Genomic DNA, 144,179 nt, shown 5'->3' with positions numbered 1-144,179 from the left:
AGAGACTTGAATTTGTTGTAATCAGCTACCTGTTCTCTTGCACTCACCTCAGTACCATGGGTTTAGGTCTGTCATTGCCAATGTCTGATCTCTTTTTCAGTCTGACAATGATCTTGTTCCTGGATTCTGGAGAGAGTGAAAATGCATGTGGAGCCCGATGACTAATGACGCAACACAGGGGGTAAACTCTGCTATCCAGGAGGAAAGCCCTAGAGGAGCCCTGAGGGTAGGGAGGATGGTTGTGCACTGGGGAGGTCAAGAGAGTCTCCACGCAGGAGGATGGAAAAGCCAGCCTGAGAACTGGCAATGACAAAGGGCCAATGAAGATGAGGAAACAGGGACCTGAACTGTCAGCCTCACAGAGGATGCCAACCAAGGACAACTGGATGATTGTGAAAAATGAAATAACGGTGTGAGTAATAGCTAACATTGAGCATTGCTTTGAGCCAAAAATTGTGCTAAGTGCTTAACAACATATTAACTTCCATTAACGTATACTCTAAGTATATGTAGGTATACATATGTATGTATACCATTTTCCAGAAGGAGTCATGTCACAGAGGGGTGAGCTAATATGCCTACGATCACTCAGTGCGTAAATGGCAGCACCAGCCTATGAGGATATGGACCGGGACCCACTCTGGCAGACAAAAGAGTACATGTATTGTCCTGAAAGAGGGCAGCCTCTGAAGCCAGTTGTGTTACAGGGTATAAAACTAGAAAATTCAAGTCCTCTGAGATTATACTGGGAAGATGGGCAGACCAGGACGAGTTGCTTCCAGAAAATAAGGATAAAAGAATGGATGAAAGGGTTGAATGATTACTGAGTGTCCATCTGACATCTAGCCCCATGTTCCTTCTGCTAAATTCTGACACAGAGACAGAATCACTTACTAGAAACCCCTTCCTTCCCACTTTGGAGGAATTACTCAATTGTATGCCCATTTGTCTAGAGAGAGAACGTAAAACAAAGAAAGTAGTGCGCCGCTGAGAAGCCACCCAGAGGCGCTATCCTGTCACCTTGCCCAGCAGAGCCAGCACTGCCTCAAATGAAAAGTTGTAAGGATCGGGCTAATTTTCCCTCGAATCCCTTTGGCTGGTCATAGCTCTGCTCTGCAGCGCAAGGTCCTGCTCTTCTTCAAAACTAAACTCATGAATGGAGCCAGACAGAAGAACCTATGTGGATAACATCTTCCTTTGCATGAGATTCATCTTCAAAAAATTGTAAAGCTTGTGGAATGGTGGCATGGAGTTTGGGGCTGGTAAAGCCTGAGCACAGATCGGTAGTGGATCCTGCGATGTGCCAGCCCACATCCTCCTTCACAGCTGAAGAACCAAATACCCCCACCGCTGGGAGTGTTGTTGGCACACAGCCCCTGGTGTCAACCCTCTCAGGGAATATCCTGGGTGAAGAGAGCTTCTTCACATCAGCGACACATATCCAGAGACTGATGTGTGCTTCCAAGGCCCTTCCCCACCAAGGGGCAAATCTGAAAGATCATCCTTTCTCCAGAGCTTCCCGGAGATCAACTGAGATCTCGACGGAGACTGTTTCCCAGCTCAACTTGTCCCTCTGAGTCATCCTCTGCCTTCCCCACTATGGTGTTGGTTCCAGAGCACTCTTAATGAATATCCTACATGTTAGTCTCCATTTCAGATACAGCTTCCTGGGGAATCCCACTTGTGACAGGATCTGATCAGATCATCTTTCGAGAAGGGGCACTCTAGTTGACCCTCCACCCATCCACACCCACTAAAAAGTAGTGCATTTCTTTGTTTAAAGTTTATTTTTATTTTATTTATTTTGAGGGGAGAGGCCAGAGAGAGAGGGAGAGAGACAGAATCCCAAGCAGACTCTGTACTGTCAGTGCAGAACGCAATGCAGGGCTCGATCTCACAAACTGTGAGATCATGACCTGAGCCAGAATCAAGAGTTGTACACTTAACTGACTGAGCCACCCAGGCGCCCAAAAAGTAGTCCATTTCTAAAGCATGTTTCGGAAGGAATATTTGAGGGCTGGGGAGAAACCTTATTAGCTTACCTCATTAGAACTACGTCTTGCTTTGCTTTTCCCCACATATCTCTTGTTCTCACACCGTTTCATTCAATTGCACTGTGAGTTGCTTAAGGGTAGGGCCCTCTCTCATACATCTTGTACCAGCAGTGCCTAGCAGAGATCGTAAATGCTCAATACGAGACTTAATACCTGTCTTCTCCTCTCACTGCCATGAATCCCAGATGCATTCATGTCTTATTCCTGCCATTTCTAACAATCTCTTATAAATGACAAGCTAAGGTAGTTTGGAGAGAATCATATGTTAATCATTTGTGTAAGCCTTTAATCGCTAGACCCAGACTTTCTTGACCACTGGCTTAGAAATCTTGGGAGAGCGATTAGGTGTAGCGCTGACTGGTGGCCCTAAACAGATATGCCATCATTAAAATCCCCAGAATCTGTGAATGTTGCCTTATTTGGAAAAAAGATGTCTGCAGATGGAATAAAGGTAAGTATCTTGAGATGAGACCATCCTGGATTACCAGGGTGAGCCCTAAATCCAATGACAAGTGTCCTCATAAGAGACAGAAGAGAAGGAGGCCATGTGATGGGCAGGGATGGAGGGGGAGGCAGAGACTGGAGTGATTCAGCTGTAAGCCAAGGAGTGCCTGGAGCCATAAGAAGCTGGAAAATGCAAGAAATGCGATCTCGGAGCCTTTCAAGGAGCTCCTGCCCTTGATTTCAGATGTCTGGCCTCCAGAGCGAGGAGAGAATACATTTCTGTTGCTATAAGCCACGAGGTTTGTGGTAATTTGTTACAGCGGCTCTAGGAAACTAATACATTAGGTCTGGAAAATTCCACATGGTGTTAGGACTTGGATTCCTACGCCAGCAACTCCCAGACACCACTCTGTTGTCTCCCCCTTTGCAGATGACCTCAGCCTGTGTTCGTAGGGCATTGAGAACGCTCAGTAAATCTTCAGTGGTGGTTCCAGTGCCTGGGGCACAGCATGGGCCAAGGCAGGGCCTGAAGACAGGCCAGGGCACTTAGACACTCCAGAAGAGGGAAGGACAGGCTCACTCAGGTGGCTTTCATAACATGGAATAAAGATTTCTTTGAATTAATAGTCCAATTGCTCAAAAACAAACAAACAAACAAACAAAAAAAAAAACACCTCAAGAGAAGGCAGTACTATTAAATGGTGGATCATAAACCTTGTTGGAATCGAAAGGAAAACTAAGAAACACCACAAAGGAGCAAAGGGGTAAAAAGAAGAGAGGCGAACCAGGTAACTATAGAGAACAAAGTGAGGGTTGCGGGAGGGGTGGTGGGGGAGGGGGTGGGGCTACATGGTTGATGGGGATGAAGGACCGCACTTGTTGGGAGGAGCACCTCGTGATGTATGGAAGTGTTGAATCACTGTATCGTACACCTGAAACTAATATTACGCGGCATGTTACCTAACTGGAATTTAAATAAGCACTTAAAAAAAAAAAGGAATAGAAAGGAATTTTTAGCAGTCACAGACCGATCTTGATTGTAGAGGAGAAAAGTGAGGCGGCAGCGTGTTGGTGGCCGATGACCAGGCATCCAGTGGGAAGAGCCTGACGCAGGGCTCAGGAGCGCAAATTCTCACCCGGCGTTCTTCTTGACCTCCCTCTACTAATGCAGATGCTTGGAACAGCTCTCTTTTGGGTCGCCTTCGCAGTTCTAAATTACCAGAGAGGATTGCATATCCATGAATTTCAAACGAGCTATGTAAAAGTAAAGTGCTCATCTTCATTTTTGAAACTGGCTGGGCTTTGGACAGATATCTAGAATTCCAGACCAGGTTGCATCCCGGCGACGTCCGGCTGGATGGAAAGAGAAGCAAACGGACAAAAGGGAAGGGCTTCGGAGCGGACCTCCCAGCTGCCCGGGGAAAACGGCTTTGAGGCAGTCAGCCCCAGCTAGGAAGAGCCGTGGTGAGGCAGCGTGTCTACACCCTACACATACATATTCAGGCGCTTTGTCAAAAGAGCCCAGTGCTGGAGCATTTCAATTAACAAAGTGGGATGGTTTACCTGATAAAATGCTCCCTGTGTGAGTGTAATTACATATTTATACCCCACAGAGATTTTTTTAATTTCTGTTTGGTTTGTTTCCCTTGAAAGTGTTTGTCACTGGAAGTGTTCTTGATGTGCCGTGCTAAAGCAGTGTTGGCCAACTGTGTGGCTGGTTTTCATTTTAGATTCATTACAGTTTGAAGATGATGCCTTCCCCCTGTCAACACACAATATTGATACTTGCACAAGAAGACAATGCATCAAGGGACAGGAAAAGCATTAAAGGGATGCTGTCAAGTACCTGTCTTCGGGCTCTCCCCTAGTACTTTTCTCTTTTTAACCCACCCAAGGCTGCTAATTGAATCTAAACGGCTGAAAACATGTTTTCTTCCTTTGCAAGTTTGTGCGTTTCTGTAGTCTGTTCGTAAAGCTTTTCCTTCACCCGCCCCCCCACCCTCCCCATCAATATAGCAAATAAAGCTGAAAGAATGGAGCTCCTTTCCGGGGTTCTCCACCCCCCGCCTTTCCTGAGGAATACACAGACACACAGATATAGATTGCTGATTAACTGGGGTTGCTTTCATTCCATCACGAAGCAGCAGAGTCCCTGCTGTGTCCCCGGTGCCACTGACAGGCTTCGGGTGTACAGCGATAAGTCTTAGTCCCTGATCTCATGCCAGCAGAGAAGCCAGGTGTGGAGAGGAGCAATTACAGCCTCGTATAGCAAGTGCCGTAACCAAGGTATGCACGCAGCACAGGGGCGGCACCGGGGACACGGAAATTAATTCTGCCCAAGGCAGGCTTCCTGGAGGAGGAGGTGGCTCCTAAAGAGATCCCCCCACAGCCATGAGAGCTTACCAGTTGTTCAGACCCGTGACAAAGCCCTGAATAAGACCAACATGGTCCCTGAACACATTCTTCTGGGAGGGAGCAGACATTGAGGAGGAGAACAAACAAAGAAGATAATTGCAGATGGTGATGTGTGCTGGGAAGGGAGTAATGTGGAAGCTCCTTTATACGGGCTGGTAAGGGAAGGCCACTTCGAGGTAACATTTGAGTTAAGACCTACAGGAGGAGGCGTGGCAATGAGCTATTCACAAGCGAAGCTAAGGGAAGGGTAAGTGTCAGGCCCAGGAAAGGATGGGAGCAGGCAAGTAGCATAAAGGAGGCAGGTCTTGCCGAGGTGGACAAGGGGAGCACTTAGCTGGAGCCAGGTCCCAGAGGGCCATCAAGGCCATGGTAGATGGTAGTATCTTATTTCTTGAAACAGAAATCAAAACCAGAATGAGAAATCACATCACACCCATTAGAATGGCTGTCACCAAAAAGACAATGGATAACGAGTGTTGGTGAGGATGTGGAGAAAAGGGAACCCTTGTGCACTGTTGTTGGGAATATAAACTGATGCAGCCACTGTGGAAAACAGTGCGGAGGTTTCCCAAAAATTTAAAAATAGAACTACCTTATGATCCAGCAATCCCACTTCTGGGTATACATCCAAAGAAAATGAAAACAGGATCTCAAAGAGATACCTGCACTCCATGTTCACTGCAGCATTATTGACAATAGCCAAGATATGGAAACGACTTTAATGTCCATCAACAAATGAACAGAAGTTTTATATATATATATATATATATACACACACAGCTATGAGAAAGAAGGACTTTCTGTTATTTGCAACAACATGGATGGAACCCCAGAACATTATGCCAAATGAAATCAGTCAGACAGAAAAGACAAATACTGTATGATCTCATGTACATGTGGAATCTAAAAAAGATAAACCCATAAAAACAGAGTACAGAGCTAGTTACCAGGGGGCCAGGGAGTAGGAGAAATGGGGAGATGTTGGTCAAAAAGTAAAAACTTCCAGTCATAAAATGAATAAGTTCCGGAAATCTAATGTACAGCATAGTGATTAGAATTAATAATACTGTATTAGATACTTGAAACTTGCTAACAAGATAGATCTTAAATGTTCTTACCACTGGGGCACCTGGGTGGCTCAGTCAGTTAAGCGGCTGACTTCGGCTCAGGTCATGATCTCACGGTCCGTGAGTTCGAGCCCCGTGTCGGGCTCTGTGCTGACAGCTCAGAGCCTGGAGCCTGTTTCAGATTCTGTGTCTCCCTCTCTCTGACCCTCCCCTGTTCATGCTCTGTCTCTCCCTGTCTCAAAAATAAATAAAACGTTAAAAAAAATGTTCTTACCACTAAATAGAAATGGTAATTATGTCACGTGATAGAAATATTAGTTGACACTATAGTGTAAACATTTTGCACGCCATAATGTATCAAATCCATATGCTGTGCACTTTAGACTTGTACAATGTTATATGCCAGTTATATGTCAATAAAGCTGGAAAATTTTTTTTAATGTTTATTTATTTTGAGAGAGAGATAGAGCATGAGCAGGGGAGGGGCAGAGAGTCAGGGAGAGAGAGAATCCCAAGCAGGTTCCATGCTTAGCATGGAGCCTGATGCAGGGTTCAATTTCACGACCCTGAGATCGCTACCTGAGCCGATATCGAGAGTCAGATGCTTAACTGACTGAGCCACCCAGGCATTCCAAAACTGGGAAATTTTTTAAATTAAAAAGATTTTATTCCCAGAAAAATAAAAACTCATCGACGAATTTTAAGCCGAAGAATGACATGATTTAGGTTGTTAAAAGATTAGTTTGGCTGCTGTACAGACAATGGGTGAGGGAGCACTAGTTGGAACCATAACAAAATCGAGAAGGTAATTTGGATAATTCACTGGTTAATGTCTATCTTCTGTAATAGATTGTAAGCTACGTGAGGGCAAGAGCAATGTAACAACATAAATTGCAATGAACTGCCAGACACATGGTAGCAACTCAAGGACTAATGAATGAATGCATGCCTGAATGAATGAATGGCATTCTGAGCCCAAACCAGCCTACGCAAAGGCAAGGGAACTTATTGACTTTACAGCTTGTCACAGACCAGAATTCCTTCCATTCTGAGAGCTGGAATTTGTGCAATGAATCCATCCAGTGGCACTCCCATACAAGCCCACAAGGAATCAAACCTGCCCTGTGCCTCCCTCATGCAGCTCAGCCCATTCACTCACATTCACCGGCACACTCCTGGGAGGAGGCCGCATGCAAGAAAGAAGCAATCAATCTGTTAAGTTGTGCTGGCCCAGGACAGACAGTACATAGAGCCACTGAAAGCCCAGCACTAGATGCAGTGTGGATCACTTGAGTCAAAGACACATGCTACCCGTAGCTTTGCTGGTAGTTACTACAGAATTAATGTTGCTAGTAGACTCCTTTCTTCCACATGGTGAGACTTGCTGGGCAGCAGGAAAGAACAAGACCAACCAACCAACAAACAGAAGAAATGCACAAGTCAAGAGAGAGAGACACAACAAGGCCTCATCATTGAGGTCCTGGATCCAGCAATGCCTGCCTTCCAGGCGACATGAAGCACATTTGCATTTTTGTCTAATCTAATTGAAGTTGGAATTTTTATTGCAACAAGCTGCTCTCCCTGGCTTCGTCCGATTCTCCTGCTCTGGGAATCTAGAACAGAAGCCATCTGCCGGTAGGCAGAGAGCATCAGTGGGAAACTTGGAAGTCAGGTGGTCAATTCTAGCTGACAGTCAGGGAGACACAATCCACACAAAATTATGTCAGTTCAGTTTTTGTATTAGGCCTCTGAATTCCTGATATTCTATATTCACAGGATAGCCTCTTTTTGTCTTATTTTATTTTATTTTATTTTATTTTATTTCATTTTTTATGTACACATATCCTTTAATATATTTCTGTCACTAGTCACGTTTCATTTGGACTTGCTAATTTTTTAAATTTAAATTCAAGTTAGTTAACATACAGTGTAGTCTTGGTTTCTGGAGTAGGACCCAGTGATTGATCTTTTACATGTGACACCCAGTGCTTACCCCCAAAAGTGCCCTCCTTAATGCCCATCACCCATTTAGCCCACCCTCCTATCCAGCCCCCATCCAGCAAACCACTGTTTGTTCTCTGTATTTAAGAGTCTCTTATGGTTTGTCTCTTTCTCTGTTTTTACCTTATTTTCCTTTCCCTTCCCCTATATTCACCTGCTGAGTTTCTCAAATTCCACATATGAGTGAAATCATGTATCTTTCTCTCACTGATTTATTTCACTTAGCATAATACATTCTAGTTCTATCCACGTTGTTGCAAATGGCAAGATTTCATTTTTTTTTATCGCCAAGAAGTATTCCATCGTGTGTGTGTGTGTGTGTGTGTGTGTATGTGTGTGTGTATACACCACACCTTCTTTATCCATTCATCAGATGATGGACATTTGGGCTCTTTCCATACTTTGGCTATTGTCGATAGTGCTGCTATAAACATTGGGGTGCATGTGCCCCTTCCAATCAGCACACCTGTCTCTACTGGATAAATACCTAGTAGTGCAATTGCTGGGTCGTAGGGTAGTTCTATTTTTAATTTTTAAAGGAACCTCCATACTGTTTTCCAGAGAGGCTTCACCAGTTCGCATTCCCATCAACAGTGCAAAAGTGTTCCCCTTTCTCTGCATCCCCACCGATTACCTATTGTTGCCTGGGTTGTTCATTTTAGCCATTCTGACAGGTGTGAGGTGGTATCTCATTTTGGTTTTTTAATTTGTATTTCCCCGATGATGAGTGATGTTGAGCATCTTTTCATGTGTCTATTAGCCATCTGGATGTCTTCTTTGGAAAAGTGTCTAATCATGGCTTCTGCCCATTTCTTCGCTGAACTATTTGTTTTTTGGGTGTTGAGTTTGGTAAGTTCTTTATGAATTTTGGATACGAACCCTTTACACAGGATAGCCTCTTTTATCATGCCTAGGAGAGCAACGTACAACAATGGGTCCAAGAGAAGCCCTTTGCTGGCTACTTTGAATATTTGGGCTCTGAGTCACTGCTTAGGGTGTCACCATTAAGTGCAAGAGTATCGACTGTTTTGGAACAAATGCACCAGTTCATGGTAGAGGCCCGCTCTCTGGGAGCCACTGTATTGAGATTCTGCCACTGACTCTCATCTAGATCGTGAACAAATTATTCCCCTCTGCTGTGTGCCCCTTCCTCCCATCATTTTCCTAAATTGCTTTTTTTAAACTTTTAATTTCCCTTCAAATACAGTGAACATGCCATTTGATGTTCCCACAAGCTCACACTGGATACTATGGAGATGAACTGAAGATTTTATCACTATTCATCGTTCACGGACACAAAAATAATCAGCAAAATAAAAGCATGCCAAAGAGTAGAGAACTCTGAGTTGGTGGTATATTGTGAACCAGACAAGGGACTCCTCTTAATCAGATCGTTAGAGAATGGCCCCGAGATTTAGTTTGAATTTAGATGCTGAGAACTCCTATAGCGTAAGGCACACTCATATATGAAGGACATTGAAACACAATCTGATACTTTTCCATTGGTATGCAGGCTGTGATGTCATTTTAAATAGTGTGTGAAGTTCAAATGCTTGAGATGTTTGCTGTATAAATCAATAATAATAATAATAATAATTGCATATTTATCCACGAGGCTACCTGGAATATAGTCATGTTATTTCACTCAGCATTCAGGGAAATGCAGGGTTTTCATTTTCTTGCTCTTTTTGGAAGGAAGCATACTGCTGAGACTATTAAAGAAAATGCAAATCTCCTGGCTGTTTGGGAAGGCTCCAAAAGAGTGAAAGTGAGCAGTTGTTACCAGCGGTGTTTGGATGAAAATGTAAAATCTTTGTCTTTAAAAATGTTTGTTTAACTGAGGAGAGTTTACACAGCTTGTAGAGAATTATAGTGGAAGAAATTACATTTTGCTTCTATTTTTCATCATCCACTTTCTCCACCTGCCAATTGTCCCCATTTTAGTCTGTTGGGGCATTAGTGATGCTTAAAATGATCAAAGAAATGATCAGAGAGAAATGACACACACACACACACACACACACACACACACACTTCTTATTAAGATGGGAAAGAATAAATTTAGCTCAAAATCAGAAATTTGCATCCTTCCTGGTCCACACACATTCAGAATAATTTCTTCTAAAGTAAATATGTCAATCAGATTTATATTCTGCTTTCTCTCTGCCCATGGCTAATGAACTTGGCAGAGAATATTTAGATAGTTCCTAAAACCACTGACCCTTAGCAAGCACAGAACGCTAAGGGACCCTATAAATGGTCAGTAAATATTTGTTGACTAAATTTTAAAAAGTGAATGCTTACGGGGCACCTGGGTGGTTCAGTCAGTTGAGCCTCAGGACTTCAGCTCAGGTCATGATCTTACACTTTGTGAGTTCAAGCCCCACATCGGGCTTGCTACTGTCAGTGCAGAGCCTGCTTTGGATCTTCTGTCCCTGCCCATCTCTGTCCCTTCCCCACTTGAGCTCTCTCTCTCTCAAAAATAAATAGTTTTTAGAAAGTGAGTGCTTACCTAAATTAGTGATTAATAATCAATTAATGGATCATGAATTTAAGTTCTTTTTGGAAAAAAAAAAAACTCTACTTGAAGCAGAGGTAAGGTAACGAATGTCTAGTTTCCTTTGTAACATTTTCCCATCTCTCCCCAGACTCTTCCCTTACTTTCAACCAACCCTAGACATGGACACCACAAGTAGATGCCAATTAATAATGGGTAAGCCAGAATGTACCAGAATAGTCACTTTGTTCTGAGTTCCTAGGGTCTAATCATAATATTCTCATTAACACTCTCTTCTGTCATATTAATATAGAAACTATAAATACCAGAAAAGCATATCTACTTATTGTACTGAGATGATAATGTGGCCAAAAGGAAAGATACAAAAATACCGCATCAGTCTGTCAAATTATGGCTTATAAGGCCTCTGTTGGTTCCTAAACCAGATCATGGGATTCATGTGGTGAAGCTTTTTTAAAAAGCTCATGATTCTCAGGCCCACCCTAAAAAAAAAAAAAAATCTAACTGAGTATGAATGACACCTGGGGATCTAATTTTTTTTTAACTTCCTTTCTTGCTATCAGCTACCTCTGGGATCTATTTCTCCACATTGCAACAGTGCAGTCCTTAAGAAGCATCCAAACACGTGTAACAGTTAGATGGAAACATGAATATAGGGGATACGAGTGTATTATAAGAATATATTTGGCTTCCTGTGAAGCAGATGCTTAGCTGACTGAGATACCAATGATGAGATTCTAGATTTCATTCACTTCATGTTGATGGCTCTGTGATGGCCTGGGAAACAACTGACTTGTTTTGAAATAAGCACCTTTCTACTCTATCAAGGTCAAACCTTTTACTTGATGTACTTAACTAACCATGTAAAATATTACATCAGCAAGCCTACGAGGCACTTAGAGATATATTCACATTTGCATAATGTCCTCTGTAAGTTAGTCTTTGGTCCTTAAGGGTGTTTAGAATAACTGCATGCAAGAATATACTTAATCCAATCTCATTTTAGCTTTTGCTCTTTTAAGATTTCAAAATTAATAAATCCTCCTGATACTCCAAATTACCATGAGCTTTTATAAGCATAACTTTGTAACTTTAACCCATTTATGAACATACCCCACAGGCAAATGTACTAATGAATAAGAAATAACATTAGAAGTTTAAAAGATGGTCTCTTTATGAAGTAATGTAAGAAAATCCTGTTAGCTGGATCAAGTACAAAAGTGCGATTTCTTAAAAAATAGAAAATCCGTCACAAAATTACATGTAATTACAATAACCAAAGGATAGAAAGTAAGAATAGTTGAAGTACCATGCATTATTTAACTTAGTACATGTTATCGCTTGCTTGCATATGGATGAAAGCAGGAAGAAAGGAACTGACAAACTGTTTGCCTGTGGCTACAGAAATTGTGGTATTCGTGTCTGACTTCCTGGTATGTGAATTCTTGACCAAAGCTATCAACACACCTGACAGCCATTACCTGCCCACCCCCTCTCTGCTTTCACACCCTTCTCACCGCCTACTTCGTTGTAAGGTCACACTACCGCGTAAAGGCCGTGCTGGCTGTCTCCTTCAAAGCCAAAAGAAATGGGAAAATCAACTTGATCAACAAAGTAGACGTCTACATTGGCAGGGCAACCAAATTATAAGCCATAGATGGTCATTACCGGCACGCTTACCAGGGAACTTTTACTTTCAAATCATTTGGTAGTGATTTTATTCACTCCAAAAATACCGTGACTATCGTATTGCAAAAAAGCCTATTACATATATCTCTAGTTTACTGATTAGGACACCGGGGCACTGAGGGGATAAGTTACTTCCCAGTGTCACACAGCCAGTCCCTGCCCGAACAGAAAACAGAATTTAGATTTGCTGAGGTTCTAATTTTTGATGGTTTACTGAAATGATATCCAAAAAGGGGATGAAATGTCACCAGAAAGAATTTGAAAGGAAGATTGTGAAGAGCAAGAAATGATATTATTAGATAAGCTGAATACAGATCGAGAATCCAGCCTATGGACCGTCAGAGTCTTGTGACAGAAGAGAATATCCAGAATATTCGATGAGGTTGAGATCACCAGGAGCAGTCCAGCACCAGGAAAGGAGGAGCAGTCGCGATCCGGTGAATGTTTCCAGGTTGGAAAAGTGGAGGCTGACTTCTGCAGGCCGTTCCTGGAAAGACACTCTCTTATGTTGCTGACAACCTTCCTGGGAAGCACTTCGGCAGTGCAAAGTTTATATCCTTTATGTTTAAGTAAAACTGAAATGTGGGCCAAAATGTATGTTCAAAAGCCGGCCATAGACTTGTTCATATAGTGAAAAATTAGGAGTAACCGTAACCTACAACTGGAAAACAGTAAATTTACATAAGTAATGATGGTAATTTCATGGCACAAAGCATTTAATGTCATGGGCAAGTGCTTTCTCTATAATATTGAGTGAAAAAAATAAAGTAAATCAATAAAGTGATCTCCAATGAACTATATTAAAATATTAATAGTGATTTTATCTCTGAATGGGCTAAGATGGGGTTAAGTTTCTTGCCATTTTGATATTTTCCAAATTCTCTATAATTTGGAAACACAATGAACTTTAAAAAATTGCCACGCTGGGTTCTTTTACTCTGTTGATGGAAAGATGGATTAGCATGATTTGGAGGGCAGGCGTATATGTAGAGATGTTCACTGTAGCGTTATTTATAAAAGTAAAAATTAAAAAAAAAACCATGAATGTCTATCAGCAGGAATTGGGCATATTTAAATTAATAATAATAATTATTATTAATTCTGTTTTTATTAGTAGGTAAAATTTATTGGTTCTTACCATGTGCTAGATGCAGTTCTAAGCACTTCAGTTGTCTTAACCTTTTTAATCCCCACCATAACTCTCTGAAATACACACTATTATGCTACCTATTTACAGTTGGGATATCACATTCGTGTAATATTCGTCACATACAGCTTCTAAATAATAACGCAGTCTGACGTGTGGACATGGAAAGATGTCCATGATTATTGTTATGCGAGCAAAGAAAATCATACAAGACAATGTTTAGGATGGTTACCTTCTTTACTTTTTAAACACGTGTACACAAAAATGTTCGCAAGCATTTGCACGTGGAAGAAGGTCTGAAACTGCGAACCAAGTTATTGGTAGGACTTTCTCCTGGGGAAAGAGTCTAAGTGATGAAGAGAGATAGTTTCACATTGTACTTCATATACTTTTAAACTTCTATTTAAAAAATAAATATTTACTCTTGTACTTAAAGTATGATTATAGTTCTAAAAGACCAAAGAAGAATAAAATTACCCTATTTTTACTAATATTTAGGAAGACATAATACAACCCAGCTGGAAAACATTCCCCAAACCACCCAACAGAGGGTGACAAGGATAGGCCAAAAGATGCTTGGAGTTGTCTTAGCCAAGATGACATGGATAAAGAGAGGGCAAAGTTACTCAGAGAAGAATCATAAGTTTGGGAGGTACAAAGAGAACAAAAGGGCATTTATTAGTAACCAAAATTAATTCCAGGTACGTCCGGGTGGCTCAGTCGGTTAAGCATCCAACTCTTGATTTCGGCTCAGGTCATGATCTCACAGTTTATGAGATTGAGCCCCATGTAGCGCTCTGCATTGACAGTGTGGACCATGGTTGGGATTTTTTCTCTCCCTCTCTTTCTGCTCCTCCCCCACCCATTCTCTCTCTCTCTTTCTCTCCCTCTCTCTCAAAATAAATAAATAAATAAACATTAAAAAAAAGAAAATTAATCTGATGATGTGAGATAGTCTATTAACATTTGGAACTTGATCTAGTAAGCAACAGGTTAACTACTATAAGTTCTAAGGCAAAGAAATGACTTGATAGGTCCCAGAATATTATGGAAATTCACCTTGATGATTCAGACGCCTTGGAAGGAGAAGAGCCCATAAGTGGTTGGAACTTTTCAAATACCAAGGCATTAGATAATTAGAACCAGGACTAAAAAATGGAGAGGAAGAGATATATCAGAAGAGTCCCACCTTCAGACCCAGGCAAGAAGGCTGGGATCCCAAGCTTTAGAGGGCCCCACATATCACAAAATTAAAAAAAGATTTTTGGTAAAGAGCACATGGACATATCTTTCTGGGTTCAATGCTCTGTGCTGGGACAGCACAACCCATAACCCTAAATGTCTACTCTACTAACACCTCTTAGGTCCCAGGGAAATGCTTTCCCACCTCTCTTGCTCTTAAAGCTCTTAAAGCAAAATGCAGTGCTGTTCAGGCACCTGTGTCCAAACCACGAAGGCTGTCAGTTGAGATCCTGCCTACATTGGAGGCAAACAATGGAGTACAAGAGGGCTTGAGCAGCAGGAGTACATAGGTTCGAGAAAAGACAATAACTTACAAAAAGCCTTCTTCTCAGCATGAATGCAATAAATTCCTGCTTAAAACAAATCTTTTCCTGCTAGCGTTAAGCATCCATTTTCTTGCTTCTCTTTGTGCTCCAGTTTGTGGTTTAATGTATATTAAAAGCAATTGCACCTGGGAGCTGAAGAACATTTTGCAGTATTAAACAACTATCACCCTTCAGTTTGAGGATCTAACTATAACAGGTATGTAATAACGATTTTTCACTATGGCTAATTATTTCATTTTGACAAGAGCAGTTAATAAAATTAAATTCTTTTTAAAAATTAAATATGGGGGCGCCTGAGTGACTCAGTCGGTCAAGCGTCCAACTCTTGGGTTGGCTCAGGTCATGATCTCATGTTCTGTGGGTTTGAGCCCTGCACTGAGCTCTGTGCTGACAATGCAGAGCCTGCTTGGGATTCTCTCTCTGCCCCTCCCCTACTTGCGCTGTCTCTGTCTCTCTCAAAATAAATAAATAAGCTTTATTTTAAAAAATTAAGAGGCACCTGGGTAGTTCAGTCAGTTAAGCATCTGACTTTGGCTCAGGTCATGATCTCATGGTTCATGAGTTCAAGCCCCATGTCAGGCTCTGACAGCATACCTGACAGTTCAGAGTCTGGAGCCTACTTCGGATTCTGTGTCTTCTCTCTCTGCCCCTCCCCTGCTCACACTCTGTCTCTCTCTCTCAAAAATAAATAAAAATGTTAAAAGTAAATTAAATTAAATATGAAGATGAGCTTTATCTGAAAAATTTTACTTTAAAGCATAGAAGTTCAGGGGTGCCTGGGTGGCTCAGTCAGTTGAGCGTCTGACTTCGGCTCAGGTCATAAGCTCATGGTTCATGAGTTCGAGCCTCACATTGGGCTCTGTGCTGACAGCTTGGAGACTGGAGCCTGCTTCAGGTTCTGTGTCTCCTTCTCTCTTTGCCTGTCCCCTGCTCACACTGTGTCTCTCAAAAATAAATAAATATTTAAAAAATTGTTTAAAAAAATAAAGCATAGAAGTTCACCCTTTGTATTTTGTCTGTTCAACTTTAATAGATAAATTTGAACATTTTAGAAGAGTATAACTCTCTTTTGAAAACACATTGAGCAGTATTTTTAATTTTAATTTTGAAATTAATTTTCATTTTTTCAATGTTTATTTTATTTTGTTTATTTTTTAAAATTTACATCCAAATTAGTTAACATATAGTACAACAATGATTTCAGGAGTAGATTCCTTAGTGTCCCTTACCCATTTAGCCCATTTCCCCTCCCACAACCCCTCCAATAACCCCCAGTTTGTTCTCCATATTTATGAGTCTCCTCTGTTTTGTCCCCCTCCCTGTTTTTATATTATTTTTGTTTCCCTTCCCTTATGTTCATCTGTTTTGTCTCTTAAAGTCCTCATAGGAGTGAAGTCATATGATTTTTGTCTTTCTCTGACTAATTTCACTTAGCATAATACCCTCCAGTTCTATCCATGTAGTTGCAAGTGGCAAGATTTCATTCTTTTTGATTGCCGAGTAATACTCCATTGTGTGTGTGTGTGTGTGTGTGTGTGTGTGTGTGTGTGTGTATATATATATATATATATACCACATCTTCTTTATCCATTCACCCATCGATGGACATACGGACATTTGGGTTCTTTCCATACTTTGGCTATTGTTGATAGTGCTGCTATAAACATTAGGGTGCATGTGCCCCTTTGAAACAGCATACCTGTATCCCTTGGATAAATACCTGGTAGTGCAATTGTTGGGTTGTAGGGTAGTTCTATTTTTAGTTTTTTGAGGAACCTCCATACTGTTTTCCAGAGTGGCTGCACCAGCTTGCATTCCCATTTAATGTTTACTTGTACTTTAATTTATATTTTTGCTAAAAATATAACAGGTCACTCCTGTTAATGGAATACAAATTGAGTGAAAATCTTCATTATAGCAACGTATTTGGTGATTTTGCTAAAATGAAGGGAAGAAAATAAATTTTATGAAATATGTACATTACCTTTGAAATATGTATATCTTTACTTTGTCGCTCACCTAAACACTACCAACCTACCAACAAGACGCCCAGCCACATGCAATTATAATTCATTTCAGTTGTCTTTGACATTCTGCCAACTTTCAGTCTCATATATGCCAAGCTGTACTCATATTATTGTGTCATTATGAAGGTATTCTTTGTCCAGGCAAAAGGGATCAGATCTTATTCAATAGTTTGTGAGCTCAATGTTTCATAACTGCTAGGTGTTTTAGACACTAGGTATGTGGACCGCTATTCTTTTACTCTTGTCCTGGGTCTCTCAAGTGATAGGGCAGTCCTGGATTCCAGAAACATTGAAAAGGAAGATCTAAAATAGGATATGGGGGGCAAAGGAAATGGAGACATTAAGGATAAAAAAAAAAGATTATGAATCTGGTGGTCTCGCCAACAAAAAGAGGGAAGTTGGAGGGGGCAACTTGAATCCACCCGTCCTGTCATGAAGCCCAGTGAGCATGAATAGTTGCAACCAGTCATAAATCTGAAGTCATAAACTAAGGAACTACAAATTCAAAATCAGTACTATCAGTCAGGAACAATGGGAGGATGACTGTGGTATCATCCCTGGGAGGACACCACTTGAACAGCAGTCCCCGATGGGCCACGGCTGGAGTGAACAGCCATGATCACTCTGTTGGGTGGAATCAGATTTAGGCATTTCTATTACGGACAATTCCCGAGTGGTTCTATAAGAAAGATTTCAGAAACACTAGCATTACTTCAGAATTCCTGAGTCACACCATGGGGTTGCTTAGAAACAAGTTTTATTAAATGAAATCTCTAGATCTTTTCTGTTCCTGTTCTCTGAAAATCATTTCCTTTTCTCTTAGGCAGGCTGTACATCTGGGCATTGTCTCGCATGATGTGGACTCAGTTGACCTCATCTTCACGCTCCCTCCATTTTGTATGAAGACTACGAATTTTTTCTCTGAGGTTGCCTGACACTTTAGAAAAAAGAAGCACCCACTGTCTGCCTGACCTCTCAGGTCTATGACTCAATAGGTCAGTTTTTCTTTCTCACCACATTTACTACACAGGTGGTCACAGCCGATGGCTGTGGTGGCTGCACACTGACTATTTTCGTGGCCTCAGTCCTGCTGGTCCGATTGATCTCAGTCACCTCTGGCTTTCTCCTACATGAGGCAGGTTTTGACCATATCCAGGCGGTCCCTGCAGATTTGAGTGGAGAAAGAAGAAGATCTCAGCAAAAAACAGGAGGAAGACAACCATCACCCAAAGAGATGACTTAGTTTTTTTTCCTTCCTTTCAGACCCTTCTCTCCCTATCCTACCCTCAGCCACCACCACACAAATCTTCAGGAATCTCCCAGGGCCAAAGTAACACTTTCTGCAACCCTGACCCACAGAGGGCACTCTTTCAATACTTTTAAACCTTTTAACAGACTGTCCTGTTTATTATATGAGGTTAAGATGTAATATCCTGAAACTTTACTCACATTCAATTTATGTTGTTTTTTAAAATTCAGTTCAAGTCAATGAATCATTTCTGGAATAAGGCTTTTTTTTTTTTTTTTTTTTTTAGGGTGGAAGAGGGGTAGAAAGAGAGAGGGAGAGAGAGAATCTTAACCAGCCTCCACACCCAGCTTGAGCCGGACATGGGGCTCAATCTCACCACTGTGAGATCATGACCTGAGCCAAAATCAAGAGTCAAACACTTAACCTACTGAGCCACTCAGTAGCCAAGCCAGTTTGGGCTCTTTGCCATATTTTTTTTTTTTAATTTATTTTTTTATTTTTTATTTTTTATTTTTTAATATATGAAATTTACTATCAAATTGGTTTCCATACAACACCCAGTGCTCATCCCAAAAGGTGCCCTCCTCAATACCCATCACCCACCCTGCCCTCCCTCCCACCCTGCCCTCCCTCCCACCCCCCATCAACCCTCAGTTTGTTCTCAGTTTTTAACAGTCTCTTATGCTTTGGCTCTCTCCCACTCTAACCTCTTTTTTCTTTTTTTTTTTTCCCTCCCCTATGGGTTTCTGTTATGTTTCTCAGGATCCACATAAGAGTGAAACCATATGGTATCTGTCTTTCTCTGTATGGCTTATTTCACTTAGCATCACACTCTCCAGTTCCATCCATGTTGCTACAAAAGGCCATATTTCATTTTTTCTCATTGCCACGTAGTATTCCATTGTGTATATAAACCACAATTTCTTTATCCATTCATCAGTTGATGGACATTTAGGCTCTTTCCATAATTTGGCTATTGTTGAGAGTGCCGCTATAAACATTGGGGTACAGGTGCCCCTATGCATCAGTACTCCTGTATCCCTTGGATAAATTCCTAGCAGTGCTATTGCTGGGTCATAGGGTAGGTCTATTTTTAATTTTCTGAGGAACCTCCACACTGCTTTCCAGAGTGGCTGCACCAATTTGCATTCCCACCAACAGTGGCTCTTTGCCATATTGAATTTGAGGAAGGAATAGACAGAAAGGGGATCCAAAAGAAAGAAGAGAGTGGGAAAAAATCTTGCTAGCCGTGCTGTTTCCATTGCTTGCCCTTGTTGAAAAAAAAGAAATCTAGGAGATGGGAAAAGCTGAAAGAAAAACTTTTTTTTAAAAAAGAAGCATGAATGGTTTAATTGGTCCACACTATAAAGAACAGAAAATACCCCAGTATGAGGTGTCTGGAAATTATTTCTGAGATCGAGGTGATAACTGAGAGTCTAGAACTGCTGCAGGGTGTGGAAGGAGTGAGAAAGGGAGAGGGGATTTTTTTTTATCAGTGTGGGATACGAACTATACCTCCTAAAATGTTCTTTAAATAATTCAAGTAAGAATTAGAATTCCTTTAAATGTCTGTGGTTGCTGGACTTCTCAAGAATATAACTCCACACGGAGTCTGGGCTACTTTGGCTTTAGTTAATATTTAAATTCCATAATTATATAAGCCTCTGGCTGGAAAGGTATTATCAACTCTTTTTTACATCCCACCGGGTGATGGCTCTCTAAACAGAAGGAAGAAAAGGGGAAAAGGCACAGAAATCTGTTTAGGCAACAATGGATGTTCTAGTTGTTGTAGAGATGACTCCTCAACACCTCAGATGAACTTAATATCTCCCATTGACACGCTTTCCTTCTGTTTCCCTCTTAGGAATCTTTCAAACCCCACTTCAAATAGAATTTCAAAACGATGGCCTTTTTCTAACTGGAAAAAATAATGTAGGAGGGCTTGCTACCTTCCTTGACCTGAGAGTAGGTCTACAAATGTTATTTGTGGATAGATCACTGGAGCTAAACATAATTTATTTTAGCAATATTTTGGTGTGTTTGTGTATGTTTCACAATAAAAAAGTTAAAAATTATTAAAAGCTTTTCTTTCTGCTGTGTTGGTAACTAATAATTGAGACTCAAAATGCTGGAGGGGTGCCTGGGTGGCTCAGTCGGTTGAGCATCTGACTTCCGCTCAGGTCATGATCTCACAGTTTATGAGTTTGAGCCCCGTGTCGGGCTCTATACTGACAGCTCAGAGCCTGGAGCCTGCTTGGAGTTCTGTATGTCCCTCTCTCTGCCTCTCCCCTGTTCACACTCTGTCTCTCTCTCAAAAATAAATAAACATCAAAAAATGTTTTTAACGCTGGAAAAAAAATGAAAGAGTACCTTTATTCCTTCTGACAATCTGAGAGTTGGGAAACTGCTTCTAAATTTAAAAACATCTACGTTTTCACATTCGCTGTTCCTTTCTCACTCAGTTGAGAACATCAGAAAAAGATTGGTTCATTTTAAAACTACTCATAACATATTTAAAATCTAGAAAAATCTGGAAATATTTTACTAAATATTACCCAGCCCCATTGTTGTCACTTTACTATTGAAATGAATATATATTTTATACACTTAATTAGGTGATCTGGATATTTGCTTATAACTCTGCCATATTGTTTATTATCAAGACGTGTGGATTTCCATCTGTCAGAGTTTGAAATCAGATTCCAAAACAGGGAGCCTAACTCTGAATAAAAACCCATGGAAATTGTTAAGACCCATTTTCATGAGGATATAATCCAAGTCTAGAAGCAGCCACAGTTTATGCCAGATTTGAGGATAAAATCCCTTTTGGTCTGTGAAGAGGGTTGAAATTTTAATCAACTATTTTCTAGCTCATAGAATCCCATATGGTGTTGGGTCATTTTGAACATGGGAATGCTTTGACATTGCATATCACTTTTGTTTCTCCCCTAAAGAAAAGCCACAACACCCTCTATCTGAAGAGCTGGGTGGAAGCCACTCCCAAGAGCCCGTTGATATCTGCTGGCAAAGCCACCGGAGCAAGTCACGCGTGAGTAGTTTCCTTGCTAATGTTTTGGCATGCCATGATTATGCACTGCTAAGTCTTTGTCAGGAATAGACCTGTTGCCAATGTTTGTTGTTCATGCCTGTTGTTATTAATTTTCTCTCTTCCCCTCCCCTATAGCAATCGTGCTCTGTTGTAAATGGTAAGGAGAACAAGCAAGAAAGCTAACCATTGCCGTCCTTTCCACTGGCTTGCAATAGCAAAAGGAGATGAGATGTAGGAGAGGGAGAAAGGAGTGTGTCAGCCTCAAGAAAGGAGGTTCATTGGTACGAATTCCTAAGTCTAAAGCCATTGTACTTCACCTCGACTGCTGAAATCACCGGGGATGATTTGAAAAGACTGACGTCTGGACCTCATAACTTAATGTGCCTGGAGCGAGATCTAAGTATTAGGATTATTATTTGTTTGTTTGTTTATTTATTTTTAAGTTCATGAAATGATGCTGATATAAAGTCAAGGTTGAGAACCTCTGCTCTCAACTCAATAAGCCATCACAGTGAGGATCAGCTCTTTACTCATTTCTTATCTTCCATGCAGACTCGTTGAATTATACCCTCTCAGTTATCATGGGACCATGTTACATTGGAGCCATCCAGGACCTTCAAGATCAGCTAGCCTTGCTTTTGAGGAAGCAATAATGTGACAGAAAGAGCACTGGATCTATAGCCCAGGACTAGACGGTTCTGTTCAGTTAAATTAACTATGACAGGGGCACCTGGGTGGCTCAGTTCGTTTAGCATCCTACTCTTGATCTCAGCTCAGATCATAATCTCATGGTTTGGTGAGTTCGAGCCCCATGTAGGGCTCTGTGCTGGCAACACAGAGCCTGCTTGGGATTGTCTCTCTCCCTCTCTCAGTCCCTCCCCCCACCCTCTCAAAATAAGTAAATAAGCATTAAAAAAAAAATGAACTATGACAAATCATGAACAAATCATGGCATCTCTCTGGGTCTCCTTTCTCTAAGATACTGGACTTTGGGAAATTTAGTGACCACGATGAATACATCTAATTCAATATCAGGAATATATGGTAATGCATAGTTGCTCAGCAAATACTTTTTTCTTTATTTTTTTATAGATAAGGGCACTGCACCCCAAAAGGATAAGATAATTGCTCAGAGCTCTTTCTATTATATCTGAGGCCATCAGCATTTTTCTTGTTTGCACGTGGGTTTTTTACAATTGGTCCAATTGAAAGCATATCATTTAATTCTATCCATTGGTCACCTCTCATCCCCTTCCTCCATGAAGATACACAACATATAGTCATAAATGTGGTTCAAGAGGATCTACAACTAGGCGCTTGTTGTGATGAGCACTGAGTGTTGTAAGTAATCGCTGAATGGATCGCTGAATTCTACTCCTGAAACCAATACTGTAGTGTCTGTTAACTAACTAGAATCTAAATAAAAATATGAAAAGAAAAAGAAAAGAGAGGATGTACAATCCAGGAACAAACAGATATGTTAATGCTGCCTCAGGATTTCTAGGGCTCGGACTGCTTACCAAATCCCAGCTCTGAAAACATTCCACTTTGGAGTCCCCGACTATCTACATCTCCTCTGCTATCTCCTCCATCGACAAAATGGAAAAATTCCACCAGAGATTAATTCTTGCCTGCATGGCACTTTAAAGATTAAAATGCACTACACACAAAAAGCAAAGCATTAGCCATAGGGGAGGAATAGGAAAATCACCAAGAGAAGAGGTAATAACAAGTGAATCAACCAGAAGGGAAACCATCGCTAAAAATGAGCTACGTGATTGATATAAACTTAAATTTCCTGTCTTGATCCCTGGAGTATCTGTAGTTTGCCTGATTGAGACTTAACTAAAATCAAATTTCCAGGCAAAGCTGCTGTGTTTATCTAACAGGCAAACCCATTTTTTAAAAAAAAATTTTGTAACGTTTATTTATTTTTGAGAGACAGAGAGAGGCAGAGCACAAACAGGGGAGGGGCAGAGAGAGAGGGAGACACCAGGCTCTGAACTGTCAGCACTGAGCTCCATGTGGGGCTCGAACCCACAAACCGTGAGATCATGACCTGAGCCAGAGTCGGACGCTTAACCAGCTGAGCCACCGAGGCGCACCAAGCCCATTCTTTAAACTAGAAAAACTGAAGGTAACTTAATTGTTAGGTGAGCATTAGGACGACTTTTATCTCTCTCTCTCCCCCTGTCTGTCTTTGTCTTCCTGTCTCTTTCTCTCTCTGTCATGTGTTGATCCTCACATTCAATCATGTCACAACTGATGGTGTTCTAAGTTATGTGTTGTACAGCTAAATATCTACCTGTAGAGAAGCTTTTTTCTTTACTGACAAAAGTGCTTAGGGGCCATCAAATATTTTGAAAACAGAGAATGCCGTCAGGTGTGATAGACTCTTTTGTCCCTTACTACCACCCAAAGAGATTCCAAAGTCTCCCAAATGGATTTTATTCGGGCAGATACATGCTAAACCAGGTGAGTGTTTTCTAGAATACTGCAAAATCAGCTAGGAGTTATTCCTTACTTGCTTCTGTAAAGTTTATGTTTCCTGAAATGTCTTCACTCTCCCTTGGGACAACTACAGTTCACATTTCATCGAGGTGTGAGCCTCACTTCTTTCAAGAAACCCTTGCTGCTACAACCAACATTGGAATGACTCCTCTCCAAGTTTGTAAAAGAAAAGAAAAACTAAAAACCTTTTTTTAAACATGAAAAGGCAAATTTGAATATGATAAAAGTAATGATTGGCTGCCATTGTCTGCCCATCACCGTCCTCAAAGATGCTGGCGGGTGGGAAGACAGGCTGCTTGGAAGGGAAGGAGAAGCCTATGCGGGTAACCGCATCAGGAAGCAGGGAAACCAAGGTTGGTCTCCACGTCCCCAGTTTCCGTGGACTGAGCTAATGTGATGGGTGTCAACTCTCTGGGAGATTCCTGGAATCACTGCCTCTTTCCTGGAACTCCGGGCAACTACAAGGCCCAGCCACCATCATTCCATGTACACTCGGGCTAGAGTCGACAACTGCCACTAGGTGGCACCAAACTGTGGCCAGGACCGGGACTGATTCAGATGGCACAGACTCCTGGAACTCCCAGATGGCTAGTTGGGCAGCCTGACTCTGGTCATTTCATTAATTTTGCAATATGATGCCAGGATCTAGGCAAGTGAATTTTTTGGGCCATGCGTCTCTCATCATGGCTAGTTTTACTCTACTTACTATTATACTCAATGTTATGTAGTGTTGCTAACGAGCTTGTATATTTCAACTCCCAGCCAAATTCCAAGTTCCCTGAGAAGAAAAATCATGTTTTCTATAGTTCTTGTATACCTCACAGTGTCTAGTGTGGTATGGATGAAGGGTAAATATTCAACAATTACCAGTTCTATTGCACGATCGAACCTTTAGTACAATATATACATTGTCTCAATATAGATTTCTTTAACTGCCTGGATAGAAACCTGTCTGCCATAGATACTCCAACCCCAAATACATCCCCACATGCACAGGAGGCTCTGGCGCTTGACTCTACAATTGGCCAGCCTTTCAGAATACAAGAAGTTCATTCCTTTCTGAGAGAGGTAAACAAAGGAACAAAACATCTTTCGTCAAAATATCTGTGTGATTCCACTGCTGAGTTATAAACACAACTTACTACTTTTTCTGATTTTGGCGGGGGGTGGGGGGGGTGGGGGTTTGCACATAGCTACTTATACAACCTCTGTTTTTTCCTATCTATGCTAAGTGATCGAGGAAAACAGAAACACACCCTGTACACACACAGTGTGTCCTTCTCAGGAGGAGTCGCCAGCACAAAAGTCTGGAATGTGCTTGGCTTTGCACCCATCACAGCAAGGCATTAGAAATATTGGATTTAGTGTTGTGCATCCACAGATATAAAATTAGGCCGACAGAAGTCTGGATCTGGGCCTCGCTCCATACTGCTAACTTGTAGGGCGCTGGTAGCCAAAAGGGTTTGGAACAGTTGTCTCTCTACAGATGCTGCCATTCATTTCTGTGGGAACAGACCCACTTACATCTAATTACAGTTTCTGCTTAAATTAACAGGACAGATATGACAGCAAAAACTTCTTCAGACTAACTGGTGGGGAGACCTTTAGCTGACACAATTTATGAGGTAGTTTGGCTTACAGCAAAGTCATGTCAATTTTCAAAAGTAATTTAGAATTCATATGATTCCATCCAGCAATTTGTGGCAGCTAGAGGAAACTATGTGGGATGGGGGTTTGGGCAGCAGAAGAGGCAGGCAGAGGCGCACACTGTTTTAGAAAGAAGAATAGATTATCTTACAGAGTCAACAATTTGAGACAGATTAGGTTATTTTACACAGTACCATTACATTACATTACAGTAGCTAGTAAGCGGTGGAGGTGATGTGCGAAGCCTGACAGTTGAACTCCAGAGCCTTTGTTCTTAACCTTGACTGCCTCGAAGGATAGCTAAAGTCCCAAGTCATGTTGAAAATGACCACTAACAAACAATGAAAGGAGATTCTGTGCTGGTTTGATGACAGTTTTTATGGCCTTCATTCTGGCCAGTCAATTTCATGCTGTGAGATCCAAGGTGAATTGATCCTTCAGGACCCTATAAATCCCTAGAATGGGTCACGAAGTAACCCACCGAGTCTATTCACTGTAAACACTGGCCAGGCTGCCCTTGAGAAGGGATGTCCCAGCAGATGGCCAGGGTTCATAAAATTTGCTTCCAAACTGTCTTCTTGACTATTCTATGTCACCTTTTCATGTGTTAAACCTCTCCTATCCATCTACCTAATCTGCCAACTCCAGCCTTTGCCTTCATGACCTGGGCTCTAATTACCAATCCCTGTACCATCCATTTGATCAAAAACCTGGCAAACAATCGCTTTGGCTGGGGGCAGCCTTAGAGCCTCAGATATCCATGCCTGCCTCCATGGACAGCCCTCACCTGGAATAGATCAACCGTGGGATCACTAACAGACATAGGGTGGGTTTGGGATGATTGTTTCCCCTTGGAGTCCAGAGAAGGACAAGGAGGGACCCAGTCTTATTCTTTGTGAAAGTCACTACCAAAAATAAAGCTTGAAAAATTGTAGGATTTCACAGGATACTAGATATAAATATAAATAGATATATAGATACTATATATGAATATATATGTAAACATGTACATATATAATACATATTTTCCTGAGTAATATACCTCATTTAAAAGTTGTATGCTAAAATGAAGCACTTAAATTAAGTTTTCTTAATTGCTCATCCTAATTCCTGATGAGAGGATAAAAAGTCCCTCTTTTAAAAGTATAATTCGGAGGGCACTTGAGTGTCTCAGTTGGTTAAGCATCCAACTCTTGATTTCAGCTCAAGTCATGATCTCATGATTCATGGGATCGAACCCTGCATCAGGCTCTGCATTGACAGCATGGAGCCTTCTTAGGATTCTCTCTCTCCTCTCTCTGCCCCTCCCCTGCTCTCTCTCTCTCAAAATAAATAAATGGACATTAAACGATAAATAAATAAATAAATAAAAGTATAGTTCTGGAGACTGAATCATAGGAGTTAGAACCATAAAGTTTCTGGCCTACAATTGGCTGATTTTTAAATTTTTATCTGATATGATTTTCTGTAGGTCAGAATAACAAATGTATTCCAAGAAGTGCCTAGATCAGAGGTCATCAAACCGCAGACCCTGGATCAAAATCTAGCCTACTGTCTGTATTTGTAAATAAACTTTTATTGGAACGTAGCCACACTCATTTGTTTACATATTATCTACAGCTACTTTCACATTACAATGGCTGAAATGAGTACTTACAACAGAGATTGTACGACCCACCAAAGGAAAAACTGCTTCCTTCTACTCATAACACTTCTGACACCAAATGTGTGGGTATTTGCCCACCCCAACCAATTATCCAACTCCCCACACACCACCTGGGTTGTCCCACAATTCCATTCTGATACTAACTACCCAGAGTTAGTGCACACCCCTAAGTTAAGGGCTTAGCCCCATGAGACTCCCCCCACTTGAGAGACCAGTCACAAGTCCCCAGACTGTTACTTGTATTTTTGATCAATGGGTTATAACCTCCTCAGGTTCAATAATTTGCTAAAATGGCTCACAGAACTCAGGGAAACACTTAGGTTTTACTAGTTTAATATAAAGGGTATATTTACTAGTTTAATATAAAGGGTAGTTTAATACAGGTGAACAGCCAGATGAAGAGTCATTTAGGGCAAGGTCTGGAAGGGTCCCAATCATAGGCGCATCTGTCATCACAGAATTGGGGTGCACTGTCCTCTCAGTATGTGGGTGTGTTCACCAACCCAGAAACTCTCCAAACCCTGTAGTTTAGAGATTTTTATGGAGGTGTCATCATGTAGGCATGATGGATTATTAACTCAGTCTCTAGCCCCAGAGGATGGAGTGGTAGGTAGAGTCACTGAAAGTTCCAAGTTTCTAAACATGGCTTGGTCTTCCTGGCAGTCAGCGCCCATCCTGAAGCTATCTGTGTCCTCCTCGCCCCACAACCCCCTGCCCCCGACCGCCCACCGGTCCTCTCATTAGCATACAAAAAGACCCTCTTACCGCTCCAGAGATGTTAAAGGTCGTAGGAGCTCTTGTGTTAGGAACCTGAGTCAAAGACCAAATATCCCATCACTCAGGAGATGACAAAGGTTTTAGGAGTTCTATGCCAGAAACCTGGACAAAGATCAAATATGTTTCTTATTATTCCACACATTTAAGCCCTGAGAAATTTATTATCTGGCCCTTTAGAGGAAGTTCACCAACCCCCCTCTTCTAGGTGAATAATATGGGACAGTTTATATGAATAGCTTGTAACACAGATTTTACCACCAAAAAGAAGCTTTTGGGTATGTCTACTCAAAGACTAATAAACATACCACATCTGATGTCCAGAATTCAGAACACACTGTTGCAAATAGCTGATTTTTTAATTCATACACTTCACAGCCAAATCTTTGAAAAACAATCAACCTTGAACTTTAACGTCAAGACATTTTTGCCAGTTACTTTTCTCCCCGGGGTACTCAAGTTATAAAATAAAATCATCGTTCTTTACTCGCATAGTCTCAGACTAGCAAGAGTACATATTTGCCTGGTTGATTTAAATAATGAAGAATAACAGAAAAAGAGCAACTCAGAGGGTTAATATAAAATTTAGAGGTAAAGCGAAAAGAGTGAGGGACAGAAATAGTGACAAAGTTTTATTTCTCCTTAGAGGAAAAAAAATATCACTTCCAGCTCATTTAAATAATTATTCGTTTAAAACACTCACATTTGACTGTGTAATAATGAGACAGGTTTGTAAACCATCCCTGTAAAGTCTCTTCTAGCCACAGAAAATAATTCTAAAACATCCGTAATGAACAACATGAAACATGTTTTTACCTGTGAACTTCAGGGAGATGGAAGGGGGCTTCCTAAGCCCATACAGTGCTGGGGTTGAAGAAAGCAGAGCCTGGGAAGTTATGGAAGCATGTGCTGGGCTCTTGACTATGAACAAAAGCACCTCCACAACCCTGGGCACACGCATAAAAATGTGTCCTCTTTGAGTCCAATTCTTATTTTGTTCATTCTACTAACCTTTCCAAAGAGGGCTTCTGTTTTATTGATGTAAGACCGTTTTTGGATGACTCTTTTGGTTGAGGGAAAAGAGAATAAAGTTTGCAGCCTCTCAGTTATATAGTTGACATTGCTTTAAGGTAGAGGCAGAAAAGGATTTGGGCTGGAAATCACAAGCAGTGATTTGGGTCTCATCTCCGCTTCTCTCTAGTTGTGTGATCCTAGACAGGTCATTTGCCTACTCTGTGTCTAGGTTTCTCCTCCAAAAAATGTAGATCATGGAGGAAGCCCCAACCTACCAGAAGGCAAAGTTGCAAGAATAAAATGAGGTCGAAGATAAAGAATAAATCTTTAAAAGTTAAACTTTTAATAAAAATTAGCATTTTCTCCCAGGGGTGTGTTACTTGTATTTTTAACTCAATTGGTCAAACATAAATTGAGCCTTTTCTTACCCGGAGTGTGCTGACAATCTTAATACAGAAAACCCTAATTAGTTTGGATGTACCAAGATTGGCCATTGACTTCTGTCTTCCTCTAGCCCTCATTCTCAAATTCTAACCTTCTGTGGGGAGGGGGTGAAGCTTTAGGGGGAAACGCTGGGAAGCAGGGAAGCAGAGCATGGAGCCCCAAATCCCATATCTTCCCAGCCCAGTTTCCCAGTATTAGACCAGGGCAAGCAGGGGTAATTACCAGGGAGCTTTTTGGAACGGCTGTCATTGTCTTGTCGGTCCCAGATAGCCTCAAGACCCAGAACTGCCCCACTGAAATACAAGCCAGGGTGAAAAACAGACACAGGTGGGGCCAACCAAAGCCAGGAAAAGAATATTTTTACCCAATACCCAGCAGCTAGTTGAACACGACTCTTCATGGCCATTTCCTTGTAATGTTGTCACTCATACTTCAGCCAATTTATTTCTTCAGCCCCCACTTGTCACATCATGACCAATAGTGATGACAAAAGTTGACCGAAAATGGGGTGAAAGCCAAAGATCGCTAGCTCTCTCCTAAAGTATTTGGTGGTGAGGAAATGGAAACATCTAGCATATTGGCTTTACTGATAAAGCTTTGGCGAGGAGTTCATTGCTACACAGTGGCATCCTGAGTTCACGACCAAATGAAGAGGGGATCTTGTTTAGGATGGGACCTCTCTCACTGAATCTTAGAGTCGAACGATAGTTGGAAACTGCCTTTGAATTTGTAGTTCCCTGAATGTCTCTTTTCCTTGTCAATTAGGACTGTGAAACAACCTTTTTAGAGCTCAAGACCAGTAACAAGGCAAGGAAGATATTTCTCCTATGATTTCCAGCACATTTTGAAAGCAGAAACTGACACAGAACCCTATTTAGAGAGTAAGTATGACCAAAAGTCTCAGATAGCCACTCCAGTGGGTAAAGAAAAAATGATAGAAATGGAAATTTTAGCCTTCAGCACACTGGCACTATCCTCCTTCAGGCCACCAATATGCATTATGATCAAAGGAAAGGCAATTTAAATTTGTTGGGCAGAATTTTTTTCTCCCCAGCCTATGGGCAAGGCTGTTTTATTTGCTTGACCCTCTCTAGTCCTAAAACTATTTATGGTCAGATATTACCAAACGTGTGAAGAGCCACAGAACAAAATTACATTTCTTTTAACCAAGGGTAAGGGAAATAAGTTAATTTCATGCTATTTCTTGAGGTCAGATAACAGAACGCACATTTACCCAGGAAGAGAAATCATAGGCCTTTCTTCCCAAAATTGTGAGGCCTGATAGTAAAAGCAGCTGAATCCAGGCAGTTGATGAAGCAAAGCTCCGGGAGTGCAGCCAGCTGGATGGAAAGCCCGATGGCAGCCAGTCAGGCTGTGTTCGGAGCACAGGGTCATCGGTAGTGGCTCCTTTGCTGGGTGACTACCATGAGGGGACTTAAGAGAAGCCCCTGAAGATTATCGTTTCTACTTCTAACGAGCCCAGGAGAGAACACAGTTGTCAAGGCTTCCTAGATAGCTGACTTCTAGACCAGTGGTTCTCAAGCTTCAGTGGGCATCAGAATGACTGGGTGGTGGGGGCGGAGGGGGGTGGTGAGGCTTATTAAAGCACAGACTGCTTGTCGGGCCCCACTCCCAGAGTTTCTATCAGAAAGTCTGGGGTGGAGCTCATAATTTATGTACATTTTTTTTAAACGTTTATTTATTATTGAGAGACAGAGAGAGGCAGAGCATGAGCAGGGGAGGGGCAGAGAGAGAAGGAGACACAGAATGCGAAGCAGGCTCCAGGCTCTGAGCCATCAGCAGAGAGCCCCATGAAGGGCTTGAACTCATGAACCTCGAGATCATGACCTGAGCCGAAGTCAGCCGCTTAACCGACTGAGCCACCCAGGTGCCCCAATTTATGTGCACTTTTAACAAGTTCCCTTGGTGACGCTGCTGGTGGTCTGGGGAATCACACTTTGAGAATCACTGTGCTAGATTAAGATGACAGTCTTAGAACAGGAAAAGAGTAAACATAACCTTATATTTTTCATTGAATTGTATTTGTAGAGCGGATTCCATCACACGATATTGATGAACAACCACAAGACTTACTAAAGAAGCTCAAGCTCTGAGGTTGCCTTGGGTTGATGTTTTGGGAGTCTCTCACATCCCCAGGGAATTACAGACCAAGAAATGGGCCCTTTAAGGGCTGAGATATTGGTGGACCCAAAGCCACCAAGATAGCTTGAGAGGAAACTCTGGTCCTATATCCTCAAGGGTACATGGCTCACTGATTATCACAAGCTACAGTGGCTTAATTTGGAGCCCTGCCCAAGGTCAGATCTGCAAATCCAGGAGTCCATGCAAATCTTTCTGATGCCAGATTCTAGGGCAGAGCACCCGATGAGTGATATCCCCAGAGGCTGCTGACAATGACTCTCAAGACGTGGCTTCAGGCAGACCAGAGGATGATCTCAGCGCATTTGTTCTGAAATGATCCATAGACCAAGAAGAGACACATTAAAATATATCCCCAAACAATCCAGCCCTCGTTCGTGCTATACTGAAGAGTTTAACAGGTATTTCCTGTAGGATGGGCCAAAGAAAGAGGGGTGGGGGGTGGAAATCCCTTGCACAGCATGTTATAGTTTACAAAGCAATTTTCACATATATTGTCATTCAGTTTTCATAATCCTGCAAGGACAGTAGCATCGTTCCCATTTTACAGATGAGGAAATGGCAATCCGCAAGGTGTGCTCAAGTTCAAAGACCAGAGATTCAAACCCAGGCTGCACAAGCTTGATGCCTGATGCCACACTGCCTCTCAGAGGCCATGAACAGATGTACAGCAGCAGCCCGGGAAAATGTGCTACACAAAAGTCAGGAGGACAACCAACACAAAGCACTTTAAATTCTCCACACCAAGCAAAGTAAGAAGTGAATGAGGCAAGGGGAAAGCTGTTTGGCCAGCAAACGATGGAGAAGCAAATAAAAGTCAGATAATATAGGATTGTTTTTTCTTTTGAAAGACATTTATACACCGATCTCACAAGAACAAAATAAGAGATTTAACTGAAGGTACACTTCAAGATTCTTACATGAATCCCTGAGGGATCCTTAAGCCAATCTCTCACTCACCAATGCTCCCATAGACATATTTAATGCTCAAATTTTGTGGGATTTTTTATTTTAGGATTTTCCAGGAAGACTCAGTACTACAGGAACTAAAATTGCTTTTAAAAGCGGTCAGTTTCTGAGAGCCAGTGATGTTGAGAATGCTTGTCGACACAGTTTTTAAATATGTATTCATGAAGTTACACTTCTCTCCTGAGCTCATTCCCCTCCTTCCTTCTTACCTCTCTTACGTCCTGGGTCAGAGTCAGCCCTAGGCAATACTGACAAATACAAGTTTATTTTCAGCACCATCTCCTCATTCCTAATCTCCACCCTCTCCATCTTCTTATAAAAACCCCAGGTTCTTCTTCCTACCTCCCTTCACCCAAGAACTCGGTTTTCTTTCCTTCCCAATCAGAATCTGCCCTCCAGAAAGGATATGATCAAAATGTTCACATTTGTTCTAAACCAGTGGTTCTCAACTTTGGCTGCACATTAAAGTCACGTACAGTAAAACCTTGGCTAGCAGGGCACCTGGGTGGCTCAGTCGGTTAAGCGTCCGACTTCAGCTCAGGTCACGATCTCACCGTCTGTGGGTTCGAGCCCCGCGTTGGGCTCTGGGCTGATGGCTCGGAGCCTGGAGCCTGCTTCTGATTCTGTGTCTCCCTCTCTCTCTGCCCCTCCCCCGTTCATGCTCTGTCTCTGTCTCAAAAATAAATAAACGTTAAAAAAAAATTAAAAAAGAAAAAAAACCCTTGGATAGCAAACAGCTTGTTCTGTGAGTGTTCTGCAAGACAAGGAAACATTTCTGATACATTTTAACTGGATAAATGAGCGATGTCTTGCAACACCAGTAGTCGGTGACACTGAACATCACATGAGCACAACTGAGCCAATGGTTCTTCTCTCTCTCTCTCTTGCTGTGGGACTGGGTGATCGTCTCCCATGCTCAGATGCTCGGTCTCAGGCCACGGTGTTTGGCAGAAATCGGTGATTTTTCAGAATGTTGGAAGATGCCCACGACCGGCACTAGTGTATTTTTTGTCACTTCAAAGCACCTATGGACAGTCCTTCGCTTTTCCATCCAAGAGGAAGCTGAGGAATGCTTTGCTTCATTCTAGGTCAGGCTGCCTGCCTGTATAGACCCTTTCCTCTGCTGTCTTATTGCCAGTTACATTAAATACAGTTTATGACAAGAGTTTATTAATACTGTACTGTAGTCAACATCCATATGAGCATATACAGTGGCCCCCATGCAGAAAAAGATTCTGTTGAGCCAATAGATAGCAGTGGTCCTGTTAGTGATAGTGAAAGTCATCCTACACAATAACCCTCCTCTCTCTAGTTTCCCTCACACCAGCCATGACAGTTTTCCAAGGTAAGTGCAGGTTAATTTATTTTTCTTCATATTTTATATTTTCTTTATTATTTTGTATTATATCACAGTATTGTAATCATTTTTATATGAATATTTTTGGGTTGTGGAATAAATCATCTGAGCTTCCATTATTTCTTACGGGGAAATTCACTTTGATATGCGAGTGGTTTGGATTACAAGCATGTTTCCAGAACAAATTATGGAATTATGCTCGCAAACCAAGGTTTTACTGTGTGTGTGTGTGTGTGTGTGTGTGTGTGTATGCCTGAGCTCCACCCTGGACTAATTGAATCAGAATTACTGATATGGAATTCTGGCTTCTGTATTTAAAAAAAAAATCACCCCAACAGATTCTACATAGCCAGGGTTGAGGATCACTATCTATACATAAATGGGTAGGCTTATTATATAAGTCTTTCTGGAGATTTGTATTTCATATAGTAGCACAGCCTTAGTATTGGTATTTTCATGCAGCCTCTAAGATTAAGGCAGAGTAGAGGAGAATTAGAGGGAGAGGAGAAGCGTTACTATGAAGTCACTCCCTGTATCCTATGATTGTCATCTCCACTAGTGAGCTTTGTGGGACTGGTCATTGGAAGGTCCTTCAAACATGTGTATTTGGCTTAAGGTCATTCTATCTCATGGTTTGCCTCTCACACACACCACCCTCTGACTGGTGTTCATGTTGCCTACACTCAGAGACCCTTCAGTTATCTCTGTTTTTCCTCCATGTTGTCAGATGATTTTCTTTTATAGGCTTGCTTCAAATACCTGCCTATGATTTCCAGCATTTGTCTGGAATAAGGGGCCCCAACTTATTAAACATGGTAAATGCTGTGGCAATGGACCCCAGGTCTTTCTGTAAAGAGAACAATTAAAGCTGACCGTCACTTCCTGGACAATTCTCATAGAGTGGCAATTTGGTAGGATCGCTGAGAAAGTAGAATCCGTTTCTCAGCTTTGGGGGCTCTGAACCATAGTTTTATTATTGTGCCTGAGAGTGATCCAACTTCAAGAGGTGGCTCATACTAATTTACCCCACAAGTCATAATCCCAATGGACTCATTTTTCTCATTTTTATTGAGATATTTGATTGCTAAATGTACTACTCCCATTGTCCAGGCTATCCTTTAACTTAGAAAATTAAATTAAGATCAACGGCTTTGTTAGTGAGAATAAAGGTAGAGCAAAAATATATAACAAAGCAGTGCCTCTACAGAGTACTTCCTGAGATTCCATCTGGAAATTCTAGAAAATATTTAGCCATACCCACTGCCTCGTTTTCTCCTTGCCTTTGAAGTAGAGATGTGCTTTCTGGAAATCAGACTTTGGGAGTGGCAGAAGGATCAGTCCAAGAGGACACTGTTGTTGAGGGATATTGCCAAAGACAATCAGTTACCTGATGTCTGATGTAGTCTCTCCAACCAGACCAGTGGTTCTCAAACTCTTCTGCACATTAGAATCACTTGGGAGCTTTAAAAAATTCCTGCTACCTAAGGCACACTCCAGACCAATTAGGTCAGTATCTGTGGGGTGGGAACCCAGGACATCAACATAATGGGGATTCTAAATATACTTTAGAAATGTGTCTCCAGTGAACTCAGGTTATATTTTTAAACTCCCCCAGAAAAGCCAAGTTTGTGAACCACTGAACTAGGTTAAACTATTAGCATATCCACAGATTCCCTTCTTCTTTAGACAAGGCTGGAAATAACCCCCTACTTCCTTTTTCTGTCTGCCATCCTGTTTAGGAGAGTTCAGGGTAAGGGAAGTATATATTTATATGGCAGACACTGAAGAGGCCTGTATATATTTTGTCTCATCAGTTCTGAATGTAAGCTCCACATTCTAATCCACAGGGCTGAGCTTCCTAAAAACACATTATGTCCGCCACAACCCTCAAAACCAAGGCTGAGAGAATCACTGAGCCGCATAGATCTCTTCGATCTTTTGTCACTTATCATAATAATATCAATCGTTATATAAGCCAGATTATGGGGTGTCCCATCCAGACAGACACCTGGTAACAATATAACAGAAGTGTTAAAAATATCACAGACTATATTGCCAGTGAACTCGGGTTTGCATACATACCTCCTAAGATGAAGGGCAAAATGTAATATGGTTCCATTTCTACTGAAGTAGAAGACCTTCCAGAAGAAATTAAAATGGAGAAAAGGAGAGGAGAAGAGGGGAGGAGAGGAGAGGAGAGGAGAGGAGAGGAGAGGAAAGAAAACAGAAAGGAAAAGAAAAAAGAATGAAAAGAAAGGAACAGAAACAGAAACAGGAACAGAAAGAAAAGCATTCTTGCCAGCGTCGACCCACATCGCTAAACAAATGTTCAAATGTTACTATAACTTGCTTCTTACTAAAACCCTTCCCACGTAGGCAAAGTCCCACGTAGGCAAAGTAGCATTCATTGATTCATTCATTCACTCAACAAGTATCGACTGCCCGTTGCAGAAAAAGGCGGTATCTGATAATAGTAAGTACACAGGCTTTGGAATAATACAGCTTGAACTTGAGTTCCTGCCCTGTGAGCTGCAGGTTGTATGCCTTTGGACAAGTGATTCACTCCTTCTAATCAGAGTTTCCTCCCATGTATAATAGGATAATAACGTCACCATAATGAGCAACTCATTAAAATACTGAACATAATGTCTGCTAACTCTTCACAAAAAGTAATAAGCATCAGAGACTTATTATTGCTACTATGTGTACGAACTGTGCTGCTAGACTAGGTGCTAGACACCTTTATCTCATGAGCAAATTCACCCATCCATTTGTTTATTCATCTATTTAGTAATTCAGTCAGTCAACAAATCATTTTTTAATGCTGTGCTAGGCTGTGGGAGCTCACAGGAAAGGGAAACAGACAATAAGTAAATAGTGATGAGAGCTGCATCAGAGGTATGTATGTGAAGCACCCTAGCCGCAGAGGGAGGGGCCAGCGACCTTGCCCAGGGCAGCAGGCAACGGTTCATGGCACAGGAGACCTCAGAACAGCATCTTAAAGGAAATGTGCAGCCAGTGATGTGTGGGTGGGAGGTAGGGAGGGGAAGAGGATGCCAGGCAGAGGGAAAGCAGTGTGACAAGATAGGTTTCTGGGACGATAGCCATCGATCGCTGACCAGAGAGAAAGATCCTTGACTTTTCCCTGGATATGGCATTCTGAGGAGTCGAGATCTGATTTTTGACCCTGTAGACTTAGGTCTACCTACCACACTTCTCAGAAAATCCTCATTAAGCTTCGATGAGTTACCTATCCAATTCTTAGGAATACATTGAGCAAAGCTGTAGGCAAGTAGTGTTTTCATTGTGCAATCGCTCAATCGTTCACTGGCAACAACCCCCAAGACCAAGGGCAAAAAGGAAATTTGGGTTTAATAACTGTTTGCAATGGATATTCCAATATGATTTTCATAGAATTTTCTATCACTTGGATTTATTTTGTTAGACTTTAAATATCAAACACATGATTCTGCAGCAAAAACAGGCTTTTGAAATGTTAACAAAAAGAGGTATTATCAACATTCACTTATTAGGTTAGAATATATTCTAAACACAAAGGAGCCCATCACCCGGGTTTCTATGGGAAGAAAGCTCTGCTGATAACAGCTACAAAGCGCAGACCAGACCTGTAGCACGGTGTTGCTCGCCCCCACTCCAGAGGCTGCCAGGCACCCTTTCTGAATTCTGCATGCTCCCAGCAGCCAGGATGTCTCCTGGGAAGTACATTTTAGCCCTTAAATCTGGATCTTTGCAACACACTAAGGAAAAAAAAAGAAAGAAGACTATACATGATAGTGATTGCCTCTGAAAACCGGGATTGAGGGCCAGATTTATTTTCTTTTTAAACTTTTCTGTGTTTTCCGATTTTTTGGGTAATGAATGGGCTTATTTCTTAAAAATTTTCCCCAAGTCATAATTAAAGACATCATAGCGGGAACACAGGTTAAACACCAAATCACTTGGGGTTCATATACAATTCTCTCTCACTTCTTATAAGCCCATCTTGTTTTGTTTAAGGCAACAGTGACAGAGACGTTAAAGCTAGTACTTACGGGCCTTAATGAAAATTACGCTATTGTTACTGTTGTAAAATTCGTCTTTCATTCTTGTGCATCTTCTTTTCTTAGTTATATTTTGTTTTGGAATTTATAATTTAATTAATTAGATTTTAATAATGTGTGTTCTTAAATCAATTTATTATCACAACCGATAAAACAATAGGAATTCAATAGCTGAAATTGATCCATTCCTTACAAAGGCTTTACTGGAAACATTTACACAGGAGCAGGAGGCTTGGAGGTAACTTCCTAGAATTTCTCCCAAGAACTTACAGCAAACTGCACGAAGTCAATAGTGATAACATTTGAATCACTTGTAAATACCAATGGCTAATATTATATTTTAAAAATCAAATCAGGATTACTATAATCTTACAGACTGCTTCTTTGCTCAAGAAATTAAATTACAAGGGAAAAACGTCATCTCCTGGTCATAGTCTTACACAGCAAGAAACATTTTAATTGTAAATGTGCCTTTTAGAGCCTTTAAATTTCAAAAAGATGATGAGGAGGACGGATCCTGTGTACTTACTAATCTGTAAATAGAGTACCAGGCCAGGAATCAATTCTGAAATGCGGCATCAATTGCACAGGCTTCCACTTAGTTTTAGTTGAATAAAAGCCCTACTAGATACGCAAATAACATCAAACTTGCCAGATTAAAGAGAGGCCCCTCGTACTCTAAATCATGATTGTCAATCATCACTCAGGATTAAGGGATATATTTTAAAAACCTAAAAGCAAGCGCTTCCTTTTAACTTCTGCCTACTGCACATTTTGGATTATCGCCCAGAAATAGTATTACTTGAAACAAGACTGCCTCCCTCCTACCATCTATGAGAAGTGCATTGTTACCATCTGCTGTTGTCTATTTGGAATAAACCTCAGCAAGGCATGCAGCTTAATGTGCAGAGCCCTTCAGCAGCCTGTGCTTGTGTTTAGAATGCAGCTTCACATTTAAATGGAGCTGATTTTCAGTGTAGTCAGTACTTTCCCAACACTCCTATCCTCCCCACCAGAAGGAAGCAAATTAGGCCAAGAACTAAGACTACCACAACATATTTACATTGTAAAGTGGAAACTTTAAACCCTGCGGTGACCAGTGAAGCTTTACTTGTAAACTCTCCAGGTTTATTCAGGTGAATAATTTTCCCATTTTGTATTTTCTCATTAGCATCACCTGCTCCAGACATTCATATTGCTTTCACTGTTAGAAAATATTCTTTTAAAAGGCATGTGTGCTTAATGAATAACCACACCAAAGATGTAATCATCAAAGGTCTTAGATCTATCTGTCTATCTATCTATCTATATCTATATCTATATCTATATATACATATAATAGGGAAGATTTAAAACGAATTGTAATAGGTCTAAAAAAACCAACAGATTCCGAGAATGTGTATGAAACAGAAGTGCAAATAATCTCTCTAAAAGAAATACACAAGACACTAATAGCAGTTTTCTTCAATTAGGGGTGGGGAAAGGCTGATAGAGGGGGAAAGACATTTATTTGTCTATATTTTTTGTGCTTTTTATTTTTAATATGTCACTGTATTAAAAATTTTTTATTAATAGGTTATTTAAAATGGTGAGAAGACAAAATATATGTACAGTTTCTTTAAATGTAAAACGAAGTCACATTCCAGGCCTAATCTTACCAAAAAAATAACCTTTTAATAAGATTATTAAAACAAAGTGTTAATTTATGAAAAGTTCAGCGCTCTATTAAATTGCCAACAAAACACTGAATTACAACCCAACAGGTTGCTTCATTGAATTCATTCATGTACTCCTGGCAAAGACATTCCAAATGTGAACTTAATTAATATTCCTTCTCCTGGTTTCCATAGTTTCTTTTTAAACATGAGTACCAGCAGAAACTGGCAGTAACTTTACCCATATTCTCAATAATAACCCCCTCTGGCTGTCAATATGTATGAAAAGGAAAAATTTTTTTTCATACCCACAAGAGCCTCCATTTTCATGCCTTTTGTTTAAAAATAGGCTGGTAACAGTTCTTTCTCCCTCTTTCTTATTTTGTGTATGCAGTTTGACGTACACAACTCTTACCCTGCCTGCGATTCACACAATGCTCAGCTGAAAAATGAATGTTGAGAGTGGTGTTACCATTCTGGATCCAGACAACAGCCTCCCATCCTGCCTTCCCATGGCTGCAAATTGCGGTGGCCTGTGAAACTGGGGCCTGACAGTTAAGTGTCCTGATAGAAACCGCTATCATGGCTTGACATTTATCTGGGTGCAGAAGAGGCTTTTGTTTCTATTCTCACTCCTGAATGAAGACTGCCTTGGCCACTGTAAACAAAGAAATATGAATTGGTAAGAAATTATACCTATACGAGTAGATGGCATATGTCCATTGAAGTGGTTCATTTGGACACAACTGATTCACTATACTCCACAATTTCTTAATGGCTAGGTATTCCCGTATAGCCCAAAGCAGAAAGAAGCATTCTCAGACCCGTCTTAGACCTCCTCCTCTCTGTGCCTCATCTTCTCTTGGATCCATGCTTGTCCTGGCTGGGCTGATTGCCTTCTGAGAATCCCAGTGTCTCCAGGAGTATGCTGCTGGGCTGGAGCAGTCTATGAGTACCTCTGTGTCCACTTAATTTTAGTCTAGAATATCTACTTCTTTCTGCCCTGATGCTATTTTTCAGATTTTGCTCTCATTTTACATCTGGCCGTTCCATCTCTGTGTATTTGCATGTTCTATACTGCTGGTGAAGATACTTCTGCTGATTCAATACGTCTGTTGTGGTTTACAGTAAGACTTATAGCCTTATTGATCTGGGATGAGCTCCATTTCACCTGGTTGGCACACATCAAGCCTGGACCACACATCACATCAGCCCCTATGGTTCCTGCTTTTGCTGCTCTTTGCATTCAGTCCTCATTGGCCATTGGTGTCAGCGATGCATGTGTAGACCCCACCCAAAAGGCCATGGGGTCATTGACCTCTCTGGCTATTTCTCTTTGGTCTTGCTGACAACCATGGCTATCCCAACAAGTAACCACAGAGCAGTCTGTTCTCATGGCCAATATAGACTTTGTCTTGTCCACTACTACTCTAACTTTCAGACTCACTGATCTCTCTGTTTTCCCCTGAAAGGGATTATTTATCTAACTCCAACAAGTTTGATAATAAACTTGCAAGCAAAGGACAACTAGGAATACAATGTGCCAGGAAACACGTTTCTAGTTGTATGTTTCTCCAAATATTTTCTCTCTTCTCCTATGATTATAAGTAAAAGGACAAAATACAGGAATTTTTAAAAAAGTTTATTTACTTAGGGGTGCCTGGGTGGCTCAGTCGGTTAAGCGGCCAACTTCAGCTCAGGTCATGATCTCGCGGTCTGTGAGTTCGAGCCCAGCATCGGGCTCTGTGCTGACAGCTCAGAGCCTGGAGCCTGCTTCGGATTCTGTGTCTCATTCTCTCTCTGTCCCTTCCCCACTTGTGCTCTGTCTCTCTCTGTCTCTCAAAAATAAATAAATGTAAAAAATTTTTTTTAGAAGTTTATTTACTTATTTAAATAATCTCTATTACCCAACATGGGACTCAAACTTACAGCCCCAAGGTCAAGAGTTACAAGTGGCCCCAACTGAGCCAGCCAGGTGCCCCCAAATGCTGGATTTTAATACAAAAAAAGATGTGCCTTGCATTGAAACTGCTGTTCTCTCAGAAAAGTCCTGCGAATAAATTCCAATACAATTTAAATTAAATAAATTAAAAAGAAATGTGCTGACCTTAAACAGAAAATACCTATGTAATATCACTGAAGGACATAAAACCAGATAGAAAATCATACCATCTTCTTGAATGGAAAGAGCTTAATATTTTAAAAATATCAATTGTCCCTAAATTAATATGCCTATGTACTACACTTTCAAGTAGAACCTCAACAGACAAAAATTGTGCATATCCCCTCTGCTTATACACATAACTCCCTTGTTCCATCAGACTTCACTTAAAGAACGTTAAGTTCAGGGGCACGTGGGTGGCTCATTGGGTTAAGTATCTGACTTCGGCTCAGGTCATGATCTTATGGTTCATGAGTTTGAGCCTCGTGTGGGGCTCTGTGCTGACAGCTCCGGGCCTGGAGCCCGCTTCAGATTCTGTGTCTCCCTCTCTCTCTGCCTCTCCCCTGTTCATGCTCTTTCAAAACTAAATAAACATTAAACACACACACACACAGAAATTCAAATACAAAATTAAGACTTTCAGGATGTCATTAGAACGTCAAACCAAGTTCAGTCCCTTCTGAGCATGGGCCACGTGCAATTGCAGATTGCACTCATATGAAGCTGACTCTGCCATCCTGACGTCCATATTTAAAATGGAAATTCTTCCCTGCCAAGTTTTTTTCTCTATACTGTGATCAATTTTTTCCCCAAAGCACTCATCACCTTCTAATGTATTGTAGAATTTACTTATTTATTATAGTGATTGGCTTCTGCTGCTGGAATGTAAGCTCAGCAATATTTGGGGTTTTGTCCACTGATGTATCCCATGTGCTTAGAACCCTGCATATAGTAGGCGCTCAGTAAATAGTTATTGAGTTGAATGATAAATCCTCAGTGCTAATAGGGTCTCCATCCTAGACTAATAAAACTCTATGAGGTAGTTTGTGATGATTCCTCACTAGAAATGTGCTTTGGTAATTTGTGAACTTTGGGCACCCTTCCACAAAGTCAAAGGAGACACTGGAACCTCTCCACTCACACACTTGTATTGCTGCTTATTTGCAGATTGGTTAATTGGGTAAAAGTATCCTTAAAATGGGCCCAAGTTGTCTTTACTGCCCATCTTTGAATCTGGACAAGGCTCTGGGTGTGGCCTAGCCCAATACTTAGGCAACATTATCAACAATGAATTTTTACCCTCTGGCTTTTTAAAATAAGAAAGGCAAGGCTCCTTCTCTAAACTCTTCATGTTGGTTTAGGTATTTCCAACCTCTGCTCATGCTATGAAGGGCCATATTAATGTTCAATCTGCTGCGTATTGAAGTGTGAAAAATACGGATTTTTTTAAGGGTAAGAACAAGTTTTAAAAGTAACGTCAATCAAAATCCATGGCTTTGACTATTAACAGAGTTGAGGTCAGAGCAGAATTGCTGGGAATTTTCACTTTTCCAATGTTTTGGTTCATTGGTTTTGTAAATGATCTAGCTTTTGGGGGTTGCTGGATAGTTTGGATTCCTGGTAGAAGGTAAATCCAATATAATCCGAGATGTACCCTTTGTTTGGGGAAAATTATCTAGGATAAACTCTTCACCAGTTGATCTTGAAGAAACCTCTGAAGTCATCAGAAATCTAAATCTGGACGTTATAATCTGAGGGACTGTTTTTCTAAGAAATGTGACATCGTAGAATTAACAGTATGGGCACCAATGTCTCACTATGTTTCATTCCTGCTCTACCTTCCCCTACCTGGGTAAATTTGCACTGGGTTTGCCTTGACCCTTTCATCTACAAAATTATGACAACAGTATCTATTCATGGAGTTTTTGTGTAGATTGAATGCAAACTCATTAAAATAACATTTGGTACAAAGTAATGATCCATGAGTGTTAGCTATCATTAGTTCTGTTTAGCAACTGAACGTGGTTGGTGTTGGCTGTGCTGGGCTCCTGAAACATTGGAGAAATACTTCCCTATATGTAGATTTAGAAAGAGGGTTCTCAGTGCTCCTGTGTGGCTATTTAAAATGAACTAACTTGGGCTTTGAGAAATCCACTCTACTGTAACTGACCTTCTACTCCCTCTCTCAATCATTTTAAAGCAGAAAAATGAAGGGGCCTTGGAATTAGCAGTGTGGGAGTGGGACAGAAAGAGCCTCTTTGGGTCTGGATTTGGAGCATGAAAGTTCTTGGAGAGTTTCTTGATGGGCGTTAAATTGGCCTCAACATCTGGGAGCCTGATAGAAACTCCACAGGGTCCCTGATATTGAATTTGGGGCTCATGAACCTGAGAAAAATCACTGCCGATGGCAAAGTAAATCACTTTTAGAGCTGTTCTTTGGTTATCCCCCAAGCATGCAGTAAAGCTTTACTAACATAACTTTAGGTCTGGGGGGAATGCAAGGTGTTAAACTGGAATTGTTAGAATTTCAATATTTTTAAAAAATTGACCTTTTGTGGACCAAGCCAGTAAAGCAGTGCCCTACACTATACATTTCTGGTTATACTACACTGTATATTTCTGTCATGTTTGGAGTACTTATAGTATATACACATCATTTTAGAAATGAGAAAAGAGAAAAATTATTATATATACCTGTCTTAATCAATCTACAAAGGGATTACTATAGTAGGCCTATCTTTTGAGGTCAGATATAATTCATTATTGAACATGTAAGTGATCCAACCATAGGAAGTCATCTACATACTTCCCAATTTAAACTTTCTAAAGGATTGCCTTCAGTGGGGAGGAAGGGGGACAGGTGTCATTCCATTTAATTCTACCCAATATATCTATACACTAAAATGCTAAATATTTTTGTTTTGTTTTGTTTTGCCTAAAGTAAAAACCAAACTCAACAACTATACAACCATCAAATAATATATTATTCAAATTTCAAAATCATTCTCCTATGTTTCAAAGCCAATGGATTTTTTTCCCTGCCACAACTTCTAGTATATCTGAAAAAATGCAGAAGATTGAAAACTTTAAATTTTTTATATGACCTTAACCAAGTTCTCCTGGTGCAAGAAGATATTCTTCCGGCATGCTTGGACTCTCCCCCACACCTATTTTGCTAATGTATACAACATTATATATTATTGTGTAAATTAACAATGTTAGCATTCACCAAGATATGTAAGCTAAAAATCTTGTAATCATCTTTGATTCTCTTCCTTGCCCTCCACATCCAATAAGCAACAATAAATAGGTTCTATTAGTTTAATCTTCCAAGTGTTTTCTGAATCCATCGCATCCTCTTCATTCCTATGCTACGCTGTTCAGGCTTTCCCCATCCAGACTAATGCAGCAGCCTTGCTTCTGCTCTCTTCTCCCCTCTGAACCACTGCATGCATTCCTGTCATCCTTTTAGAGCTGTTCATGTCATTCACCTAATCATTAATGGTCGATTTTGTCATCTTCCTGATACAGCTAGACAATCAGCATAACATTTAAGATTCTTAATAAGCTAACCCTGACCCAAGTATTCCAACTTTACCTGCCTTTTGACAGACCACACACCCTGAGCTCTACTCATGTAAGTCTTCCCATTCAGTGAATATACCAGTGACTCCCGTGCTAAACCCTTGCAAGTATGAGTCACTTTTACCTGGAATGCCCCTTCCCCTGCCCCATTTCCTAAAATGTTCCTTGCCTTTTAAAGTTCAATTGAAATGTTAACTTTCTTTTGCGAAACCTTTTTAGAGGAAATAAAGTGGTTAAGGCATTGGCTCTGGGAGCTTGTGGGTACAGTTTGAATTCTGACTCTATTACTTTTTAGATATATAACCTTGGTCAAGTTATTGAACTTCTCAGTTCCCTTTGTAAAACAGGAATAATAACACTCTTGCAGTGTGAGAATTAACTGAAATAACAAATGTACTTATTAGCAAGCTGCTTGACTTAGTATGTATTTAATAAATGGTCATTTTAGTAGCTTTAATGACCTGCCTCACCCCCTACCGGCCCACAAACTTAATCACCAGCTCCTCTGAGCTCTTGCAGCACCTGGTCCCATGCTACTATTACAGTACTTATTACAGATGTAATAAGTATGATTGGTTGCATACGTTCTCACACTAGGCCAGATTCTTGAGGGCAGGATCTTTTTAATTCCCTTTAACTTCTAATGCAGTACCTGGCAAAAAACAGAATTTCAAAATTCATCCGATGAAGAATGAAGTGATCCCCCAACGGATTAGAAACCCCTTTAAAAGGCTTATAAAAATGGTGAGAGTGAAAAATGATCACAAATATTTCTCCCCACTTCACAACATTTGTAACAAGGTCACAGAATTAATAAGCAACAAAGCCAAGATGCATATCTGCTATTTGTCTGATCAAGAGCCTTAGCTCTTTATCACAATGGTATATGGTCATTGCGTGCTGGTAGCATTAGGGGAGGATTTGGCTCTTATACATTCATTCTCAGTTGGGCTCAGAGGTGACTTCTTGAGCTAATCTACTTCTGACATCACTATAAGCTCTTAATAGAATGCCTGCATCTTCCTATATTTAGAATTATAGAATTTTAGTAATCACAGACACCTAACAAGGAAACTGAGAGTTGACTAATTTGTTCATGTAGACTCCCATTTCACATTAAGTTTATTATAACATCTATTAAATTCATCCCAGATATCGGTTCTTTTCTCACATAAAGTCTATCTTACTTAAATGTACTTTTATTTTGGCCTGTGAGAGGACAATTGTATGATCATTTTCCCTCTGAATTTTACTAGTAAAAATACCCTATTGGTATTCAGTCATCAATGGTCAAATTTGCATTCGCAGTTTCTCTGATGTACTGTAATTAGCAACTACTCATAGTAGCAAAAGATACAGAAAAACATATGCATATGCATGCACTTCAAATTTAATTCCTTCAAAATGTTAAGTGCCATGTTTTGGAATAAACACTTTAACCTTTCTCGATTTGGCTTTACTAATTTGCTTACAGTAAAAGAAAACACACCAAAATATAATTGTTTCTGAGTGATGAAATTATGAGTAATTTTTATTTAGAATCTTTCCATGCTTTCTGTAGTAACCATTTTTCATTCCCCTTTATACTAAAGCCAAAACTCTGGTAACTGAATGGGGTAAGGAAGGCTTCCTCCTGACTAGGAGAAACCCAATATGGGGTGCTGGAGCTCAAGTGGAGAAGGGTGTCAACATAGGAGAGTGTATGTGTATGTAAATTTAAAAAACTTAATTATGTGCCTGTATATACACACATAAAGCCCCATAGCACTGTCCCCTGAGAAGCAGCAGTAACGACACCTCAGTCATGATAAGCACAGCTCACGCAAAAATCATGGCTTCTAAATACCAATTCCCACCAAATGGTAGAGAAATAGCTGATTCTAAGGCTGGGGCAAAGGCAGTACAAGAAGAGTTTGGAAAACTTGTGTGGCTAGAAGTAAGAAAGTGCTTTAAAAATGATGGCAACATATCAAAAGGGCATAGGAGCCAATGTGAAAGGGCTCCCAGTGCCCAAACATAGGACAATTTGAGATGCAAAATAAGTAACAGATTATAACCTATTGACTAGACAACCATGGGTGTGCCTGGATGGCTGAGATGGTTGACATCCGACTTCGGCTCAGGTCGTGATCTTGCAGTTCAGGAGTTTGAGCTCCGCATAGGGCTCACTGCTGTCAGCCTGTCAGCATAGAGCCTGCTTTGGATCCTCTGTTCCTCCCTCCCTCTCTGCCCCTCCCCTGCTCATGCTCTCTCAAAAGATAAATAAAACATTTAAAAAAGAAAAAAGAAAACCATGAATTCACACTGACATTAATAAAGTGAAGATTTGATTAGGTGCAGGATATATACATAGCTTCAACTATTTTCCCAAAAAATATTTACAAAGAAAAACCCAGTAACCTTACAGTGGAAAAGCATGATAGGTAAGCAAGAGATCAAAATCAAAATGAACATCATCAGAAATGGGGCAAAATGAAATTGTGCACTATCTGACAGAATTGGTTCAGTAATATTCCTGCAAAAGAAATGCAACTAGAATCTAATCACAAGGAAACAGATAAATCCAAATTTAGGGACATTTTACAAAATAATTGGCCTGTAATCTATGGAAGTCGAGGGTAGCAAAAGTCAAGGAAAGACGGAGGAACTGCTCCAGAGCCAAAGAAATGAGAGACTCTGCAACGTTAAGACAACGTGTGACTTTGAACTGGATCTTTATAAAACATCACTGGGACAATTAGTGAAAATTGGGCAGGGTCTGAGGAAGTAATACACCAGTGCTAATTTCCGCTAATTTCCTTATTTTGATGGTTGTATTGTGGTTATATGGAAGAATTCTTTCTTTTTGGAAACGTAAAAGTACTGGAGGGTGATGGGGCACCATGACAGCAGCTTACTCTCAAAGCAGAAACATTTTATTTGTACAGTATTTACAACCTTTCTGTAAGTTTGAGATTGTTTCAAAATTTTTTCTTTAAAAAGCAGAATGCAGAGAACTAATCAATAGATCATTCTTAAAGAGCTGATAAAGTAATTCAATGAGATATAGAACTCCAAAAAACATAATTTTAATTATGATGAACTTTGTCCAATTCCTGTGTCTGCTGTGCACATACAGGTTCTTCAAAACGGTTTTAGTTTTGTCATTAATTGACCCAGAAATTTTTTTCACACGACTTTCAGAATCGTACACACACACACACACACACACACACACTCACTCACTCACTCACTCCTATTAGGGTGGTGATAATGTTCGTAAGTGCTGTTCAGTAGAGAAAAACAATATGAGTTCTATTTTTTTTTTTTAAATCAAACAAAAATGTAGGTATTACTATAAAAATAACTTCTCCCCCTTGTGGCAAAAAATGAAAATACATTTTACTGAAGAATCCTAATATAGAGGCACTTAGTATTACTCCTTCTAAAGTATTTTCACATAAACTCATGTGATCCTCTAAATAGCACACAACATTTGCAAACAATATACTTAGAGGTAGTTTCACAGTTCTCTTAGGTCAGCAGTGTCTAGATTCTGTGTGGATACTATTCTCTATAGCAAAAAGCTGCAGGTTTGATAAAACTGCCACAACAAAATACTACAGTTCAAAGGAACGAAATCTACCCACAGTATAAAGATTAATATGATAGGCAGATAAAAAGGGATGGTTTCACTTAAAGGTACCTGCCTATTTAAGATTACAGGGGCACCAAGAAGGCTTCCTACCTCTCAAAGTTTAATCCAAAAATTTTGAAAATCCACCATTTGAGATTAATTCCTCAGAGGTGGTTCCATCCAATCTGCAGACTTAGAGTATTAATACGAAGATACGCTGGAAGGGATAAGACATTTTCCTTCATTTAAGATTGCTAATAGTTAAAATAAAAGGAAGTCACTCATCTGAGCTATAAATAAATGAAACTTAACTTACTCATTCCAGATTCCTACACCTATTCTTAACCTTCCACACTTCTTCCAATTAAGTCACCAGTCACTGATAATTCTATGTTTTACTGACCTTCCAGTGATTATAAATTTAAGTGGTTTTTCAAAGTAAACTTAATTCCAGTTTCAGACTTTTAAATTAAAAGTGGCTCAGTTGGATACTGTTTCTTCAACATAGTAATATAAATATTAGTATCCTGGCTAAAATGAATTATTGACAATTTTAATACATGTTGCACAGTACATATTAATATAGAAAAATACATGTTATCAGCAGCATAATGTTGACCATGTTCTAATCCATTCCACCTGCTCAAATATTAGTGCAAATAATTATATATTTGTAATGCATCACTGCTGTCTAGCACAAATCTATGCCTTCTGAATAAATGACTTTCCTCTGAGGTTGTTTGCTGTTTGGAGTATGATGTGATATATTCATATTTAAATTGGCTTTGTACGGTGAGGCAGACTGCAACCATCTAAAAACACTCAAAAAATGAATAAGTATGGTTAATTACTTTTCTCTCCCGCCACAAGTGATATTCATCTCAAGAACTGAAGTTTACTGTTATCACCCAAATATTAGTGTTAAAGTATACAGGGCCAAATATTCAAAAATATCAATCTTGTTAAAGCCCAGAGTTATCAGCCTAACTGCTCCAAATCACCAATTAAAATTCTCACACTCTAACATGTCAGGTTTCTCTCTCATATACACTTGAGGAGTTGTTTCCTCCCTAAATTTGGAAAGAGAAAGGACTGACCAGTGGTAAGAATAAAAGTTAAGAGTCTTAACTCTTAAAAGATTAAACATGCATGTTTCCCCCTATATTTTCACTCCAGCATTAGCCATTTAAAAACTACCAAATGCATTAAATAATTAACACAATTGGCAAACGTATGACATTAAAATAGTCTGTGTTTGAAGGTAGAAATACTGATTTGCCCATATTTTCCAAGGTAGAGTTGTGATTTACTCCTATGTTATAAAACACTTGGACTCTTTCTTCTGTAAAAGTTAAGCAGATATAGTACTGTAATTGTGTAAAATACTACTACAGAGAACTTTTTGAAAGATTTCTATTAAGTACAAACTTAATATTAAATTAAAATTTCATGACCACTTATAAAATTTTAAAAACCAAATTTAAAAAGTATGACCACACATTGGGAACATTAAAAAATCCAACAGTAAATGAAATACTGATCCTGTGTATCAACTTCATAGCCTAAACACTACAGTGGGAAACAAACATTGAATGAGAAGGAAATTAGACTAAGGAAAACTAATGAGTCTATCAAAATAAAAGACCTATTTAATGTTACATAGGGAGAATAGTGCACAGAACATCAAGAGTGAGTGAGAAAGATTTAGGTTTCAATCTGAGCCTTTTATTACCTACAGACCTTTAGCAGGTCTACTTAATGTTTTTTGTGGCTTAGATATTTCATCTGTCAAATGGAGATAATACTACCCAACTCTTAAGGCTGTTTTGGAATCAAATGAGATCATGTGTACAAATGATTAGCATAGTGCACTGAATTTGAACCAATAAATGTAGCTAGAATTATCTTTATTATGCATCAATATTTAAAAATTGTTGTTTTACTTTATGTAGAATTATTTACTCTAACAATATAAACTGGTCTTTTCCTCCAAAGCACATAACGTATTTCAGGACCGAGTTTCTCAAGCGGAGAGAAGTACTACCGAATTGAGTATACTGAAATTCACTGGATGAAAGCTTAAAGTGCTTTTGATATCAAATTCTCCAATAGAAATCAGGAGAATTCAGTACACTTCTAGAAAGTACCTCACACTTCTGAGTCAATGAATAGTATGTGGGTAATATGAAACCTACTTTTGTATTGATAAAAAAAAAGTTAAATCCCAGATTTGAGCTTTTTAAGTTAATAACAAATTATGCACAGAGTGAACCTTGCTGACTCTCACATAACAGTTGTTCAAGCATGTTTTAGGCACTAACTTATAAACATGACCACCTTAAAAGGTTTTGTGGCATTTCAGGAACCAAAATCTCTTTATCTGGATACCTGTAAATATTCACCATCTTAGATGAGAAAAAGGCATTTTAAGGAAGCAGTACATTCTCCACTTTGAATCAATCTAATAATAAAATTATTTCACTGTAAGCCAGAAGGCTGATGTTCAGATAGTGAAAATTTAAAGTGAAAGAGGAAAGAAAATCATCTAAATATATCATAAGTTAATGTATTTAGCAGTTCTTTTTTAAAAAAGTTAGGTGCTAGGTACTTGCAACCATGGAGATGCTCAAAATGAGGCTAATACTTGTCTTGAAATAGTCAATGAGTCATCTGTCTAAAGATTCATTCAACTGTTATTTTATAATTCTTCATAAGGACTATTCATCTACTGTGGTCGACTGTCATTTTCAATACCATAACTTAAAGAGGCTAAAACCTGTGTCCTGTATTTTAACATAATATACTTAAGTTTCAGAAAAATAATTTGCAGTGTTTTGGAGCATATTTTCCACTTCAAAACATTACATAGATATTGTCTGTTAGCTCCTGTAGAAATGCAGAAAACTATTAAGGATTCTCTTTAATCAAATGTTGTCTAATGTTACTAATATACAAAGTTCCATTATTGCTACTTAAAATTTTATCATGTGCATTTGAAAAACATCTTACTTATTGATCATCTTTTTTGAGTCATAAATTGTGGGCAAAATTTAATAGTGGTCATAAATATAAAAAATGCTTTAAAAATTGGAATAAAAAGAATGCAAGGAATGCACAGGGCTTTATAGAACAAAATTTTTTAAAGAAAGATAATCAGTTAAATTTCTAATCTTAGAAAAAAAAAAGTATTTTTCTTCTAAAAAAAAAAAAGGAGGTGAGAAGACCTATAAAAAATAAGGAACATCTTAAAAACTTAAATAGCAATAATTTAGAAAATTAAGTATGGATACCCTTAACATGTAAAAAATGGAGTGAAATAAAAAAACAATTGCAGGGAATTTGTTTATTAAGCATTAATGTTAACACTTCTAAATTAAGTATTCACTTATGAGTTTTCTTTGTCACTGCCTTGGTCAATGGACATAATGGAAAATATTGCACAAAATTCAAGCATGGTAATAATAATTAACAAAATATTTAAGCAACATGTTTATGTTTTACATTTAAAAAAATTAATCCAAACAAAATAATTTGAAGCACTTCTCTGATTTGGAAGTCTTAAAATGTTCTCTTGTGTTTTATTTAAGATTTTGTTTTCTCTTTCTCTCTCTCTTGTTTTTTTTTTTTTTTTTTTTTTTTTTTTTAACAAATTGACACTGTACAAAGAGTTCAAATGGCCAGTAAAACTACTGCTTTAAAATTGTTGGCTTTAAGTAACAGAGGTATAATTTGAATTCACATCAGAGCTTTCTAAAATGGCAATAGTACAAGCATATGACTTTCTCTAGTATCCAAAATCTGTTCTGGCTCTCCCCTTGGCTAGGGAATAGAAAACTAGACAGCTTTCTAAAGCTGCCATAATTTTCTAAAATGCTTTGATAAAAGTTGGCATACTTTGTTTCTTTTGCTTACCTTGATAACACTGGGCTAAACAGAAAATTAAGAAAATTCAGTCAATAGTAACTTAAACAGTAGGTAGTGCTGGATCTGGAAGTTTTGGTAAGATTGATGACTATTCAGAAACATAGTCTTAAAAGAAAAGTAGTTTGCCAAAATTAGGCCAAAAAGCCTACATTAAAGGAAAAAAATGCCAAGAATGAGCTGAACATTAAAGTTTATCTGTTCTTAGAAGATTGCGAACAACACAAAGGGAACTGAAATACTACACACAGATAAGAATGAATTCTTGCAGAGCAAGTTTAGAGAGATTGTAGAGTAAATAGCCTTGCTAAATTTCCACTTGACGTTTAAAATTTTATAAGTGATTTATTATGTCACCATATTAAGCCAATTCAGTTAACTCCATTCAAGAATTGCTTCAGAAATGCCTTGAAAAAGATGACAGAAACTATAGATCTGAAAAGCAATCAGTCTTCACAAAGCTTGTCTCCAGACTTAGAATATATAATGCTATCTATCAATTACTGATTCCCCTTAAAATAGATTATCAATGTTCAGCCATCCCATCTTATTCCAGTTTAGTATTAAGAAAGTAATCTTAAAGGGCTGCATTGTTGCTAAACACTGTCAATATTTCTCATATTCACCATTTAGACTATACCTCAACTTTACTTCCCTTATAATATTAAAATAATGAATAAATATGGTCCTTCAGTTAAGGTCCTCCACCTTACCTTAAGTGAAATATAAAATAAGGTAGACTTATTAATTTCTTGCTAGCATTGGCTTAAAATCTGTTTATGAAATAAGAAATAGTAAACTTTAAGTTTTTTTACCCAGAAAGCAGATGTATTCTGATCCACTCCTAATATCTACATAAAACATTTCATCATATTAGTTCAGTTTATAACATTTTTCTTGGAATACTATTGTTGTACCTCAGGGAAAAATCCAATTAACCAACTACAGAAATTATGCTCAGTTGTTAACCTTTTGAAAGAGGCAAAAGTTCTCTAAGAAAACCTAAAATAACAATTGGTTAACAATTACCAAGTGCTGAAAAGGTCTTTAAAAATTGGTAAATAATAAATGCAGTTTTGCTGTATTTTACCATCAATGAAAAATAGGATGGTGAAACTTCCCAATGGAATATGTCAAAGAACATGAACTGGAACAGTGATAACATCTCATTTGTCTTCTGACACCAGCATTTTCCAGGATGAAAAGAGTGACACGTAGTTTCACATAATTTGAAATTTAGAATTTGAAATTTGTTAAGTTCAAGAATGGAATTAAAATTTAACTTAAGGGGAAAAAAGCAAAATATGGCTGGGTAGTGTCCAAATTTCAAATAAAATCTCAAGGGTAAGTATGGCTGCTGTTTTTCCAAACAGTCATTTTTCCATAAAATGTTGGCTGTGTCATAAGAAATCTCCTGTGCTTTCTGTCAACCAAGACCTGCTGAAGTACAACATGTTTCCCTTGTAAATTCAACCTCAGCTGAAATGTCGAGCAAGGCGGGCAGATCTATAGTCAGCACGAAGTTGTACGAAGGAGTGAAGAATGTTTTTGTCCAGATTAGCAAGTTGTTCTCCTGAGCAGACTTGCTTTAAATTATCTGGGGCGACTACCAGAAGATTGCAAAGTGCATGCAGAGTATCAAAAAGCTGTAATACCAGTGGGATCTGAATTAAGGAAAAAAAAAAAAACAGCATTGAAACAAAACGATTTCTAGTTTTACAATTAGTTTTTAATCCTTCTCACTTATTTACTGTTATTCAGGAGTTACTAATGTGGGAGAGGTTCAATATATTAAAAAAATTTTAAAGCTTCAGAAAGTATTAAAACTCAAATATTTCAGACATTACAAAAACGTGGTATAATCTTTTTGAAAAGATATATAGTATGCCAGTTTTCTTCAATAGTTAACAATCATTTATACTTCTGTGGATTAGAATTAGTTATCATTAATTTAGCACTTTTCTTAAATAATTTAAACCTTAAGGAAAACTGATTTCAGAGAGATGTACATGAAGAAAGAACATATTTTCCTGATGTGTGATATATACAGCTTTAGTTATGAAAGTCAACAATGTCATTTGAATTGTGGAACTGAAATATGGCCTTGTCTAAAATAAAGCACAAAGCAAAAATGTGTTAATACTGAAAATATGATTGGAACAACACTTTTCCAGTTAGAAAATGTTAGATCTGTCTCGCTACAATATCAACAAGTTGTAAACTTTTCAGTAATGACAGTAAGTCAGCATGCATTCTTAACGGTCTGACTTATGTTCCTGAGCCTACTTACAAGCTTCAGATTTGTGAATACGTACCTTGAAGTCTTTGGCACACTTCCTATATTCAGCTACATCACAAATTGCTAACATGCCACCCATACAACTGTAGGAATATTGTTGAAGATGCTCATAAATAAGTCGATGAAAACGTACGCCAAGTTCCATCAAAACTGTATCCACATTCTTCCCATCCATGGAATTTTTAATCTTTTCCACTTGCTTTCTCACGTAAGCACAGACTTTAACACAGGCCTGTAAAATTTTTTCTACACTTATTACATAGAAATGGATATCAACTTAGATGAGGAGAAAATACATATAGTGTCTCACTGATTTCTAAGTATAAAAGAAAATAACTTAGAGCACAGTAAGATGCACCAATGAAAATGTTAATGAAATTATTAAGCAAAGCAGATATTCTTACTAGTATATTGAATCATTTTACTCACATTAGTATATTGAATCAAAACATTGTTTTCATCTTCTGGCTTAAAATCTGTTTTCTTTTGTTCTGCAGCCAAGATATGCTTCATCTGTCCAATCATACAATTTAACGTCCTAGAGAATTGAGAACACCATATATTGATCCCTTTATTTAAAAATTTTTAAAAAATGTTTATTTTTGAGAGAGAGAGAGAAAGAGACAGTGTGAGCTGGAGAGGGGCAGAGAGAGAGGGAGACACAGAATCTGAAGCAGGCTCCGGGCTCTGAGCTGTCAGCACAGAGCTTGACGTGGGACTCAAACTCAAGAACTGTGAGCTCATGACCTGAGCCGAAGTCAGACACTTAACCAACTGAGCCATCCAGGAAGCCCCTTGATCCCTTTATTTTATATTCACTTTATATTATTTATACTAAATTGAAATTATTTAATTTCATAGCTCTGTAAAATTATTTACTGTTGGTAGACTTCAGATTTTAGAAAAAATAAATTCTAGGTCTTGCTATCAATGAACTCTGGTTTTATTTAGATTCCTGCTCTTGCCCAATACTTTATTTAAGGTAATATTAAAGATCTTAGAAATCTGTCACTAATTTATTTCCTTAACAATTATATACAGAGAATGGTTAGCAAGAGGGGAAGATAGAGGGTTTAAGACGAATGGCCAACATTTGGAAGAAGACGTGAGAAGCATATGAGTTTATACTCTAAGGACAAGCAGTAGGCTGAACAAGCGGTACTAAAGACCCAGTTGAGAAAGGAGAGCATGGGTTTGTAGTGGTACCAATAACATTTGAGTTATGTGATATTCTCCAACAGCAATCAGTCACCCAGTTATGGTAATAAAAGAGACTGCACTGATCCAAAACTTAGGATCTGTAAGATAGTTATAGTTAATGGAAATATATTTTAGGGGAATTAGAAGGGACTAATTCAAGAGCTGGGTCAAGCAACCTAAGCATAAAAATAAAGTAAAGCTAGGAAAAGGGTAATTGGCAAACGATTAATAAATTAAGGGCTAGAGCTCCTGCTGAGGTCAGAAAGCAGGTTGTGGAGTTGGAAGAACAAGAGGTTACGAGCAATGAGTGGGATATTCAAGTTTGAGGTTTTTGTTACCAATGATAACAAGGTCTAGCAGGATATGAGAGTAGGTAGCTAAAGTGAAGATGATCAAGAAAATGAATGGGTCAGACACAAGGAAGTGGAAATAACCTACACTAAGGTTAAAGAAAAACTGTGAGCCTGTTGCCCAAATTCTCAATAAATACAGGGGACTAACATAAATGACTGAGAGACAACAGCAATAAGAAAAGATGATGTGAGCTTCAAAGGCAAAGAGGTTCTGACCTAATACCCACAGGTGGACACTGGTCTGAAAATACCAGAAGGGATCAGGTGGATGCTCTGCTTCCCTCTTTTACCCATTATCCATGGAAAATGGGTTAAAAAAAATTAGAAGTTCACATTCATGAGACCACTACAGATCACTGTGCTTTCAATTGGTCAACTAGTACAAAGACTTTGAGACCAAAGCTTAAAAAATTTTTTAAATATTTATTTATTTTTGAGAGACAGAGCACAAGTGGGGAGGGGCAGAGAGAGAAGGAGACAGAATCCAAAGCAGGCTCCAGGCTCTGAGTTTGTCAGCCAGAGCCCGATGCAGGGCCCGAACTCACAAACCGTGAGATCATACCTGAGCTGAAGTCAGACGCTCAACTGACTAAGCCACCCAGGCGCCCAAGACTAAAGCTTATATAGAAAGATATTAAGAAGATGCCTAACAAATACATCTTTCCTGTACCTCTGAAAGCTTAATGTATCCAACCTCCCCACGTCCCAAAATATGATTTTTAGGTATTCTGAGGCAAACCAAGAAGAAACAAATTAAGTTAATATGAGGGATTTAGGTTAGGAAAATACACACTTCTTGAAGGGATGATTATAACGTATATAAACATATTACATTACGTGAAATACTGTGTATGTATAATCTCCTGTTGTCCTGACTGAAAGCAAAAGGTAGAGGCCAGTTTTTAGGATTATTCTAAGCATATAATCAGTAAATTAAGCTCAGTAATTAATTCTATAACATGCCCTTTTCCCAGTTTTATTCTTTAACTTTATTTTTCTTTCCCTCATTATCATATACTCTACGGTATATTGATCTTAGTGAAAAGGTAATTGGGAGATGACCTGCAAATTTGATACTACTAATAAAGTAAAAATTATTTACTTTTTCACAAATTAGAGTGAATTCCAGGCTATCCTTGTAACAGCACTGTTAACTAACTTGCACTCAAATATGCTTTGTTGAATAAAGAGAAAGGAACAGAATTACAATATATAAAGAAGATATGCCCAAACCTAGTAGCAAGGGCTTTAGCATTTGAATCCTAGCTCTACCACTACTAACTGTGCAATCTTGAGCAAATACTTTATTTCTTTAAGCCTCCATTTCCTCATTTGTAAAACAGAAATAGTATTTTCTACCTAATAAATAACACAAGTGAAGGTCCTTAACACTGTGCCTGGCACACAGCAAAAGCCTGATAAATGGTAACTGTCATCATCATTAGTAAGTATAAGACCACCACATCATCTCAAGAAAAGAGACCCACTGCTCTATACCGTAAACAGATAATTAACTACAAAAACGGTTACAAAAATTTTTGAACACAGAGTTTGCATTCACTTAATGAAATTTACTTACAGAAAATTAGCATATTTATTTAAAACATTTCAGACATAACCCTGAAAATTCTAAATGAAAATAAAATCCTCTATGTTACATACCATTTTTAAGGAGTTCTGAAAGAGTAGGAGAAAGGAGGAGGAGGAGAAAACGGTGGCTTCCAAGAATAGTTTTCAACTGAATCTAGTTTAAAAGAATCTAAACATACTAAAAACCATTTTCATGCTGCATTTATAATAGTGTTTTTACAAAAATTTAAAAATTTTAAAAAAAATATTTATTTTTGAGAGAGAGAGACAGAGTGTGAGGCAGGGGAGGGGTAGAGAGAGAAGGAGACACAGAATCGGAAGCAGGCTCCAGGCTCCGAGCTGTCAGCACGGAGCCCGATGTGGGGCTCGAACTTTCGAACCGTGAGCTCATGACCTGAGCCAAAGTCGGACACTTAACCAATGAGCCACCCAGGCGCCCCTAGTGTTTTTACAATTTAAAAAATATAAGAGGCAAGCGGGGGGTGCCTGGCTGGCTCAGTGGGTGGAGCATGTGGCTTTTGGAGGACTGAGAGTCCAAAGCCCACACGGCGGTGTGGATTTTAAAATAAAATCTTTAGGGGCACCTGGGTAGCTTAGTTGGTTAAGCATCTGACTTCAGCTCAGGTCATGATCTCATGGTTCATGATTCGAGCCCTGCATCAGACTCTCTACTGTCAGCACAGAGCCTGCTTCCAATCCGGTCTCCCTTTTCTCTGCCCCTCCCCTACCTCGCACATGGTCTCTCTCAAAAATAAACATTTAAAAAAAATAATAACATAAAATCTTAAAAAAAAAACTAAAAATAAAACTAACAACTTGCCTATCAATGCCAGTATCCAATTTCATCTCCATTTGTTCAATTATTTCTTTTTTCTTCTGAAGGCATTCAGATAACTTAGGAGAAGAGCTATTCAATGTTTAAAAGGAAAAAAAAATCACGTTAGTAGCCTTATAACTCTGAAAGTTTTTCATATGCATATGTATATTGTTATAAAAATTTATAAATACACAAACATACATATATATTATTTTAATTTGCTTGCAAATCCAAGAAGCACGTAAGTAGTAACTACAGTGCCCAATTCAAACTAGGAAATTATGCAGTATTACTATGCCTAATAGTCACACTAGGAAAAATTAACCATTTAGAAGAGAAGGAAGAGGAAGATTTAGATTCATTACTTTTTTTTTTAATATATGAAATTTATTGTCAAATTGGTTTCCATACAAAACCCAGTGCTCATCCCAAAAGATGCCCTCTTCAATACCCATCACCCACCCACCCCCCATCAGCCCTCAGTTTGTTCTCAGTTTTTAAGAGTCTCTTATGCTTTGGCTCTCTCCCACTCTAACCTCTCTTTTTTTGGATTCATTACTTTCATCTCAGAGAAGATATCCCTCAAGAATATAAATATATGTGATTTTGAAATTTTGGGATTGTTTTGTTTTCTTCTTGTTTTGTTGTTTTGTTTGTTTCCTTTTTAATTAACAGTAAAAAATAAAAAAAATAAAAAACAAAAAATCCATTGGATATCTTAAGAATATAATCAATTATACTAATTAAAGTTTGGAGACTACAGCCAATCCAGTTGATTTAGCTTTCCTACACTAAAAAATAATTTTGACAATCATATTTGCCTTCTGAATGCCACCTAAATGTCAAAAACACACAAAATATTAAGGAATATGCAACTCTAACAGTTATGTGGATTCTTTGCTATGTGGCATTACAGTTCTTAAATTAGTACATTTCCTTTCAAAGTGTGATTTAGGGATTACAAGTGATCTTATCTTTAAGACTGTTTCTAGACTAATTTTTTGGCATATCCATGTTTACAATAAAATGTTTAAAATATTATCTTTTATATATTGTTCATCTTGTAATAGTACACATATAATTTTATAAGGCATGTTCACATATACTCCACCTTATTTAATCCTCACATGCTTGAAAAGTTCACATAAACTGATAGGAAAATATAAACCAAACCTTAATGTCGTATATTAAAATCTGTCCTATTAATCTCATGAAATTTTTGTTGTAAGTCTTTATATGTAGAGAACATTATAATATTCACTGACATACCAACAAAAATCAATTTGACTAACCTTATTAGTGGCATAAGGTGATCATTAAACTGCTTGTCAAAAAGATGAAAAATAGTATTGGCCTGTTGCACAACATCCAAAAAATAGAGATTTGCATTCCTAGAATCTGAAGAAGGAATTCCTAAAATTGGAAGGCATGTATGTATTAGAATCACACTTGAAGAAATTCATCTTGCTAACTGAAAAAATGAATGTGATATTATGAGTAAAAGCAACTGCTATTTTAATAAATCAGCAATGATTTTTGTGGACAGAAAAGTAAAATTAAGCTTAATAATAAAATTAATCCAAAGTTTTTACACACCAAGTTTCACCATCTACTCAGTTTTCATTATTTGCTGAGATAAACAAAAAATACATCAATAAATGAATCATCTTGGTCTATATCTTTTCTTTCCTACTCTCTCATGCCCAGTGGTTCACATGAGCCATGAACCACTTCTTATAACAAGGCCTCATTATCTCAGTTAAAATAATTTTTTTGTTACTTTCCTGGGTTCAAATCACTTTATCTTTTCTGTTAATATATTGTTGCCAGAGTAATATATTTAAATTTACACATTTCACTCATCTTGCTCTCTATTATTTCTTCAAAAATATTCAAAGTCTCCTCACTGTCTACAAAAAAATTCTTGATTTTCCAGCATGCTATTCAGGTGACTCCACATGCTGACTCCAAAAAAGAGAGCTGACCTCTCCAGATTTCAGATTCATCTTTTTTGTAGAAGAGCAATAGATAAACTCTAAGATACATTCTAACCTTAGATGTCTATGTTTCTAGCGAAAACTAGGAAGCATAATGGGCTAAGGAAAATATTCATACATGAGAAAATAAAAGTTTAATACCTAGAATTCTTTATGGGATGATGATTTTTTTTCAAAGTTTTAAAAATGAAAACAAAAGGGGTGCCTGGGTGGCTCAGTTGGTTAAGTGTCCGACTCTTGATTTCGCCTAAGGTCATGATCTCATGGTTGTGAGACAGAGCCCTGCGTTGGCTGCATGGAGCCTGCTTACGATTCTTTCTCTTCCTCTCCCTTTGCCCTTCCCCCACCTGTGCACATGCTTGCACACGCTCTCCCTCTTTCTAAAAAAAAAAAAAAAAAAAAAGATACGATAAAATCACCAAATAGTAAGAAAACTAAAGACTCCAACACAAACTTAGAAAGAAAATTAAGTCAGTACACATGTAGAAAATACCAATCCTTATTATTAATGGAAGATACAAAAATTAAGGTAATATTTATGTGTGTTTTCAACCATTAAATTAAAGGTTTTTAAAGAATATCCAGAGGCACCTGGGTGGCTCAGTGGTTGAGCGTCTGACTCTCGATTTCATCTCACATCATGAACCAGCAGTATGGGACTGAGACCTGCCTCAGGCTCTGTCCTGAGCATGCAGCCTGCTTAAGATTCTCTCTTCCTCTGCCCCTCTCCCTCACTCATGCGTGCGCTCCCTCTACATAATTAAAAAAAAAAAAATATCCCTTTATTCTAAAAAAATATTCAACACTATGCAAAGAATTAGTACAATCATAAAGGTCAATAACAGTGTAAATTACTGCAAAAAAAAAAAAACCCTTTTGCAAAACTGTATATGTATAGAAAATTTGAAATTGGTAACACACTTTGTGTGTGTGTGTTTTTGTAAGTAAACTCTGCCCTCAACGTGGGCTTGAACTCATAATTCAGAGATCAAGAGTCACATGCCCTACCAACTGAGCCAGCCAGGGGCCCCAGGTACCACACTCTGAACTGCTAATTTCACTTCTGGGATTTCATACGAAGAAAATAATTCAAAATAAGGAAAACACTCTAAGCTCTACAACGTTCACTGCAGCATTATTTATATTACTGAAAAGATTCAAGATATCTAGAAATAGGGGATAGTTAAGTTTATTTAACTTTATTATATATATGCATGACAGAATTTTATTCTATCATTAGAAAAAACAGCATTTAGTAAATACTAACTAAATGGCTGCATGGAAGAAAGTTTATGAATATAAGAAACATTCTCACCCCTAAGCCCTTCCAAATTGTGAATACATACAACTATTAAAATGAAGATGCTAGATTTCCATATGAGCTTAATAACAGGTCCTTCATACCATATGGATTCAAATTCATGTTATCTTTTTTCATTATCTTCTTTAATCTTCATACCTTTGAGGTATTATTACCCAATACAAATTGCCACATTAAGTCATTTGCAAATGGCAAATGTTAAATACTCGATGTCAAGATCTGCTGTAATTAGGGCACCTGGCTGGCTCAGTTGGAACAAAGCATGTGACTCTAGATCTTGGGGTCGTGAGTTTGAACCCTACGTTGGGTGTAGAGATTATTTAAGAAAATGAATAAACTTAAAAAAAAAAAAAAGAGTCTGCTGTACTTAAGTTAAAAAAAAAGCAGGCTACAAATGTTTATCTACATCATGAGAGCAAATAAAAAAATGGGTAAGAATAAACCACAAGGTTACTGAATTATGGGTGAGTATGCTTCAATGTTAAAAACTTTATGAAATGATGTGACATACAGTCAATAAACATTTTTGAGCATCTACTATGTGCTTTCTAGGTGCCAGACAATAATGGTGAATAAGAAAGATTAAGATTCCTAGCCACAAGAGCTTACATGCTGTTCTCTTAAAATACTGTCTCCAAATTCTCAATTCACTCCTTCACTTCATTCAGCTCTCTGGATCATGTCTCCTCAGACAGGCAGTCTCTGACCATCCTTCCTCAAAAAAAAAAAAAAAAAAAAAAAAAAGCCCTCTGTTCCTGAATTTCCCATCCCAATTTCCCAACACTTCTCATTAACTCTTACTCAATTTTACATTGCACTTTCTAGTCATTTGTCTATCCTTTCCCTGAGATTGAAAGCTCCATGAGTGCAGGAGTAGGCACTTAAAAGGTATGTGTTGAATTAATGAATTCTGGTTAGCGGAGGCAGATGTTAACAGATGAAAATTTCATTGCGAGAAGTGCTATGAAAAACATTAATTCAGTGACGAAATAATGAGTTACTGGACTGGGAGAGGTGGGCTACATTGGCTAGTGTGATCAGCAAAGGACTCTTTGAGAAGGTGACCTCTTAGTTGAGATCAGAGGTTGAAAAGCCAGGCATTGAAGAGCTGAAGGAAAAGGATTTGAGGGACAGGGAAACACCAAGCGCAACAAGCCTGAGTGAGAAAAAAGAATGAAGGCCAGAGCGGCTGAGATAGTGAGAGGAAGTGCAATAGGAGATGTGGATGAATACAGAAGAGGAGGACAGATCAAAAGCCATGCTTTTGTGAAGTCTGTTATTATTTTCCCCCTAAAAGTAACAGGAAGTTACTAACGGGTCTTAAACAAAGAAATAATAATCAAACTGACTGTTATGTGGAGTCAGTACTGTGCAGAAGTGAGAATGTACACAGAAAGGCCAGTTAGGAGTAGACAGAGATGATGGTATGTATGTATGTATGTATGTATGTATTTTAAATGTTTTATTTATTTTTGAGAGAGAGAGCGAGCGAGCTAGGGAGGGGCACAGAGAGAGGGAGACATGAATCTAAAGCAGGCTCCAGACTCAGAGCTGTCAGCACAGAGCCTGATGCGGGACTCGAACTCACAAACCATGAAATCATGACCTGAGCCGAAGTCAGACGCTTAACTGAGCCACCCAGGTGCCCTGAGATGATGGTATTTAAATTAGAGTGGCATCAGTAGACCTTGAGAAAGTAGATGAATTTGAGTTATGTCTGCAAGTATACTAATGGGATTTGCTGATAGACTGGCTATCAGCATTCATGAAAAGGAAAAATTATGGCAACTCCTATGTTTGGGGCCTGAGCAACCCATAAATAGTAATACCTTTCAAACACATGTAGAAAAATGGGAGTCAAACATATTTAGATGGAAGATAAAGAGCTTCATTAGGCATATGTTATATCTGAGATGCACAATAGATAGGTGGAAAGTTCAGAGGCAACTGGATTAATGGGACTGGGATTTAGGGAAGAAGTCATTATTACCCTATGAATACCAGTAAACCCAAAAGACCAAAAGCAAAAGAAAAAATTTTAATATGAATTCATTCCTTTCCAGGCTTATTTTGGAGTATTTTTCTTTCTACACCTTATATTACTCAATTGCCTCAACAAGAATTGCTGTCATCCTTATTTCTGCTCCCTTGACATTTTATAACTTATAGCATTGTACTACAGTCTGCCCATACGCTGCAGTAACTTATGTAGCTTGCCCTGCCCTGCTTGATGTAAGAAATATGAGACAACTGTGTCTTTGTGTAACTTTCAGCACCTGGAAAACCCTTGCATTAAAGAAGCTCAAAAAGCATTATTCATTGCATTGAACTGAATTCGATGTATAAAGTTGAATATATATAAAACATTATTATGCACACAGTTAACTAAGCATGATTAAAGAAATTTAATGCAAATTATAAGACAAATAAATATACTTACCAGCAAGTCCTGTTTCCAAAGCATAATCGATATGCTCAATACATAAAAATTCCACAAGAATGGTAAAAATTCTAAAGGCATTCCTTGGTAAATCAGAAGGATCAGAAAGCTTTAAAAAGAAAAACCAAACAAATTACTCCTCAAGTCTATCTTAAAAAAAAAAAGCAACTTTTTTTTTAGCAATCAATTTTGTCTAAGATGTAGCCAGTGTTCAGATATCAAAATAACTTATACTCCCATTCCCACCCCCAATGCCTCTCTCACATACATAGACATATAGTTACAATGCTCCCTATTTGTCTACAAGTCTCCTGGCTTAGACTAGATCAGTGTTTTTCTCACCTGGATTGCAATCCATTAGTGGATTGTGACAAGAAAGAGAGGAGAGAAGAGAGAATCAATAGAAAATGAAGTATAATGTACATATTAAAACCAAATATAGTTTAATGAGATGCACATACACGCAAAACATCACACATACACAAACATACATAGAACAAATGTCCCCTGGGCTGCCATGTAAAATCCATTTCCTTTTTTTTTTTTTTAATGTTTATTTATTTTTGAGAGAGACAGAGTGAGTGGGGAAGGATCAGGGGGACAGGGGGACAGGGGGACAGGGGGACAGAGGATTCGAAGCAGTATCCATGCTGATAGCAGAGAGTCCAATGTGGGGCTCAAACTCATGAACTGCAAGATCATGACCTAAGCCAAAGTCAGATGCTTTAACTGACTGAGCCACCCAGGTGCCCCTGTAAAATCCATTTCTTATTGTAGGTTGTGGTGAAAGAAGTTCCAGAGCCACTAACTTTAACAAAAGCTATTCTAGCAAAACTCAAAATAAGAAGGATTCTTTATTCTACTGGGGGAGGAGATGGGGAAATCAGTAGCCGATGCACTAAACTATGACAGGCTCAAATCCCAGCTTCATCACTCCCTGGTTGAGTAACCCCTTAAGATGTTATTTAACCCTACAAGGCCTCACTTTCTCATCTGTAAGGTGGGAATACTATTAGCAGTACTTATATCCTAGTCCAGAGGTGAGAATAAAATACGAAAATGCACATAGAGTATTTTTAGCACAGTGTTTGGCACACAGTAAACTCACAAGTGTTCATTTTGCTGTTGATGTTGCTGATGATTACTCAGTAAAAGAATTATTAACGTCACAGTGAGAAAATGAAATCTCTATTTAAAAAGTTAGAAAATTACCTCTCAACTTCTTATAACTGCTTCCTGTATTGTTTATCAATTGATTGTTGCCTCTTTGTAGTCTCCATTCATGTACCTTTCTCAGAGTAATGATTATCATCTGATATAAAGAGGGGGGAGTTGAAATACATAGCCCACTTTAAAAGATCTATTATAAATACTGATTTGATATTACTTGATTCCCTTCCTGGTCTTCTTAATACCACTCCCCAAAGTTTATTCTTCACTAGTCACTCTAACCACAACCTTCACCTCTCTTCTTTGCTCACTGATGCTCAACAGATGCCCTTAACTAGCTATAAGCTAGAAAGGTCTCAAATCAATGACCTCAGTTTCCACCTTAAAAAACTAAACAAAGAAGGGCAAATGAAACCCAAGTAGGTACCAAAAAAAGAATAAAGAGTGGAAATTGATGAAACACAAAAGAACAGAGAAAAATCAAAGATACCAAAAGCTGATTCTCTGGGAAAATCAATAAAACTGATAAACCTCTAGCTAGACTGATCAGGAAAAAAAGATACAAATTACCAATATCAAGAATGAAAAGGTGACATCACTATATATTCTACAGATATTAAAAGGACAATAAGGAACTATCATGAACAACTTAATCCCAATAAACTCAACAATTTATGTAAAATATACAAATCCTTAAAAGACACTACCAAAGTTCAATTAAAAAGAAATAGATAACCTATTTCTAAGTCTATTCAAGAAGTTGAATTTGTAGTTAAAAAAAACCCTCACAAAGAAAACCGCAGACCCAAATGACTTCCCTGGTAAATTCTCCCAAACATTTAAGGAAAAAATAATACCAATTTTATACAAACTCTTCCAGGAAACTGAAGAGGAAGGATTATTTTCCAACTCATTCTACAAGGCCAGTATACCCTGACAACCAAAACTAGACAAAGACATTATGAGAAAAAAGTATATGTATTAAGTCAATATCCCTCATGAACACAAACACAAAAATTCTTGACAAAAGTTCAGCAAACCTAATCCAACAAAATATACATGGGATAACACATGGTGAACAATTGGGGTTTATCCAAGAAAGGCAAGGTTAACTTTTGGAAATCAATGTAATTCAGCACATTAACAAAATAAAAAGAAAGCATTTGACAAAATACAACACCTAATCTTATAAAATTGCTTAGAAAACTAGAAATTAAAGAATTTTGTCAATCTGATTAAGAGCATCTGTGAAAAACCTACAATTAGTATCATACTTAATGGTGAAACAGTGAATGCTTTATTCTTTTTTTGTGTGTGTGTGTTTATTTTTGAGTGAGAGAGAGAGACACAGAGAGAGAGAGAGAGAGAGAGAGAGAGAGAGAGAGAGAGTGAGTGAGTAGGGGCATAGACAGAAGGAGACACAGAATCCGAAGCAGGCTCCAGGCTCTGAGCAGGCAGCACAGAGCCCGACGTGGGGCTCGAACTCATGAAACATGAGCTCATGACTTGAGCCGAAGTTGGATGCTTCACCGACTGAGCCACCCAGGTGCCCCCTGAATGCTTTATTCTTAAGGTTAAGAATAGCACACAGGGTTTACTCAAACTGCTTCTATTTAACACTGAACTGGAGGTTCTGACCAATGCAATGAGGCAAGAGAACAAAATAACAGGTTTTTATACTTGAGTAAGTAAAACTGACTTTATTGGCAGACAACATGACTGTCTATTCAGAAAATCCTGTGGAATCTACAGAAAAAAAAACCAAAACTATTAGAACTAATAAGTGAGTTTAGTTAGGTTGCAGGTATAAAATCACCATATAAAAATCAACTGTTTTTCTATACACTAACACAGAGTATCAAAAATACAAATTAAAAAAATACTACTGACATTACATTAAAATAGCACAAAAAATCCTAAACACTCAGGGATAAACCTTGTGTGCTAAGAATTAGAAAACATTGCTAAGGAAAATTAAAGAAGATCTAAAAAAATGGAGAGATATACAATGTTCATAGACCAAAAACTCAATATTGTTAAGATGTTAATTGTCCACAAACAGAACTACAGATCCAATGCAATCAAAATCAAAATTTCAAACTTTTTTCCCCTGAGACTGACAAACTGATTATAAGGCATATGAAAATATTAGAGGACTTATACTACCTGACTCAAGACTTATAGTGATCAAGACAGTGTAGTCTTAGCACAAAGACAAGTAGGTCAATGGAACAGAGTCCAGAAATAGATCAACATATAAACTCTCAAATGGTTTTTGACAAAGGTTCCCAAGCATTTGGTGGAGAAAAGATAGCTTTTCAATAAATAATGTTTAAACAGCTGGATACTAAATGCAAACAACAACAACAACAACAACAAAAAAACCCAAAACAAAAAAAAACCACCTCTGATCCATGCATCACATGACATGCATAAGTTAACTCAAAACTGATTAAAGACCTAAATGCAAAATCTTAAACTATTAAACTATTAGAAGAAAACATAATAGGAAGTCTTTGTGTCCTTGGGTTAGCCCAAGATTTCTTATATATGATACCAAAAATTCTGATACCATCCATAACAGAAAAGTGTTGGATTTCACCAATATTAAGAACTTCTCATCATCCATATTTCATCAAATGAAACACTACTGTTAAGAGATTAAAAAGACAAGCCACAGACTGAAAACATTTGCAAATCACATATCTGATAAATGAAATGTAACCAGAACACAGAACTCTCAAAAAATAAGAGAACTCAATTTTTAAAATGTACAAAAAATACCTCAAATATATACGAATAGCAAATAAACACATGAAGACAGTCAACATCATTAGTCGTTAGGAAAATGCAAACTGAAATCATAATGAGATATCACTATCCACCATTAGATTGTCTAAAATTAAAAAGACTGATCATACCAAATGTTGGAGGTCATGGGGAAGCAAATGAAACTTTCACATATTGCTGGTGGGAATGTCAAATGAAACCACCACCTTGGAAAACAGTATGGCAGTTTCTTTAAAAGAAATACATGACTCACCTGTATTACTACTAAGTCTATATCCAAGAGAAATGAAAGCTTATGTCTGCATAAAGACATATGCATGAATGTTCACAGCAACTTCATTCATTAATAGTCAAACAATGAAATCAATCTGAATGTCTATCAATAGGTAAATACATAAACTGTGGTATATTCATGCAAAGACATACTACTCAGCAATAAAAAGGAACACAGTAAATAATATACACAACATGGATGAATTCTTAAAGAATCGTGCTGAAAAAGCCAGAAACACATGTACATATATTCTATATACCATTTATAAAATACTATATTATAATATCCTATATACCATTTATAAAAAAAATTCTAGAAAATTAATCAACCTCTCGAAGACATCCTATTTGGCTTTCAAAACTCAGTCCTCAAATGTCAACTTCTTTTTGAAAATGAATCTACAGTGACATAAAGCTGTTCAGTCTCATGCAAATGAGAACAGAAGTGGAGGGATAGGAAAGGGAGATTATAAAAGGACAAAGGAAACTTTTTGGGGTACTGGATCTGTTATCTTGATTGAAGTTATAGCTTCAGAAATGTAGATATAACTTATCAAAGTTATCAAATCATGTGGTTTAAATACATGCAGTTTACTGAATGTCAAAGATATCTGGAAGTTATTTTTTAAAAAAGGAAAAAAAGGACCAATTACACTGCCCTTTTTAATTTTAATATTTTAATTTTGTTTAAATCCAAGTTAACATAGAGTGTAACAATGGTTTCAGGAGTAGAATTTAATGATTCCTTACTTACATGTAACACCCAGTGCTCATCCCAACAAGTGCCCTCCTTAATGCCCATCACCCACTTAGCCCACCCTCCCCCACTCAACACAGCTCCAGCAATCCTCCGTTTGTTCTCTTTAAGAGTTTCTTATGGTCTCTACTTTTATTTTTCCATCCTTTCCCCTAGGTTCATCTGTTGTTTCTTAAATTCCACGTATGAGTGAAATCATATATTTGTCTTTGACTGACTTATTTTGCTTAGCATAATACTCTCCAGTTCCATCCATGCTGTTGCAAATGCCAAGATGTCATTGTTTCGATTGCCTAGTAGTATTCCACTGTATATCCACTCATCTTCTTTATCCACTCATCAGTCGATGGATAAATGGGCTCTTTTCATAATTTGGCTATTGTTGATAGTGCTGCTATAAACACTGGGCATTTTTGTATCCTTTGGATAAATACCCAGTAGTACAACTGCTGGGCTAGAGGGTAGCTCTATTTTTAAGTTTTTGAGGAACCTCCATACCATTCTCCAGAGTGGCTGCACCAGCTTGCATTCCCATCAACAGTGCAAAAGTTACACTGTCCTTTTTAATTATCCTTTAAAGCTTCCATCAACTACAAGGTCAAGTCTAAATTTCTAAGCAGAGTACACAAAAAGTTTCTGTCTACATTTTCAACTTCCTTTTTTATTACTCTCCAATGTACATTTTTATTTCAAGCATTTTATGCTGCACAGCCAATCTTTGTGTATGTCTTTTTTTTTTTTTTACAGGAGGAAAGCCATTTGACATCCACCAAGGATTTATTTTTTTTTTTTATTTAACATTTTTACTTATTTTTGAGAGACAGAGAAAAAGAGAGAGAGAGAGAGAGAGAGTGCAAGCGGAGGGGGGGCAGAGAGATAGGGAGACACAGAATCCAAAGCAGGCTCCAGGCTCCGAGCTGGAGCACAGAGCCCAACAAGGGGCTTGAAGCCATCAACTGTGAGATCATGACCTGAGCCAAAGTTGGACGCTTAACTGACTGAGCCACCCAGACAGCCCTATGTATGTCTTTTTATATGTAGTATTCTCTCTGCAAGAATTACCTTCTTGTAGATATCCTATGTAGCTTTCAAGACTCAGGCCTCAAAAGTTCCCTTCTTGTAATCTTTTATAAAAAATACTCTTCTTCAATTCCTTCACCAGGCAGAGCTGGTTGCATCTTCTTTGGTCCCAGCACGATATACCTACTTTGCACTGATTCTTTATATGCTACCTCCTTTCTCCACACTATTCAAAAGTAAGGTATATGTCTTTCATTTATATCCTCAATGTCTAACATGGCAGCTGGTACAAAGTAAACACATAATGTTGCTGGATCAGAATGCACTGAATTGAACTAAATTTCTATCTTGTAAGTTTCCAGACAAAGGTCATGATTTAGAGCTAGTTACTGTGACTCAAACAATATAATGTTGACAGTTTCAAGTTCGATGATCTTTAGAAATATTTTAACCTATTTCCAGCATTCAGAAAACTAGACACAGTAATTTACCAAATATATCCATAACCCCCAGATGTGTCATATCTTAACATTTTTCCAAATGTACTTCAGATCTGGGGGGTGAGGGGGTCCTACATTATAAATATGGATACAGTCCCTTAGGTACTCCTCCTTCATGGCAACCACTATCCTGAATTTATCATGCCTATGCTTGTCCACATCCCTAAACGATATAAGGTATAGTTTTACTTTTTAAAAATTTATATAGAGGTATTATACTGAATATATCTTTTCCCCATCTTGTATTCAACATTGTATTTCTGAGATTTGCTAATGTTGATACACGTAACTCTAGTCATTTAAATTGTTATATAGTTTTCTAGTGTATCAACAATGTCAGTTTATCAATTCTCTTTTTGAGGCACACTTAATTTGCTTCTAATTTTTTACCATTATAAACAATGTGGCACATATACCTATTAGTTTCTCTAAGGAATTCTCAAGTTACTATCCAAAGTAAAGATACAATTTCTATTCCAATGGCAGTGCATGAAAATATCTATTGCTCCCCATCCTTACCAACACTTGATATCATCAGACTTAATTTTTGCAGACTGAATGAGATACTATTTTCCCTATTTTATGTTTCATTTTCCTATTAGTGAGAGTGAAAATCTTATTGGTAACTTGCATTTTCTCTATTTGTTTATGTGTAGCCTTTGTTTCCTATTGATTTATGTGTGTAATTTATACTGATTTACCGTCTGTCAATATAAAATATATAAACCATATACACATCGATACAAATAAAAAATTAAGATGCTCTCAACTCTCATTTCCACTGCTTAAGAGGTACATATCTCAGTTTCTTCATCTGTAAAATGGAATAAAAACCTCACAAGGTTGTTACAATGATTAAATGAGTAATGTATACCTAAAGTGCTCTGAACATGGTATGTGCTATACAATTACGTGCCACTATTATTTGTTTCACATAATCTTCTGCTGGTAATACGAGCTATAGATACTTCTTGCAGGCTGTGACTTATCTGTTTACTTTGTCAAAGTGTGTTTTTTGGTTTTAATAGAGTCAACTTTTCATTCTTTTCCTTTAATACCTGGGTTCTTAAAACATCCTTCTCTCCCTAATGCTCTATATTTTTATAAGATAGTTCGAAACCTCCCTTTCATGTATCGATTTAATATCTTACAAAAAAAATTGGTATATTCAACTCGTAAAATTATATTAAAATATACTTCTAAATAACTTTAAAAATAATTCTGTTCTTCAAAATAAAAACTCTATTACAAAAAATAGTTGTACCTAACCAGATAGCAGATTTATATCTTATTACAAGGCAAAAATTAAAATACACAACTATATATAAATAAAATAAATTTACAATTACTCTTACCCTATGACATCTTTCAAAGGCTTGTTTGGTTTCTTGTAAAAGATTAACCACCACTTCTTGAGATAGGAAAGTTTCCCCATGAGTATCGATACTTGGCCCCAGTGGTAAGTTAGTACGTTGTCTAATTCTCTCTTTCAAATCTTGAATACTAATGGATCATGACAACAAATAAAAAGAGAACACTTTATTATACACAGATTTCAATTTCAAATGCTGTTCAACTTAGTATACATCAACAAAGAAAAATGGACTAACTGCCAGGAGACCTAAAACTTCTAATTCCAATAAACTCTAGTTCTATAAAGTGAAACAAGCCTTAATGTCTACACAGAAGACTTTCATCTGAAAAATTAGTATATTTGGAGTTAGGGCTTTTAAAGTCTTTTTCAGCTCTATAATTCTGACTCAATAGCCAAAAACTCCTTATTTGGTTTCCTTAGCAAGTGGACTATTCCAAATTAGTTAATATAACTAAATGGTCCTTCTTAAACTTTAAAAATTTAATGCTTTTTTAAATACATTTAACCATTTTAACATACTTCTTATTTCTTCATTATTATTAAATAAGATATATTAACCATAATATAGCTTTTCTTAATGACTGAGTAACCAGTCACTTTGAACATTTATTATACGGTGGTATCTTTAGGTTAAACTTCTTTTGCTCCTAGTATACCTAACTCTGGAGTACTGTGAATATTTTTTTTTTAAAGTAATCTCTACACACAATGGAGGGCTCGAACTTACAACCCTAAGATCAAAAGTTGCATGCTCCACCAACTGAGCCACCCAGGAGCCCCAACCTAATTTTTTTTTTAAATTCTCATGGTTGTTCTTTAGTTTTTTTCTTCCCTTATTTGCTGCTGCCTTTCAGATGTCACTTTTTATTTATTTTGAGAGAGACAGAACACACGTGCACACACACGTGCACACGAGCACAAGCAGGAGAGAAGCAGAGAGAGGACAGAGAGAGAATCCCAAGCAGGCTCTACATTCCATGCTGAGTCCGACGCAGGGCTTGATCTCACAACTATGAGATCATGACCTGAACTGAAATCAACAGTTGGACACTTAACCTACTGAGCCACCCAGGTGCCCCCAAGATGTCACTTCTTATTCCTAACTATAACTTCTCCCTGATCATTATGTAGTATATGACAAACTGGGAATCAAGAAAGTGATTTGAGTGTTCTCTGGACTCTAATTACATGGCTCTGCATAAGTCATTCTGCTTCATACTAAAAATGACTGGGTTCCACATAGTTGAGATCTGGATAACTAAGATGCCACCAATTCTTAGAACAAATCATTTTCTTCTAGTATGTGAATAATCCCAGGCTTTAGGTATTAATTAAGTAATTTTATGCCCAAGTAATTAAAAGCTCAGGGTACTTAAAATGTAAACTATTTGCTATTTTTTTTTTCCACACCTGCAACAACAAAAAATGATGTGCTTCCTAGTTAATAACCTGGAATAATTTATTCAGTCTAGGAAAAAAAAAGGCGACTATTTATAGTGCTGGTATTCTGCTTTACATTTTAATTACATCATGTTAGGTCATTTCAATACATGGTTCAAGAGACAGGATTTGATCAGTGGTGTCATAAATAAGCTGGGTTAAATGAGTTCTTCATAGAAAATTTCAGTAACTGTCAATATTTGACAAGTTTGTCCAAATACAATAAAATTCTTAACATCTTTAGTTTTAACTGTAACATTTAACAAAAACACTTACCCTCCTGTGCCAATGGATCTCTTTTGATGGTTTTTTGAATCATAATAGCGCTGTAGGATCATAGCACTTCTGCTTTTCAAATATCCAGTCTCTACCTCAATGTAGTTCTCCAAATAGGAAATGAAAATGGATTTGATAAGCTTAGACAAGAAAGTCTGTTTATCAGTACCTAAGTTAAACTCCATCAACTTGCTGGAAAGATTTGTGGTTCTTTTCATGGAAAAAGGGAGAAAAAGATGAATGTATATTTTAGGTATAGTAATAACACTGAGGAATACATATTTTTACAATGTAATTTTAATAACTTATGTTAAACCACCATTTCTTAAACCTTGGGAAGGTGCTTAGGATACAGAGAGAAGCTGCACAGCGCTATATATAAAGTAGATTGACATCACAAACAACATTGTGGTTTTGCAAACTGACTAAGGATAATCTCCTAGGGATAGGAGACTTAAGAGAAAAAATCTAGGCAACCAACCAGTCTAGAAATGACAACAGTGGCAGAATGACTTCAACTACACTCTAATGGCATTCATAACATAGTACCCAAGTCAGAATACTGAAAGATCTACTCTCTGTTCATTCTCCCTTTTGTCTTTGCCCATGTGGACTTTTCTTTAATTTTCTGTTTTGCATTGTTAAATACAGACTCACAATAAACGTTGTTGGGATGGACTTCCTGATTATAGTTACTTTTGAAGACCCTCCTCCCAAAATGACGTCACTGACAAAGAACAATAGGACTGGAAAAAAACTCCATTAAGAAGCTTCTGATATAATATTTCTAAGTGTAACACTTTCATTTACAAAAGCCTAAGGCAAATTTTCATATCAAACTTAAGGCTGAAACTAATTTGTTAAGAATTTGTGACTTTCTCAATTTCTAAAGATTTAACTGCAGATAAATATAATCATACTACCTCTTAGAAAAAAAATGAAAGGGAACTAGCTTACAATTAAAATTCAAAACAAAATTCTTGAGTCTTAAACAACATAAACAAAGTTTCATTAAAGTACATGACTATAAAGAATATCTGATTCCTTAAGTTAATGTGCTAAGAATGCTGCTCTTTCTATAACAGTAATCTACGTAACCAAGTATTTAATACTGAAAGGTAAATTACTAACAAACTTTTACTCAAAAATACCTGAATACTTCACCATTTTCTATTAAAAAAAAAAAAGGAAAGAAAATCTGAGATGTTACTATTTTCTAGTAATTAAAAACATACCTTGTATATAAATCATAGAGATTTTTGAGATACTGCTCTGCATCAGACTTCCTACATTCTTCTAACTGGTCTTTCACAAAACTCTGGAGGGGAAAAAAAAATGGCCAACATTATGTCAAGTAAACATTATATTTTTTCTCTAAATTACTCCACATTCTGGGGCTGTTCTTACTTAAAATACAATGGAAAGGCAATGCATAAGAAGTATACCAATATAAAAAAATTATTAATAGGCTTTTAATTTTTAATGCTTCTCATATTTACATGTTCATCTATAGCAGTCTTGGGAATAAGTATTAAGAATTTCAAAATTTCTTTTGAGACTGGCCTGTCTTGCTTTTTAAAGTACATTTAAAAAACAAAACTCAGAAGCACCCAGGTGGCTCAGTTCGTTAAGCATCAAACTCTTGATTTTGGCTCAGGTCCTGATCCCATAGTTCCTGGGATTGAGCCCCACATCAGGCTCTATGCTAATGGAGTGGCACCTGCTTGGGATTCTCTCTCTGCCCCTCCCCTGCTCATGCTCTCTCTCTCTCTCAAAATAAATAAATATTCAAAAAAACAAGAAACAAAAAAACCCCACAAAACCCAAAAAACAAAACCTGATGCTGTATCGATATAGTCAATTCCTTAAAGCAGCATTTCTCAAACTGTGGCCTGGCTAACACTAGTGTCCCCTATGATTAACAGGCATTACTCTAAAATTGGGAAATGCTGTACTTTACATTCCTCCTAGAGAATCACAATATGTGTTAGTACTTTTAAAGGCTATAAAAAGTTCTGAATTGTGTTTTAAAAACAAAAACTTCTTTTATGTTGCTTAATCCAGTAGAAAACATAGTTTAGGAAATGTTGCCTTAATGTATAGTGCTATGGGAGTCCAGGTTGTACATTAAATTACTGTTTTCGGGAGGAGCCAAGATGGCGGAACAGCATGGAACTTTTTTGTGTGTCTCACGTCCATGAAATACAGCCAAAACAACACTAAACCATCCTACACACCTAGAAATTACTATGTTTTTTCTTTTCATATTAGTACATTATGAAAATTCTACAGACTGTGCTTACAATTCTTACTCAATTTCATAAATACATTCATTGGTCAAAGTGAGGACCCAATAAAAATAAAAATCTGAGGCTACCAGGGCACCTGTGTGGTTCAGTCAGTCGAGCGTCTGACTTGGGCTCAGGTCATGATCTCATGGTTCATGAGTTCAAGCCCCACATTGGGCTCTCTGCTGTCAGTGCAAAACCTGCTTTGGATCCTCTGTCCTCCTCTCTTTCTGCCCTTCCCCTACTAGCATGCTCTCTCTCTCTCAAAAAAAAAAAAAACCACAACAACAACAATCTGAGGCTACCCCTCTACAACCTTTTATGACTTGTACTGCTGCTACACAAATTTTAAACATGTGCTCTGATGATGCTTGGTGGTTAGCACCTTTTTTCTTGGTGAACAATATTTTTTTAAAAAAGCATGACGTTGTTATTCTTTTCCCATTCACTGAATAAGGAGATTACTATTCCAAAGGGCATTACATGAGTAAACCAAAAATTAAAAAATAAATAAATAACTTTCAAAACAGAGAAAAAAATCACTTATTGCCTTAAGAATTACTTAGTCATATTTTAAAATTACCTGTAGTTTGATTTCAAATACATTTTGAATAAGTTTAGCCAGTACTGTTTCTGGATTACTAAAGATATCTCCAACTTGTTTGTTTACCCGTTGACAGAGTATTGCTGCATCTTCAAATATATCATTTCTCAAGTAAGCACCCTAAACAGAGGCATTTTACATAGTTAAGTATGATTTTAAAATGGTTTTTAAAACACAAATTAGCATAAAATAAAATCCAGAAAAGTGTACTATTAGGTTACCTCCTGGCACTGTTTTATATAAACATCAACACAATGGGAATAACCCTACAAAGAAGAAAGAAATACATTATCATAGTTCTGTTTTAATAACAATAATCACAACAGTAATAATCTCAATAAAAATTATTATATGTAATAAAGCTATGTCTATGCCCTAATAAATCACCAATAATAACAGTTGTTGGATTTAAATGAAATTCTCCCAGTTGCTTTTTATGAAATTGATCACCTGGTTCATATCCTTGCAAGATTTTAGAATGAAAGAAGAAAACTGGTATGAGTTTTTTGTAGTCATTTTGCCCTATGATCACCTAGCCAATCTCCCTCAACTCCAAAACATGTATATGCATGCATGCACCCACACACACACAGATTCAGTCTTGAGAAAAGGTTTTTAATATATATAAATAAATACATTATGTATTTCATGTTAATATATATATATATTTCCTTCTTTCCACTCTTGGATTCAAAGCATTTGTGTTCCCTTGCAAGACTCTGAACAGAGCTGCATTTAACTGGCATTCTGGAAATTTACTTTTAAAATTAAATCTATTTTAGCAGAATGTATTTAAACAAAATAATGTGTCATATTAAGCTCTCTATAATGATTTTTGTCCATTAACAAATCATACATAAAAACAAGTAAAGTAAGCAATGCCAAAGTACACTATTGTGTCAAGAGCCATTCTCAATACTTAATATGTTACTTGTAAGTGAAAAGTCCAACAAAAAACTCCTATTTCCTACTCAGATACAAATATAAACAGATCGGGGGTACCCGGGTGGCTCAGGTGGTTGAGAGTCCGACTCTTGATTTCGGCTTGGGTCACGATCCCAGGCTCATGGAATCAAGCCCCATATCAGGCTCTGTGCTGAGCCTGTTTAAGATTCATTTTCTCTCTCTCTCTCCCTCTCCCACTCCCTCTCCCTCTGCCCCCCTACCCCATTTGCATTCTCTCTCTGAAAAAAAAAAAAGGAAACAAATTGCAAAGCACTATTTCTTTAATTTCTTTATAGGGATTCTCTCCCTAATTCAAAATCCAAGAAGATAGTATTTCTTTGTATTACCACCTAAGATCTTCTGGATTTAAGTCTTTTACTAATTATATTCCATCTAATCTCTGGCTCCTACATTCCACCAGATATTTAAAGCTAAATCTTTTTACTTTTGACCTATTTCATAACATGTTTGACTGAAAAAATAAAAAGACAAGAAGACAGTATGATTTTCTATGTCAACCAATATAAAAAGTCATTGATAAAATTTTATTGAATATAATATTAAATACCTAAAATTTAACATAATTTATGGAAGATATATGAAATATACATTTAAATTGTTCAAAACAATAAAAATAATCACTGTGAGAGTCATACAACTAACAGGATAATCGGTGACTATAATATATAGAATTTATATAATCTCCACAATCTTGAAGATTAATCTTCATTTCTAATAATTACTATTTACCTTAAAATGAAGCAAAACTGCTGCTACTTCTCGCATTCTGGAGATTTCACCTCTTCTTTGAGCACTGGTAAACTCCTGAATCAGTTGGCATTCTAAATCATGGTATTTACCTAAAAGTAAAAAGGAAGTAATTCAGCTACAACGGGACAATGTATGCAAGTTATTTACAAGCACATGAATTATTTACAAATATAATGACTATGGATCTAGCCTTCTTTTGAAAGACTTATAAAAACAATATGTGATTATACGCAGTGAGTCTAGCCCCTAAAATACACTATGATATAATATAAATCTATATTTTTAAAGACAAAGAAATCTTCCCAACCAGGAAAACAGCTGAACTCCCTTGGTCTGACTACCACTTACCACTGTTACTTAAAAAAGCAGCTGACTGAGATAAACCTCTGGATGTCATTTCTGATAGTATGAGATAGGAAAAATCTTAAACATAAAGCTGTAGAAATGGTGAAGAGGACTACAGAACTCTTTACTAGAATTCAGATGTCTTTACCATGAACTATCGTGGATTTAACACCAAATATCACCTTAAGATAATACATGGTGTCTGATTCACTACATTATTGAGGCTACTAATGTTCTGTGTGAAAACCTGAATGCTGTGTTAATCTTACAGTAATCAGAAACGTTGCCAAGAAGTCCAACTATCTATGTCATTCTTATTGTAACACTTTTGGGAAAATAGGTGGCTCTCTGAACCTTCTATGCAATGGTCTCCCAAACATGACTCAAATTACCATGGGAGCCTGCAAATATAATGGCTTTTCCAGAGACCCAGAATGATCTGCTTAAAATATAATCCAAAGACTGGAAAGGATAAAACTAATCATGTAAGCAGTTATAAAGATACTGAAATGCTCACACAAGCTTTTAAGTTAAAAGCTCTTAGCTTTTAAGACAAAGAACCTACTTTACAGATACATGGATACAAAACAACCTCCAAGATACACTGTTAAATTAAAAACACAAGGTATAAAGCTATTTGTATAGGATGCTACCAATTATTTAAAAATAACCAGGGACAGGACTAAATTCTACACATGTATATGTGATTTATGTCCTATGCTTGTATATCCATAGGATATTCTAGAAGAATACCTAAGAAACCGGTAATGACTGCTTCAATGAAGAGGAGTCAAACTCAGGGATAAGGTGAGAAGATAACATTGTTCCCACTATCTCTCCTTTTACTATTTTTCTTTTATAGAAGTATTTTTATCACCTATTCACAACTATTAAATAAATCAAACTCCACTTACTCGCAATTTTGGATTTTACTTCTGAAAATCTGGAAGATAAAAACCAATGATGAGGTTCATACTAGAGAAAAATGTACCACAGTAATCTAAGATGTTAATAAAAGGGGAAACGGGGTCTGGGAGTATAAGGGAAACCTTTGTATTAAAGGTCATCATCAAGGAAAGAAGGAAGGGAGGGGAAAAGGGAAGAAGAGAGGAAAGAAGGAAGGAAGGGAGGGGGGGAGGGAGGAAGGAAAGAAGGAAAGCAAACAAACCAGCTAGTCAGCCAACCAGGAGGGAAAGAGTACTGATAGTAAGCATGCCAGGTAACAAAACTGAATTTGGGCCATTCAGATGGGGCGGCTAGTTCTCATTTATGAAATTCACTCTGAATAACCAATAACTTGTTAAAGAGGGAGATGTTCTATATGAGGCATTAACAACCCCACCAGCCCCAACACTGAGCTATTGTCTCTGCTTATATTCACTAACAAGTTTTTAAAAGATTTTTTTTTTAATTTACTTTTGAGAGAGAGAGTGTGCACAAGTGAGCGAGGAGCAGAGAGAGAGGGGGAGAGAAATTCCCATACAGGCTCCACACTGTCAATGTGGAGCTCAGAGCAGGGGCTCAAGCTCACCCAATGCAGAACTTGAACTCATGAAACCTAAGATCATGACCAAGCTGAAGTCGGATGTTTAACCAACTGAGCCACCCAGGTGGCCCTATTCGCTAACATTTTAAATTCCTATTTGTTTATTTGCCCCTTCTGTTGGGATTTTTTTCATAAAAAAAAATCCATTACTGTTATTTAAAAGAAAAATAACAAGAACAGTATATGAAACATAAAATAGAAGTCATAAAAAGAACCCAGCAATGTGTGTTACAGACGAACCATCCAATCTTTGCAAATTCAAAAACTAAAACATTACATACTACCATACACTAGAATTTTTTTTTTAATGTTTATTTTTGAGGTAGAGAGAGACAGAGCATGAACGGGGGAGGGTCAGAGAGAGGGAGACGCAGAATCCGAAACAGGCTCCAGGCTCTGAGCTGTCAGCACAGAGCCCGACGCGGGGCTCGAACTCATGGACCGCGAGATCATGACCCGAGCCGAAGTCGGCCGCTCAACCGACTGAGCCACCCAGGCGCCCCTACACTAGAATTTTTTAAAATCTTAAATATCAAGGGAGAATGTACATTATGAAAAAGTAATGTTGAGAGATTCTATGTAATCAGTTTGGAGAGAGAGGAGGATGGTTGGCAAAAGAGATGGCAAAGACAGATAAAGAAGGTGACAAAAATGTAGAGTTGTACAGGGGCGCTTGTGTGGCTCAGTCGGTTGAGCATCCGACTTTGGCTCAGGTCATGATCTCACAGCTTGTGAGTTCGAGCCCCACGTCGGGCTCTGTGCTGACAGCTTGGAGCCTGGAGCCTGCTCCAGATTCTTTGTCTCCCTTTCTCTCTGCCCCTGACCCACTCTCACTCGCAATCTGCCTCTCTCTCAAAAATAAATAAACATTAAAAAAAATTTTTTTAAAAAGTAGAGTTATACAAAACTGATGTATCAAAGTCATGGTGGAATAGAATGCATGTAAGGCCATACTGATCTCTGTGAAAGAATTAAAACTAATTAGGACATATATTCAACTCCAAGGCTTGGCAGAGACTAAAACAGAATTGTAAGAGAAATATGTAACTGAAAAATAGGAGAAGATGAGTATATGCAGAATAGAATGGAGAGATTATCCAACAATTATCAGGCAACCTATTGTGATCTACACATTTTACCCATTTAAGGAAATGGTCCAATTTTGAAGTCCCTAAGGAGGAGTCTGTGGCTAGGCTAAAGAGTCTAAAATTCCATGAAGTTGCTTATAACAATCTGTGTGGATCTGAATTTTCTGAAGAAACTTTTTTAGCTTTCATCAACTTTTAAGGTGTCTAAAACTCCATAAAGTTTAAGGACTCTCATCTAGATATAAGAAAAAGCAGCTGAATGGCCCCATGTTTAAACTTTCCCCATTCCCTCCATTCCAGCTTATCAGAGTCCAAAAAAAAAGAAAATTTAAAACATCACTTTAGGAAATTTCAAAATTCTTCAGCAATTTTTTTTTTCAGAAGAAAGACAAAGAGGGGCACCTGGGTGACTCCATCAGTTAAGTGTCCGACTCTTGATCATGGCTCAGGTCAAGATCTCACGGTTCATGGGTTCATGAGATCAAGTCTCGTGTCTGGGGGTCTGCTGGCAGTGTGGAGACTGCTTGGGATTCTCTCTCTCCCTCTCTCTCTACCCCTGACCCGTTTATGCACGCGCTCTCTCTCAAAATAAAATAAACTTAAAAAAAAATAGACAAAAGGTTGAAAGTATTTCAAAGTATACCACTAAATTTAGATATTAAGAAACTATATTTTTTCAATCAACTCTTATATACTATGCTTGTACAAAGGAGGTATTCAATAAACTCTTGTTGAATAAACAAAAACATACAGGGAAAAATAAAACTTTATAAATTATAGCATACATGCAAATTAGCTCTTGAGAAATGAACTTGCCTGTCAAAAGGTAACTCTTGGGCAATTAGGTGCAACTTCTGAATGATGTCTGCTGCCTCCTTGATCTATTCAAAAATAAATGAAAGCAATAATTAAAAAAACAAACCCTATACATACCAAATATATCTTTATATTTGAAAATAATAATAATCCCCTATGTATGCCAATAGACCCTCACTCCAACAATTATCTTTTAAAATCCATACAAATAAAACCTTGTGAGCAACGGAAATACATTATCATCAATAAATGAATCAATAAAACATAAAAATCTGTCTTTCTGGTATTGAAATTTTGTGATTTTATAATGCCATAATCCCTTCCCAGTGAAACTTGCAGTTCAAGTTTACTCTGAAAAAATTAAAATCATTGCTTGCTGAAAGCCTAAGTGTCTCTTCTGGTTTATGAACCCAAAAAAGACAAACAAGATTTATGAAAATAATTCAGATCATATTGCTGCATATATCCCACTTTAAGCTGAACTGAATGAATATAACGAAATAAAACAGCTAAAATACCTATCATTTAATAAACACATAAATTTATAAAACTTGTTCTAAAAGCAAATATAGAGTTGAATATGAAGCCTCCTGAATGAAATATGGTACAGAGGTGTACTTCTTTAAGTGGTGGAACTAAAGGATTCAGGCCAAGGGTCTAAAGTCCTTGAAATGCAAATATTGGACCATGCTTACTTACACTAATGTGTGGGGGGAGTTATACAATATTCACTTTTTCTTTAAGTTTCAGTTAAGTACTGAGTTTTGGCACACCTTCAGTAACTGATTTATGATCACTCACTTTCTTTTACACTAAAAAATAAAGAGACTCTTACAAACATGAAGCAAGAGCTAAAAACATTAACACAGATCTTTCTAACCAAGCACTCATGTGAAGTTTGGCAAGCAAAGTGGACAACAGCAGGGCCCAACAAACTGTTGCCAAACAATAGTGAACATAGCATTCTGGTTTGAGTTATCTCTTCTCTTCTTGTCTGTATGTCACTGTGATTTTCAGTTATAAACACTCACTCCATCCTGCTGCACATGGGAACAGGTACCACTCCAATATCACTTTGCACCATGCCATTTAGTTGGACTAGCAATGTCCAACCTTTTCTCCTCACCAATATCCCCTTCAGAAAAGACCTGCCTGGTCTATAGCCAGTTCTGTTTCCACCAGGAATCTGTCCTATTATTTTAAGAGATGGAAGTCCCCATTATGTGCTGTTTGCAAACTTTCCTTAATGTAGTAGGAATATAGCAATAAATAACACTTGACTTTATTGAATTTCCACAAGTAATTATTTTATAAAAATCATTTAAAGCACAATAGTTGTCAAGGGCATCAATCAGTTACAAGTATAGTACAAAAGTACAGAAGTTGTCAAATCCACAATCTAATAATTTGTCTACATGTAGAGTAAGGTGAGAGGCCACCCATGCAGCAGTGTTAAAGATAATCAAATCATCAGGCATTATCTACATGAAGAACAATAAGCTGTGATTCTAGGGAGTAAAACAACTAACAAACTTTGTAAGAATAGAGGTAAGAGGGAATATATATGACATGGACAGAAAATAGGTTTTTTAAAGCAAAGTTAAAAGAAATAAAAATGACTATGGAGCAGGAAGAAGATGTGTTATCCTATTCTAATTCCTCCTGCAATCACACATCTCTCTAGGTGTGGGTGATTTGCCTTTTCTTTCCATTGGGAAGGGAGAGCTGGCAAGAGTATAGAAACTGAGATATCTAGAAGTTTATCTTGTAATTGGCAATCTAATACCAAATGTAAGTTCTTAAATGTAGTTAACTGTGATAATACTAAGCCAAAAATAATGATTCATAACTAGCAAATAGTAACCCCAAACTTATGGAAGACATGAGAGAAAAACAAGATGATTGGGAAAAAAGGAACAAAACATAAGAAAAAAGGAACACAAGATGAAAGAAAACGGAAAATAGAAGAGAGTGAAGCAAAGAAGAAGAATTCACTTAAAAATTACTAGTCTAAAAAAACAAGAACAAAAAACTGTTAGTTTATACTTGCACCCTAAAAACTACAGATAAATGAGTGAACAAGTGAATGAAATAGTAATATGAAGACTTTTTCTTTCAATTAGAACTTAACAGATAATACAAAGAACTACACAATGACCTGAGGATAATTATAATGTTTAAATAAGCGTATAAAGAACTTAATTTCATGATGTAAAACATTACAAGCAATACAAATCGGATTAAAAGTATGTATGATCAGTCAATTTTAAAATATTTTTTTCTCTAGACTCTAAATGGCTACTTTGAGCTGCCTTCAAATAAAAGGCCAACTCACATTGGGTAAAATATCTGCATTTGGTTTATAACAGCATAAACAGATTACACAATCCAACAGGTATAATACCAGGTAATCCACGTTATAAAATTTAAATTACATACAATTTTTCATATATAAAAACATATTTTATAATATGCATAAATATGTACTTTTATATTATAACCATATATTTTTATATTTAAGAAACAAAATAAAAGCATTCCATAAACTATCCTGAAAAACAGTTCATTGCTCAAGCTTTAGGGTGTGTGTCTGTGTGAGTATACTTTTATACTTAAAAATCATATAAATGTAACAAAAGCTAGATATTGCCACTGTCTTACAAGTGTTTAAGTTCGACAACATTCTTAATGTTAATCTTGTCAATTCTACCTTTATACAATAAATAGAATTCCTTACACTCATTATTTAAAATACTGTCTTTTCCTTAGAGGAATTATGTATAATATGTAACTGCTTTTTCTGTAAGCTTATACAGTTCCTACTTACAAAAAACAGTGTTGCCGAATTCAAAGTAAACTTCAACAATACTTAGTTTTTAACATTCCACTATCATAAATATCCCATGGAGTAAACTTGGAATAATGCAGGAAGACTGTATATTCAATGTATTAGTGGACAATGTTACCTTGTGCATATACTATTTATAAGAATGTCTATTTCTTCATGCATTTTGAATTTTTCCCCCTCGGGGGGCGGGGGGAGAAAGTCAGCTAAACAACCTTCTTTCAAGATTGCAGAACAGTCAATACCGTGTACCCTCAGACCAGTATTAAGTGACTAGTGCCATGAAAAGGATTAACATAAACAATTCAGATTTTTCCAATCTCTTTGGTCCAAACTAGAGCTCTTTATTCAAGCAACAGAAACCAGAAACTCTGAATTCCTTGTGCAGAAAGATATTTCAGCTTATCAATGATTTAGGTCACACCACCCCCTAAACCCAACAGAATATAACTATTAAATTCTGTTAATATTAAAAGTCAATTATGGGAAAGAACTATTAACATAGTTAACTCAGCATTTCCAAACCACACATAATTCTATAAACAAAAATGCCAAGACAATCCCATAGTTAAAAATCTGAATATACACACTTCATCAGGAATCTGCAGGCAAGTGTACTAATACACATTTCAGGACAATAAAAAGTTTCAATAAATCAGCTACTCAGTGATTTGAAAGTAATAATTAGGCATTGCTATTAATGATGCAGCTTGCTTTTATCATTCTGATAGTGCTCACCTTTTCAGAATTTGTAAAAACATCAGATTTCAATTCTCCATCTAGAAACTCATTGAAGTATTTCATCAATTTCTGAGCCTCCACTGCCCGTTGTCTAGGTGTGTTTACCCCTTCCAACTGGTCTCCAAGGTGACAGACCTTGGTTGCTACATAGCTGATGTGCTCATCTAGTTCTTGGAAATGTTGGAAGGCAACCTAGGAAAAATGTACACAAGCATAAAATATAATCAGAGAATCCAGTTTATAAATTAATTCATATCAAACCCAGAGCACCAATCTCATCCCTACTCTCTAACTTAGGTAACTGAAGATAATATAGGAGTTATATATGAGGTAAACTACAAAAACAAACTTATGCCCATTAGCAGCATAATATGATCTGAAAACTTTCTAACAAACTTGCACACTTTTATACCTTTAACTATTAAAACATTTTATCAAGAACATTTGTTTAGAAACAAAACAGTATCCTGTTTAACAACATTCCCAGTACCATTTAGTCCTGAAAACAATGAACTAAGTATCAAAGGGACCCATGATCTGGACAATTTGCTTGCCATCACGTGGAGTCAAAATACGTCAGATGGGAAAAACACTAATTAAAAATAGAATATTGGGAGACCTGGGTGGCTCATTTGGTTAAGCGTCCAACTCTTGATTTTGGCTCAGGTCATGATCTCATGGTTTGTGAGATTGAGGCCCATGTCTGGTTCTGCGCTGACAGACAGAGCCTGCTTGGGATTCTCTCTCTTCCTCTCTCTTTGCCCCTCTCCTGCTCGTGCTTTCTCTCTCTCTCTCTCTCTCAAAAATAGAGTAGTTAACATATATTTTAAATATTTGAAGAGCAATGCCAACATTAGAAATAAGGTAAGATGGTTCTTGCCCAGTTTTGAAAACAGAAAAGACTATAACAATTATTTAAATGAAGCAAAGGTACAATACTTCCTAACATATTTTTCCTCTTTTCTGACTACAGAGATTGTTCTGTGGTGTATGAAAATTATACACAATGAATGCCTTAGAACTGCCGATAACAAAATTGGTGATAATTCAGTATGACACTTCGTTCTTACTTTAAGTTAAGATGGGGGTCGGGGGGGGAGAGGCAAACATTCACTAAGGACTTCCTCTGGGCCAGACACTGTTCTAAGCATATTATATGTATTAACTTATTTAATCCTTGTAACCACCTATTTTTATAGATGAAAAAAACTAAAGCACAGGGAAGTTAAGTTGCTAGTAAGTAGCAGAGCAGACTTATCTCCAGAGCTTGTTAGGTTAACTAATAATACCATTATTATTACCAAGAGAAAACTGCATTGGAAGTATTTGGAATCTATCACTTGGACTATGTAAAAACACATCCTCTATCTTACGTAAACTACTGACTTTATTAAATGTTTTCTCACAGCCATATATGCTTGAGCGAAGGAATCTAACTAAATAAAATCTGAGCAGAAATCAGTTTGCTAATCCCTAACACTAAAGAACAAACAGCCCCTGGGAGGCAGCAATGCTACACAATGCTCCATGAACTACACTTATACAGGGCAATCAAGTTCCAGATCAGGCCCAGGCCATAAAAGGGGTTCACAGATTCCAGATTCAGTGTAGGACCCAAGAAGGGCTAAGAAATTTGGCCTACTTACCCCAGGGCCAGGCTGTGATTTGATTTTACTTCAAAATGGATTGAGGAAGAGTACTGCATTCACTTTCCCCACGTTATACTACAATTCTCATGGGGACACATATTCCATGACTTCTGTAAAACTTCCCAGATCAGGGAAAAATGTGATCCAGGCAATACTGTTCTGTTATTGCTTTGTTTTATGTTTAAATGAGAATGCAAATGACACTTAAATATCCAAGCTAATCATGAGCCCCCAAAAATGCAGGTCAGCTAAAGTGACATTCTTCAAAGAATGCACTGTGACTGTACTGGATGCCACTCCAACCTCAGAAGGGAATACTGTGATCCCAAACCATGGATCAACAGCAAGTCTGTGCTAAGAGTGCCTCACAACAATTCATTGACATTTTCCCCCAGGGATGCAAACGGTGGAGAGAAACCTCAATGGTTACTATTATTTGACTAGAGTTCTTTAAGAACTTAATAGTGGAAGGGAATAAAAATATAATCTGTATAAACTATTCATTGCTTAATTAGTGTTTACCTGATTGCTTTTCTGGAGCTCTTGTACCTTCTTGGCAAATTCCTTGGCTTCTTTCTGACACTGTTGCTCTAGTTTCTCTACTTTCCTTTGAATCCTTTCATCCATTATCTGGAGTTCTTGAATATGATTTACAAATTCTTCTAATAACCTAGTAGAGGAAAATCAGAGTATGTATCAATCCATCTATGATTAATCATTAGGAACTGACCAGTTCATCTGTAACAGAATATTAATAAGCATTTCTTAAGGTAGGAATGATGTTAATTTTCTCTATAGCATCTTAGGAATTATCTTTAACATGAATGAAAACCTCACTCAGAATCTCTGCCAGAATAGAAACCAATTTTATAGAAAACAGTCAAAACGATAAAGATGCTATATAAAAATAATACTGTGCATTCCAGGGAACAATGACTTTCTGTTCCTCTGATTTATAACTATACTTAAAACAACATATTCAACATGTTTTTATTTTACAGGTAGAACCAACCTTTTCTGATTTATTATTAATTGAAGAAAATATTAAATTCTTATAACACAATAAAATTCCTCCCCTCATACCAGTTAAAATCCTTCTCTAAAAGAAATATAAAAGAAAATAAATCAATCCCTGACTTCTAATGCTTGTGTCTTTATCGTCCAACTGTTAACTAAAACCCCTTTACATAAACGTTGAAAGGAATTTCAATAGTCACCTCTATTCCGAACACAAACTTGAACTAGGTTGGATCTATGGGGAAAAAACATTTTTACTTCACCTTTTGGGATCAAAAGCTTCAGGTCCCCCTCTAGAGCCTCCTCCTGGGGTTCTCCACACAAGTCTTTCAATATACTCATCTGCCACAAAAGGCTCCTAGTATACAAAATAAGTGTTCTTTTAAAAAGTTTCATAGAAGATAACTTAATGCTACTTGCAAAAATTAAACAGGTTCTACTATGTGAGAACTTAAAATAGAATTAAATTATCATTTAAATACATCTACATTATTAAAATGTACAAGGCTTTTTCAATTGAAAAAAATCAAATTAATAAAAATTAGGATATTAAAATATCAGAACAGTATCATGACTAGTTAGAACATCCCAGTGGGAAAATGAGCAAAGGACACAATTTATAGAAGAAATACAAGAAACATGAAATATATGTGGCTTCACTAGTAATCAAATGAGGTCAAATTATCACTTTTGTTTTTAACCTCACACTCTGGCAAAGTGGGTGGGTTTTTTTGTTTTGTTTTGTTTTGGTTTTGTTTTTGGTAATTATAATATGCAATATCGGAGAGGGTAAACTGAAATTCACACTCTCATCTAATCTAACATGTACAATATTTTTAAAGGATAATAAATAATGATTTAGTAACATAAACAGTATTACAAATACTCATACCCTTTAACCTAGTAATTCTACTTTTAAAATTCTAAGGGAAAAGCAGATATGAACACAAAATTTTTTACAGAACATCCACTAAGTATTATGTACAATACTGAAAAATTGTTCATATAAGTACTTAATGAAATCATTATTGAAAATTTATGACAAACTTCCAGGATGAAAACCATGTTCCTATTAAAATCATGCTGAAAAATCATGCAATGAGAAAAAAATGTTCATCTATAATACTGAAAAAAGTAGGATACAAAATTTTCTAAATTTTCTGAGAAAAAAAGCATTTATTATGAAAAAAGGAATATTAGAGCAGATGACCCAATCAAGAAAATAAACACTCAAATGTTTACCATTAGCAGCTGACAATGAATTTTTTAGACTAATACACGCTAGTGTACATATTTTTCATACCATCTTCTTTCATGTAAATGGGTATCCTGTATTGCTTCCCACTTAGCATGTAACTTAGACTGCTACCATTTGCTGGTGATTCCAGTCTGAATTCTTATTATCTGCAAAATTTCCTCTTTGTTAATCATATCTTAAAAACATATTTTCATTGATAAACATTCATTAAACAATAAAATTTCCAGTGCCAAGCACGCTGTTAGGCTTTGGAATAAAAAGATGTATTAAAAAACTGCAACCTCAGGAAACTCACAACCCAATAGAGAAGAAATTATAAAGAATGCAAAAGTATGTGATAAGTAAAATTAAGAACCTGTGCCCAAACTTTAATATTAACACTGCTGAATAAGTCGCTACCTCAACAGGTAGTTGGGACAACAAAAAAGGGGTTATTTATTAATTCAGCAAATTTTGCTGAGCAACTGCTATGTGCTGGGCACAGTGGTGGGTATTGAGAATACAAATTGTAATTCAATAGACAGGGTTCCTGAAAGGCCTCAAAGAAATGATCTTCTAGGTAAGGATGCCAACATTAAACAATTACAGAAATAACTAGTTACAACTGTGATAAATGTAAGGGAAAAAAAAAGTCCTGGATCCAAGACTATACAACAGAAACAGAGATGACAGGAAGACACTAAGGGATAGAAGACTGGTAAGACACAGGAATTACAACTGGCAAACTTTCTGAGAGCTTAACACTTAAGATGAGACCAAAAGAAAGAAGAAAAATCATCCAGACACAAATGGAACAAATATCTTTCCAGATCATTAGGGAAAAAGAAGATAGAACTTAACCTAGTTGTGGAACTGAGAAGATGGATAGATCACAAAGAGCTTATCTGGATGGAACAAGAGAGGTGACTATTAACGCCAACAGGTAACAAGTTTGCTCTTTTTATCATTATCATCACACTGGTACTCGAGAGACTGGTTCACTGACGTGAGTCTGATGTGAGAGGAGGAATGGGAGGATGAATTTCAGTCAGACTATGGATAACCATCATCATAAAAACAGGAACATGTACCAAAAACAGGAATACGTACCAACAAGAATAACAGCTCACGTAAACAGTTTACACACATTACCTCATTTACTACTCTCTCATAAGACCTAGAAGGGAGGTCCTATTTCATCCTCACTTTATGATGAGGAAACTGAGAGTAAGAGAGGTTAATTACTTACTCAAGACAACACAAGCTGCGCTGAGATTTAAATCATTCTATTCTATTACTAGGTAAAACTGAACAGCAAATATGGGAAACTACAAGTAGCTCCTTGTACCTAAAGTTAGGTGGTAAGGATAACAGGTGAAGCTAAAAAGGAGAAAACTGTCACATGAAGGCCCACACACATCACTGATCATGTCTTTTGAAATTTCTACTTAAATTTATAAACATTCTAATTGTATGACCCATCAATAATGTAAACTAATAATTTTCTCAGACAACTGATAAACTGTCACATGCCTATCTATACATAAGATCTAATATCAACTTTCAAACTGGATCATATCTTATAAGAAAACCATACAGCTTTTACGACCGTTAATATCGCTGACTGCCCCCCCCCCAAAAAAAGTAAACACTAAACAGTAAGAACACAAAATAATATAAATGGGCATTAAAAATTTTTAAAGACTTTTTATATTGTACCTACAAGAGGCTCTTTTATAGTGGTCAAATAACTAAAAAATAGCAGTTATATTAATCCAGTTTCTCTCATAAGATTTCCATTATAGGAAAGCTATCTGATACGAGGAAGGCATAGAAAATAAAGAATATTGTTAACTACTTAAAAAATAAATCAGTTTATCCATGTGCTGACATGTTTGAGAATTAAACCCTAATGATGAATTAGATATCCTGCAAAGGAAAAATTTTGACCCTCTGAAATAACAATTAACTCATTTAGCAAACATATCATCATTTAGATAATCATACCTCTCTTTAGTCAATTTCATTTGTGTTGAAACAAAAGTTGACATATGTCTAATACTTTTTAATTTATATACATAATTTGGGAAACATTGACTCAATATCAAGGAATTTATGTTTAGAGCGAATACTTAGATCTTTAGAAACTCAGCTACTTACAAACTTCAGGAAATCTGACAAGCATATGAATTACTCCTAAATAATGACAAAATGCTGACAGCAGCTAATTTTTAAGTGTTTATTAGGTGCCTAACACTTTACATACTTAGTATCATTTAATACAACTCTATAAGGTAGGTTTTATTAATATTCATTCATTTTAGACCTGTGAAATTGTGTGATACAAAAAGGTTATTTAATCCAAGGTCATATAGATTTATCTGATTTCAAAGGTCCAAGTTTTCAGTTTTGGTAAAATCCAGAGTTTTTTCTTCAAAAAAAGCTAAATTAATTATGAAGTAGTCAGCTCTTCCAAAACTCCACAATACTTCCATTAAATAGCTTTACCTAGTAATGTTCTTTTTCCCTGTCAGTTTTTGCACATGCATACCTATGTAAATACTTAATAATCATAGTTCTCATTTGTTAATTTTATTTATTAGTTATTCAGTAGTTGCAATTTTTTTTTTCAATATATGAAGTTTATTGTCAAATTGGTTTCCATACAACACCCAGTGCTCATCCAAAAAGGTGTCCTCCTTAATACCCATCACCCACCCTCCCCTCCCCCCCACCCCCCATCAACCCTCAGTTTGTTCTCAGTTTTTAAGAGTCTCTTATGCTTTGGCTCTCTTCCATTCTAACCTCTTTTTTTTTTTCCTTCCCCTCCCCCATGGGTTTCTGTTAAGTTTCTCAGGATCCACATAAGAGTGAAAACATATGGTATCGGTCTTTCTCTGTATGGCTTATTTCACTTAGCATCACACTCTCCAGTTCCATCCATGTTGCTACAAAGGGCCATAGTTCATTCTTTCTCACTGCCACATAGTACTCCATTGTGTATATAAACCACAATTTCTTTATCCATTCATCAGTTGATGGACATTTAGGCTCTTTCCATAATTTGACTATTGTTGAGAGTGCTGCTATAAACATTGGGGTACAAGTGCCCCTATAGTAGTTGCAATTTCTAATTAAATATGTTACACTGTTCATTAATTTCAATACACAAGTTTTATCAAATGATATATGCCCCAAAACTCAAACATCGACAAATATTACTGACATGGAGAAAAATAAGAATTTTTCACATGAAATATTTCAATTTTCTCAAAATACAATATTCCTTCATTCAACAAATATTCATTGAGAGTCTACTAGATGTTACTGACTATTCTATAAACCAAGGAAATAGCAGTAAACAAGGCAGGAGAAAATCTCTGCCCTAATGGATATCATGAAAGGGAATGACAGACAAACGAGCAGATACATGATAAATAAGAACTATGAAGAAAATTAAAAAGGATGCGGAGTGATGGATTAAAGTGGTTATTTTGGTAAACGTGATCAGACAAGGTCTAAGAAAATAAATTTTGAACAAAGACCTGAATACATCTAAAGGAATAAGCCATCAAGGAAAGGAATGCTCCAAGTACAGAGAACAAACAGTATGTGAGCAATGACAAGAGACCAGTTTAACTAGCAGAGTGAGTGAATGGGAGAACAGTTGTAGATAAGGTACAAGAAGTAGTAGAGCCCAGAGATTGTAGGATGCACCTTGATACACTTTCAGCTATGAACGAGGAAAAGGCAGGTTCCCAGGATGAAGGACTCTGCAATATACTAGCAAGTATATGCAGTAATGATTCTACTATTCCTTACCCCCTCCAAAAGAGGTACAACCATTTACTTGAATAACTAACTGTACACAAGGTAAAGGGAAATACTCAAACATTTTGAGGTCTGTTGTATACAGAGTCCTAGTTGATTCCGATACTTGATGGACTCCAAGCATCATGCACTCAAGAGAGTGAAGATATACAAGAGCCAAGATCCAGCTCATCACTGATCCAATGGGTCCATTAGCCCAACTACTGGCCATTTTCCCAGTCCGTAAACATGTAAGAGGGACGGGCACACTTGATGGCTGACATAATTCCCACATTGGGTCCGTGGTCTATAGAGTAAGAGCTTTCACAGTAGGGAAGTCCAAGAAGTCTCTGAAATTGCCCCTCTGTACTCAATGTAGTAAATCAAGTGGAATGTCAAAATTTAGTGCCATTCTTAAGGCTCTAAAGCAAGGATCAGCAAATTTTTCTCTCAAAAACCTGGACAGTAAGTACTTTACAGTCTTTCTTATCACCATTCAGTTCTATAGCTGTAGTACAAATGTAGCGATAGACAATACATAAACAGATGGGCACAGCTGTATATCAGTGAAACTTTAAAAACAGGTATCTATCCCAGGGCCTATACGTTTGCCAACCCCTTATCTAAAGGATGTTCGGGCAATATTCCCCACAATTTTCTAATTTAATTCATCAGTCTGGGTTTTTACAAAAACCAGATAAATCCTGAAAGGTGTTTATCTCAAAATCAACAAAAAAGTAGCCTATTACATCTGTCATACCAGATATAGTTTCTCCAAGCCTCATGGTATATGGCCAATGATTTGGCAAATACATTATTTTCTATGGCAAATACACTATTTTCTGTCCCTATTGGGGGGGGGGGGGAAAAAAGAGGATCAGACAGTTTACAGTCACACAGAACTGACAGTGGTATACAATTATAGCTTTGCTTCAGGACTATGTGAACTCTCCTACTATAACATGATTTGTACCATATGAACATTCTGCAGAACACCTTACTGATCCATCATACATAACTGACATCATTGGTGGAATCTTGGTAAGATACATGTACTCATGTATATACTATACAAAGATTCCAGGGCACACTGAATCAGTAAAATTTTAAGGTAGTCAGGGGCCCTCCAGGACATCTCACCCAAAGTAAAGGACAATTATTGTACCTTGCACATCCCACCACAAGGAAAGACACACAATACCTGACAGGACTTTCCAGGTTCTGCATGCAGGGCACACATGCTCTGGCACATATACCAAGTGACACAAAAGCAAGAAAGGGCTCTGAAGAAGTGGGGGCCATACAACCAACCTTGCTGTCTGGGCCATACAACTTTGCAGACCCTATGGTATTAAAAGAATCAGTCTTAATTTAAGTATTAAAGGTATCAGTATTGGGAAACAATGTCACGTGGAGTTGTGGCAAACCTCAGTGAATAATCACAACACAAATTGCTAGATAATAAAGCAAGATCATGCCATCTAAGGCAGAGGATTACACACCTTTTGAGAAATAATTCCCACTGTGCTACTAGACCCTGGTAGAGACAGCACACCTAACCACAGAGCAGGAAGTGAACCTGCATCCAGAACTACATAGCATGAGTTGGGTTCTAAAAGACTCACCAAGATATTATGTCAATGGACTGAGAAACTATTTAACCTAGATGGATGTGGTAGACCCAGAACCAAACATGAATAGGACCAGAAAGCAAACTGCATAAGCAGGAAGCCAAACTTCTACCATTACTGTGCTAGCTTCTCTCCTTCAATTTACATGGATAGCCTTATGGGGCATCTCTTACAACCTGCTGATGGAGAAGGAAACAGCCTGAACTTGCCTCATGCAGAGAGTTGGCTAGGCATGTGGGTGCCAACTAAAAATGGACAGCAGCAGTAATTAAAAATTCATTCAGGGGAAGCCTTAAAATTCAGTGGCAAGAAAAATCCTCTCAATAGTCAAAGTTTTGGTAAAGACATCTGGCCATCATCTTGGGTAGACAGAGAACTGACCTTAGTTTAGAATATATATGGACTCACAGACAATGGCAAAGGGCCTGACTATGAGAGGACAAAGACTGGAAGATTAAAGACAGAGAAATCTGGGATAGAGGCATGTGCATGGACACATGAAAGTGGGCACAGAGTGTGAAGATCATTGTGTCACATGTTAACACTCGCCAGAGGACATCCACCATGGAAGAAAAATCAAACAACCAAGTAGACAAAATGATTCTGCCAGTTGACGTCAGCCAGCCTTTACCCAGCATTAGCACACTGGGGACATGAACAGAAAGAACACAGTACAGAGACAACATGGCCCCCATAGCATGAGGTCCTACTTACCATGGCTGATCCAGGTACTGCCAAAGCTGAATATCTAGCCTAACAGTGATAGAAACCAACTCTGAGCCCCTGAAATCACCCCATCCTTCAAGAAGACTACTAACCCAACCACATGGTGGCAAGTTGATTACCTGGTTCCTTTCCATTTTGGATGAGTAATTCATTCTGACAAGAATAAAAACATTCAAGTTGGGTATGCCTCCCCTCAGAGGGAGTGTCTGTTCCTGTGGCACTGGATCCCAAATATCACATCAGAGTAAAGGACCCATTTTACAGCAGACAAGGTCACCATGGATCCACTGGTCATATCACAAAGTACACCACCCAGAAGCTGTCAGTCTAATAGGGCACTGGAACAGTCTGCTGAAGGCATAGCTGAAGCGCCAGTTCAGAGACAATAACTCAATAAAGATGGAGCACTATTCTACAAGATGCGGTATATATTCCAAATTTAAAACCTTTATATGAGGGACACCTGAGCGGCTCAGCTGGTTAAGCATCCAACTCTTGATCTCCGCTCAGGTCATGATCTCACGGTTCATGAAGTCAAGCCCCATGTCAGGCTGTGCTGATAGCGTGGAGCCTGCTTGGAATTGTCTCCCCCTCTCTCTGCCCCTACCCCACTTGTGCTCTCTCTCTCTCAAAATAAATAAATAAACTTAAAAAAAAAAATAAAACCTTTACATGATGCTGTGTTCCCACAGGAAAAACAAGAGTCTGAGAACAAAGTATAAAAGCAGAAGTGGTCCTGCTTATAATGACTCTCCATTTGTACTTGCTATTCCCACAATTCTGGAGTCTACAGGGCTGGAAGTCTTGATCTCCAAAGGCAAAGATCTCTTTGCCTGAGAATATAGTAAGAGTCCCATTAAACTATAACTACAAGTGCTGCCTGGGCTTTGGCTGCTTATATCCAGAGGATAAAAGGCAAGAAGAGGAGTGACCATCTTGGCAGAGGCAACAGATTCTGATTACCAGGAGGCAGGGCTGCTATTACACAATAGGTGCCGTAACAGTATTTGTGACACACAGATATATTCGTGGAGTACTCTTGGTACTCCTTTGACCAATTCTGAAAGTACACGAACAAGTGTAGCAACCCTGGCCTAAGATGGGTATGGTAACCAGTTAAGCCACCAAGAGTAGTGGAGGCACTAGCTGAAAGTAAGGGGGTATTAGAATGGAGAACAGAGAAGGGAAACATAGAAGAGAGAATTATCAGTTGCAACCTGAAACCAGTCACAATAGTAGGAACCACAGTTCATCCCACTAACCTTCTTCTAATTTTCCTCCCAACTGGAATGCCAAAGGAGCTGCTCCCCAAATGCGTATGAAAAAGTGGAGCCTAGTGGCACAGGAGTGGTCTGTGGTAGACACACTGATGTATTATCCAGATCTCCCTTCAAGAAGGGACTTGTTCTAGCTGCTACCAGTGCCATGCTGTCAGTAGAGAGCCTTCAGCTGGCAGTATTTTCAGGGATCACCTCAACTGCAGAGAATCAATTCACTCAATATCATACCTTTCCCAGTGTGGTCTATATAAATGACTAAGATAGGGACAATTTTGGTCTAAAGCAGGACAACGCTGACAGTTTATTTTTGTTTCAGAACTCGCCCCAGGGGCCAAAAACACTCTCACTGGGCCAACACTGTAACTCTATTTCTCCATACGTCCGATCTTGCATCCTTACTCTGTCCCTTCACAGATATTCACACCAAGGGTATCTCCTAAAAAATATTCTGCACACGAAACTCTGTCTCAAAGTCTGCTTTTCAGAGAACTCAACCTGCAACACTGTAGTAGTCCAATGGAGAGATGATGATAATGGCTCAAACGGAAGTGACGGTGGTGAAGATGCTAAAGAATGGTCAGGTTCACGACATTTTAAAGAATGTATTCACACAAATTGCTGGATTGGATGTGGAGACAAAGTTAAAAAGGAAATCATGATTATTCATGATTCATGAGGAACACAGACTGAACAACTGTGTGAATGATGGGTAGTGTCATTTACTGAGACTGGAAAGAGATGCAAGAGGGAGTGAGGAAATGAGTTCTGTTTTGCATATGACGTGTTGTGGAGGCTTATTAAATATACAGTAATTGAAAATAGCACGTGATTAGAAAAATAAGTTTGTATTACAGGAAAGAAACTAGAGCTAGATATAAAATTAGAGTTATTTAAAATCTCAGAACTAGATGAAATTTAGGAAGGAGAAGAGCATGCCAATAACATTCAGAGATAAATGAAAGAAAAGGATCCAACAAAAGAGACCAAGTAGGAGGAACTAGAGAAGGAGGAAGAAAACTCAGGAGTGAAGGAGTGTCCTGGAAGCAAAGTGCAGGTTTTATCTCAGAGGCAAATTATCACTAGAGTTTAAGATAAATCAGCTACTGCTCCCAGTGGAATGAAAGTTCCAAAAAAGCAAAAAGCAAAACCAAACAAATGAATCCCAATAACTTGCTCTCTAATACTTAATGTTGCTGCAGAGGCATTTACAATAAGAAAGATAGCCAAGTTAACAGATTTTAAGACCTCCAAATGACCAAGTCACCCCAAAGGATTCTCAAAAATACATGTAAATAATCCCCCCAAAAATCTTTCAGAATTTCACAAACCTGACAAAGTTCTATCTTTACCTTCTATTTCACTATAGTAATTAAAAGCAAAAATTGTCCCAACAAAAACAAATACCTATGAATTACGCACTATAGACTAAAATGCTATTATATTAAGTTCAACTTTATGTAACTCATTATTGTAGTCAAACTGATTTCATATTTTTTACAAATGCTACCAATGACAAGAAAAACATGGAGTTTGTAGTTATTTCTATTAAAAACTAAGACATCAAGCCCCTGGACAGGAACATGAATCCCTAATTTAACACTGTTTGAGAAAAGTGAACTTTTATATTTTCTTATAGCATCCTTTCCCAAAACAGATCCAATACAATGTGTTACAACCACCTAGAAACTCAAAGAAACTGTAATATTTTGCCCTAGCCTATGTAAGAAAATAAATAAATATTAATTAATTATTTAAAAAATAAGGCTCAAAGGATTTCCGAAAGAAGTATTTCTGTATCCTATTAAGCCAACAAACCATGGGTTCAAGTACTACCTACAAGGTATTTTTCTTAAATTTATTGTGCATATCATGCCAAACTAATCTTTAAAACACTGCTTTCTGGGGTGCCTGGGTGGCTCAGTTGGTTAAGCATCCGACTTCAGTTCAGGTCATGATCTCATGGTTGGCGAATTCAAGCCCTGCATCAGGCTCTGTGCTGATAGCTAAGAGCCTGGAGCCTGTTTCCGATTCTGTGTCTCCCTGTCTTTCTGCCCTCCCACGTTCGTTCATTCTCTCTCTCTCTCAAAAACAAACATAAAAAAATAAAATTCAAAAAAAGGCACTGCTTTCTTTTCATCAGAAACTTCCCTATGCAATTCCTAAACTATCAAGTTCACACTCTTCTGTCTACCCTTTTAGATTCTTATCTTACATTTCCTACCCAACTTCTTTGCTCCCCAAAATGAACAGCCACACTAGCTAGCATCAGCCAATTTCAGTCTTCTCTTCATACCCATGCTACTTCTGCTTCCTTACATGTGGCCAGGTAACTCATCCCACAAGGCTACTCTTTCTCCTCCCACAATTTAAACACCTCTATATAATTATTCAAAGCCTGGCTCAATTCCCATTTCCTCCTTGAAGAATTCCTTCCCTACATGACCTCCACTGATTTCTTCACTCTTTAAACCCGAAAGAGGCTTAGAAATTCAAACCTCAACACAGAACACTATACTATTATCATTTATTGTTTTACAATAACTTTTGTAAGTTTCACTCTTCCCCACACTTAAATTGAAAGCAGAGGCAGCATCTGCTGAAATGTCATACATTTCTCTTGCTTTCCAACTGTGGTCAATAGAATAATGTTGAGCACCACAGATGCACAATAAATCAAAACACTTGCTAGTTAGGACCATGGCCAAATCCCCTGCAGAAGATCTTGAAAATCAAGCCCTGATTCATACATACAAAATCAGAAAGGCAGTACTACCACCCCACATGCCAAAAATAAAGAACAAGCATTCTATGGTAGTATAAATCCAAAATTTTATCACAAACCAAATATGAACCTTATGCAATTCTAACACTGGAACTAAATGAGTTTTACTACATTTTGCCTCTCCTTTTTTAGCCCCACTTGATTTGGTTTTCATGAGACTATGTATTTTATGACAGATTAAGAAATGAATTACATTTATTGAGTATTGGTGGTTGGTTTTTTTTTTTAAAGCACACAAAATGGATTCATTCTACCTAGGGAAAGGTAGGAAGACAAAGCACATTAAGACACTTAAATACAGGAGCACCTGGGTGGCTCAGTAAGTTAAGTGTCTGACTTCAGCTCAGGTCATGATCTTGCACTCCATGAGTTCAAGCCCCACACTGGGCTCTGTGCTGACAGTTCAGAGCCTGAAGCCTGCTTCAGATTCTGTGTCTGTCTGTCTCTCTCTCAAAACTAAATAAACATTTAAAAAGATTTTTAAAAGACACCTAAGTACAACTAAGGCAAACTTTTACAAGGTTAAATTTGAAAACTACTTGCAACACTGAGATGAACAGTTTTAGTTTTTTAAAGTCATTTAAAAAAAATTTTTTTTAACAGTTTTTATTTATTTTTGAGACAGGGAGAGACAGAGCATGAACAGGGGAGGGTCAGAGAGAGGGAGACACAGAATCTGAAACCGGCTCCAGGCTCTGAGCTGTCAGCACAGAGCCTGACGCGGGGCTCGAACTCACGGACCGCGAGATCATGACCTGAGCCGAAGTCGGCCGCTTAACTGACTGAGCCACCCAGGCGCCCCTAAAGTCATTTTTAATATCCATCTTGAAGGAGATGGCAGCTCTTTAAACTATGATAAAATGAGCCAATTAATCTTATTAGCAGAACTGTTTTGAAGACAATTACATGGTGGTACTTTAGACTCCTATGAAACATTTTAGTTTCTCTTACACAAAATCTCTCTTCAGAATAGAGTATATCTCACTTCTGACAGTAAAGTAGTATCTGATTTCCATGCCCAAAAGAGAAAGGTAACAGAACATTACAGCATTTTTTATACCAGTCTCAAAAGAATCACAAATTAGGTTTAAAAATTTTAAAGCTAGAATGGTCATTAAATATCATCTTACCCTAGTCCCTTCAACTCCTTTTTATATATAAGTAACTGAGGCAATGAAATTTAAGCCTTGTCAAGGTATTAATCCAGTATTCTAACCAGAGATTTTTCCATTCTATTACAGTATCTTTTAAAATTATACAAAGACCATGAAAATCATCACCTAGTGTATGTAACAATATGTTACATTAGCATTTCAAATCAAATCAAATGCATTTACCAATTTACACATTCAATGTATTACAGGCACTTAATAAACACTTCTGGAATAAAATTAAGCATGTGGATCCAAGGAATTGTTCATTTTTTTGATTTATTATATCCTTAACAAAAATGTATATATATGATATAGTTAACTATATTGTTATTACTATTTTCATATTTCCATTCCAAGGAAAGAAAACAGAATCAGAACACTACAAGTTTTTAAAATATCTTATATACATAAACTTTTAGCAATCAAAACTTTTAAATTACATACCACTCAGCTCCGGAACACACCAGGGACTCAATATTTTACACTAATTACACGTACACAGTCAATAAATGATCCTCCACTTAAAGGCTTGTCCATTCCAAAAGTTCACTACCAGGTTGGCTTGACTGCAAAATTCAGTCTACAAAATACTTAAATATAAAACCATTATTACTCTTTAAGCATCTGCCTCTACCTCCACCACTGTACTGAGAGTGGCAGAAGCCTACTAAATCTTGGTGTAGATAAGGAGTTGATCAGCCCCAGTTCCAAACATCTATTGCTGCATAATTACCACTCCAATAAATTAGCGGCTTAAAATAACAATGATGATTATTTCTTCACAAATCTGCTATTTGGGCAGGACTCAGGAGGGGAATCTTGTCTCTGTTCCATGTCACATCTGCTGAAGCAGTTCAACTTGGCGCTAGAAGATCTACTTTCAAGCTAGCAAGTTGATGTTGACTATGGGCTAGGAGTTCAGTCAGAACTGAAAGCCTTGGCTTTCTCATTGGACTACGTGGTATGGTCGCTGGGTTCTAAGAGGGGGAATCCAAATAAGGTCAAGCATATCGCCTTTTATGACCTAACCTTGGAAATCACATAGCATCACTTCTATAGTTATAGTCCTGTCTAGATTCAAGAAGGCAACATGGACCCTACCTCTCAACATGAGGAGTGTCGACATCTCATTATAGGATAGCAAATTGTGGTCATCCTGGAAAACACAAGTCTCCATGTCACCTTTTTGTAATATTCTTCCCCTAGTGTGATCTCCTACTTCCAGGATTATTTCTTCTTAGTCTCCTTTGAAGGCTTTTCCTCCCTGACCTATTCTCAATCTAGTCCTGTTCTCAATCCACTTACCAATATTAATTTTAAGAAGCTACTACTCTTCTTTTTTTAATTTAATGTTTTTATTTATTTTTGAGACAGAGAGAGACAGAGCATGAGCAGGGGAGGAGCAGAGAGAGAGGGAGACACAGAATCTGAAGCAGGCTCCAGGCTCTGAGCTGTCAGCACAGAGCCCAACATGGGGCTTGAACCCACGGACTGTGAGATCATGACCTGAGCTGAAGTCGGATGCCCAACCGACTGAGCCAGCCTGGTGTCCCAAAAGCTACTACTCTTCTAATGGCATTCTTCTAAGCAGTTCAAACATCAATTTGTTTAATCTTAGAGATAACTCTCTAAGGTAGGTACTGTTACTATCCTCATTTTACAGATAAGAAAACAGGTACAGAAAGGTCAGGTAACTTGTCCAAGATCATAAAATAGTAAGGGATAAAGCTGAGAGATGTCATCCATTCCCAGGTCTAAACAGCCACACATAAAAGATGAAGATTCCCATAATTTGTTATCTCCACCTGTGGTGTCTTTCTGAAATACTAATTCATATTTCCAACTGCCTTCTGGACTTCTTCACCAGGATGTCTTACTAAAAACTTAAAATATATGTTTAAAAAATGAATACATGATCCCTTCCCTCTGAAAGGGTCCTTCCTATTTTCTCTGTCATAGTTAATCAATCACCAACCACCTACTTTTCTAACTTCATAAATTTGGAATTAACTCCTCAGTAATCAAAATCTTTTGATTCTTCTTCCAAAATGTCTTCCCAAATTTCCTGCTTTCTCTGTCCCCACCGAATTAGGTCAGAATGTCACCTGCCTAGACAAGAACTATGCCTGGCAGGGTATGACTTCTATTGTACCAGCTAACAATTTCTTCCTCATTGAAGGCCATTCTTCACAGTAACATTAAAATTATCTGCCTCTCCACTCCTACCCCCCTCCAACAAAAGTCATGGCAGCCCCCATAAGCATGGCCTATAAGGCTTTCTCAAAGATTCCCCCAAACTGCCTCTGTGGTCCGAATGCCTTGCTATGAACCACCATTCCACATGCCTAAAACATGCATACACAGACCCGATCTCTTCTCAACTCAATGTTTGCCTGAACACAGCTCACCTTAAAAATTAGTCACTTCTCTCTCTGCCTTGGAATGCCCTTCTTCTGCTTGAGAAGTTTCTAGTCATCTATCAATACCCAGTTTATATGTCAATACTATATGAAAGCTTTCCTAATTATGCCAGGAAGAGATTGTGTACTTGTACTACACTGTATTATCTGTTAATATATATCTCCCTGTAATACTGCAATATAACAAATACATATATATGTATATAAAATATACATATTTAAAAAAATTTTTTTTAATGTTTATTTATTTTTCTTGAGAGACACAGAGACAGAATGCAAGTGGGTTAGGGGCAGAGAGGGAGACACAGAATCTGAAGCAGGCTCCAGGCTCTGAGCTGTCAGCACAGAGCCTGATGCGGGGCTCGAACTCATGAGCTGTGAGATCATGACCTGAGCCGAAGTCTGACACTCAACCGACTGAGCCACCCAGGCGCCCCTAAAATATACATACTTTAAGAAATACACATTTTAGTCTTTGTACTTAGCTCCTGACTATAGTTTCTAAAGCCTTTGTTTTTTCCTAAGTGAAAAATGTGCTAGAGGCATCTTTTGTTCTAATATTTGGTCTTTAGCTCTGGTTCCAGATGCAGAGCTCCTAAAACCCTTGTAATTTCTTGAGTGATGTGGTTGATAGAAGCATCTGACGTAGAGCACCTAAATCTTGGAATTTCCTGGGTGTCTTTTGTTCTACTGAAGCAACAGGGCTCCTGGATGGGGGCTGGTTGCCAGAAAGATCAAGCATGATTAGAAGCCCCTCTACTCCTGAATTAACTGAGTTAATAATTGGTTATTCCTAAGTGATAAAGCCTCTATAAAAATCTTTAAAAAATCTCTAAAGTATGGGGTGCAGAGAACTTCCAGGTTGCTGAATACATCAAAGTGCTGGGAGGGTGGTACACCCAGGGAGGGAATGAAAGTGCTATGCTCTTTCCTCTATACCTTGCCACATACATCTCTTCCATCTGGTTGTTCCCAAGTCACATCCCTTGGTAATAAACTCATAATCTAGTTTGTAAACTGTTTTCCTGAGTTCTGTGAGCTGTTCTAGCAAATTATCGAATCTGAGGAGGTGGTCATGAGAACCTCTAATTTACAGCTAGTTTGTTAGAAGCACAGGTAACAACCTGGACTGCCACTGGTATCTGAAGTGGTGGCATTCCTGTGGTACTGAGCCCTTAACTTGTGAGATCTGATGCTAACTCCAAGTACACCGTGTCAGAATTGAACTGAACTGTAGAACACCCAGTCACTGTCTGCTGGAAAACTGCACTGTTGTGGGTAAAAGCTGTACACATCTGGGGTCAGAAATGAATAATTGAGACTAGTGATAGAGTGTTGAGAGAACAGAGTTCTTTTCCTTTCATTCCCCCAAGTAGGTTTTTAACTCAAATCATCTTTTAACTCCAGTACTTGAAATGACTTCTGTCCTAGTACTCAATAATTGTTTGGGGAATAAACACATTTCATAAAATACACAATAATTAATTAATTGGTAGCCAGGTTCCACAAACCCTTATCTAACAGCTAATATGGCTAAAACAAGAAGCATTTCAGCAGCGAGAAGGTAAAGGAGTGGTGCTTACTTGCATATCTCATGTTGACTTATATTTAGCTAGTTAATTGAACAAGAGAGATTTTTCAGTACATTTAAATAACTTTTGTAACTTAGTTTCAAAATCCAAGAAACATAAATGTGTTTGTGTGCAAAAAATGTGTTCTTGGCTATTTAAATTCTAATCTGGAGGTCAAAACAAACATTGTTACCACAGTTAAATTACTTGACTTCAAACACAATTATCAAGATACCTACATTCACAGGAAAGAAAAAAGTCAAATTCTTAATCCTGGCATTTAGGACCTCCACAATTAAACCCCAAATTACCTTACATGCCACTCCTCTTCTTCATGCATGCTATACTCCAGCCAAAGTGGAACTCTTCCCCTTGCCTCAAGGATCTATACTTGCCTCCCTTTGTGTGTTGGCTTTTATTGTCTACTTTATTAGAAAGTCCCTCCATGCAGTTGCACAAACTCAAATCTAACAGATCCTTTATACATCATTCAAATGCCACCTCTTAATCCTTTCCCACTTCTAGAGGTAATCTTTCCATCTTCTCAGCTCCTACAGCACTTTATCTTTGACACCATTTACAACTTTGTTTCAAGTGTACATAGTTATGCAGCTATATTCTCTCCCCATATTTAATAATAAGGGCAAGTTCTATATGTAATTAAACATTTCCCAAAGTATGCTCCATGGAATTCACAAAATTAACAAGCAGTAGAAAATATAACAATCTTTAATATATGAAGGTATGTTGTAAACCTCTAATGAAACAAAGTATGCCCATTTCCAAAACTTATTTGGCCTCTAAACCATTTGGGTTATTTTGCAGCATATCTCATAGGATTAATATTTCTATGGCATTCCTTTTGAGACATGTAGTCTCATCAATCTTGGCATCTTCTCTTGAACTTAATAGGAACTCAACAAACATTTGTTGAATGAATGGGTAATGGACCCTGGTTAACAAAGAACTCCTCCATAAAGGTAGCCTGCCCAAAAAGAAGACTCCAAGAATGACAGCAGAGAAAAACAGTAAGAGTACCATGTCCTCGGTAATGCAGTAAGAGAAGAGAGGAATATCTGTGACAACAGAAGAAGAATTTACTACCTCAGCCACTTTTTATATGCAGAGGACATAATTAATCCAAACCACACAGGAATTCCTATTTACAATGCCCATCCTAAGGTAAACATGGAGATAGAACTTTTCAGCAAATCTGTCAAAAAGGGTTGAAACTATGAAGACACATGTTATTAAAATAACTGAAACATCTATCACTAAATCATATCCTGGAGTTTTATTTTGTTGTATGAGGGTGTTTACATGATAAGAGGAAGTCTCATAGGATCAACAATAAGACTTTAAAAGGAGAGCTAACACTTTATGAAATTTCATGGATTGAAAGCATAATTTTGTATTGATTTAACCTCATCTCCAATGTGGAAAAATGAAAGCAGAAACCAGGATGCATAAAAACAAAATATCCTGACTACATCCTGACCTGTTTCCTACAGTTCTCTAGCTATGTCTAAAAAACGGGAAGAGAAAAAGACCCTCCCTAACATGTCCTACAATCTCGATCCCATGGTAGTAGCAACAGGAAACGGCAGCGATGACTGGGGTTTGTTTTTTGTTTTCCTCCTCACTCAAAAGCAGAGAGACCAACTTTTCACTGAGGGATGAAAGCTTACTCAAGAGTAGAGTCCACTGCAGGGCTGAAAAGATAAATACATTTCTTAATCATAACTATTAACATTTAATTGTAACTTTTAACACAATATGCTTTTAATTTTGATGAAGCAAGAAGAGAAAGTCACATGAATTAAGATCTATGCGTGTGTAAGGTTGTCCTATGAACCCTGTGGCCACAGGACTAGTCTGGCATCACTGATCAGTTAAGTGAATGTTACCAGCTATACATAAGGAGTCACTCAGTTAAGTTAAATCCTAATTTGGTTTAACTACTTTACTAAATGGCATGACCCTAGAAAGCAAATATAAATATTTACTCCCCCCCCCAAATATATATATATGTATTTATCTACCTCCTCCCCTCTACCCCAGGAGGGGAAGGAGGGCAGAAATCAAATATATTTTAAAGTTAGGGGACTCATGTGGTCAAACATTTAAAGAAAAATAGATATAAGACGGTCCAAAACACAACTGGAAACGTCAAGCAGGATTAAGTCACAGGTTAATGCCTTATGAATCATGTAACAGAATAATAGTTTTCTGTTAACAGTATTTCATGAAGTATATTAAAGATCTCAACTTCATGAACAGTTTTCTACCTTTATGAGACGTGAAAAATAAAACAAGAAACTACATTGCCCAGGAACATACAATAAAAGCTTTTAGCAAAGGAGTGTCTTCCTGCTCCTGAATCAATCAATAAACAGATGGCACAATTATGAAATTTGAGAAGTTAATATAATCTACCTCCCAACACTTATATCTGAGAACATACAATTAATATTCCCAAATTCTCTCTTGTAATTCTCTCTCTTCACTCACAAATTACTATTTGATTATTAGCTATTATAACAATAATAATGTTATTCCTCTCAACAAAAGCATGATCTATCCAGGAGCTGAAAGAAATCCAAAATATAGTAACAGTAACATATGAAAAGTTCCCAATTGTTGCAAAAACTGTGGCCAAATTTCAAGCCAAAACTGCTGACTCTGAAGCAGAAAATCCAATCTTCACTTGCGGAGAAATTCTCTGTTGTCAACTACAGTCGTCTCAATTATTACACTTTTGCTGTGAAAGACGAGCACACACAAAAAGGGCCTTTCCTTCCTTTTTCGTTACATCTGTTTTCACTTCTTTCACAAAAGGAGAGCCTTTATAACGTTTCATTGTTTGGTGATCCAGTTACAATTTCCTATTCTAGTCATCTCAAACACCACAGCTTCTTACATTGGATTTCACTAAATTAAATTTTAAGTTTCAGAGAGCGAAAACGCTCAAGGAAAGAAACACAATAGAATGCTCATTGTCTCAGGCACTAAGGATTCTCTAGCTAGCAGTTAGCTGGTTTTATAACACATTGAAATTCCTGGAGACCCGAACATTGATGTTTACTTTCGCTCCCCCCGCCCCCCTTCAGTCTGAAGGGCTAAGTGGGCCTTTATTGTCCTAAAAAGCATTTCAGCCTCTTCGAATGTAAGGTAAGGGGAAACTGGCAGGCACCTGAATGCCACTCGTAACGTTCACTAATGGAATAATTTTAATGACTCAACAGCGAGAAGCCCCCAGTCGTCCCAGTCTCAGGTGGCCCCCTTAGAATATTATCTGAGGATCCAAGCGACAAGACGGGAGACTCGCCCAACCCGGGGCTCCCGGCTGCTCTCTCCGCGCCCTGAGCCAGCCTTTCCCACTTCTCATCCCCGGTACATCTTCCAACGCCCAAACCTCCGACGCTCCCCTCCAGCCCCGCGGACAAAACCAACCCTCCTCCTTTCCCATTCCGGGCTCCCTTCCCTGCCCACCTCCCCACCCAGGTCCCCAAGCCACCCCTCCCCCATTGCACGCTCCGCCTGCGCGGCCCCCAGAGCCGCCACCCCACCCCTCGCCTTTCCCACCTTTCCTCCCAGGGCCGCGCCCGCGCCTCCGCCCGCCCGCCCACCTCGCGGCCCGCACTCCGGGCCTGCCACTCCCCGGGGAGCCGCCGGGACTCACCTCGAAGAGCTCGGCCGTCGTAGCCATCCCGGCCGGCTGAGAGGCTCGCCTCGCACTGGAAGCCGTCTCCTCTTCACATGCTGCGCCTCAGCGGCGCCGCGCACAGCCCCCTGCTCGGCTCGCCAGCTCTGGCTCCCGGCCGCCGCGGGCTCCCCCACTCCCCACAGAGCCCAGGCGGGGCGGGAGGGCGGCCATGAAGCGAAGGCGCAGACGCCTGTCAGCTGCCTCCCGGCGCCGCCCGCGCCGCTCCCATTGTCACCGCCTCATACGCCGGAAGTGGAGCTGCGCGCGCCCGGTTGGCTGTCGGGAGGGGCCGGCGAGGGAAGCCGGCAGCTGGCGAACCGCAGAGAGGCTCGTCGCCTGGGCGAGTGAGGAACTGTGATCCTTGCGGGCCACCGTCCCGGAAGTGGACGGTAGAGGAAGAAAGCAGTGGGTTGGTGGGGAGGAATGTTTCTCGAGATTCTAGGTGAGGAGTCACAGAACTTTTGTGGCGTGTGTTGACAGGACGGACTCAGAGGTTTTAGTCACTTGACCAGAAGGAGCCAGCGTCTCTGCAGAGCCCGACCTGTTTGTGGTGAGGCAGAAGGTGGCCAGGTTGAGTGAGCCCCGGGTCTTCTGGTAGAAGTCCATCTGAGAAGGCCAGTCCTTTTTCCGTAGAGACCTTAGGGATCAGCTGATGCTTTAGTGGCTTAATGGCCCAGCGGGCAGTGTGGCTCATAAGCCGCGAGCCGGGAACTCCATTTTGTGGCACCGTCAGATTCTCCAGGTAAATGCAGGTCTGAATTCTCAGAGGTGTTGGATCGGAGGAATGGATGATGTATTGTAGTTTGGGGATGTGTCTTTGGTCCGCCACCTTGGGCAATTAATTTACTTAACTTCCGTTTCATCTGTTAAATGAAGATCTTAATACTACTAAATAGTGTTGTGAGAATTAAATGAGTTGATGCTTGGCACACATTAAGCATTATGTGTTCTGCAATATTGTTATTACTTTCTCTTAAAATAATTCCACCTGCTTAGGATTGAGATGGAGATGACCAAAGGAAAGAAAGGAAACTTACTGAGCACTAAACAGGTTTCACATTCTTCTTTTGTTGATAAAGATCATTCAAGGACATTTTAACTCATTCTTCCGGAAAATCTTTGCTGATCATTAAAAGACTGTTATTTTAGAAATTTTTAGGAATTTTCAGATGGATTGTTGAAGAAAATTGAAAAAGTACAAAAAATTGAACCGTATTCACTTTTTCTTAGATGGTGTGAGCTGATCTGGCCCCACTTTTAGCATTTGCCACACTTTATCAAAAGAGCTCTGTGATGAGAATTATACAATAACTCATTGTAAGATATAGGTGGCAATTCTGTGACCTATGACCTTTTATTCTCAGTGGCTATGGACGTTTCTTTCTTGCCAACATTGTTACTCTTCCCTGGGGAAAGCTCTGTAGGGAGGTAGCATAGCCCTGAATTGCAGATGAAGATGAGTGTGATTTTAAATGAAAGTGGTTGGCAACGTGGATATGAAAAATTCCCTCCTGGCAACCTAAACATTTGTTTTGTTCCTGAGGGCATCAGAGTTATAGTTTACCATTTCCCCCTAATATATCTGGCTTACTTTGTTGTTGCTGCACCTCAAGCAAGGAGTTTTAATAGTATTCATTGGTACGGTTAATCAGCCTCACTGGTTTATCCAAGAACTTACATATTACCTTGAGTATCCTTATTTCTGCCACTCTCCTCCTCCTCACAGGTAACTCTCATATGTTTGTTGCTACCCTTTTATTTCTGTGTTTGTCTATGCATTTTTCAAATTACACAATTAAGTGTGCTATAGACTTCATTTCCTGTTTCTGCATTTGCCAGACTTCTCAGCACTATTTTAAAGAAACGTCCATGTTACTTTATGTTCATGCAGAGCAGCTCTGCCCAATAGAATTTTCTGCAGTAATGGACATGGGAAGTGTTCTAAATCTGTGCTTTTTAATATTGTAGTCACTAGCCACATGTAGCTATTGTGCTTTTGAAATGTGGCTATTGTAACTGAGGAACTCAGTCTCGTTTAATTTTAATTTAAGTTTAAATAGTCACACGTGGCTAGTGGCTCCTGTTTTGGACAGTGCAGATTAAGCCCATTGCTCTGTTGTACCCTGTGGTCTACATCCTCCATATTTTACCTATATCCTTCCCTTAATGATGATATCCTGGGTTGCTTCCAACTCAGCCATCCAGAATAGTGATGCAGTAGATAGCCTCAAAAGGTCCATAGGACATATCTTTGCTGATTTTGACTAAATATTGCCAACTAATTAGCTCCTCGGAATACTTTAACAGTCAACACTCTTCTCATCAGCAGTGAGCAAAGGTTCCTATATCTCCATTCCATCCCAACATTTATTCCAGTTTTTGCCAATATTGGTGTAAAGGATATCTTATTTTCATTTGCATTTCATTGTGTAGCAATGATTGTTAGCCCTTTGGATTTCCTCTTCTGTGGATTGCTTGTACATATCCTTTGTCCATTTTATCTTTGAGAGTTGCTGTTTGTTTTCCTGTTAATTTGCACGAGTTCATTGTGTATTCTTGACATTAGGCCTATGTCATTTCTAGCTACGATAGGTATTTTCTCTCATTTGTCGTTTTCAACTTTATCCCTTGGTTAAATAGAAACCACTAATTTTATTACTATCACAGTAGTACTTTGGGGATTTTGTAGAAGTTTTTCTCTACCCTTATTTCACAAGCTATATTCTTAAATTATCTTCTCTTAACTTTATCATTTTGCTTGTCATGTTTAGATCTTTAATCCATCTTCAGGTGTGGTGTTAATAGAGGAATCCCCTTATATTTTTCTCTATTGTGTGGGCCAGTTTTCCTGCATATGTTTAGTATATTTTTTCAGTATATATATTTTTCATTGATTTCTGGGATTATTGATAGTTGATATGTCTCCCATGTAAATATTGGTCTGTTTCAGTTCTATTACTTTATTTGCCTATTCTTGCACCAGTACCATACTGTATTTATATCTGTGGCTTTGTAGCTTATCTTAATATCTCACAGAGATGAGATTTTTTTTTAATGCTTATAAAAATAAGTTCCTTAAAGAAGTCATGGTTGTTTTCAGAAGATTTTTCTCAATTGTACTTAGGAATTTCAGAAGAAAAATTCAGATATGTTTGGGTGGGCTTTTCAACATCTCTGTGGAGGCAGTAAGTTTTATTGTTTTCAGTTTTCTGATTCCTTGGAACTGATGTAAGGGCTAAACATAAATGCTCCGGCATATTACCCATATATATGCCAAAGGATAATGGCTATCATTTAAGATTTTTAAAAGCAGATGACCTTTCCTGCATGTGGTTACTTTTTCCCGAAACAAAACTTGGTCTAAATTCTGATTTAGAAGTTTACTGTCCAGATACACAGTAATAGTATCAGCTTAAGTATGGCTTAGGTTGTTATTGTACTCTATGATTATAGGGCCAAGGTCTGAGTTCTATTTTAGAAAAGGTATAGAATAAATCTGAAATGATAGGTTGAGTTATCCAACAAAAATATTTATTGAGCACATATCAAGGCATTATATACACTCCCAGATTAACTTCTTATCTGTACATTCAATATTGAGATTCTTACACTTAAGAAGGACTTTAATTATCCTCTAGATAACCAGAGGATAAGACACTGGGCTAGAGTTTAGTTCAAAATTCTCAACCTTTCTTATCCAGAGACTCAGAGAAAGAAAGGGCATTCTTTCTAAGCCATTACTGGAGAGCTAATTATTTTCCTTTCTCAATCAAAAAAGTGCATCAGAATATAAGTGAGTGAGGTTCATTAATATATAAATAACTTTGAATACATTCTTATTTTTCTTCTTAAAAATTATTAGTAAACATCAATAACTTATTAGTGGTATTAGTGCAAAAAAATTATTTTGGCTAAGTTTGTTCTTGATCCTTGGTGAGAATTGCTTATTCTTTAGCTGCCCCTTTATTTTACAAATAAGAAAATAGATTTAGGAAAGTGGGTGATTTACACAGAAGTTAATAGCCAATAAATGACTTTATTCTGGACATTAGAGTGGAGGGAAAAAGAGTAGGAAAAGTACATTTTCTTTTAAACTGTAACATAATCATTCTGCAAATGAACAAAAGCATCTTCTAGTCTTTTTCCCGCCAAAAGGATAAATTAGTAACTTACTATTAAGTCTAGGACATGCAAACCATAAAAGATTATTCAGTTTTTATTATTTTTATTATCTCATAATATCTTTCAGGGCCATAGAGATAAGCAGTTTTATTACTAAAATGTTCTTATATTTTAAGGAGTTGGCAAGAAGACTCAGGGTATTTTGCTATTCACTATTAGTTGAGTAGAATAGAACATTCCTTTTACATTTGTATCATCTCAACTAGTGAATCCAAAGTTGTGGAGGGTTAAATTGAACCTGCTAAGATGGAATCAGAAAAAAAGTCCTTATAGATGCCTAAAATGTATCCAAGTATGTGTACCTGGCTGACCAAGTAGGAATCTGAGTGGCCAAAGAGACTAGAATTTTGAATTAGAACTGTGTGCTATGCCTATTTAAAAAATTAAATTGAAGTATGTTCAGTAATAAATGACTTTATAATTTGAGATAATATGCGAACAGTTACATAACTGTTATACAAAAGTTAGTTGTTACAGTAGAAATTTAACATGGAATATATTTTTTTGGTTATGGTTTTTGTGGATATGTGTATGTATTTGTTATCGTGTTTTGTTATTACGGTTAGCCTTGTGTTTTAGGTTTTTTTTTCTATTTTTATTTTCCTTGGAAGAACCATTCATAATATTTTTGTTTCCACAATAAAGACGGTATCCAACTGTTGAAAAACGAGCCAAAGTCTTCAATGGAGCAAGTTATGTGCCTATTCCTGAAGATGGTCCCTTTCTTAAAGCACTACTCTTTGAACTTAGATTATTGGATGATGATGAGGACTTCATAGAGAGTCGTGATAGCTGTTCACACATCAATAAAACATCCGTCTATGGGCTCCTCATAGGAGGTGGAGAACTCTGGCCAGTTGTTGCTTTTCTGAAGAATAACATGATATATGCTTGTGTTCCACTAGTTGAACAAACTTTATCCCCTCATCCACCGTTAATTAGCATTAGTGGAATTTCACAAGGCTTTGAACTTCTTTTTGGAGTACAGGATTTTCTTTCCTTGAGTCAAAAAAATGACACTGAGCTAAATACAAAATTGAACCAATTACCTGATTTGCTTCTACAAGCTTGTCCATTTGGAACTTTGTTGGATGCCAATTTACAGAATTCATTGGATAGTATTAATTTTGCTTCTGTGACTCATTCACAAAAACAGCCAGCCTGGAAAGTTGGAACATACAAAGGAAAACCACAAGTTTCTATTTCTATCACCGAAAAGGTAAAATCCATGCAATACGATAAAAAGGATATAGCAGATACATGGCAGGTCGTTGGAACTGTCACTTGCAAGGTAAGATTTTCTCTCATACTTGTTTTATCATACCATTTAACACATACGGAGAAAAGTAAAATTTTCTGACTTTATTTTACATTGTTATATGACATTCTTGATTTTTCTCATAAACAGCAGTCATTAAATGTTAGATTTGTGTGAAATTTTGTAATATTACCTTTTTGCATTCCTTATGAATTGTATTAGTTATATATTGCTGCATATTGATTTGCCTCATTATCCCCCAAATAAACATTTATTATCCTCATAGTGTTCTATGGGTTAAGACTTCAGGAACAGCTTAGATGGGAACTTCTAGCATGAAGTCCATCATGAGATCACAGTCAAGATTGCAGCTAGAGCTATAGTCACCTGAAGGTTTGATTGGGGCTGGAAAATCTACTTGCAAGGTGGCTAACTCACATGGCTAGCAAATTGTTGGTGGGAGGGTTCTGTTCCTTTCCATGTGGACTTTTCAGTAGGCTATTTAAAAATCTCCTCACAACTTGGTAACTAGCTTCCTATAGATCAAATGAGAGATCAGATGAGGGAGACAGAGAAAGAGAAAGAAGGTGCAGGTAGAAGCTATCCTTTTTATTACCTAAGCTGAGGTCAGATGACATTACTTCCACCACTTTGTTCATTAGGAAAAGGTCACTAAGTCCAGTCCACATTCAAGGCAACTAGAATTAAGCTCCATCTTTTGAAGAGTAATGTCAAAGAATTTGTGAAAATATTTTAAAACCATCATACCTATTTTCCATTTTCTCTAAAAAGGATGAAATTGACAAATCTCTGACTTAATATCTAAAACCATTTTGAAGGGCTCTTGTATTATTTAAACAAGTTGGTAGGTTAATGTAGGGTTCTCTGGTTTAAGGTTAGAAAATAGGAAATGACAATAGAAATAATACTATTATCACTTTGGGATCCCTGGGTGGCTCAGTCCAGTTAAGTGTCTCAACTGTTGATTCTGGCTCAGGTCATGATCTCACAGTTATGATATCAAGCCCCATATTGGGTACGACTGGGCGTGGAGTCTGGTTAAGGTTCTCTCTCTCCCTCTCCTTCTGCCCCTCCGCTGCTTGTGCTTGCTTGTACGCTGTCTCAAAAAAAAAAAAAAAAAAAATCCGGTAAGTTCTAGGTCCCTTCTGTGTTTTATAATTCCTGGTTAAAAGTTCAAATTTATATATGCCAGGTTTGTTTAAGAGATAGTATTCAGGTTTCATCTAGAATTTCCTCATTTAATAGTAAAAGACTGATGATCTGATATTTTAAATGACTAGATGGCAGATAATCCATTGGTGGTTTTCGTAGTGGTTGCAATTTTCCGATCCCTTTAAGAATATTAGACTGTTAGGGGGTGCCTGGGTGGCTCAGTCAGTTAAGCATCAGACTTCAACTCAGGTCATGATCTCACTACCTGTGAGTTCAAACCCTGCAACGGACTCTGTGCGGACAGCTCAGAGCCTGGAGTCTGCTTCAGATTCTGTCTCCATCTCTCTCTGCCCCTCCCCTGCTTGTGCTCTGTCTCTCTCTCTCAAAAATAAACATTTAAAAAAATAAAAAAAAAAGAATATTAGATTGTTAGGATATTAGACTAATTTAATAAGCACAAACTGAATATTTAAACATTGTAATAGTATTTGCTATTAATATTTGCTCATTTTATTATCTCCATAAATATCAAAAAAACCTTTTTTTTTTTGGTTCTTGCTAGTTCACATATAGAGAGTGAAGTAGCAGATGGTTTAAAAGTCAAAACACTAAAATATTTTTAAGTTTTATGGTAAGGTTATTAGGCATTTTTTTTCCCAAATGTGATAGACATTATTGTAACTGTTACCAAAAGACCTTTATGAGGTACTAATTATATGTGGTACTGTTCATAATGCCTGCCTGCTGTCTAAGTGCTTACGTTGTATAGTAGATGTATTCTTGAATTCACACATATGTCAAGCAGTAGATAAAAGCATAAAAAAGTGAAGCATGTCATATTAGAATGGAAAACAAAGGTGGGGTCCACAACTAGAAAAAGATACCTAATCAGTAAGCATTTTTTGAGTGTCTCTTATACATAGCAATGTGCTAGGCACTAGAAATACAAAGAAAGATATAACAATTTTTGCTTTCAAAGAACTTAAAGCTTCAAGAGGGAAACAAACAGGGCACAAATACCTATGGGGGTGGGCAGTTATTGCATGATGCAGACTATGTATATGATAGAACTAGCTGCTTGCATTTGAAGCTGAGCATTATACCTGCTGGGTTCTACTGACTCTTAAAATACTTGTTCATATCTAACCAAACAAAACATATCAATAAGCCTTTATGGCCCAATTGACTAGTTTTAATTGGGGGCTTTAATAGAGGGAAATGTCAAGTTAGAGTTGAGATAGAAAGGAAGAACCCGATTACCATGAACATATAGGTAAGGTGTATCATTCTGGTTGGGTCAGAAAAAGAGCCATTAGGGGTACCTAGGTGGCTCATTCAATTAAGCGTCCAACTCTTGATTTCAGCTTAGGTCGTGATCTCACAGTCCTGAGATCAAGCCCTACATCATGCTCCACGTTGAGCGTGGAGCTTGCTTAAGATTGTCTCCCTCTCCTGTACCTCCCCTGCTTGCACTCCCTCACATGTACTCACATGCTCTCTCTCTCAAAAAAAAAAAAAAAAATTACAAGTTTTAGGGGAGTAAAGGTATTTAATATAGGATTTAGGGCTTACTGAAAATAATAGTTAATTTAAAACATCATCAAAGTGTGAAAAATGATTTTGAAATCTGTGAAGCTCATACCAGATGGAAGAGGAATTGAGAGAATAAAAGTTTCTGATCTTCTGGCTGCAGCCTTCTAGAAATAGTCACTAATGACTGTGGTCTGGAGAAGTCAGAATTTGCAGAGAATTCTGAGATGCCACCATGTTGACAGCCTTGAAGAAATTCATGGAAAGGACTGCAAAGTGCTACATTTGGCCAGCACAGCCTTAAAGCAGGAGCTCAGGGAGAGGTTCTGTGAAGCTGTCATATCTGGCTTCCATAACCTTCCCAAAACACTGGCTTCACAGCTTCCGGGTAGAAAATGATGAAAGAGGTAGATTGGGAGCCAAACAATGAAAGACTTAAAAGTAATGCAAAACTGAGGGGGAACTATTGAAACACCTTGAGCATGGATACAATATATTTAAAGTTCTGTTTTGTTAAGATAGCTCTGGAGGGTGGATTGATTAGAGGAAAGCAAATCTAGGGACTTAAAATAGCTTTTCAAGGGTTTACAGGCCTTTAGGAAGTCTCTCCTAGTCTCTGGCTTGGAATCTGAGTATGATAGAACGACTAACCAGAACACAGAAAGCAAGAGCAATACCTTGAAAAGTGAGTTAAGCTGTGAGAAATGACTTAGATAAACTCAGAAAAGCCTCACCCAGAAGACGTATGCTTCTAAGATCTTGGTAATATCTGTTTCTGTTTTCATTGCAGTGTGACTTAGAAGGAATCATGCCAAATGTTACCATCAGCTTGAGTCTCCCCACCAATGGGTCTCCACTTCAGGATATTCTAGTTCATCCTTGTGTGACTTCTCTTGACTCTGCCATTCTGACTTCTAGTAGCATTGATGGAATGGATGATTCTGCATTTAGCGGACCTTACAAATTTCCACTCACACCTCCCTTAGAGTCATTTAACTTATGCTACTATACTTCCCAGGTAAGCAATCTTGGCAAAGTTGAGACTTTGCCAATCTTCATGTTTATGAATCATTGTAAACAAATCATTCATACTTTTGGCCCACATGAGAACTTTTGGTTATTTATTTACCAGATAATAATTGATGAATGAAGATGAAGATTCAGTTCTTTGAATAGGATGCCTCTTTTCTCTGGTGTCTGTTACAGCACTGAATTGTTTTCAAAGTCATGGGAGTTATTTTTTTTTTAATGCTTCCTAATAAGGATTCCATGAACATAAGGTAGATCCTACTATGATGTCGTCATGGTTTGAATCACGAACATAAAATACCTGTAATCTCAGGCAACTGTTGTTACAAATACATAATACTATTTTTAAAGGTTGCTTATTGAATAACTGCTGTGTCAGACACTGTCCTAGGCATGTTACATGTGTTTTCTCCAGTACTTTTAAAACCTTTAACGTAGGTATTACTAGCCCCATTTTATAGATGAAGAGAGTCTCAGAGAAGTTAAATGACATGCCCAGGGTCATATAACTGGTAAATAACAGAGCTTAGATTTGAACCCACACTTTCCACACTCTAAAACCTAACCTTCTTTTTACTATACCATTTGTCTCTTGTCCTAATTGTGAATCAGTAGATTAAAAAAACCTACTCTGGGAATGCAAGCTGGTGCAGCCACTCTGGAAAACAGTATGGAGGTTCCTCAAAAAACTAAAAATAGAACTACCCTACAACTACCCTACCTACAACAAGCAATTGCACTACTAGGCATTTCTCCACAGGAAACAGGTGTGCTGTTTCGAAGGGACACATACACCCCAATGTTTATAGCAGCACTATCAACAATAGCCAAAGTATGGAAAGAGCCCAAATGTCCATCGATGGATGAATAGATAAAGAAGATGTGGTATATATAGACAATGGAGTATTACTTGGCAATCAAAAAGAATGAAATCTTGCCATTTGCAACTACATGGATGGAACTGGAAGGTATTACGCTAAGTGAAATTAGTCAGAGAAAGACAAAAATCATATGACTTCACTCATATGAGGACTTTATGAGACAAAACAGATGAACATAAGGAAAGGGAAACAATATAAAAACAGGGAGGGGCACAAAACAGAAGAGACTCATAAATATGGGGAACAAACTGAGGGCTACTGGAGGAGGTGTAGGAGGGGGGATGGGCTAAACGGGTAAGGGGCACTAAGGAATCTACTCCTGAAATCATTGTTGCACTATATGCTAACTAATTTGGATATAAATTTAAAAAAATAAAAAATAAAATAAAATAAATTTAAAAAAAGAAGGTAGAGGCAACCAAAAAAAAAAAAAAACCCTACTCAAGCTAGCTTACATAAAAGGAATTTATTTTGATAATGCAAGAAGCAATCTTGTCATTCAAGGATAAAAAGCATACCTAGCCTGTACTAGGAATAGAACCAGAAAATGAAAATTAAAGTCACTCTGTACCAAGGTGTACACTGTCTGTCTCATCTCTGCTTCTCAGTTTCCTCTTCCAACTTGATTTCTCTGCTTCCACATGACCTATAGCTCTAAGTTATACTACATAAATAGAGTCTACTTATTACTTTAGATATACTAGAAGAATGATTGGCTCTCTCCAGCCTACAGATAGTTTCTCCTCCAATTGGTTATTGGTAATCAACTGAGTAAGCTACTGCTGAGCCAAAGGGTGGGTAAGTCCTGCTGTCCTAGGACAGCAGGAGCTGTGAGGAGGCATCAGTGAGCAATATGTCTAGTGCATGTCTTATGTTGCAGGTCATAGAGAACCTGGAGGAGGGGAAGCTGGATGAGTAAGAGGAAAAACGATGTATTGCATACCTTGTAAGGCACCTTTCTCATCACTGGAAATAGAAAAATTCCTACCTTTAGAACAAATAGAGCTCCATCATCTATTATCAAAACAGTTTGGAGTAATCTGTATATAATAACTACTGCAAGGCCTTTTTCTCAATCATCATTGGTATTTTAGATCCATTAACCTAGGAATTATACAAAAATTTGTTTATGTTTGTTTCCAGGTCCCTGTTCCACCGATTTTGGGTTTTTATCAAATGAAAGAGGAAGAAATACAAGTAAAAATAACAGTTAATTTAAAACTTCATGAAAGTGTGAAAAATAATTTTGAGTTCTGTGAAGCTCATATACCTTTTTATAATAGGTAGGAATAAAACGCGATGCCATGATTTCTGCCTTTCTAAGTACATTCCCACTGCCCTACAATAAATTATTTGTCTTTGTTTTTTACCTTATTTTTAAGATCTAAAAATTTTATTTTATTCAAATGAATCCTGATTCTGAATCAAAACTTAGTCATATAAATAATCTCTTTAAGAGACTTGTTTAAGACCATGTTTAAGAGATTAACCTAGTTTAATCTCTAAACTTGCTAGTAAATATAAATTTAAAAGCAGTGTAGCTTCTTTCGGGATTATTTCACTCCTGGCTTTATTTCTAGCAATTTCTCTGTGCTGTACGTACAAGTCAACCCAACTATCAGCTACCTGGTGAATTAAGCCAATCATATCATAAGATTACATTGTCATCAGTTCTGTTTTTATTTGTTCTACAGTATAGTTCTTTTCACAGGATGCCAAAATCATAGTTTTAATGCTATGTCAATCTATATAACTGTATTAATACATGCTATATGATTTTATAGTTGTTTTTAGAATTAATAATGAAATGCACATCATCACCAAAAATGTTTATTGTGTTTCTGGTGTTTTTTGAGGTATAATATTCGTTATTTGTTCTACTTTATTCTGCAAACTTGAATACAGATCTGCTTTGTATGTTATACTTATAATAAATAACACTAGCAAGATTTGACTTAGATCTCTTAAAACTTTTCTATTTATGATCACTTGTTCTTTCAGTTGTGTCCTTTTCTTTTTTAAAGGGGTCCAATCACACATGTGGAATACAAAGTGAGTTTTGGCCAGCTTGAAGTATTTCGAGAGAAAAGCTCATTGGTCTGGATTATTGGTAAGCTTCTATTTATTAACTTTTTTTCATTCATTTGTTGTAGAATAAAATAGTTAAAATTGTTAAATAGTTAAAATGGTTGATTGGTAGGGGCACCTGGGTGGCTCAGTGATTAGTTAAGTATCTGACTTCAGCCCAGGTCATGATCTCACACTTTGTGAGTTCGAGCCCCACATCAAGCTCTGTGCTGACAGTTCAGAGCCTGGATGGAGCCTGCTTCAAATTCTATGTCTCCCTCGCTCTTAGCCCCTCCACTGCTCACACTCTGTCTCTCTCTCCTTCAAAAATAAATAAACATTAAACCAATTTTCTAAATAAAAATAAATAAATAATAAAATAAAATAGTCAGTTGGTGCATTTGTGTTCTTAGGACAGAAGTTCCCCAAATCAATGGAAATTCATCTTTCTGGAACTGTAACTTTTGGAGCCAAGAGTCATGAGAAGCAGTCATTTGATGAGATTTGCATTGGAGGTACAGCATATTTAAAGGTAAATACATTTATATGGCTCACCACATTAGAAAACTTGAGTTTCTTTTTAAATTTTAAATACATCTAATTGATTTTTAACGTTTTCTAGCCATTTTTTGTTGGAGAAACTTCTTGTCTGTGCTAAGTCATTTTTAAGATTTTTTCGTGCAATTTCTATTTAGTATTAGTCACTTTCTGTTTCACTTAATATGTAACAAATTTTAAGGTGAAACACTTAACTATAACTTTAACACATCAAATAAACCAAGTTCTATCTACCCAGCTCTTAGTTATCACATTCAACATTTGTATACAAAAAATATAAGATGTAGCCCTTGACCTCTGGGATTTTCCACCAATACATGTCAATAATTGATCAATGCTAACTGCTTTTGGTATTTGAAGGAAACAGTGAGCACTTCTGACCAAAGTGGTCAAGGAAAGTTTTGCAGTAGAGATGGAGTTTAAGCAAAACTCTGAGGCCCAGATAAACATGAAAATGAAGCTTTGAAGATTGATGAACATTTATATAGGTAAATAAATGACTTAATCAAAGGAATGAATGGTAACAAAGCATGCTTAGGGGCCGTGCTAGAAACAGTAGTAACACATAAGGCTGGATAAGTGATTTAGGTCTAGATTATAGCTTTGGAGGGTTTGCATTCTAACTTTTATTCTTTTGTTAGAAAATGTTATACTTTTTTTGAATATGGGAGTGGTTGGTCTCTCAGAAAACAGTACTTTACGAAGATCAATCTGGAATGGATGTGAGAAGGTAGGTAGAAAAAAAATAATGAAACTTGAGAGAGAGGAACTATTTTTTAGCTATGTTAGTATTCCTGATGAAAGGTAGTAAGTTAATGATGCTGAAGGTCACAGAAAGAGAGACTGCTGGACATGCTGTGATAAAGGTAAAGTATTCATCACTAATTAAATATAGAAACAAGAAATGGTTTTAAGCCCAAGATTAAAAAAAGAAAAATGTGGCTTAAATCACACTTGAAACTCCAAGAGGGCAGAGACCATGTGAGTGTCATACATTCATTGTTTTATCACCAACATCTAGTTCATTCTCTACCACATAAATATTTGATGAAGGATGAATATATTTAGAAGAAAGTACTAATATGGAGAAAGTTGGGAGGAAGTGGGTTTCATATCATGTATGTTGCTGGTAATAGCAACATATCTCAGTGTAAGTGTCCAGTAGGCAGCTAAAAACCTGAAGCTTGAGTCTTAAGAGAGAGCTCAACAGTATATAATGGCTTAGGTGTTATCTGTGCGGAAAAAATAGTTGAGGCAGTGGAAATGAATAAGATCAGAAAAAGAGAAAATAAGAGAATGATTTAGAAGAACCAGTGAGAAGAATTGAAGGGGTGATCAGAAAAGTAAGGAAAATCTAAATAGAATGGTAAAGAAATCAAAGAATAGAGATTGAAATCTATATATAAAGATAATTAGAGGAAATGGTAATGAAGTCTGAAGTACACTAGTGATATTTGTTTCTTCCATCTTGACTTCAGCTATGCCCACAAGCTTTATTTCAGAGATTATTATAAAAATTCTTATTTCCAGATAGTTTTCAGAAAAAATGTGGGATGTCACTACATTGTAGGTCTTGCAAACGTAGGGATTCTGACTTTTGTAATTTATTTTCATCCCCTACTCAGTCATAATCTTTCATCCCCTACTCAGTTATATGTATAAACATAATACATATTTGTGTTTACTGAATAGATTTATTTTTATAATATCTAGTTATGTGGAAATCAATCTTGGCATAACTTTCAGCATCCAGAATTATACCAAACAAACAAGCAAAAGCCCTTTACTATTAGAGTTTGAGATGCAATAGGAAAAAAATTGCTTTGAAGACTTGAAAATTTACATTCTATGTATGTGGATCAGTTAGTTTGGCAATCAAAAGGAGAAACTTAGGAAGTGGGAGAAAATTGCAGGGATGGGAGCTAGAAGAAAAAAAAAAACATAGAAAAGGTATCAGGATATTACAAATTTGGGAGCTTTGAGCAGCAAATATGAGAACCACAGCAAAAGGAGACTGGTGCTCCCTCATAAGACAGATACCTTTCATAGTTCATCTGAATATCATTGTGACTCAGGCACCCCACCACTATGCCTTCAGAGAAGGTGTTAACAGCCCTTTCTACAATATAATAATTGGCATTTATACCGATGATGCCACATTATCAATTAACTCCAGAAATATGGATTACATTCTAGAAAGGTTTTATAGGTGAGAGAAAGGATGATTTCTAAGCTTAATTCTATAAAAATTAAATTTCAGTTTTCTGGAAAATTAAGCAGAATATCTCATTCCCTCCAAACACCAGATAAACTGTTTCAGTTTTAGTAATTGCATTGTTGGGTTTTGCTAGAAAAGTGTATACATACATTTTTCTGCCTGTAAAAGAATTATGATCTGAAATATATCACAGCAAGATAGCCTTAGAGCTAGAGAGGACATACAGAGCACCAGACACCCTAGGGGAAGAAGCACCAGCTTTTGTTGTCATTTGGGTCTGAGTTCAAATGCCAGCTCTGCTCCTTACATTCTGGGATGCTAATCTTTCCCATCTCTGAACCTCATTGCCTCATTTATAAAATAAGGATGCTTTGCAGTGTAGATTAGTGTCCATATTAGTGAAGCATCTGGTGTATATTAAGCACTTCATAATGACAACTTCACAAAGAAATGGTCTTAATAAAGGGGGAAAAAGTGTATATGTTTATGCATGCATGTGCGTACACACATTTTTATTTTGAGAGCTGTGTGAAGTAAATTCCTAAAATTGTGTCAAGGGAAAAAATGTAGCCATCACTTTTACCAAATAATCATCTCAATTTGGTATATTTCTCTTCTTTTTCTAGCTTCATTTTAGGATCTTAGATTATACACTCACTGGTTGTTATGCGGATCAGCATTCAGTTCAAGTTTTTGCATCAGGAAAACCAAAAATAAGTACACGTAAGTTGTAGAGATTCAGATTAACTTGAGGGAATAAAATGGCGCTATGCATTTACTACCTAAGATAAAATCTAACAGAAATAGAGAATAATGCCAATTTGTAAAAATTTTGACCTGATCCTATCCTGTGTAATAGTGTGTGTACTTTTTTGTTTTTTTTAATTTTTTTTAATGTTTATTTATTTTTGAGAGAGAGAGAGAGAGAGAGAGACAGAACATGAACAGGGGAGGGGCAGATAGAGAGGGAGACACAGAGTCCAAAGCAGGCTCCAGGCTCTGAGCTGTCAGCACAGAGCCCGATGCAGGGCTGGAACTCACAAACCAGGAGATCATGACCTGAGCCGAAGTCGGACATTTAACTGACTGAGCCACCCAGGCGCCCCAGCAGTGTGTGTACTTTACCTTGCACTCTGCCTTCTCTTGTTTATACAATGGTCTGGATGAGCAAGGACTGGCATAGAGGCAAGCTTTAGTATAAAGTTGGATTTGTTTTGCTATAGTTATTCTTTGATTCAGAAGTTGTTCCCAGGGGCTTTGGTGTTGGACAGACAAAGGTTTGAGTCTGGTTCAGACAATTTATTACCAGTGTAACTTTGGGCAAGTTAGTAAACTTCTCAAAGCTTTAGTTTCCTCATCCATAAATGGAAATAATAGTACTGTTTACCTCAGGATTGTTATGAGATTTTGATAAAATTATATTGACCGAGTACTTAGCATGATGCTTATAGCCTATAGTATGGATTCAATAAATGTTAGATATGATTATTACTTAAATTTTTAAATATTTTTAGCAAATGCTGTAGTCAATGAGCAGTATTTAGCATCCTCTGCATTTTACAAATGGGAGTGCAATAGAAAGTTTCCAGCCTTCAGTGAGTTTGTTGGTTGTAAATAAATATATATACTGTATTTGAAAATACAGGGAGACAAAAAGATGATTCATTTATAAATGAATCAGAATTATTTGATTCAGATCAAATATTTATAATAACATAGAACAGAAAAGTAGCTAGAATGAGGTTAAGTTAGTTAAATGTAAGCAGACCTCTTTACCTCATGTATTAAGAAGAATAAAGGTATTAAAATCAGATATATAGTTCTCAAACTAAGGATTGTAGTCCCCAAAATAGGTAGGATAAGACAGGACTTTGTACTTGAAAGTTTCAAAAGAATTACAGAACTTAGAACTATAGAAGTCTAAGCAATTGTGAATGGCAATAATAAATTCTGTGTAATGTAACCAGAATAAGTCATATTCTTTATCTCCCTAGGATTTCTCTGTTCTCTCATTCATCATTCTTTTGGTTGTATTTTAAAGAAATGCATAAACATGAAAGAGTCTTCATAATGCATTTTTTTAATGAGGGCAAAATATGAGATATATCAGGTTAGACAAACCAGTGGTTTTGTCTAAATACAAATATTTTGGATTCTATCTATGGGATACTGAATGCAAACAGATAAAATTTTAGACTGTGGGACAATATTTTAGGTTGTCTATGTTGTCTCTTTAGGTAATGTCTAAAATATTTTAAGTATCTTATTAATATTAACATATTGTAGTAATTCTCAGGGAACATAATATAGGATGGGACATTTCAGTAATATACCTGCTTCTTAATGTAATTAATTTATATTTTAATATAAATTAATATGTTACTATGTTGAATAAAAGATCATTTTAAATGCATAATTATGACCAGTCTTTTATTTCCTTCCTCTCTTAGTTTCAGAACATGACTACCACTTTGTGCATCTTCACAGTAAAATCTATTTTTGTAATATATAACTTAGTTCTGAAACTATTAACGACGATAATAATGTTTATTTAAGTAATAGTAGCTAACAGTTATTGCTCACCTTGTGCCAGGCACAGTTCTAAGTATTCTATGTGTGTTAACTCATTAATCCTCATGGCATCCTATGTAAGAATTATCTCCATTTTACAGATGAGGATGCTAATGGAACGTGGGGGTTAGGGTCACATACGTAGTAGATGGCAGGACTGGGACTCAAACCAAGCAGGCTGGCTTTGGAGCCGGCGCGCTTAACCAATATGCTGTGTTGCCTTTCGATGTTACTAGGTTCTCAGACTGAAAAAGATAAATCAATAACAAGGTAATACATCCTACCTTTATCTTCTTCATTATGAAGAAGGAAGGTAAAAAAGGCAGAATTAGATATTTAGTGATATGTGTCATAACTAGAATTTACATGGATCTAGCTCCAAGTGAGCATTATTATCTCAAACTTACATATCAGAAAACTTGAGTTCGGAGAGGTTGTCATTTGTTCAAAGCTATAAAGGTATTAAAACAAAAAGCTTAAATTTGATCAGAACTTTAAGAAACCATCGAAGCAACTTTTTAAGACTATTACTAGAAAGTTGGATATTTATTTCTATCTCTGAAACTTTGGGAAAAGAATAGTAAGATCAGAGTTAGGACCATGGTAAAGAGGTTACTGAAGGGAAACCAATAAAAAATTTTTAGTTTTTTTGTAGTTGACATAATGGTCCATAAGAAACAATTTAGGGAAACCATGAGAAAATTGATAGAAGTAATATGAGTAAGGGATATTGGCATAAATTTGGCATAAGCTCAAAGATGGATTCATATATTTAATAAGCCCATATTTTTAAAGTTGTAAAAATTATAATGCCTTGATAAAGTGAAATTAAAATGAATATTTCAGAGTGTTGCCTTTCTTGAAATAATTGTGTCCCACAATTCTAAAATATCATGACTTTGCTGTCTCATTGAATTTTTGTTAAGATAATACAGTCTTACCATTTATTTCCTTTTTCTATAGACCGGAAACTAATTTCTTCTGACTATTACATCTGGAATTCTAAGGCTCCTGCTCCAGTAACATATGGATCATTATTACTGTAATTATCTCATATTTAAATAGGATTTATATAATGGTAACATAGTTCAAATCATTTGTCTTTTATTTTTAATGTGTATGCATATAAACTATGAATGAAAAAAAATCATTGAGTGATTTAATTATAAAAATGTTATTGTTTAATGTTTTTAGATTGACATAGTTTGAAAGAACATTTTAAAGGCTAATGTCTCCTATTTTGTTACCCTTTGATTTTATTCAAATAAGATTCAGAGCATAAAACAGTCATGATTCACTTTAGGCTTATTTTAGACTAGTCCTGGGTCACTCTACCATACATGCTCTTTCCTGTCCCTGTGGCAGACATGACCAATCAGTCACAGGCTTCTTTCTCCACTGAGCCTTCCTGGATACGGGCTCAGTCTCCTCATTGCAAAGGTGCAGGCAGCCATTCCCAATGGATTGTAGATGGTGTGCAAGATAAAAAAACTCTTTAACCTTTCAAACCTGAGTAGTAAGCTCCTAGTACAATGTGTTGTTGCAGAATACCAGATACCACATCAGAAACCACTGTCAGTCTCTTGGAAAAAAAACAAAAACAAAAAACAAAAAAACAGTCAATGAAAACAAAGTAATGTTGTTTAATTAGTAACCTGTTCTTAATCAGAACTATCTTATTGACTAATAAAGAATCTGCATAATTCTATATAAGGTGTTTGTTTATCTGTTCTAGAGTTACTTTACTTTTCAGGTGAACTTACTAATCTGCCACAACAACATTTTGCTCAGGATGTCAATAAGCATACTAAGAGGAGTGGGATACCTTCAAAAAATGAGCATAGTGTTTTTGTGATCACTTAATGCGTGCAAATTTTTAAAAATAAGTTTAGGAATAATACTGTTTTTCATGTTTATTATATGAAAGTTCTTAATGAATTCAGGTAAAAATTCAAAAGCTGTTCTGTGAGTAGAGAGTATTAGTCTTATTTCAATCTCATGTGGCATATTTTGTCACTCCTGCTTTCTTATTAGCATTCTCTTGATTTCTTTAGGAACCACCTGTACTCTTTATTCTCTACCTGTCTTTACAATTATATGTCTCATTCTATTTTCAAAGCAGTTCATTGTCAAGTTGGACTTAAAGTGACCATTCAAGAAAACATGAAATCTCAAGATCCTTAAAACTTAATCCATGTCAAGTTTCTTTTTACAGAATAGCATTAGAAGCATTATAAAAAATATGCATTACAGATTAATATTCAATTAAATTATCTCTTGGTTTCTATTTCTTAATGAGTCTCCTAAGGAAGAGCTTAAAGAAAGCTTCTAACTCCTTGAAAGAGAGCGATGATAGTTTGAAGGGATATTGCAAATAAATTTAGGATTTAAAATATGATTTTTTAAATTAGGGTCAATCTCACTCATTATAAATTCTCATTTTCTCAAGGCATTATCATGGCAGAATGCTCCATGTTCAAAATTATCCCAAGTAACAAAGAAAATAGAATAACTGCCTGACCAGGACTTTAACTTATTATTCTAGCTTAATCATAGATAATCAGTAGTAAAAACTTTTCTTTTGAAAGAAGGAAAAAGCCATTTCCCTTAAGTTATTTGATCTCTCTTAAACTCAAGGGAAGCTTAACATTTAACTTATGTTAATATTAATGGAGCCATTTGGACATCTTGATTATTGTATAAATGTTGGGTAGAGTACACTACGATAGGCAAGAGGCATTTATCTAGTAAGTACACAGATATTCAGTATAATAATCCCCTAGGGAAAACTTTCCTTACAAGCTATCAGAAAAACCAGTGAATCTTTGGTTTGACATTTCTAGAAGCCTGAGGAAAATGTAGGGAGTCCTGGAAAAGTATAGGGCGAAGGGGAACCTGATGCCATCTGTTGCCATTCCATTCTAACATAATGCTACAGAACTAAAACCAACTCATGTTTTCATCCTGTTGAGATCAGCTGGGCACACTGTGATGCTTTTGATTTTGTCTAGAAACCTGTCACTTCAGGATAATTTCTGAAGACAAAGTCTGTTTCCCGTTTGGTAGGTGACCTGTTTAATGTTTTCCCTGTGTCTGGGAACTCCTTAGTGTAATTAGCGACCTTTGAACTCCACAACTAATCCTGAGCTATTTTGTATTCCTTACTCATCTTTAAGGCTGGACCTTTCTTTTCTTCAGAGTCCGCTGCCACAATTAAAGAAGAAACAGCTGCATTTCAAAGGGATTCCGATTCCAGAAGCTTAATCGTGATTGACATGTTCTTATTCTAAGCTATAAGACACTCTTAAGAGTCCTTTCTTGGGTTAAAACTTCAATCATTTTCTAAAAAATTATCTCACTATGGATTTTATTCATTTTCTTTGATAACTATTCTTTGCATTTTTTAACTTGAAAGATGCTTTGCGTTTGTGGTGAATATGAGCATCTACTTCCAGTTAAAGATTTGGATGGTGTCAGACATACTCTAGACGCAAAATTGCTAAATTCCCTTTTAGTGCCAAAATATGATTATGAAATCTGATGTCTGTCGTAAGGGTAATTATTCTTCAGTAGACCCCAAAGGTACAAAAAGTGTTAAATTTCTGAAAACGGACTCAAAAAAATAGTTCATGATTTTCATAAAACCCTTCTTCATTTTTTACTAAACAATATTTTTAAAACTTTATAAAGCCAGCAGTACTCTTAGAGTATAAGTTAATACCTTTACACTGGTGGGCACTTTTTACTTTTCTTTTTTAGATAATCAGTGTGAACGTCAGGTTTGAAGTAAATGGCCTTCTCAGGAATTCTTAAGAGAATTATTTATATAAAAAGGCTTTTTTGATTAAAGAATAGTCTGTCTCATAAACTAATTTTTTCACACCAACTCAGTGTTTCTCAGTTAAAATTATTGTCGTTTTTATACATTGTGTGATTTAAGATCTTTCAAAGCACAATTTTATATACAGTAACAACTAATATTTTCTTTCATGTTGTATTATAGTATTTCAGGCTGCTTTATAGATATTCATATACCCCTGTACCACCCCTGAGAGGTAGGTAGGTCGAGTTATCATCCAGAGCCTCTGTGGGGACTGCTGCCATAGCAGAACGGTCGTTTCTAAGACAAAGGTCAGAAAAGGGATGTTAATAAACAGTCCTCAGGTTTAAGGGACTTTTTTTAGGATTACATCTTAAATTCCAACAAATCAGATTTAGGAGTTACTGAAAGTGAAATTGATCCATCCCTCATCCAAACTTTGCAATACTTTCCTGTTCTGACATCATTTAGATAGTTAGCTGTATTATCAGATTAGAAACCATTGTACCCAGCTGCTGAAAGGAAAAGGAGGCAAAAAGCTAAACATGGGATGAATTCTGAACCTTTTAACCTGGCTGAAGTACGTTGGTCCCTGTTATGCAAATACCTTCAATCCTCTGCTAAGTTCAGTGGAAATAATTTTCTTGAATGACAGGTTTATTCAGCAAGGATTCAGTTGGTGATTAATCCCCCTTTGATCTAGGGTATTTCACTTAACTACCAGTTACCTCGTTCTGACAAAGTGCAACTGAGATTAGGGAGATCACTAGAACACTACCAGGGTGTGCGTTTATTCTCTCTAACCTTTTAAAGCAAGGGCCAAGAATGCAATTTATTTTCAGTATTTGAAGATGTAAAGTCCTGTCTGCTAAGTTAGAAAGTCAATTGAATACCAAATGAAGTTTATTTCTTACGTAATAGAACAAACATTTCTTTTTGCTTTGACTAACAATGATTTTAGGCAACATAGGCTTTGAAGAAAGAAGAAACAAAGACTATATTCTAAGTATATCTTCTAGTTTTATTTCATGTACTAGAGTGTATACTTATTGGCCCTGCGATAAACCCAAAATCAAAGCAATGGCTACAACTTAGGCTGAGAAAATGCTTCTATTTTTATTAAACTGCATGGTTTCTCCTCGCCCTCCCCCCCATTAAAAAAAAAATGTCATGCTATGTGGTAAAGAAATCCAATGGGGGAAACATGTAATACACAATTATTCATCTTAAGACTTAGGGTTTCAAAGCTTTATTTGTTAACTTTGTTCTTTCTTGAGGAAAAAAGGCTTGTTACATTGCCATCATAAGATAATCATGTTCTTTTTCAGAATGATGTTTTTTTCTATGAAGGTAAATGATGCCATTATAAAAACAATTCAGATTATTTTAAATTATTAAAATAACTGCCTCCCACTGTATTGCTCACTATTTTTTCTGCCTTTTTCTCATTTAATTGAGTACCTCTTCTTCCATAACTTTAAACCTTAAAATATTTTATGTAATTTTGCACAATATTTTAAGAATAAAATATTAAGATGTGTTTTATGCTAGGTTTCTCAAGAAGTTCACTTAAAACTATTATCAACCTCAATGTCAGTATTTATCATCCAAGATATCAAATTTGGAGATTTATTTTCAAGTATATTTCAAGTAGGTTTCAAGACTGACTCTTAAAAAAAGAAACAATGGTGTGTAACAAAATTGTTTTTTAGTATTAAATTATTATTAATTTTATTATTACTGACAGGGCATTTTTTAAATGCTTAATAATTGTTCATTATTCTAGTAGCAGTTTGCATTGTAAGTTGCATATATACATAACTTTCTTACACGTTTTTTGGCTCAAACATTTTGTGATCCAGTTTCTAAATTGAAACAATGTCTTATGCATATCTAATTCATGTTGGTGCCGAATCAGTCTCTCTAGTTTCAATTTAGTAACCAATCTGTTTTGAAATATCTTTTGATACCAAGTTACTTAGCCAGAGGAAAGTTGAAAAGCAGAAAAAGACTTAAGATGGAAGGGCAGGATCCCCTGGCTATGTTGCTAAGAAACTAGTATTTTTAATAATTACTACTCTATGCAGTCAATATTTAGTTAATAAAATGTAATGTATTTTGAAATATGCTGTCAGAGAAAGACTATATCAAACGTGTATACATATGTATGTGTGTATTTGTATAATGTATATGTTAGTATGTGTGACTTGGTGGGTTTCCCTATGAAATATTTGTGTATCATGTCAAAGGAAGATTATTGAAGTCAAGTATCTTCTCTCTAAACATATTTATTAATAGTGATGGAGAGGTTCATTAAAATGAAAATTGCCAAAGAACTCATGCAATTACTCTAGAAGACGGTTACAGCTCTTAGGAACTGAAGCCTTTTCAACTAGTTTCTAATTTTTTTCATCAGCTATTTTATGGAGATGATAATATTGTCTATGTGTAGCCTGGAGAAGTCAATGCCTTTTCTGTATGATCAGTTTACTCTGAGGTCCAGATTGACTTCTCTAGGCCCTGACTAATCTGTGTAATTGTTGGCAGTGTGGTGCTAATGTAAGATGCACGCCATTTATGGATTGTCAGGTACCCTGGGATGGAAACCACCTGCTAAATTGTTTTTTCCAGTAAGACATGTGGAAATTTGTATGTCTTAATAATCCACTAAATGTTTGAGGTCAAATTGTATGTTTCCTTTATATGTGTCTTCTTTTTAAATGACAGTTTCTGTAAAAACAATATTGCTTAGTTAACATACTAATAATAGAAATGAAAAATAAAAAAATTATTATCCCTCTTAAAATTTTTACTTTTTCTTTCAAAGGACTTGAGTGCCCTCTGCAGGCTATAAAGAGATAATTAATGACTATATTTAAACCCTGTGATTTTTTCCCTTTTAGAAGCATAGCCTGGATTAAGTGCAATCCATTTTATTTATATTGTTAACTCTTTCATTTGCCAGTGATTGAAGAAAGAGTTTCTTTTCTTTGCCAGTAGTGTGAAAAATACTACCATTGAATTTTCCAAATCACTTAGCTGGGACTCTTTAAATGTTGGAACTATACACATTGGAACTAACCATACACATTCCCTCAAAGAAAGGAGATCAGGAAAACATTTAGCGATTTTCAAATTTGTTGGAGATGTGGAGAATAACTTGATTATTTCCCATTACATTTTAGAATATTATACATTTGATAAAGCCTTTTTCAGTGTGCACCATGTAAAAATTTTAAATTACATATGAGTTCTATGTATTGATCTTATTGATGAGTGATGATTGTGTTCAAGTTAAAAACCAAGGCTTCTTAGAATTTCTTTAAAGAAAGGATTGAACAGATAATGCTTCGTTGCAGTATTGTTGTATAAGTCTGCTAAATAGAAGGATCATTTCTATTGGAAGAGCAAACGGCGGAGGTTTCATTGAGTCCCTCATTTCAGTGTACCCATACTTTCTCAACAGGTGTAACAGTTCTGTTCTTAAAGATCTAGAAGTTCATTTTGTATATAAACTATAGAACTGAAGTGCCAGTGGCTTTCTGATTCATTTAATGCTACCAGGGAAACTAAATATGATGAGAACAGGAATGACTGGATCAAATTAATAGAAATAGATCTTTTTGCAAGCAACATAATGCTCCTGATCATCAACCTTGAAAAGTAAATTAGAACAAGCAAATTACTGTTGAAAAATTCTTTCAGCACTCTGCTGTTGCTACTCAGCTAGTCATGGCTTAGCCAGAGGCAAGGGAAAAATGCACTCAGTTTTGTATTAACAAAGGAAACATTATTAAAGGGAATGTTTACATTGTGTTTATTGAAGTGTTCAAAGAATATTTGTTGCATCTTCAACCTGCTATTCTCTAGCCTAGTGCATGAGTCATAATAAAAATGAGCTGTGTGTACATTTTAGAAAAATAACTGACAATTTAACTTAATTTGTTTCTGATCTATCTTCAAAATATTTAAGTATCAGACTTTAATACTTTCTTTTTTGAAGATTTTCATCTAAGAAATGTATCCCATAAGAAAAGACTCATTTGCTTGAATATACCTTCCAATTACTTCTAAATGCTTGGTAAAATTTTCTTCCCCAAAACAACAATGCATAAGAAATAATGAGCTAAAAATAAACCAAAAAAAAAACAAAAAAACAGCTGTGAAATTATTGAAGTGAATGTGTAACAATATGTAATATGTGTATTGGAGAAAGAGCATGATAATTGTGAGAGCTTTTGTGAGTTGCAGTTATCTTGAACTACTTCATAAAAACTAAGTTGACAATAGACAAGACAGCAAATGATAACATGTCAATCTAACATTTAAACATTTAAGAAGTAACGGGGCGCCTGGTTTGGCTCAGGTCATGTACTCATGGTTCCTGGGTTCAAGCCCTGTGTCAGGCTTTGTGCTGACAGCTCAGAGCCTGGAGCCTGCTTCAGATTCTGTGTTTCTGTCTCTCTCTCAAAAATAAATAAACAATAAAATTTAAAAAATTTTAAGAAGTATTGTATGTACTGGTAAGATGGGAAATTAATAATTAAAAGTTCAGAAATAATTTTAGCCTTTCACCTATCTAAAATGAACAATTGAAATCACTTTTATATTTTAGAAGTAGGAAAAGTATAGTATTTAACAGGGATTAAAATACCATATTTTACTTGGTCTCTTAATAAGTGTTGTTGAGTGTAATTCAGTATTCTGCAGTCTCTTATGGATTGACTAATTTTTGAAGACAGTTTTCTTAGATTCACCAATAGGACAGGTTGTCAATCTTCTACATTTCAGCCTAAAAAATAGATCTATCACAATTAGCAAAGATCATTAGCACATGCTGTAGGCTATTCAGAACCTCTTAGCCAGATATTTTATTACTTACCATTTCTACAACATATACTTTAAAATCCAGAAAGAATTGATAAAAATTACTTAAAAGTTATGAATTGCTATATTTAAGTTTATATTTTAAATGAATTTTATTTAACATTACTAAAAAAACTTATCTTTGTCCATATTTAAAAAAAACAAAAATTTTTAATCTGAAAAAAAGCAAATGCCTCTAACGCTGATTTTACTAAGGAAGTAACCAAGGAAAAGTGGTTAGTAATGTGTATAGCTTAGTTAATACTGGCAAGAGGACTTTTTTTTTTTTAAGTTTATTTATTTATTTTGAGAGAGAGAGGGAGAGAATCCCAAGCAGGTTTCACAGAGCCTGATGCAGGACTTGAACTCACAAACTGTGAGATCACGACCTGAGGTGAAGTTGGACACTTAACCAACTGAGCTGCCCAGACACCCCGCAAGAGGACTTTAACTGATGTGGCTATCAGTGGCTTCATGTCCATAATATGTATTTCCTTCATATTAAAAGCACAAGTCATTTGATTTAACATTAAAGGCCTAAACACAATTGAACATAAGGTATGACTTGGAACTAAAAACTGCTGAGTAATCTAGTTGAAACAGAGACCTTAATTTGGTCAATAAAAATTCAGTGTTAAACTTTTATTGTACTCTTATTAAATGCTACTCGAGAACTAGACGCAAAGACAGATAATATCTGATTTTGAATGATACCTTATAACTCCCACAATGTATTAGCATTGTAATATGGAAGACTATTTCTATACATTTATTAATACAGAACTTGTTCAAAGAAGTGGTAGTAGATGTTCACCAGGCAAACAAAGAAGGGCATCAGAAGGGCAACATATCTGTGTAGGTCTATCTGACAAACAGAATTCCAGAAACCTGAACATCTGGTAAGTGTATACATGTAAAGGAATATTTTTTGCTTCCAAATGTCTGAAATTTGGAGGGAGAGATAAATACAAATTTCTAAGCGAAACAGTTGTTGCAATATTTAACTTCCACCCTAACATACGTAATATATGAAAGCACTTCTACGTACTAAGTATACATTACCCTATTTTGTTTCCCCTTCTCCCCTTCCTTGATAATTTTGAATCCATAGTTTGAGATTTGCCTCTGTAATATCAAGGAAATAGGATGATGTATAAATAGGATTATAAAGAAAATTATAAGTGAAGAATTTATATAACTTGATATGGTAATATATGTTATAGTCAATTAATAAGCTAAAATTTTCTCTAGTTCACCTGTAGTAGAACTGGTACCTTTGGAACACATTCTTAGCCTTGTCTCATTTGAATAAATATACATGCACGCATATATATGTGTATAAGTAAAATAAGAAAAATACAAGTTCTCAAGCACTGGTCTCATGTATTTGCAAGCCTTTCCCCTGCTTCCCACACCAATATTTTGAACTTCTTGAGGACAATGACCTCTTCCCATCTTTGTATTCCCCATGCCACAAAAGAAGCTTAGTCTTGATTCAATGAAGTAGCAAAATGTTAAATATATAATAAAGCAGATTGTCTTTCCACTTAAATCAATGATGTTTCAGTGATTATGGTTTTGCATGTGTATATAAAAAGTTCATTGTGCAAACAGTGGTTCGGTCCACATTCAGCATAGGTGATTTCTGCCCCATGACTGCCATCTGTAGCACTACTGCAAGAAATGCCACCATTTATGACACTTCTTCAGACACACTGTGCAGAGCTTTGGCTCAGCCTGTTGGGCCAGCAACAGCTGAGGCCTGCAGTTGTTGCCCATCATAGGACACATTCTTTGCAGTTCTGCTTCAGTGAACCTTAAAGCACTGGGCATTTCCATCTTAGAAATCCCTTCTGGAATTCATTCTACAACGGCTTTGTGAGTTCCCCACTATTCAGAGTTGATCCTGATTGTATTCAATAGAGTATGACCTGATCTGCTATGACTCCTCTCATCCCATAAAGCCACAGCTTTCAGTGATTCCCTATACTGATGAAATAGAGTTGCTAGTATCCAAGAATACCAAGTGATTATCTTGAGCATATCCATTAACATATATGGAACATATCCATATAATTAAGTGCTGTAGAGGAAATACGTGATCTTTGAAGTCATACACAGCTGATCCCAAAACCCATCTCTGCTATTTACAAGCCGGGTGGTCCTGGATAAATTACTTAACTTCTGTGATCTTCACTTTCCTCCTAGCCTCATAGGGTTATTTTGAGTATTAAAGGATACCAAGTCTTCTGCATGGGTATTCAATCAGTGCTTTTTCCCTTCTGTAGCAAATGTTCAGAATGGCCTTTTCATGCCACTGTTTCTGCCCATAGTTTGACAGTTATGCCTTCAGATTCTCCAAATTGTATGAGTTGTCCATTTGGGACAACATTTGGCCTTGCTGTTTTTTGTTTTGTTTTGTTTTGTTTTTTAAGTAACTTGTATGTCCAACATGGGGCCTGAGTTCACAACCTCGAGATCAAGAGTTGCTTCCTCGATCGACTATGCCAGCCAGGTGCCCCTATTTGGCCTTGGTTTTAAATGTTCAGCTTTATGTTATATTGCAGGAATGCCTACTCCGTTGCTTGACTGGGTGCTTGGAATTAATAAAATGGCTGTAGAACTGAGTGGGTGTAAGTTTTATAAAGCTCACTGAAGTTTAACAATTTGTCATTATTCCTGGAAGGACATTCACTCAAAATTTACATATTATAAGGTTTGAAAAAATAGCAATCTGCCAAAAGTGAGACTGAATGAAAATAAAATCTATCCACAGGAACACTGAACAAATGCAGTAATAGCACAAACTATTGATAGAGCTTAATTCTGGAAGTCTTTTCTGTATCTCATCCAAGATATAGTCTGTGCCATTCATAACTAATAGGTACATGTGAAAGTCATTTCTTCATAAGGTGAACCACTGATTAAGCCTGAGTCTAATGTCTGGTAAGGAAATGAATACATTCAGAATATTCTGAAACACATATTTAATGTAACCTACTGTACTAGGCTATAGGAAAAAATGTAAAGATTAAGTGCTTGCTTTCCCAGAATTTATAATCTAAGATATACAAAGGCTCTAAGTTGTTATCTTTTGGATTTTCTTGAAACTTTTTCCTATAAATAATAGAAAAAAATTGATTTAGTTGACAACATAATTTTTTCTTTTTAATGTCAAATTGCTTGATTTATTGAGTTAAAGCACCATTTGAGTTGTCAAATTTAGCTGGAGATCTGAAGTTACAGAACCAGGCAATTAAATCTTAGTAATGCTAAAAAGGGTTGAAAATAGTTTGTTCTTTCCCAACAGACTAGGAACATTTTGTTTTGTTTTGTTTTACTGGACCTTTTGCCCAAATGAGCTCTGTTGAATACAGTACAATAAGCTGCGGCTGCAGGGTGCTAATAGCAATGGGTATATTCCTTCATCCTCCCAAGGTCTGAGTCTCTCTGCCTGCTGTCTGAAAGTGGAGAAGTGAGGAACAAGATAACATCGAGGCCTATGCGACCCTCAGGAAACTCCCGCTGAAGACCACGCCCCTACACCCATGGAGGGGAGGGGCTTCCTAAATTCCCAGTCCTGCGCTGGAGGGTTCCCTATGGTTGCCCGGTTGGTGGCGCCTGAGAGCTTCCCGGGGGCTGCTCGAACCCACAGTTCTCCTAGGTATTTCTCTTTTTGTTTCTATTTCTAGCAAATACACTGGTTTTACATTTTTAATAGTGATATAAAGTCTCCTCCTTAAATTTAAATGAAAAATGAATATATAACAGTATTAAGTGTACTGGAATTAAAATTAAATTTAAAAAATAAAAATGAATACACATAAAGAAAAATATTGAGTAAATAATAGTTCAGGTGGTAAGTGGTGAACAGAAAGGTGGAGACACAGATGAGTGCACAAAAATTATTTAGGAGCTCTTGGAAAAGCAAAGTTTGACACTTAGGGAATCTAAAATAGGAATAGCTCTTCATTATGCTACTTGAGATAGTTTTTCAGTCAAGTCCTCAGAGGGGCTGATAAGCAGTGTAGTCTACGGAGTATATACTCTGCCTTTTGGGTTAGGCAGACACAATTCAAATACCATCTTCATGTAAGTAAACCTTGGGCCTGGGGTCCTCATTTGTAAAATAGGAATCTTACCTCATAAGATTGGTATGTGAATTAAATGACATAACACACATAAAGAGGATAGTGCATAGGTGACCTCATTCGTTCCTTTCGACTCACCCTCATATAATGTGAGCTGTTTCTATTTTATTAATGACTTGTGGACTTGTGAACTGGAAGTAGGTCACAATTATTTCCAGTCCTTTTTTTTTTTTTTTTTTTTTTTGGAATGTCTTAGCAAAATAGAGGAAAGCAATATATTGAATTCCCACATTTAGTGCAGCACAGAAAAATTAAAAGTTTGTGTTATTGGCGAAGTCAGATGTAGATTTTCATCTAGTGAAGCTAACCAGCCTCACTGCTTCTCCTCACACACACACAGTAAGTGAACCTACACACGTACTCATTCTTGTAACACACACAATTTTCCTCTCTGCTTTGGTAACTAAAAGTTAAGAGCTGAGGGTGGCTGGGTGGTTCAGTCAGTTAAACGTCTGACCGGCTCAGGTTATAATCTCATGGTTCACGGGTTCCGGCCCCGCATTGGGCTCTGTGCTGACGGCTCAGAGCCTGGAGCCTGCTTCAGATTCTGCGACTCCCTCTCTCTCTGCCCCTCCCCCTCTCATGCTCTGTCTTTCTCTCTTTCAAAAATAAACAAACATTAAAAATTTATTTAAAAAGACTAAGAATTGACATGTTGACCTTATTTGACCTTTTCCGGAGCTTTTAAAATATATTTTTGGTTATTATTTTTGTATTGTATTCCTTTTACTATTTTGTTTTTTATTTCAATGCATCTATTTTTATTCTATTATACTACCTTATCCTATTATATTGATCTTTATTCAATCTTTATTGCTATTATATCCTTTATTTTAGTTTCCTCAAGTCATTTTTGGAATAAGGTTAAGAATAATTATATAATTATTTAATTATATATTTATTTATATTTAATAATTATATCCAAAATAGTGTTATTAATCTACAACTGATAAAGTTCTAGGCAAAATTTAAAAGAAAAAGATTAGAGAGAATTTAATATGATCCTGAAACTGATCATGTCAGACAGTCCCCTGGTGACTTCTAACTTTAAGCAGTTCATTCTTGCTAAAACACAGTGAACTTAGTTATGCCACCAATCATGACTTTACGTCAAAAGCCATTAGAATCTGTTTGACCATTTTTTAAAAATGAGACTCACTTCACTAACTCTACCAGCTTATGTATTCACATACATATTGTCTTTCAAATTAGTCTCCTCTAGAGATGATTCTAGTGAAACCATCATAGCTAGAAAAGTAATGAGGGGACTTCTCTTTGCAAAAGCCTTCAAAGCTAAGTTAGACGCTGCAGAAGAAAAAATGAACTTTCTGATTGCCTCTTTAAATAACACCCACTTTATCTAGCTTAATCAACCATCTTATATTCATAGGATTCAATTTTTAAGAAGTCAAATATTTGGAAGAGTATGCCACATGATTTGAAGGCCAATCAGAAAGAAAAAGGGATTTCCAGAAAGATTTGGTATGAGGACAGAAATCACTGGAATAAGTGTGTAGTTAACCAAAGAGACAGTTTTGGAGCTCTGTTGCAAGTTTAGGTGTGTTTGTTTTTAAATGCATCTCATTCATAAGCACACCCCATACAGCATAATTCTGCTTGTTTCTTCTAGGAAACCAAAATATTTTCAATATCAGGATATTTGAGTTTTGTTTGTATAAAGCATAAAGATAATTTTTTCAATAAAAATAACAATTTGAGGCCCTTTTAGAGCAAAGATCTATTTTGACAGGAAAATTGCAGCCATCAAATCTGTAGTGTGTAGGACTGGAACTGCCTAAAAAGAAGGGAAAATAAACGAGTATTCATGCATGTGTTTTCATATTCTAATTTGGATACTCTCAAGAGAAACTGAAAATGATGTTTTATAGGTCCTCCTTTTCCTTATAACAATCTTGTGATTATTTGTATTTAGTGTTAAATATTACCTGACACTTTTACTTCTATTATTTTTAGCTGTTCACACACAAATGCAGCGAGGCTGACATAATTACCCCTTTTTAATTCACAAGAGACATGTATTTACGTATTTGCCATGGCTTTTCATGCTAGCATGCTGTTTCTGTGACAAGAGTACTTTGAACACACAGTAGGTAAAGTAATGTCGTCTGTTGCACAGCAACCTCAATAGCTGAATGTTAATTTAACCAGTAAAGACAAAGTAATTCCAATAATAAGAATTCCTTTCTTCCGACGAAGTTAAAAATGGAACTCAAATTGTTCTTATACAGCTCATTGGCTTAGTAATCCCTAGCAAATCAACCAAAATGCAAAGCCCACTTGCAAAGCTGCAACTGGTTACTGGAGATCCTAGTTGAAGATCTCAGTATAGACTCAGTGTAGATATTAGTGGCATACTAGGTTATTTGACACCTGGAGTGGATTATTTTTAATACCTATCACCTCCATGTGGTTTTCAGTGATAATCATGAAAGGAATAAGAATGATGGCCAGAAAAGGAGTGCAGATAAATGAAAATTGTCTTTTATTGAACATTCATGTATAGATATTTTGGGGGCTTTTTACTGGCATAATAATTATGCCAGTGGGGGAAAAAATAAAATGGAATACTTAGTGCAGAATAAGTAAAGAAAAAATACTAATACTTTTAAATTACACTAATGTACTTGTTTAATGTTTATTTATTTATTTGAGAGGGGGTGGGGAGATGAGCAGGAGAGGGGAAGAGAGAGAGGGAGAGAGCAAAAATCCCAAGCAGGCTCTGCGCTGATGATGTGCAGACGTGGGGCTCTAACTCATGAACCATGAGATCATGACCTGAGCCGAAATCAAGTCAGACACTTAACTAACTGAGCCACCCAGGTGCCCCTAAATTGCATTAGTGTGTTTTAAAAGGTGAATTTATACCTTCACATTGGCTTGTCACAGTAATGCATTACAGTAACTGATGTGAATTTTAATAAAATCAAAATGTCTACAAAAGGTACAGTTTAGACAACTAAATCATACCACCATGATGTAGCCTTCCATTTTCTTGAGTTACTGTTTAGTTGAAAACAAATGATAAATAATAAAAAGAAGTATTATTCAAATTTAGTAAAAGATTTGATGTTTGAAATAAGATTTATACTTCTCAAACAAAAAGTTCACACTTCAGGTTTAGCATGCTGTCTTGCTATTGTAATAAAACTTCCCAGAATGACTGGATTGAGATGACTCAAGTTCTGTTTCTTATCTTTAAAATCACTGTGCTAAATTATTAATTTCAATAGGATTATGTAGGACCATAAAGTTTGTAGATAGAAATTACCTGCAAAGCAGGCTTTAACAATCCACAACTGGGGTGTCTGGGTGACTCTGTAGGTTAAGTGTCTGACTTCAGCTCAGGTGATGATCTCACAGTTCGTGGGTTGGACCCCCACATCAGGCTCTGTGCTGACAGCTCAGAGCCTAGAGCCTGTCTCAGATTCTGTGTCTCCCTCTCTCTCTCTCTGCCCCTCCCCTGCTTGCACTCTGTCTGTCTCTCTCTCTCAAAAATAAATAAACATTAAAAAAAATTAAAAACAAAACCAAAAAACATCCCCAACTGCTATTACTATGTAAAGGAATGGATGCAACCAAGTCCGTGTGTGTAGGCTGATGGTATAACTGGGAATTCTCCACATTAACTTCCATGCAGGATGCATTGTTTATTAAAGGATAAATTATCAAAATGTGCTAATCTGAAATTTACATATATTTTATTTCAACTCTACAATAACTATTTGGAATTTAGACACACAAGAGGTAGTTTGGGAGAGAACTGTTTTGGCACTAACATTGTTTAGAATTATTGGCACATGACAATAAAAAGCAAACCCATGGTTGGTCAGTTTCACTATTGTGTTTAAGCTTCTCTACAGACAATGTCAGGAGGGCACCACCCGGCCCTCAACACATGACTGCATACTTTCATTTCATCTCTACCCACAAAACATGCTTTGTTTCGTGCCAGGTACACCAGCTGCAGAAAATATCCAGAGATGCTCTGCACCAATCTTTACACGTTCATCAATACTCAGTGAGGAGAACCAAGGGTTAATTAGTAAAATTAACAGTTGTTAAGTAAATGTGTGTCACTGCTTCCCAGAGCCACTATACAACATGATTAATTCAGCATCATATCCCACCATTGACACTATAAAGCCTTTTTAAAAACAAACAAACAAACAACAAAAAAAAAACATTTAACTGGAGAAGCAACTCAGAACTCCTTAAGTTCTCTGAGCTCTCAGCATGTTTGTTTCATCTTTGAGCACAACCTAGTTTCCGCTCTGTTCTTTCCCCAATCCTAGAATCTCAGTACTCCTGTGAAATCCCAGAAATCTAAGATCACTTCAAAGTTTGTGTCCCCACTAAAGTATTAGGAACCTTGTGTGTTCCACCATTCAGAGGATTCACTTTTCAAATAGGATTGCAGGGTGAGTAAAGCTTAGCACAAAGACCAAAGGTGCAACTTCTGACGTGGAGAGTGTTCTGTATCCTGCGTTATAGGGCCTCCATACCACCTCTCAGATCAGATCACACCACATCAACCACTCTGCTCATCTTACTCCCATGGCCTGCCTGATACAGTGACTTAGCCCATGTCATCACCTCAAGATTGCAAATGGTACATGAGGGCTCATGAGCTTAGGGGAGCTTCTATCCTGATGAGGACAGGTTTGCAAATATTTTTCTAAAGTCACAAGACTTTTCTATCCCAAAACTAAAACAA

At 37.2% G+C, this 144,179-nt stretch overlaps 2 protein-coding genes across 6 annotated transcripts; one reads left to right on the top strand and one right to left on the bottom strand.

Moving 5' to 3' along the window:
* Window positions 1–50,143: 50,143 nt before the first annotated feature.
* Window positions 50,144–109,349, bottom strand: EXOC5 (exocyst complex component 5). Its single transcript, XM_049611546.1, has 18 exons — window positions 109,117–109,349; window positions 89,087–89,181; window positions 88,329–88,476; window positions 86,155–86,349; window positions 82,572–82,636; window positions 80,036–80,064; window positions 78,756–78,865; window positions 77,282–77,326; window positions 77,040–77,180; window positions 75,404–75,486; window positions 74,169–74,378; window positions 72,433–72,580; window positions 64,568–64,676; window positions 60,102–60,222; window positions 58,813–58,899; window positions 55,279–55,387; window positions 54,866–55,081; window positions 50,144–54,214 (listed from the first exon to the last, which is right to left on the bottom strand). Exons 1-18 carry the CDS (start codon window positions 109,141–109,143, stop codon window positions 54,026–54,028), a joined length of 2,127 nt encoding a protein of 708 aa, XP_049467503.1. The 5' UTR covers window positions 109,144–109,349; the 3' UTR covers window positions 50,144–54,025.
* A 38-nt stretch (window positions 109,350–109,387) lies between these two features.
* Window positions 109,388–139,035, top strand: AP5M1 (adaptor related protein complex 5 subunit mu 1). 5 transcript variants are annotated; one of them, XM_049611547.1, is made up of 9 exons: window positions 109,388–109,882; window positions 113,968–114,613; window positions 118,074–118,301; window positions 120,337–120,476; window positions 121,218–121,303; window positions 121,674–121,792; window positions 124,663–124,759; window positions 127,571–127,649; window positions 138,732–139,035. In XM_049611547.1, the coding sequence occupies exons 1-9, from the start codon at window positions 109,809–109,811 to the stop codon at window positions 138,820–138,822; spliced, it is 1,560 nt and encodes a 519-aa protein (XP_049467504.1). In that variant the 5' UTR covers window positions 109,388–109,808; the 3' UTR covers window positions 138,823–139,035. The 5 variants fall into 5 exon arrangements, 4 of the variants coding, with proteins under 4 accessions (XP_049467504.1, XP_049467506.1, XP_049467507.1 ...); XR_007453428.1 differs by lacking the exons at window positions 127,571–127,649; window positions 138,732–139,035 and adding an exon at window positions 122,179–122,306 and having other exon boundaries at window positions 124,663–124,749; XM_049611549.1 differs by lacking the exon at window positions 138,732–139,035 and having other exon boundaries at window positions 127,571–131,845.
* The last annotated feature ends 5,144 nt before the right edge of the window (window positions 139,036–144,179 follow it).

Source organism: Panthera uncia (assembly GCF_023721935.1).
Source record: "Panthera uncia isolate 11264 chromosome B3 unlocalized genomic scaffold, Puncia_PCG_1.0 HiC_scaffold_1, whole genome shotgun sequence".
Taxonomy (NCBI): Eukaryota; Metazoa; Chordata; class Mammalia; order Carnivora; family Felidae; genus Panthera; species Panthera uncia.
Note: the sequence above shows the minus strand (reverse complement) of the source record. Positions and strands in the feature narration are given on the sequence as shown.

What these genes read in the sequence shown, in the direction of transcription:
- EXOC5 (XM_049611546.1), bottom strand. Translation starts at nt 109,143, where the DNA reads ATGGCTACGACGGCCGAGCTCTTCGAG. An exon ending in CTCTATGATTTATATACAAG is followed by an intron (nt 74,379 to 75,403) that starts GTATGTTTTTAA and finishes TTCCATGAAAAG; the next exon opens with AACCACAAATCTTTCCAGCA. An exon ending in TTTGGAAACAGGACTTGCTG is followed by an intron (nt 60,223 to 64,567) that starts GTAAGTATATTT and finishes TTCCAATTTTAG; the next exon opens with GAATTCCTTCTTCAGATTCT.
- AP5M1 (XM_049611547.1), top strand. Translation starts at nt 109,809, where the DNA reads ATGGCCCAGCGGGCAGTGTGGCTCATAAGCCGCGAGCCGGGAACTCCA. An exon ending in GGCACCGTCAGATTCTCCAG is followed by an intron (nt 109,883 to 113,967) that starts GTAAATGCAGGT and finishes TCCACAATAAAG; the next exon opens with ACGGTATCCAACTGTTGAAA. An exon ending in AAAACCAAAAATAAGTACAC is followed by an intron (nt 124,760 to 127,570) that starts GTAAGTTGTAGA and finishes CTTTTTCTATAG; the next exon opens with ACCGGAAACTAATTTCTTCT.